Source organism: Clarias gariepinus, chromosome 14, assembly GCF_024256425.1.
Source record: "Clarias gariepinus isolate MV-2021 ecotype Netherlands chromosome 14, CGAR_prim_01v2, whole genome shotgun sequence".
NCBI lineage: Eukaryota > Metazoa > Chordata > Actinopteri > Siluriformes > Clariidae > Clarias > Clarias gariepinus.
The window spans coordinates 17,598,605-17,742,608 of NC_071113.1; the positions used below are offsets into that span (position 1 = coordinate 17,598,605).

Sequence of the window (144,004 nt, forward strand, 5' to 3'; positions counted from 1 at the left end):
CTCTTTTGTTAATGCTTCTCCCAGCATCTGTTTCACAGCTCTGCTGAAAGATTGAGAGGGGTTGAGAGAGCTCTATCTTTCTCTTCTTTTTTCTCTCCTTATGCCCTTAGACATTTACCGGAGGCAAGTCTGTTATGTTTAATGGTATGATAGAGTCTTATCAGCCCTTATATTTTATTTAAAAATGAAACACCTTTTGTGTGTGCATGATCTGTTGTGATTTTTCTTTTTCCACTTTAAACACATATTCTAAAGTTATATTTTTGTTTTTTTTTCCATTTCGTTCTTTAATATGGGCCATGGGAACTCAGAACAGGTGTGCTACCACCACTAATCCTCAGCAGGTAGCCCTATAACACTCACACAATAGCTGCCATGCTGAATGATGATACCTGCTCCAGAGGGTGGTGCACCTCTTAATCTATCAACCTACCCACCATGCACCAGCCCTTAGATCTTCTCTCCCCGTGTGTATCCTCACATTGTGACTCTCACATCTGGCTTGGGCATGCCTGTACCCTAGTCCTAAATGACATTGATAGCATGCACACCCCTGGTAGCACACAGACTGTTATTAGTTGCTACCACCCACAAACAGTACATTTAAAATTTTACAATGGAAATGTGAATGTTCACACAATCTGTTTTAATTGGCTGCCTTTCTGAGACTGGTAAGAACAAATGAGATGGACTGAGCACCCACCCCTCCTTTCACACTCATCCCTTTCTCCTGCTGTTTGCCGCTCCTTGATTAGCATTCTACATTTCACAAGCACCCAAGTACAACACACGGGCCATTTATAAAGCAAGCGGCAGCGCAAGAGACATCTCTTTATGATGTCTCTTGCACTGTCTGGGCAACCTGATCTCATGAGAAATGTGTACAAATTTGAGTGAATAGAGTGATGTGGTCTGATTTGACTAAATTTTACAGATGCTGTACAAAGACTAACATTGTCGCAACCTTTTTCTTAATCTGTGTAACTTTCCATATGAGTTGAGCAAATTGTGCAAATAAATTTGCAAATGGGAGTCTGGGTTGGTCTGGAACAATCAGAAAAGCCTGAGGAAGACTGTTAAAAAAATTACATACAGATACAACAGTTTATAATTCCAACATTACAACTGTGTGATTTATCATGGTTTGGCTTAACCATTGATCAGGCTGGCAGGAATATGAAGGCTTGAATGATACCCTTCTCTGGGTAGAAAATATCAACAAGGTCAGCCCCCACCGGTTCAGACAATCAGTCACCGGGTAGTCATGGCAATGTGTTGCCATGGAACCTGCTTTGACTGCATGTCTGATGGTACCTTTGTGTCCAGAGGGCAGAGGTCCAGCTCTGGCCTGAAGTTGCTTACATCTCATCAATGAGCCTGGGTGAGTATGTTTGCATGGGACACTTAAGGATGTATCAAATCATTAAAGGTGCAAAAACTTTGTGCCAAAGAAAGGTCATTATTGGGATTGTCAGGGAGTAGCTGGGGAGCTTGAGTGATGATGATACCCGACTTTGTCTTATAGCCTTATGCTCTCGACCGTGGCTCTTTTCCCCCAGCATTGATTGAACAGGGGTCACTGATAATGAAAGCTACACATTGTCATCATTTATCACCCTGGTTTGGTCTAAAAGTACCCCATAACGATTTGTCCTGATCACCTCCTCCTTACCTAAAATGTTCTATCTTCCTCTAACTTTCCTCTTTTATCTTTTACCCCAAAACTCATTTAATCTGCTACCTCTGGCTCTTAAAAGGCTCGCCTAAGAAAGCATAACATTATTTGTAATCTAGAGCAGAGTTGACTTTAAAATTACAACACAAATCGTACTGCTATAATTAGGGCACTTGTTTTCCAGCAGAGACAATAAAACTTGCTTACCCAGATGGCAGGAAGTCACGGCTTTTGCTCTGAATGAGGAAAACGGTCATCAGAACATGAAAAACAGGTATTTCCCAACAATGGAAACAATAACAAGAGCCTGGATCTTTCACCATCCCCTCTATGTGATTGATATCCCTTTACGACACATATTGCAAGAGCCGACTTGCTCAGAATTTGGCTCAGCTTCCATCGGCATGACTGTAAGCTGATATGTGGAGAATCATTCTCCTGTTGTTGATAATGTATCAAAGTCAAGGCTCCTCAGAAAGGCAAGCAGAGTGAGAGTGAGTTGAGGAATCTCATGTCTGTCCTTTTTTTTTTTTTTAACAATCAAAAATCCTCATAACAGAATTTTGAGCAGTTTAAGCACAGTTTCACATCAGGTTAAAGCAGTAGATTACATGCCGGTTGAAGAAGGCACAGTCAATTGTATGCTTACTCCTACATGTAGCATCGGCTTGTTCCACTACAGCAGCTTGAGATAATGACAACAAGACAAGCATACCTTCAACAACAACACACCTAAATCACATGCTTCCCCTGCTCTCAGCCCTCCATCTGTTTCCCTGCCTTCGGGATCCACGTACCTGTCCACGGTCATTATGCAGTGGATATACAGTATATTCATGCACAGAGGGGTCTAAGTGCCACCTGGCAGCAACCGTCTGCTAGATATGTCTGCTTTAGCCAGTGGCAGACCACAGAAAGAGTGGATTGCAGAAAATTAATCAGACAATGAAGAGGATGTGGTGGCAACTATATATATGTACCTGTGAACATGTGAACATTAGTCCGTGAGGTGTGCTTGCACTTGCCTAAGACCTCTCTTTGGTAAACATTTGAATCAATTCCAGAAGGCAGACCAGTTGCTCACATGCTGGTGCTTTACAGTAATTAATCTCATTTCAATTTATCTCATGTGATATCCACTTCATTCATACTTTTTTGCACAGGACATTAAGATACGTCTTGATCCTTGGGTAAACAAATCCTTGTCTTACTTTAATTTGCTTACATGTATTTATTTAGTGGCTTCATACATTCATCAGTGTTGTACTTTCCTTCTTTTACACACACACACACACACACACACACACACGCTTCATACTATAAAAGATTTATTACATGGTGTAATGGGGTACCTGGCAAACAGTGTGAGCTGGTGATTAAATACAGGTCTGTAAATGTCACTTGTTTTTTAATGCCATGGCAACAGAGCCACTATTTTTATTTTTGTTTGGTCTTAATTGTCACTGCCAGTTGCTTCGTTATGCCCCATGCTACTTTAATACAGCATTGTATCCTAGCTGGCTTTGCAGAAAATCATGCTTTACATTCCAAAATTTATAAACTGTATTACAATAGAAAATATATTGATGAATATATTGCAATAAAATTGCGAACATTGAGAGACCACGGCCTTACAAAAAGGGAATCACTAAGAGACGGAGAATGTTACTTCGTAAAGCTATGGCAAACAAACAAACAAACAAACAAATAAATAAATAAATAATTTCTATAGTTGTACCAACAGGGTTTGTCAAACAGTTGCTTGCTTGAAAGCCAGGATGGTACCAGTCCAGTCCACTGCAGGGCAAGGTACACACATTCCCACACAAGGGCAATTAATTATTGCTATTCTACAAGAACATTGGAGAAACATTTAAAATGCCATACAGACAGGAACCCAGCCCAAGATCAAACCAGGGACCCTAGAACTGTGAGTTGGCAATGCTGTAGGTCTGTGTCTGTAGCAAGAATATGTGTCATTATCATCATATGCCCCAGGGCAGAGATGGACACTAATCTCCATGGTTTGTATATAAGCAAGTAGTAAGGACTCATGGCACACACTGAAGTTTATTTATCTTTACTCTGTGAGTGTGAGAGTTCAGTGTGCTCTGGATCAAATAGAAATCTACTACACATGGCATTGTGCGCTCTGGGTCTCCCCTTTTTCTTCTCAGCCACTTGAGACAGAGTAGAAATATACAGCTCCAAGTGCCCTTTTCCCTAATGGAAGTGAACATCTTTTATGGTTAGGAGTGAAAAAGAAGCTGCCCCATAAATTTCTTACCAATAACAGGTATTAGTTGCTGAGGAGAGCTGGTACCATTCTGGGCTGATAGTGGTCTCTGAGAGGGCTGCCTTCTTTAATGTCTCCCTCCCCAAAAATGTATTTATATTTCCATATAAAACTGCATGGTGTATATAAATGATCAAGTGAATGGTTATGGCAACAAGATATCCAGGGTTTCCTGATTGCATTTCAACAATTACATAAAAAACATGAAGTGCTTTGCTGAAATACACCCACCATGATACTGTATGGCACTACTAGATTCTATTTTATGTCTAGTTTTACAACAGAACACACAGCAGTAAAGCTGTGGTAATGTGCCTTCACAAATGGGTGAAAAGATGATGCTTTTGTCTGTCTTGCTGTTCCTGATGTCGTTATGGATGCTGATTTGCAACTGGAATTTACCGCTTTTACTGACTTCCCTACAACCCCCCCCCTCCCAATTAGGTGCATGGTCACATAGGATGTTGTTTGGTATATTTGGCTGCGTGCAGATTGAATTTGCTCGAGGGTTGGGTTCGGATTTCTGCGGCACGACTGATTATCGGACCGTCTTGTGTAGAGCAGTAATGAAACAGTTATGCCACAGCCAGGCCTGTTAACAACAAGAATGGTGTGGTTTAAAAACACCCACACCTGAGAGTCCATTTCATGATGAATCAGACCAGCAACATAGAAACTGAGTAGAACAAGGAGGAAGGTGTTAAGAATGCAATGAGATGCTACGCAGAACAGATGGACCTTCGTTCAAGCTTTTGGGTGCCTGATTAAGTGATTCTAAAGTGACAATTTTCTCTCTCTCTCTCTCTCTCTCTCTCTCTCTCTCTCTCTCTCTCTCTCTCTCTTTCCCAAATGTTTTTCTTTCCCAGGCCTTGAACATTATTTCCCCTCCTCTCCCTCTGGAAGGGCAGGACTGCCTGACTCCAACTCAGCCTTGGCGATAACAGACCACCAGATAAACACCAAAAGCTTTTAACTTAATTCTGTTTGTGTGTGAGATCAATTAGCTTTTCAACAGAGTCATTCTTCTGATTATTTGGCCCTGTTTTTAATTATACAGTGATGCTGCAGGCTGTGAAAAAACCACAGAAAAGCTAACCCTGGATGAAGATAACTTAAGGCTTACAGTGCTTGATGTAGTTGTGGTAGGAGGTGTCACGCATTGGTGAGTCTCTGCTCATGATGTTTCAGTGCAGTTGCCACATCAGGTTGTATTTCATATTGCTAAACTAATTTTTTTTTTTTGGAATGCCACTACTTAATGTGCTCACAAGACTCAGTAATGCTAGCCTAAGATCTTGATCTTACAAGATTTTTTTTATAAGTATATCTTAATAGCCATGCAACCCAGCATATTCCCTCTCTTACTGTGCTACAGAGCACAACATGTTCCACTTTTAGGAATGTAATACATCATGCAAATCAATCACTATGTGCCCAACACACTCCACACAGTAAGAGCACACATAGACCTTTTATGGCCTCATGTGCATATCATCTTTCTGCTCTAGGCTAAACTGCCTCTGCTGAAGTAAGAGCAATGTGAAAGCCCTTTTCTTCTTCTTCTCTGTTTTTAATAGTCATGCCCCTGTGGTATTCAACTTAACAAAGAGATAAGCTGCTCATGGGCTTTTGCATATGTGCAGTATTAATCAACTTCGTTGCTTATTTTACTGGGAATAATAACTTTCGTGGAGATCAGTGAGAGGTGTATACAAATCATGACAGTGACTCAGTAACTGAAAGTTTAGCTTTGGCTCAACAAGAAAAGAGAGGAAATCTATGAAATAAAGGATGAATAAATAATGTCGTTTACTGGTACCTTACTACCAGTTCTTAAATACCACTATTCTTACAAATGACTCTGTAGTGCATTCAGTTCCTCTTTAAGCTTGTTATCCAAAGCGTGTGATAGTGTGATCCAAGGCAGGCCCTTAAGCAAGGTGTTTCTACATCAGGTGCTCACCTGTATGCCCTAAATCATTAATTTAGAGGGCAATTATACATATACTGCTTGGCCAAAAAAGTCAAATTATTGGGTCAAAATGGTCAAAATTTGTCAACTAGATAAATTATTGTGCTGCATCAAGCATAGAAAGCAAAGTACATGAAACGATGCATCCATCATATATAGTGCCCACTGTACAAGTCTCTGGAACCAGTGTGATGATCTGAGGTTGCTTCAGTTGGTCAGGTCTAGGCTCACCAACGTTATGTGGGAATAAAATGAAGTCAGCTGATGACCTTAATTCACTGGACCAGGGTATCACATCAATGGAGATTTTCTTTCCTGGTGGCACAGGCATATTCCAGGACTCCAGTTGTGAAGGATTGGTTCTGGGAGCATGAGGAATCATTTTCACACATGAATTGGGCACCACATTGTGTGCTGTAATCAAAGTTAAAAGTGATTGAATAAAATCTTAGAGTGTGTGGCTTTTTGGCCAGGCAGTGTATAATTATGTGAATGAAGCATTGCCCACCTAAAGCTTTTAGCTTCACAAGCATGGTATTCACTGTACTTGACAGTAGGTTTTGTGGCTTTATCTTGTGCCTTTAGATAACTTGCCTTTGAAGAGAGTTTGTGCTAGTGTGTGTTTACATGCTCATGTGTACAACACATACTGGTTGGTGTTTAGACCACCAGGCAGGTTGACGGAGATTTTGCATAAAAGTCACCTGGATGATGCTGGTCCTGTGTGTAATATGAAGGTCAGGTGGTTTCTTCTGTCCCCACTGTGAGCATGTTAATTGCTGAAGTGATGATTCACAAAAGGCTGATAAACTATCAGATCAGGCAGCCCACATCATACACTTCATCTCCATACAGGTGTAATGGTCCAGCAGTTCCCTTTAACATGAAAAGCACTGAACAGTTTGGATTTGTGTGGCAATGCACCTCAGTCCAGACAACAACAGTGAACCAAACAAAGCTTAAGCGTGTAATGTACAAGTGGCAGTGTGGACAGTTGGTGTTATAATTACATCTTAAATGGGTCGTTAGAGGAAGGTCAACTTATTTTGACACCGCACCTGGTGGCCTGCCTATTAAAGATGGCTAAGAAAGATTAGGGCTAGCACTAGATTGGACACATCTTGATCAAACTCATTCCAACTCACAGCACGCCATTATGATAAAAAAAAAGGAGCAAAGGGGATAAAAAGCCTACTTCATAAGGAGCGAAATAAAAATGCAGAAGCAAATAATAGCTTAGACAATCAGTTTGAAGCAGGCTTTAAAAGGAGCACCCAGTACGGTTGAAAACTTTCTTGCTTTGCATTGCAGGTGCTTTTTAATTAACAGAGGCCCACTTCATAAGACACCCTATGCCATTAATGCCACATTACAGTCCTGATGGAAGGTATTCATTAAAAACACTTAGTGACAAGGTGGGGGTGAAGGATCTTATCTGAAGATGTCCTTTGGGAAGTCAACATCTGTCTCCAGTATTGTTTCCAAATTTACTTCAAGCTTTGATTACATTTTTTAAATAATAACCAGTATTTTGGTTGTAATAAAGAAATGGTACAAATTCAGGGTGTGATTTTTCTCCCCTTGAAAGGTTAAATTCTTGTATATGTGTGATAACCTGTAACTGAGTTTGAATAAATTTATCAATGCATTTCCTCTATTTTTTCCTCTGTATCAAATAGGAAACAACACAAAATGTGTTATAGACACATCTAATATACATTTCCATTAAAGGGCCCCTTTTCAAATATAAGTCCAGGAAGGAAGCGACATGGCAGTAATTAGTGGAATTATATCCAAAATACTTATATACAGTAAGAGTGCGTGTACAGTATTTTACAATTGTCATGTGGATAATCATGAGCAAAGAGCTATTACCAACTTTAAACATATTGGTTGCTCGGGACATATTTATAGCAATCACAGAAAATAACGATCTGAAAATGGCAGTTAAATCATACTTCCTCATTACCCACCTGAAAAAACATAATAATGTCAAGCTTTCCCAAACTCCCCATTATAGCATAAGACTGATTACCTAAACAAATTAGACATAATTTGCTTAAACAATAATTTTCATATTTGGGGTTTATTCCATAGAGAAAAGTCCTTTAACCACAGGAATGCTTAGTTTTACAGTTTAATATCGGCTTTAGAATATTAGAAGCCTTCAACTTGCATACATATAAGTTTTTACATGTTGATACCAGCATGGCTCAGACAGTAGTTCCAACTGTAATTCAACTTACAGGTTTTTTTCAAATATATCTATACTACCAGTTAAATGTTTGGGCACGCCTTCTAATTCAATGGTCTTTTGCAATTGAAGATACTGTTCTTGCAAGAACTATTGAACTACCAGAACTACCACAATATCTGACCATAATGCCATAAAATAACAATTCACTGTTGCTGTTATTGTTTTTACCCAAATACACAATTTCATATGTGTTATTACATAGTTTTAAAATCTTCAGTATTGTTATAAAATGTGGGGGAAAAAATTATTAAACAAAACCATTGTGTGTCCAAACCTTTTACTGGGATTGCTCACACACACACACACACACACACACCCATATGGTACTTTTGTAAAAAATAAATAAATAAATAAAACGCAATCAACAAAAACACACATGTACTTGTATATATTACATGTATATAATATGTTTTCTATAGCAACAACTTTTTGACAGGGGCATGAATCCATTTATCCATTTTCAAAAATAAGTAGATAATCACATGAAAATGCTAATGCTAATAACAATTAATTTTGGACAGTAATTTAAATTATTTAATTACAGGCATTTGCATCCTGCCCATTCTGAATTTTGGTAAACTAAAAAAAACACCCATATGGTACTTCTTTTTGCAACTAATATAAATGTATATGTTTGCAATTTTTTTAATATAGCAACAACTGTTTGAGAGAGACATGAATGGAGGATACCCCACATAATTTACATTCAGGCTAATACATCTAAAATATATTTTACATATTATAATAATAATTTATTATTATTAGTATTTGTCACACCAGTCACCCATAACAGTAGCACCACTGCAGGTGAATTAAATAACCTTGATTGTCAATTATATACTAACAAACTGGTGAGAGGCTAAGCATCCAAGATAGACACCCATCTATATCTGTGGAGACCAAAGACCAGCCCATCTGGTCTGATCCTATAAGAAAGCCAGTGTCACAAAAATTGCTGAAAAAGTCAGTGCTTGTCATGGTAGAAAGGTATCAGAACACTTGCGTCACAGCCTGCCACATATGTGGCTTAGCAGTCAAATCGTTAAAGATTATTGATTCGGCCTCCAAATTCCCCAGATCTCAATCAGATCAGGCATCCATGGAATGCTTTGCATAAATAAATCCAATCCATGAATGTGTCACTGCACTACCCACAGCATTCTTAGGATCCACCTCTAACGTTCTAGTGTAAGACACCACAGCACATACCCCCAGGGGTCCCCCAGAGGTCCTATGGTCAGAGCCACTCTGGTGGAACAAGGGGAACCTACACAATATTGGGTTTAATGATTTGCATTTTAATATTATAGCTGATCAGGGAATATTTTACAGCAGAGTAAAATAAATTTTTAGCATTTAAGCTGGGGTGCTAAGAGTGCTAGGACAGCTATGATACAGCACCCCTGGAGCAGAAGGGTTAATTGTCTTGCTGAATTGTAAAACAGTAGCACAACAGTAGGGGTCAGTGCCAGGGCTTAAACCCCCAACCTTTTAATCAGTAACACTGAGGCTTCAAAAAAAAAAAAAAAACATGCTATTTAACAAGATAAAACATCTCAATAGCAACGTTTACATGAACGTAAACAGTTTGGTTGAAATAATCCTGATTAAAGATTCAAACTTAACTGTTTACACAATGCTGATCTGATAATGTGTGATTACTTGTTCAAAGTATTTAATCAGAATAAACTTTTTTGACATGGGCAAAGTGTTTCTGCTCACTGTGAGCAATTTAACTAATATATAAAAGAAGACAAAAAAAGCAGATTTTCTTCAAATTTAAGATTAGATTTAGACAAATCCCACCTTCCCCTTTATGATTGTTTACAAGAACTCAGTCTCGTCTATAATTTCTTAGATGCTTTACTCTTAGTCAGTGCTCTTTCCTTTGCTAAAAACCGAGTAGTCAGTATTAAAGACTGGTGGATGAGATTCACACAGTTTACCCATCAGGAAAGGAACCAAAACCTAATGCAAACCCCATATGGGACAATCATGTGGGAAAGGAACATATTTACTTCAATGGATTAACAAAGTTTAACAACACCCATCTCAAAATCTTAGGGTCCAAGACAATGAAGGAAATAAAGTCTGGTGAGGAAATGACCGTTTATAGTTTTGATAACATGAGTGATAATAGAAACTAACTTCATGTGAAATTTTTTTTTAACTATAAATGGTTAAAAAAAACAGTGTGTTACTAATCAATAAATAAAATGTGTAATCCTTATATACCAGCATGCCTCATCATGTTTTATTCCTTACAAACGGTTCCTCTATCCTCGTTGTTTGGTCTTTTCTGTTTATCTGATATTTCAACATTTTGCGCCATGGATGATGATCATTTGAATTATTAGCTAGAATCTTGTGAAACAACACCAATGTTCACTGCACATTCTGGACAGAAAGAAATGAAACATTCACTTTTAAACATAGTAACGTCACTTTGTTTAGTTCTTAAGTATCCACACTGCTACAGATAAATAAGTATTTATTATTACGGTGTCCGTGGCATATATTACTTCATGAGTGAAAGTTTGGTTGGGATTGATGAGGGTCATGCATGCTCCTGTGCAGTGCATTAAGCAGGGATGGTTGGAGTGTGTGATGACACTCCAGCAGCACCAAACAGGTTTAGTGTGACTGACTGAGTGCTGCCTCAGGCCCCCTGACACACCTGTGCTTAGGTTTAGTGTAAATCCTGTTTTCTTAGATTCTGTGTGTGTATAAAAATATATTTGTGTGTGTGTGTGTGTGTGTGTGTGTGTGTGTGTATTTGAGGGGTTTGCTTAGGGGGTTGGTAGGTTGAGAAAGGAGTTTTCAGTGACAAAACTGGTTCCAGCAGTCCACTCGTCTTACCCCCCTCTCTTGCAGTTTCAATATATCTCTCCCCAAATCTCCACCCTCCCTTTGCCATCTGTCTTTGAATATCTCTTTTTCTTTGCTCCCTTATCTCCTATCATTTATCTGTTCCCTTTTCCCTCTCTCTCTCTCTCTCATGTTTAATCTCAGGCTATATCTCTGTGACCACCTCTTCCACTCGTGTTTGTCTGTATTTTTCCCCTCTTAGTCCTCTTACTCACTCACTCTGTCTCTGCCTCACTCTCTTTCTCTGTCTGTGCTTATTGTAGTGCCCGAGGAGAACACAGACAAAGAGTGTTTATGCTTCCACCACACCAGCTTTCTGACTGTGCCTCCCCGAGGCATCTCCTCCACTATCATCACCCCCTCTCGCCTCCTCTCGCCATCCTCTCCATTTTTTTTACCACCCCACCCTACCACTCTCTCCGGGGTTCTGTCTCACTCCTTCCCCTCTCTTTCATTTTCGTCCCCCCCCCCCCTTTGCCGGATTTCGGTCCCCCTCCTTCATACAGATCTGTTGTTTTTGCTATCTCACCCACTCTATATCTATCCCTCTTTCTTCCCATTCTGTCCCCCATGTCACCAACACCTCGACTCCCTCAGCTCCACACTCTTTCACCCCGACACGCACACACGCACACATACTCACACATGCGTGCACACACACACACACACACACACACGCACGCACGCGCGCACACACACACACACACACACACGCACACACACACAAAATGCCCCACAGGCAGGGCAAGTCATATAAGTTCCATTAATGACATTGCAGCAATCTATCTTTATATACAGCACCACCATGCCTCTCAGTCATCCAAACACATCCACTGCTAGGTGACCAGCTGTCCAACCTCCACTGGATGGCACCTTGAATCAATCAATGCTACATGAAGGGAAAAAAAAAATGAAATGAAATCTCTAAAATGGCCTGCGGTTTGAATTTTCGCAATTAGATTTAGTCACTTGTTTCATGACATTGATTCCACATCACATTTACAAATAAAAAAATCATGTTTCATAGGATAATGTGCCTTGAAAGCAGTTACCTTTTATAGAGCAAATGACACTTGACCAAATATGCCTTGGTTTTTTTTTCCCAGTCTGCAATTCCTCACTCGACTGAGCTGATGTATGAAGCTAGCAAACAGAATGGCATGACTCATGTTAGACTATCATCAGAGTAGCTCCGGCTGAGCATGCGTCTGAGTTCAAACCTGCCCATTGCTACTCTCGTCTCCAAGAAAATGTAATATTTTAAAAGCAGGTCTGCATAAACACTGACTTAGTGAAGGAAATGTTTGATTTAGACATGTTTAAGAGCTTGGCAGAATGCCGTGCTGCAGCGGGCTTGGCTCGTCGGTAACAGTGTGAGAGATCAGCAGCTGGTGGGGGGTCTCATTTACACCCCCCTGGGAGTGCTTGATTGACAGTCTAACACACTCCCATTATACAAGCACAGTGACATGTTCCACATGCTTTCAAAAGGCGAGCAAAAGAGGAACTGTACCACAGGGATAGTGAATAGGGTGAAAAGGAGTGACAGGAGAGGAGAGAATATATGTTAGGTGTGACCACCAGTTGGAAAAACACACACATACACACACACACACACACACACACACACACACACACACACTCAGTGGAAAGGTTGGTAAAAAGAATACAAGATTTGCATAGGCGTTGCACACTGGATGACAAAATCAGATATAAAATGTTGTTAAGCCATCACTGGTATTTTTTTCCCAACTTTTGTAATATTTATCTGTTTGGCTTTATTATGAACACAGCATTAAGAGCATTTCGAAAACCGAGCATCAGAACACAGCAGTGCTCTGGTGTAGGCTCTGGTTTTGCAACTCCCCAGGGACGGATAGGCTATTAAGTGATTTTAGTGCAACTGAATTATCCCTGGTGTCCAAATCTCTCCCCTGTCAATTGCAGCAACATGTTTTAGTGTGGAGAATGGCGACTTAAAACCAGAACGTGAACAAATGGCTTTGTCTAAAATGTTCTGTTGAAATCACATTTTAACCATTTGGTTTATTAGCTATTATTGAGCAAAAAGTCATCTTCGTCTAAGATTACAGCAGCAGAACCTAACCTGCATAAAGGAAGTGACTCATGAACCATTCGAAAATATATGCGTGAGAGATATGATACACTAGTTATCCATCAAATGACTGCCACTCCCTGTCTTATAATAACTAAGGCATATTGAAACAGAAAAGGCTTATGCGGATAGCTGTGACTACCTAGAACGATGCCTTTTGGGGAGAAAAGAGTTTTGACTTCATTGACAGCAGATTTACTCTGTTCACACTGGATCAGTTTGGTCCACGCCTGGTCATGATCCATTCTTGTGTCAACAGATAAGTGACTATAACCAGAGGGGGAGAAAAATTACTTTCGCAAGTACAAGTGAAACTATTTAAAAAAATTACTTAGGTAAAAGTTCTTTACTTACATTCGCCTCGTATAAAGTGAATACACCTACTTGTGAAAGTACAAGTATAAGAACTAATTACATCCCTAGTTCTGCATTACAATTCTTAAAAAAGCATTCAGGAATTATTCTTAAAAGATGCTAAAATACAGTATATTAATGTCATGTGTTAGCAAACTATACATGAATCATACTTTAAATAAAACATTATTGTACACTTTTTTTACAAACACATTTGGTTAAAAATATACATATTTATAGATAATTATAGTAAAATATATTTGAAATAGATCAGGTTTTACTACAGTTAAGTACACTTAACATGATTAAAGGAAGGCTAATACTATTTTTGTACAATTCAGTTATATAAAACAGAAAAAACAGATTTGATCTGTAAAAACAGATTTGATCATTTCAGCACACCATTAATCGTCAATCTGTTAAAGCACACCATTAATCGTTAATCTTTTAATTACTAGTGAAGCTGTAAGTATTTTAAAGTATACTACAGAACAACAAAAATAGCATTTAGAACAAAAAATTCTCATCTATAGTGTCGGCTAAAAGAAGAAGAAAAGTCTCTGAAGCTAAGTAATGACAACTACAAAACCTTCCATGCAAGTGTTACTAAAGACAGATTGATCTATCATCAGGTATCTATCACATTTAATATCTATTTATATAGTGATAGACATTATTTAATTTACCTGCATTTGTTCTTAGAGTTGTGGAATAATTCCTGAATGCTAAAACCTAGTCTTCCTCTCTTTCTTTCTTCTTCCTTCATTTATTTCCTATTTGGTAAAAAGTATCTACAACATTTTAATCAACGCATTAAAGCAGTATGATGCAAAAGATCCCATTATGACTACAGTGAGGTAAAAGTAAATATTTATATTTTTTAAAATATTAAGTTGAAGTTAAAAGAGGTATAAAACATTGCCAGTAAGCTGTACTAATTAACTAATTATCTTTATTATTTATAAATAAATAATGTTAGCATGCAGTCAATATATCTCTTCTAATTAAAAAAAATCCCTAGTTTTTTTAAGTTTTAAGTTTTAAATATGTAATTGTAATGCAATATAGCTTCCTAAAACAGATATTCTGGCAACCAGGGGGTCATCCAGTGAGATACAGGTACAAAAAGTATTAAAAATAGGAAATGAAATGAATAACACAAGCTCCATCGCATATAGATAATAAAGTTCACAAACAGGAATGTAGATAGAAAATTATTCTGTCTGGAAAATCAGACTGAGCACATAGTAGAAATCCCTGACATAGCTTCTATGCAGTCAGAGTACCTCTGATTGTGCTTCTTGCAGGAGCGTCCGGGATGACGAGACCCCTGCAAGGGTTTCCTCCATCACCATTGTTTGCTAGGGGGTGGGGTGGGGGGTTACCATGGAAACTGCTCACTGTGATGGCCACTGCTGCGTGGGACTTTAATGAAAGACATGTTGAAGGTGGGGGAGGAGTGCAGGGGTTTCTCCTGTGCATTCGAATGCCACCATCATAACAACTGCATGTAGAGATGTGCTCACCTGGAAGCAGTGGTGTGTGTGTGTGTGTGTGTGTGTGTGTGTGTGTGTGTGTGTGTGTGTGCGTGTTGACAAATTTTACCATTAAAAGTGAAACCGTTTGTAGAGCACAGAGTGATTTACTGGAACTGGAAATGGGATGAAAACTTGGAGATCATACATACCAAGGTTGCATGCATACATATACACACAAAGATACACACAAACACACAGTCTTATACACACAGATACATTGAAATCTATGCACACGTACTCTTATATACCTTTTAAAAGAAGTGAGAATAGCATTCTATATATCTATAAGGAGTCTGTCTTTGAGTGACTGTATGGTGTTTTACAGTGTATGGAAATATTCAGCCTATAACATGTCATAAACATTTCATGAATAAAAAGCATATAGCATATCATTATAGTGCTAAGGGCCTCTATCTGACATGCTTGTTTTTTTGTTACTTCCAGCAGCAGCAGTTTGTTTATTTTGCCAAGATGTACTTTATTTAATTTTAAAAATGTGCATTAACTATGCCAGTATAAAGAAAGGAATTTTGCATGGTAAAATATACATTTTTGTGAAAACTCTGCTGAGCTTTGCCTATTTGACTTGCTAAGCTAGTACAGTGAAAGCTCTAAAATGCAGTATACTGGGGTAATAGAGTGGCCCTCATATTCATTACTTCACAAAATGGCCTGTTAGTCTCCGTTTCCCACTAGCCGTTTGGCTTTCTCTTATTTACATCTGCCTGTAAAAGTAGGTTTTGAGAGGTGTTGACATAATTTATTATTCAGCATTAGTGCTAACAGGAGCAAAAATGGAGGGCCTGCGAGGCATGTTTTTATTTATTTATTTATTTATTTTACATTGCATTTGGTTTTGTGTAAAGATACTAAAGTTTTGAAGAAAATGTAAGCAAACAATGCATTGTAATTAGTACTGATTATTGCTACCACTGATAATAGGCCGGTTAAAGGGTTTTCTAGACAGCGAGGTTATAACCAAAACTATTGTAAACTTTACCAGTTGTGGCCTAATGTTTTTTATGTACTATTGTGTCTCATAGTATGTGATTTCCTGCATAGTTCTAACATACTGTATGTTAAGTTGTTGGTTTATAATAAACAATAATGTGCCAATAGTATTTGTGTATAATTTACCATTTTATTTTATCTTTTCCTTCTTTTTAACCTTACCATCTTTTAAGGTCACAGACAGTCATATAGGCATTTCACTGCATATCATACTATGTATGGTTGTGTACATGACGAATAAAATTTGAATTTGAATTTGTATAAATCAGTTTTCTCGGCTATGTCCATGAGCTGTAGCCAAATTCATTATGGCGTTTAAGCTTTGATAGTCACTCAGCAATAGAAAATAAAAACAAAATGTGGAATCATGCATTTGTTATTGTACCATCCCATAAAAAACAAGCTATTACTTGCATTTTAGCATTTAAAATACAGATCTTAACATAAATATTGTTTCTATCTTCTTTTTTAACCCCTAAATTAATTTGTCATTTAATTATCAATAAAATAATATTTAGTGATGCATTTCTGTTTAACCATGCCCATCACTAATTGGGACAAGTGTGTACATATGCATTCTTTCTTTATCTCTCACAAGCCCCCACACACATTTTCCCTCTCCGTGCACATTTTTACTCTTTTTTTCTTTATCTCTCTTTCTTTCACCCATTCTTTCCTTTTTACTCGTTCTCTTTCACCCACATACAACCTCACACTGTCTTCTGTCATAGCAGTTTTGATGGATTACCTGCCCAGGGTGAGTGTCTGCCGGGAGCAGAGAAAGAGAATGGAGCAGAATGGCTGGGGGCTTTTCTGTCTCTCCCCTGACTCAGCAAGACAGACAGACACTAATACACACACACACACACACACACACACACAAGAACACGCGCAAACACACACACACACACGCAAGCACACGCACAAACACACACACATACACACACACACACACACACACACATAATAACACACACACACACACACACACACAAGCACACGCACAAACACACACACATACACACACACACACACACATAATAACACACACACACACACACACACACACACACATAATAACACACACACACACACACACACAAGCACACGCACAAACACACACACATACACACACACACACACATAATAACACACACACACACACACACACACACACACACACACACACACACACACACACACAGCCCATCCCCCACATGACAGAAGTGTAAAAGAGAGCTGAGGGTTGTTTTACCACAGCTGATGATCCTGCCACGTTCCGCACTGGAGGCTAAGACTAAAAGTTATGCTGTTCTTCTTACATCTGCAGACTGGGACTGCATGTGTGTGTCCCTGTGGGTGACTGTATATAGGAATTAGGATTTGCACACATTATACATTCTTTGAAACGTGCTCTTGGGCTCCCAACTTCAGTGCAAATGCTTAGAATGTGGTGTCACTCATGGCTTCTTCCTAGCCTAAGAACAAGACTTAAATCTACTCAAAGAAGTGACCACATGGTCATGACTATGTAGACAGCTAATTTATTACTGTAATAATAAGATGAATTTTGGAATGGTGTCGTTTTCAACCTGTTGTATTCGAGCAGTTGAGTGTTAAGCTAGCCAGCTGTGTGTGATGAGTGGCACATATTTTCCTGCCTGTAACAGCAGACTGTTGATGTTATAGCTTTAACAACATAATATACACTGCCTGGTCAAAAAATAAAGAAAAAGTCACACGAGAATATTTTCTTGGACTTCCTTTTTAATTTTAGAATTGAAAACGATTCCTCATGCCCTCAGAACCACTCTTTCACATTTAAGTCCTGGTTTACGCCTGTGAAAAAATCCCCCCCTGGGATACCCTGGCCAGTCAGTACATTCAGGTTGTCAGCTGACTTGATTTCCACAAAATGTCTAGACCTGGCCAACTGAAGTAACCTGATAGGTGCATCGCTTCATTCCCATCCCTTCTTACTGTGACACACCCATTGTTGTGGAAGAGGGTCAATCTTAGACTCATCAGACCACATGACTTCCTTCCATTGCTCTGAAATCTTATATTTATGCTTCCTATCAAATTGAAAGCGCTTTTTCATTTCTGATTAGCTTCACTAGCAAGCGGTTTAGAATAAATCCTATTCACAGCTGTGAATTCCACTGTCAGTGTATTGATGATGCAACTTTAAAAAGGTGTTTTCTCTGATCACAGTCATTTATTATAGTTTTCCACCTATCCTACGAGGTTATCATAATGTATTGGACCCAGTCTTATCCCAAGTCTTAAACCACTTTCAGTGATTTTAACATTTTATATGCTTTGTGCAGGCCAATAATCTGACCCTTTCAAAATTTTGACTTTTTTTGTCCATGCAGTGTTGTTCAACTTTATATCAACTTATGTACAGCAAATGCTTACATATTTAGCATTACTCATTTAAAGGTAAAATATGCTACTTTGTTTGGTTTGATGCCTGGTCCAGAATTGTCCCATGAGTAGCGCCATATTTATTTGAAATTGTCTGGACTATAATTTAAAGGATAAAAAAGACAGACAAGAGGAAAGTAAGGAAATCATTTATTCTTTGCTGTATGACTCACTACCATCAACCCCCCCTTCAACATATTTTTAATTTATTTCTTTTTTAAATACAACATCTCCAAGAACATTATCCTCACTCCTGCAGTCCAGTCCAGAAGATCTGCATATCTGTCATTTGTTTTCATAATCTTTCATTTTTTTCCTTCACTCTCCCTCTCTTTAGAACATCAGTGAAGTGTATCTCAAAGGAATGGTTTTCTGAAGGCTGCAGATCTAGAAAAGATTCAGCGGATAAACCAGGAGACACGGATTTATAGACGCTCATTGTGGATTAGTAGCCATGTAAACAGAGAGCATAGAAAAACACATCCAAATGTGGCAGACTTGTGAGTAGCACTGATGTGTTGAGGCAGTGAGTAAACTGGCGGGAATCTCCTTTACTGTGCTCTATTGCAAAATAACAATCACTCGTCAGCCTAAGATTAATGCTTACAGCCAGACGCAGCAAATGGTACACACAGATGCCCAAACCTTTGATCTGGAATTTCTTGTGATAGCATTTTTTAAAAATAATAATCTGATATATTACTGTTCTGACCACTCGCTCATTACTCTTTTATTATACATTGCTGTAGTCACTCAAGAAAAACAGACTTAACCATATAATAATAAGTATAGCATGAAAAACAAGACACTTCAAAGCCTTGTAGCTACAGGCATCCTACTCAATTTGTGTTGTATACTGTATGTCTGAGTCAGTTATGTGGAAGGTTTTTGCATTGGCAGTCTAGGGGAGGCAGGCGTGTGGACTTTTCTCTTTGATGAGGCAGATTCCTGGGAAAGCTGCTGTGGACCAATTTGTCTGTGGTCGCGAGACACACTGTGGAAAGTGGAGCCCTCGGCCTCCCTGAGCGTCAGCCTGGCACTGGTGGGTTGGGTGGCGGGCTGGGCAGGCGGGAACTGCTGTGCCATCCTGTGCCAACATGTGCAACTGGTTACAAAGATCAACCACCACCAGACGAGCTCAGCACGGGCAGCTTTAATGCCAGAGGCACACACACACACACACACTCACCTCACACACACATGCTGAGCGCAGGCACACTTCACAGTCTTCCTTCAATAAATCTCCCTCTTTCCATCTCTCTGTCCTTCGTACTCGCAATTTGTGTTTTTTCTCTACTCACTTGAAAGGATGTTAATGGCATAAATGAAGAGAATCAGAATGCACGTTAAAACACTAATATAAACATGCACATAGAATCTGTGCAAATTAATTTAAATGCAGTATTATAATTAGACTAAAGAGCTTTTTCCACTCCACATCCATTTACACAAATAAAGCTAGAACATAACAGTTAATACATTATGTAACTACAAATTTTTGTTGCATTTTCCCCCCCACTAAATACCAAAAAAATGCAAGAAGGGTGCCAGTTCTCTGATGTTGCATGTATTGTCTGTGGCTTCTTTGTGGGAGTCATTTTCCATTCTAAGTTTACAGTAAATATATTTTTAGTTGGTGGGCGAGACGAGGCAGGCTATGTGGCTGAGATGTGTTAACTGAGCTGCAAACCTGACCATCCCCTGGGCAATAGTGGGCAGTTAGTATTGCATGAGCACAGTGTGTGAGAGAGATCTAGTATTCATGTGTGATAAATCCACAGGGGTTGCAGCCTCCTATCACTGAAACCATCTTCCGTCTGGACTCTCTCGAATAAAGCTGAAGGGAGAGCGAGTCATCCTTTAGCCTGCACTTACTCACACATATTGTATGCACTGAAACAGGGACGTACTGAATGCATAAGGATGTCAATTAGCACCAGTCCAATGCAGAGTATTGGGAGGAATCACGACAATGGCCTGAAATGCTGAATTGATATTGTATCAAATTTGACATTTAAATACTGGAAATGTTTGATATTGACTTACAACCTGTCTTAAACCATGTTGCCATCATGTCTCCTATGTTTCATATATCCTGATAACAGGAATTCATAGAGAGACGACTTGATTACTGCAAAGATGTCAATATCAGACCAATATTAAATATTAAATATTGGACAACAGCCATAATGTGTATAGTATATCGTCTCAATATTTGAACATGTGTCTAAAATATGGAACATATTACATTATACAGATATCATGTAACATCATTCTATGTAATAGAATTATACATCATACAGATATGTAATTTCATTGTATGATATCATTCTATCTAATTCTATGTATAGGCAGCGTGTTATCTTCAGGTCTGTGTGTAGCGTTTGCTTGTAACCCTTGTGCTTGGTGGGTTTGCTCTGGTACTCCAGTTTGCCAACAAGATATGCAGATTAGAAGCCAATTGGCATTTCATTGGCCATAGTGTGTGGATGAGTGTGTGGGGGCATACATGTTCTAGTGTCCCGAGTCCCCTGACTAAGGCTCAAGGCCTCCTGCGAAAAAAAATATATATTGGGGAAAAAATAATTATATAGGGAAAAAAAGAAATGATGCAGCATGATGCAACAATTTAAAAAGATGCAGTTGACCAGCTTTATGATAGTATATAAATAAATATCTAATAAGTAATATAAGTCTCTGGTTGGTAGATGTCTTGTTGTAAGGGGGGCTGACTTGTGGAAGGGAAACAACATGTTTCTAAATTGGGGAGGAAATGTCTGGGAAGCATTTACCAAGATCAATATTATATCTTCATATTGCTCCAATATCTGTATTGTATCAGAAATTAAAAAATTGGTTTAGCACAATTTAAAGTAATTGATTAAAGCTTTTGCACATTTACTGTATGTGAATTGCAAGTAAGGCAGTCCTCCAAAATTTTATTTTGATAGCAGTGTAAATGATTGAATGGCCTAATGATGACAATACTAAAAATGGGTTAATGCAGTTTTGGAATGTTTCACAAGTTAATAAAAAATATGTTAATATTTATATTAATAAAAACAATATATTTTCTAATATAATATTAACATAATATTGAATTATAAAATATTGCTCACTCATGTGGATACAAAGCCATAAAGGCAGAAAGGCTTGATTTTTCCTCACAGTTCCATGATATAAACAGTGAGAACATATTTCATTCCGTGGTATTATTCTTACATTCTTTTATGACATTTATTAAAGAATTAGGCCTCCTCAACCTCCTAAATCCCAATTTAACCCTGTCGAAGAAGGAGAGTGAGAAAAGGGCGAAGGTGAGAAGAAGAATGACAGCCGAGGGAAAAGGAGGCGAGACTCAGAAGGCAGCAGAGAGAGTAGCCACACTCGTGATGTCAGGATTTGTTTCAGCTCCCCACTGAGTGTCTTGGGAGAGTATCAGTTTTTTTTTTCACCAACCCTTGACTGCGGCTGCCTCACATGGGAAGAAACAGAGTAACGTAACTAAATGTTTGTTTCTCTGCCTTTCTCTGTCTCTAACTATAGCTGTATGGTTAAAGTAGAAGGCTCTTAGCACTTTGGGTGCAGGAGAGCTGTGACAGGCCAAAGGTGGAAGTGTAGGTCTGTGCTGTGCCAAGAGAAACTGTGTTTTAGTTTCGTGATGAATCACCTGTGTGCAAACCGAGGAGGCCATTGCAGAGGCTGCAGCCTTCAGACAGGGACTATGATGGATGAGGTAAAAAGATGTCTTTTCCCTCACACACTCTCTACATTACAGACCTTCTATACTCACAGGACCTTATCTCGGTGCAGGCCACACACGTGTAACAAGGAAAGATCCAAGAACTCTATGCACATGAACAACATTGTTCCAAAGCATTGAATTCTGGTTCATTGTCACTTTCACCCCTATCCCCTGAAAACACACACAGACCCACACCAAGGCAGGAGAGTGATCCATTTTCTTTCATTTCTTAGTTTACATTTCTCCCAAATATAAATAGTGAGACGAATGAGTTCAGGTGGGTCTTGCGGTTAATCTAGCATTATCAGACAGACATAATACACATACACACCTTCCCCCTGTGTCTCATCTAATGCAGTTTCCCAGCAGCACACATAAAAGCAGAGCTGGAGAGATAGAAGGAGATAGAGTTGATTGACACAGGGCTGGATAAGCAACTCATCAGAGTTCAAAATGAAAACAGTGGTTGGAGAGGAGGAGTTAAAGAAGTGGTTTGTACTTTTTAGAGCCCTCTTCTGTCTGAAGAAAGAACTGCTTTTGCAGTGGAAACAATGACAAGCCTTCCTTTTTCCTTCATCTGATTGCACCCCTCTGTCAAACTCTAACTCAAGAACAGTTTTTTTCTTAGATAAGCCAGCCTGAGCAGTTTTCACAATGGTGATATATCGTGTTTGGGGCCAGAAAAATTAGAAATAAAAATGCCAGATACATTGCATGGTGGTATGTTTGGAATTATATGACTATTAAACGTTCTTTTAACCAGGGCACTGGCAGCTTTGTAACTCTGCCATGCGGAAGGCCCGGGTTCGATTCTCAGCCAGAGCCCAAACCCCAGCCACTGGATGCAGTGCCGGTCCCAAGCTCGGATAAAATGGGAGGGTTGCATCAGGAAGGGCATCCAGCGTAAAACCTGTGCCAAGTTGTTGTGCGGACTGGGTATTCCGCTGTGGCTTTAATTTAATAACTTTATTTTTTGAGGTTTATTTTTAGGAGTAAAGGACGTAAAAATTGTTTTTACAAAAAAAAAAAAAAAAAGTTTGTTATTTTTAAAAACATATTTTGTATCCAAGAAGATGGTTTTGGTATTAGAGGAAATTCTAGTAAAATTACTATAACATAAAACTACAGTTTTCAGTTTGGACATGATGATAGGCTTGTCATCGCAGCTGCTCATTATCTGCTGTGTTTTTCTGTGGAGCTTGATGGGACAGGTTAGTGTAAATAGAGAACATTACTCCATGCCTCATTCCTTTGGCAAATATCAGTCATCATCTGTGTCAACTGTACATAACTGTTTGGGGTTAACACACTAAACAGTTATGTATACACAATGAAGATGTAAGTATGGGCAAATAATTATAGAATTTGAGACAACGTTATTATTTACAAATAAAAAGGGTGGAATACGTATTGCGTAAGTGTAACTCATTCATTCATTTTTTATTAAGCACTTTATATAGTGGAGCCTGTCCTGATAAAACTGGGCACAAGGTAGGAATACACCTTGGATATGAGGAAGAATTATAATTGTTGGTATTAATGAACAAGATGTACCATGGAAGAAATGGTGAAGGAAATCAATCAGAAACAGAGCCAGTGAGAAAGACCAAGACTGCAGTTTGAAAATAATAATAATAAAATAAAATAAATGAAATACAGCCTGCATTATTGATCAATTTCTCAATATATGTATATATAGATGCTGCACAGCTCAAACATAATAACATGTTTCTTCATGGCCTCTTTGTGCCATTGCCAGAGGGACTCCCTAGTGCTCTTTCTCTCTACTCACAACCCTGCAAGCTCTGATCCCTGAGCAGGCTTCCTGGGCTCATGACCCCCTGCCTAGAAACATGAGTAAATTTGCATAGCTGGCTTGTCTGACAGGCCATGCAGTCTGATGTTTGGCTGGCTGTGTGGGAGTGAGAGCTCCGCGTCATGGCTGGGCTGTTGCTGGCCCACTGTGCCAGGTCTTACACTGCTGCATGGCTAATTTACAACCCACAATGAGGGTCCTGGCCGTCTGGTCCATCATCACCAAACACAGTGGTCCTTAAAGCGCAGAGCATTTTAGACATTATTTGTTTTGCTGTTTTTTAATAAACATATACCGTATAAGGCTCAGGATTGTGCAGTACAGAGTCACATGTCTTTTTTTCATCACTAAATAGGCAATCTGATGAACTAGATTTTAGAACTGACGACCTAAACATGACTCAGCAAAAAATTAGAAAATGGGTCACATAGGCAAAGAAATAGCGTATATATATTTGTGTGTATATATACACAATACCTACAATTTACTGTAGATAAGGCAGGGAAAGAATCAAAACCAGAAAATCTGAACAGGGATTGGAAACAGAATGACAGGTATGTAAACATGAGTTTATTTTTAAAACAGAACATGAACAATAAATACAAACAATGAGAACTTAGAAACCTAAAAATGCACTATGATCTCATGGCAAAAACAACACTTGAGGGTCCAACCAACAAAAGAAGATAAAAGCTATGCCCATAATTACTGTAGACAATGGTGTTTTAAACAATACTAGACACAGCTGAGATGGATTGAGATGGTGAAGTTCTTGATGGAACCAGAGGGGAAGTAAAATCTTCTGCAAGGTCTTTCTATATGTAGCAACTGGTGGGGAGGGCGGGGATTACATCTTAAAGCAGGAGGAGAAGCGACATCATCAGAACATGGAGACAAAGCAATGTTCTCAGTGAAGCAAGCAGACAGATTGACATCCTCAGCAGAATTGGAAGGTGAAGCAGTGTCTGAAGTGGAGCTGGATGAAGTAGTGACATTCAAGGTGGAGTGGGAAGATGAAGCATCATCCTCAGTGAAGCAAGAAGGCAGAAATATGTCCTCTGCAGAGCAAGGAAAAGGAGCAGCATCTCAAGCAGAGCAGAAAGGCAGAGTGATGTCCTTAGCAGGACAAAAAGGCTACTCAATGTCCTCAGCGGAATAGGAAGTCAGAGCATAGTCCAAAATGGAGCCAATTGGGATAATAAAATGCTCATAGAAGCAGGGAGATGGAGCAGTCCATAATAGCCGCCTACACAGACAGAGAGGCAGAAGGAGCAAGGAGTTGGAACAATATCCTCAGTAGGGCAAGAAGTCAGTGATACATAGTCACAATTAGTAGACAATAGTTTTAGCTACTTTGGACTTTTGGCCATCCTCATGTGATTCTGACCTAACCTCCCTTCCAGGTTCCTTTGCAGGATTGCTTCATAAATGCTGGGAAAATTGACTATATCTGTGTTTGGTTCACTTTTTTTTTCAGTTATTGTAGAGGAGGCAGATGCGAGTGAAGATTACGTTTATTTTTAAAATAATACAGGCAGCATACACCTTGGAAACCTAAACATGAAATAAGATCTCATGGCAAAAACATACACAGACTAGAGGGTACAACCAATAACAATAGACAAAAGATAGACCAGTGTAAGACATGACTCAAATAGTGGTGTTTAAAAAATGCATAACAAGAATATGGTGAGAGTAATTGAGACGTTATGTGCTGGGGGTGATGGATAGTGTAGTTCCATGCTAACTGGGACTCAGTGTGGGCAGAGAGCAAAAAATACATTCTAATAAACAATTATGTATGTATACAGTATGTCCTCCAAGGCATAATGGACTATAAATGTAAATAACTGGAAGGAATCAATTTTCATGAAAAAACTTTGAAATTACAATTCATAAAGTCATTTATGGTTAGTGATGAAAGACAGCCAGCAAGGAATGAAATATTCATGTTTGCTATTACGAATTTCTGTATTCCATAGCATATTTGCAAAATTTCTCATTATCACTGTGCATGTTCAGTGGCCCTGCTACTACAGTGGGAGTATCTGCCTTTTTGTAGTTTCACTCCCTGATGAGGAACCCCAATCATCTGGGTAATTTACAAGATTAAACAGGATTTACAAGATCAAATACTGTATATATGTACTGTATGTACCCATCTGTCTATGTTCACTTATGCTTCTCAACCGTGTCTATGTTCACTTATGCATCTCAACAGTACTGTTTCCAAAATGTCCTGCTGACTTTATTTAAGGGTTGTTGTTTTTCTTGCTGTTAAGTTAACCAGAAAAAAAACGTTGACAAACATTCCCAATCCCATAGTCAGAAATCCTACGAAATCCTAGGAAATAATATTAAATATAAGTTGAAACAGAAACTCTGGGAGTATATAGCATGGTACAAAAGAAGACATTATTGCTGGAGTGTGCAATATAATACTGCAGCAGCATGCAGGTCATTCTGTTCTGCATACTGGTGTGGATATGCTGAGGATAGATATGCAGCATACGCAGCAAGCCCAAGGAGACTGGTTTGAGGATGGATGTATGGGGTGAGCTGGAAAGCTTCCATGCCCTTGACCCCCCTCCCTTGCCTCAACCTCAGAATTGGTCTGGAGCACTGTGTCCAGCACGTATGTGCAGCTGACAGCCATTCATTTACACATGTGACTCATACAGGAGAGAACCATGCTTTTTCTTTCTCCCTTACAAAAGAAGAAGAAGCAAAGGAAAAACACGGCATGGAAATGTCGGTGGCATTGGAATATTGTTTTAATGCCACTGACATGTGTGTATGTGTGTATGTACACAGAATTAGATTAACAAATATTGTATTCCTATTTAGATTTTGTCACCATCATAAAACAGATTATAGTTAGTGATGTATAATGTTATCTGTCTTGTCAGGTGACAATATTGAATAAATAATTAAATAACAAAAGTGTCCAGAAAAGACCAATTCAATGCAATGACTATAAGACCGTAAGCTTTGGTTATCCACCAACACACCGTAGTGTTGCCGTAGTGTTTAGAGCACATGCCCATTTTTACTGCCATTGACACATTTAATAAATGTAGCATATGATTCAGCCACTCTACTTCTTATGGCCATTCGGCTATAAATTCATTCACCCTGAAAAAATGGCCCAGTTTGACATTCATTGGAAAAAATCCAAATACTGTTTTATGCAGTATACAACAGTTACAATTATACACACATGCCAGGTTTGTTAAAATCAAAATCATATTGATTAATAATCAGTGATAAATTTTACTATGCATTCTGACAAATGTCAATAAAATATCTAATAAGAGAAGAAAATTTAGTATCTGTGATATGAACATGGGGTCTGAAAGAGGAAAAAAACAAACAAAAAACAAAACAAATGATGTACTCCACCAACATACAGCCAACCGGTACACAAGGCAGGTTTCCGACAGGATGCATGCAGGGGGTTTCAGATGTAGCTATAAATTAAATGAGTTTTTATACATGTTGTATCTATTTAAATGAATAACATAAGCTTAAATCATATATTTTTTAAAAAAGACAAAAAAGCATATAGCTGGTGCAAATTCCTTTGTAATTTATGGCAAAAATCCTTGTTTTGCGTGGCTAATTTGTTAGCATTGTGAGCAGGTACTGTTGCACTGAGAGGAAACAATTCAGCCCTGTGTTTTTTCACAGGAAAGAAACTGTTGCTTCTGTTGCTTAGAGAGAGGGACCAGCTTATTTTACCATCAGACTATAGGCGAGATTAAACCCAAAGGTCTGAGATGAAAAGACTGAGAAGGAAGATATAACAACTTAGAAAGGTCACATGCAAAAAATAAAATAAAAAATGAAACAAAGCAATAACTGTGTATATCTAAAAATGTAATACCTTGTAATTATTTAAGGTAAATAACCTCTTTCATCTATCAGGAAGAAAAATGACAAGTGAAAAATCCTCTTTGAGGTTATATTAGAAAGTAAAATACTTTTTTAATATCTCATTTCAATCAAAGATTCATTGGAGCTATTCAAATGTTTATATGTCTCTGTGCATTACGTACGATTGTGTTCAATTTCATAATCCTTGAACATTTTCAATTTTCAAATGTTCTGATTATAGGGAGCTTGCAGCATAATTGCAGCCATAAATCTAATTTATTTTCTCAGCATGGAATCTTTTTCCTGTTTTATCATTATCTGTATTTCTTCAGATAATGAAGAATTTCTTCTGGTTATCATTAAGGCCAGAGCCATGTGGAGAGAGTGGGAGAGAGGAAGGAAGAGAGGGGAATAAAAAAAAAGGAAGGGGGACAGGGGCAGGGCTGTGGAACATTAATAACATATTTGTGCCATTGTTCGAATGGTTACACTTGAGCAGTGATGAAATTAAGCAATGCTGTTTGAAATGTGCAGACATGGAATAGGCCATTATGGCCCACCTGAGGGCCTTTTCCTCTGAAAGGGTTGCTGAGGACCCTGGGATGAGATGCAGGTCTATACTGATACAGAGAAAAGGGAAAGCGGTCTTTGTCCCCCTGTGTTTTACTTATGTCCCTTCATTTTTTCTTACTGTGCCTAACTTCTTACATGTTGCATCTAAAAGTGTCAAAATGAAGTGGCCTACAAAAATACAGGCACACATACATATAAAGTATTTGTTCTACTTAAGAACAAATACTTTATATGTATGTTCTCTGTTTCCCCTCCCATAGTTTGTTCCCCTGCATCCCCTGGCCTTACAGACACATTCACTCACACACTCACTCATACACAGCACATAGGCAAGCTGGGGATCTGTCAGCTGCTTATAAGCATATGATGGATGGGCTCTCAGTCCTTTAAACCAATACCATCAGAGCAGTATGCACGCCTTTCTTAACTCAACAGCAGCCCCTCATTCAGCACCCCCCCCCCTCCCCCCCGCCCTCCAACTTGTGCATCTCCCTCGGCCACTCCCTCAACCCTGAGACAGCCGCTCACCATGCAGGCCAGACAGGGTCACACAGAGGGCATGCCATTTATGAGCTTATGTTATTCATCTTCGCTCACAACAGTACACTGTTCAAGTGACATGCCGGGTTTAAAGTATAATACAGAGACAGTGAGTGAGCAATAGGGTTACATGCATTACTCATCAGTGAGAGGATAACAATCCTTGTATATCTAATTTATAGGTTTTTCTATAGATAGAATTTATATACAGCCATCTAGCATATCAAATCCTAAGAGCAAGAAGTAAATCTAAAAGTAATGTAAAAAATAAGTTAAAAAAAAATTGTAAGGAAACACTAATTTTTTTTAATTTTTTTTATTATAATCCAACTCAGCACATTAGGCAAATTTGTACCATCAGATTTATTTACTAGACTTTTTAAGAGCTTTTAATTCCTGAACTTTACATTCACAGAATCAAATTCAATCACACTATATTATAATTTATCCTCAATTCTGTATCATACTACTGTATATTAACAGCAATTTTCCCAATTAGGTTCAAGTTGACATTATTTATGCCTGTTTATAGGTTATTAAGGTATATGTTAAAATAAAAAGGAAGAAAAAGAAATCTACCAACAGTACTGAAGGGTACTCAATATCTTTAAAATTAAAATATATTTAGTAATAATGTTTAAGTATTTTTATATTGATTTTGCAAAGTAAACGTTAATAAACCTGAAAATTAGTTTAAAGTGTAGAAGTGTATCTACTTTGGACATTCAAAACACATTTGTATATCAAAATCAAATAAGAGCAATAATGGAGGTCTAATGAAACACTTACGTCAAAAATTATCATTATGGGTCAAGATTGGTGTTATATAAATCATCATTTATCTTCTAGACATCCATTAATCCAGTTTAGCTGAGAAATGAGATTTCATAATAAGTAACATAGAGATATAGAAGGGTATTAATTAGCACTTCCAATTCACTTGAATGACATACACCGCCTGGGCAAAAAACAGCACACACACTAATATTTTGTTGGACTGGCTTTTACTTCGGTTAAGGCAAGCATTTGGCATGACATAATTTTGATAAGGTTATGCAATGTCATGCAATGTTTATTTTTTCATGCTGAATCGCATTCATTCTTCCAAGATCTTATATTGATGATGAGAGAGTCGGAATGCTGTATAGAGCCCTCTCCAGTACATTCCAAAATTTCTCAGTAGGATTAAGATGTGGACTCTGTGGTGGTCCATGCATGAATCCATGCATGAAAATTATGTCTCATGCTCCCTGAACCACTTTTTCACAATTTGAGGCAGATAAATCTTGACATCTTGGAATACGCCCATGCCATCAGGGAAGAAAAAAATTAATTTATGGAAAAACCTGGTCATTCAGCATATCCATGTTGTCAGCTGACTTCATTTCTTGGGCACATAACGTTGCTGAACCTGGATCCGACCAACTGAAGCAACCCCAGATCATAACACTGCTGGTACGGTAGGCACTAGGCATGATGGGTGTATCACTTCATCTACCTTTCTCCTTACCCTGATGTGCCCATCACCTTGGAACAGGGTTAATCTGGACTCATCAGACCACATTACCTTTTACCAATGCTCCACATCTTGGAGTCCTTAGTTTTTAGAATGAATTCTTCTCTTCGCATTGTGTAAATGCTGTTACCTTATTATTAAACGTATCTGTAATGTCTACTGCTTTACTGTTTTCTTTTTACAGTTAGATGTCACCAAAGGTTTAACTGATCTCCCATGATGCTCATTCAGGATCTTTTTTCTGACCACGTGTCTTCTATGAAAATGATGGTTCAGCACTACACCTCCAAGTTTAAATCATGCATTGGTCAGTCCTTAACCCAATTTTAGTAGTTTTGGCAAATTGTTTTCTTTGCTTGATGCAGGCCAATAATTTGACCATTCTAATACAGAATAACATCCTTGCCTTGTACACAGGATATGTCATCTGACATGGGTGTTTAAGAAATGAGAATCTACTCATTTTTGCATCAGTTAGGATTGAATAATATGTTTCCAGCTAAAATATATTAATCTCTGCAGCGATTATCCAAGTAAGGCTCTTAGATATTTGCTTATTTTATTAACTATTTGCTTGTTTTGCAGGGCAGTGTGCTTATTAATTACGTCAAGGTGTTACTTATACATTTTATTAAAATTTCTGTTTGAAAACATCACCTAGATTAATTAGAAATGATATGAAGTTCTCATCCCAAAAGGTAAGATGGTAGATTGATAATGTATAAAATAGATTTCTCAAAGCCTAAAAGTACAATGCTATCCAATAAGATGCACATCCATGCTTTGAGATATCTTTTATGAAATACTAATCTACCATCTTACCCAATTAGAAGTCTAAATAATCAGCTCAGAGGAAAAACAATACACTTAGAACAATGTGGCCGACTCAAGCATTGTTGTAAACAGCTCACAAATCCTCCAGAAATTTCTGTATAAAATAATATGCTATAATTTACAGTATTAATGCTTCAGAAGATTAGATTGAAAAGGTTATGTGGTAAACAGAGAAATACAGACAAGTTAAAAGACAATTTTGTGTCTCTTTTATATTGTGGAGAATATTTTGCTTGTATGGTTTGGGCTCACTTGCTGCCTTAGCGGGAAGGGTCACTGCAAATCAATTTAAAGTTATTCTGCATGATCGTCTACAGTATATGCTATGATAAAACATTTCCATCCCGTTTGCAGTGGGCTCATCCAAGATGACCACACATCCAACTAAAGGACACAAGGGTCCACTGAATGTGAGTAGATATTCTTTATCCTGATTTAGTAATCCAGCCTTTAAAAATCAGTTTTCACACACAGTTACGAGTCTGTCTTCCTCTCACTTACATGTTCACACCTTCAGTCTTCACTCTTCCAGACCCTTATAGAATTGATGTAAGCTGATTATCTGTGGGTGTTTAGCATGGTTTTAAATTTCACTGCTTGTAGGATGGAGTGGAGATGCTGGATCTCTCCATGGTATATTAAAGTATACTAGGCTTTACATTCTTCATCTAGGTTATCTGACTAGAGATGAGAGATTATTTCTGTCACTTGGTAATCAAATTGTGATGTACAAATAAAGGGTCCAACTTTTTTTTAATCTGTATTGTTATCCATATCTTATCTCCTCTTTACCTTCACTAAGATTGTATAATACTCACATTATATATAAAATATAACATAATGGGATAAAGAGCTAAAATATGGCTATTGCGATTTTTAAAATCATATTTCCCAAAAGGGAAATAATAATGGTTGTAAATCTCACACGGGATGTATTTAACTAAATGTTTGAATTCTTTCACATTGTTCATGCACCACCATCTCAGCGGGGAGTATATCAACTTTCCTCCACACATACACTCCCCGTTCCCATGTGCTTCTGCAGTGGGTGGAAGAACATGATATGATTACATTACTTCCTTAATGGGTCTATTCCGTTCAAACATTCAAACATTTATGCCACCTGCAGTGCCTGCAGGCAAGCTCACATGTGCTGTTGTCTCTAGCTGCAGCACATTCTGTTTCTTATTTTTATTTTTGCATTGATGTCCCGTCTCTCCCTCAAACAGACATATGCCTGGATGCACCCATTTACACAAGAACACACAGGAGAATAGGAGCTGAAAATGATCTCACGGTCATTATGACCTTAACTAACAAGCCACCTACAGCCCTATAGAAACTGCTGATCTGTAGATTTACCAGCAGTTTTCTGCAAAACTTGTGCTGATAAATATGTTTAGTGTTTTCTGGATACATGATGTCACTTCTATTTTTGACAGAAGCTTAGGAACAGTAAAAGATGAACAACTCACTGCAACAAACTTAAAGAAAACATACCAAGGTATTCATTTTGACATCTTTTTTTTAATCAAAGGCAACACAAATGCTTTAAAATTAAGATAAATAACTTGCCTAAACAATACAAATATCCCAACAATGTTATATTCCCCACAATGTCAAAAAGTACATCAAATCCCTATCGCCCCCACCCCTCAAAAAATTAATAATAATAATAATAATAATAATCATTTTTAGTGGGTCTCATAGTCAGGTTGTACAATGATTCCACTTTTTTTCAGAGGCTTAAGCAACTTTCTGCCACACTGCTGATGCCAGTGTCATGAAATTTTGCAATGAATCCAGTGTTTAGTTATGAAAATAACTTGCTTTCTTTTTTTATAGACCCAAAAAGTGACATTATAATGGATTTTCACATATGATTTAAAGCTTTTGCTTCTGCAGTGTAACAGCAACAAAGTTGTTAAAAAGTTAGTCTAAAGGACTGGAAGGCATTTCTGTCCCTTCCTCAAATCCACATTGAACAGTCTTTACAGGCTTGCATATCAGGCAAAAATATATGAAATAGACAATGGAGAAAAGAAATTATAATGCATTTTTTGGCAAAGCAGGAATAAAAAGTGACGAGAGGCAACGTTGAGATTTGATCAATTTTAAACCACCCCCTCAAACAGGTTCTGATTGTCCTTCATGGTCATGTGACACAGGCCTTCAGAAGCCTTTGAGTGCCTGAAGTGCCCACTAGTGTCCTGCAACATCCAACCTTACTAACCTGTTACCAACACTTAAACCTTGTCAGCACCATTACTAAACATTGCAGTAAAAAAAAAAGTTCATGTTAAAGCAAACAAAACAGTATCTGCACCACAGAGTATGAACTTGTCAGTTTAGCTAAAGATCACCAGCCAATGAAATTGCAGGGCTCCCATACCTTATAATCTATTTACACAGACTTCATTAATTTATTGCAATCTGTAAAATAACCCTTAGAGGTGCTTTGGTTTCTGCTTGGGAGGCCAGATTTCTTACATTAGCTACCTATCTACCAGTACAATAACATTTTACTGACATACTGTTTGGATCTGGCAAAACATGGATGCATTGGCAACACATTATCTTGCATGTCTTAAGTGCAAAAGTGCCACAAAGGCTTTTGTTGCATTTGTTCTACTCATAACCCACACAGAGGGCAATGCAGTAGACAAATGAATTCTGTGATGAGGTTCTAAATGAAAAAAAGCAAAAACAAATGTGGAAAAGATAACATTTATGTGGACACAGATGGCCCTTTCTGCACTAGTCACTCAGTGGACTGTTTCGCCACATTTATGCAGTATACCATATATACTAATTTATCATGACCCATTTCAAAGAGAACAGGTCATATACAGTGCCGAGGTGGTGACTTGTGGATCACCCATCCCTCTAAAGCAGAAAGAAAATCCAAATCAAACCTTACAGTTGTCTCATTAAAAAAATAACACAATCAAGCGCAATAAAGAGGAATATAGTTCTCTCTTCCTTTATATTATATTTACAGTAATACCTTTCATATATTTATATATTTACACACATAAAATAAACCAATTGTACAACTATACACCTGAAGAAAAGGTACAGTAAGTAAGAGGTACTGAAGTGTATGGCTTGATTGAAAAAAAAATTTTTAAAGAAAAAAATAATTCAGTAATTTAACTTAAAATTGTTTTAAATTTCAGTTGACTGGATATTAAAAATGATTCCTGGAAAATCCCTGGATGCCCAGAAGGCATAAGAATGGGTGTTCACTTAAGACAGCGGCACTCTTAATGTCAGCGACAGCCTACAGCGTGACACCCAGTTCCTTCTGTTTGTGGCCATGCTCTGTATGTGCACATGCGCACACACACACACACACACACGCACACACACACACACACACACACACACACACACACACACACACACACACACACACACACACACACACCATGCAATAGTTTTGGTCCAACTGAGATAAAAAATAATAATAAAATAATAATAATAATAATAATAATTAAAAACAAACAAACAAAAAAAAACGTCCTGATGAAGTATGATCAGTCTAAAGTGAACCCAGCTCTGTCCAGGGCTTCCAGAAAAGTGAAACTGAAATATTCACCTTAACATAGTTAATATAAATTAATAAAATCTTGCTTAGAATATGTCCAGTGCCTCATCATTTTCACTGAGAACTAAAACTTCTTTCCTTGGCTGTTGAGTTTGTGATGGTGTCAGCCCCAGTTGTCACCCATTAAGATGGGTGAGGCGTAGCTACAAAGTAGACCAGTAAAGAGCTCATCTTCCTCTTCTTTATCCCATGGAGTGCTAGTTTAGTGTCCAATTATGGGACTTTGATCTGAAACAATTCTGTACACAATAAAAATCGATTGTCAGCCCTTTAGGTATCCTCCCTCAAGGAGAAAGAATTTCTTCAGTAGTACATCCATATGACAGAACGCTAGCAGATTATTGATACTCCTTCAGCTGTGACCAACTGGCCACTAGTGGGGTCATATGTTCCAGCCAAGTAGTAGAGGTCCTGGCTGTTGCTGTTGGGTTTCCTTAGGCGGCTGAGGTGCTCATATTCAGCTCGGCTAACCACCTGACACTTATGGGAGATAGTTTGGACATCATTTTCATCCTCATGGCAAGACTGATAAAGGGCATGCTGAGAAAGCAGAGAAAGTACAGTTAAACATTCACCTAGTGACAAATACAAATGTGAGTAAATTAAAGAAACTTGGTTGTTGACTTTCATGGAAGGGTTTTAACTGTTTTTAGAGAGTACCTTGCCATCCCGGTGCCTTTTGCCCAATTTAGTCTCTTCAGGATGATAAAACCATTTCACCTTCACGACCATATTGCTGGCCCAAGATTCCCACAGGCTCTCGATGCGGCCGATATAAGGAAGGTGAGGTCGGCCAGAAGATAGAAACACAGCACAATCGCCCACTCTGATTATGTCTTTACCCCGGACAATGGCCTTGTAGAAGAGTTTCCGTGCCTTTCCTTTTAGACCTCGTCTCTGAAGACAACATATAGCTTTATATTAGGGACTAGATGCATCAGGAAATAATTGAAGGTTGAAAATTGTCCTTATTCCATTATGTCAAACTGATAATTAAATGAGACTTACCTGAGTGGGGTTTCCAGACCAACGCCACAATTGACGTGCTGGCACAAAAGCAGAGGAGTTGGGTGGACTGTCTGTCTTTTGCTTTTTGTTACAGTCCTTGGACATTTTGGTTTGTGCTGTTGACAGGGTGTTACTAGGAATCACCTTTTTTCGTTGATGCTTGCCTGTACCATTGCTGACCATAGCCTTTGGGCTGGTCACAGACATGGCTTTAGCAATAAATGAGTGTTGTGGTGGGGCAGTTGTTGGCTCAGGATGTTGCTGTTGTTGTTGGAGCACTGCATGATGGGAGGACAAGCAACCCTGCAGGAGAAGTTGAGATGCTTCCTCTTCATCTGAGCTGTAGGATGAGTCATTGTCAGAGGAGCAGGCACTAGAACTGGACAGTGAGCCTGAACTTGATGAGCTTGAGGAACCTGAGGAAGAGGAGGAGATGGACAGATGAGAGAGAAAGCGCCTAGGGTTTTGCATCGCCGCCCTTCTAGCATCCCCTTCATCTTCTTCATCTTCATCCATGTCCGAGTAGGAGCTAAGACAATCGCTGTGGCAGTTCAATGCATAATCTGGATATTCACCAAGCCCTAGACCCTGAGAATGTTTCCGCATGTCAGAGGAACTCTTGAGGAGGTGGCTACTACTTCTCTTGGCATCCTTCATTAATAACATTGACTGGGAGCAGTCTATATGAGAGGTCTGATCAGCAATATTTTTGGTCCCAGAGCTCTTTTCCAGTCTCCCAACTCTTGATTCAAACTCCCCATTTCCAAGAAGCATAAGTGCTTTTCCATTTTTTGTCTTTGGAGAGGTTACTCCTTCATGGTCCAATTTAATGAGGTACTCTTTCCTGTCTCCTGTCTTTCTGCCCCGAACACTTGAGGAGCTCTTCTGACAAAGTTGTAACCCAGATGGTGGTTGTTGATTTCCAAAAGTTGTAAAACCATTAGCAATGCTGCTAAAAGAGTCTACCTCGAAGGAGGTGCTAAACATTCCCTTAGCTGGTGTACCCATAGTGGAACCAAGCAAGGGGAACATGTCTGTCTCCTTCTCTTTTAAAGTTTTCCTAGACAAACCATTGAACTGGAACAAATCCAGAGATGGTCTCTTTCTAGACATGGTGACAGAAGGCCAGGTAAGAAGAGAGGGGACACACCCAGCTACATTCTCGGGCGATCCACTTTTTGTTGATAAGCTGACCGATTTGGGTCTCCCTTTAAAGATAAAAAAAGACATTAAAATCTTAAATCAATTCAGCAGGCTTTGACCTATTTTTAGTTGGTAAATTCTTTTGACAAACAGTTTTTTTCACAGAAACAGGCACAACAGTGAAATTAATATGTCTGAGAAATTCAAAAGACAGTAAACCTGATCTATTCTATTGTTGTGCTTTTACTGATAAGATCTGCTGAGCAGAGACAGTTGAGCAGACAGATTTCAGACTTCAGTTAGTCCAAAGGCATTTTTGTAAACTTTCTGCTATAACCAAGCCCTCAGGCTCCTCTAGCCATTTCGCACTGAGATACTTGCTATGTTGGTGTAAGCACATTCCCAGGAGAAATTTTTGATTGTCAAAACATTGTGGTCGCATGAACACCGATACTGGCTTGCTTTTGAAAGTTAGAATTACTTTGATAAAATGACGTTGGACCTTCAATGCTTACATGACACTGGGATAACGATGAACAGATGACCCCAATATAACATTGCAAATACAACTTCAAAAGTATTGGATACTTTTGCATTTATTTTTTATCTTTTTCTATCCTATCCTAGAATAAGTCCTCAAAGTACTCAAACTGCTAATAGAACGTCTTTTGCATGACTAAGCCAATTGTATAGCTGGGACTTGAAGCACTGAAAACAAGCCACAGTAAATACACATGTATTGCTTTGGCAAACAAGGAGCACCACAAAAAAGCCTTCTTTTCTACTAAACATTAACAACCATAAACAAAGTCAAGTTTTCTTGTAGATACAAACTTTTTATGTAGATACTACATTTTCTTACACTTATTTTTTTTAAATAGATTTTAGCAATAAATATATAGAACTACATTGTTTACAGTGATATACGGTCCAATTGTGGTGAAATACCTGGCTTGAGCTTGATTGTTTTCCCTGGTTCTGTGTTGCCATGCCATTCGGAAGAAACATTAATCTGCTGAGAGCTCTTCTCTTGAGTGGAGCTTCTCCTCCTGCGGCGAGTCGGAGAAGCCAGGAGAGCTGGGGAAGGCTCTGCACCTGAAGTCCATGGATCATGTAACATTAGTTACAGTTACATATTTTCCTCCATGTGTCTTCTCATTTCCACATAGATCTTATTAATGAATTCAACTCAGGACATACTGTATTGCACACTTACAATATATTTGGTAGCCAGGTGGAAGAAGACGGATGTTGGGGAGGGAAATCCAGCCACGATCTCCATCATCAAACTCCACCATGACAGATCCTTCTTTTTGCTCGTCTCCAGGACCCCCTGTGTAGGGCAAAATCCATTTTTAGTTTTTAGTAAGAGAAGAGAATCAGTCCTAGCAAAAATAATTAAATATATTAATTAATAACAGAAGTATATGTTAAGAGGTATGGAGAGACTTCTCTGACCTCTGCGGACATATCCTGGATACAGGCACCTTGAGCGCTCACTCCAGTATGCACACACTCTTGTTCCATCAGTAAGCGCATCCACTGTCTCCAGTTGCACATCCAAAACCTACGAAACATACATAAAAGTGTGCATTCATTAAAGACTAATAATAAAATTCATACAAATATTTAGATAGGATGCATCTGCAACTTTCATTAAATCCCAGGTACGATTGCTATTAGAAAACACATTTCGGTTCCATTTTAGGTCATGGCACAAAAGACCAAAACCTATTTTCCTCCACAGAACACTTTTTTTTCCCTTTCAAATGTTATATGAAAAGACAGGAAATCAACATCATTGAATAAACGCCTGTTCAAGAACAATCAAATAAAACAGCCCAAATCGATGATTTTATTGTGAAACTGCCAACTTCCCTCCTACTACACAGCCTGTCCTGGCACTAAGCTTTCTGAAGCTTGGCACAAATATGGTTGCTGTGGTGAGGGGCAACGGATAGAGCAGGCAGGAAGAGGATTTAGTTCGGAGCCAGATTCGCAGGTAATGGTGTTAGAAGAGAAAACGGATGATAAACTTAAAAACAGCGTGGTAAAAAGAAAGAATATGTAATAAGCGAACTAATATGTGTTTCTATCCATCTATCCTTATATCTATCTAGCTTATGACTATATTAAAATATCTATAAAAAGTATTAGTTATATAGCATTGTGAGTGGTGTTAGTTATAGGAGGTCACCAAGAAGTCACCAGAAGGACAAAATTAAGTGTGTGTGTGTGTGTGTGTGTGTGTGTGTGTGTGTGTGTGTGTGTGTGAGAGAGAGAGAGAGAGAATGAGAGAGAGTGTGTGTTTATGTGTGTGTGTGTGTGTGAGAGAGTTTGTGTGTGTGTGTGAGAGAGAGAGTGAGAGAGAGAGAGAGAGTGTGTTTATGTGTGTGTGTGTGTGTGTGTGTGTGTGTGTGTGTGTGTGTGTGTGTGTGTGTGTGTGTGTGTATACGTGCGCATGTCTCTCTGTGAGTCTAGCAGCAGTCATTCTTCTACCGACAATAATGCTGACACACTAACACAGATACACAGGCATGTAAGTGCACACACACACACAGACACACACACATACGCACAAGCGTGCACACGCACACAAGCACCAGACTGATCAGGTTGCTGATGAGAACAATGGCAAGCTCGCAGGTAGGGCAAGCTGCAGGATAAGAGCACTGAGGGAAGCATCAAAGCATTCACCATGACAATACAGCATGTGAGCTCTGTAAATCCCCCCCAAAATATTTATATCTTATAGACACACAATAAGTAGAAACAAAATTGACAAATTTTACCTTGGAAATTATTCTTTGTTTTTGCTTTCATTTATTATTTTTTAAATACATTATAACCTAGTGTAGTATAGGGTAGGGGAGGGTAGAGGTTTATAGACTTCATCATGAAGTGGTATATTTTGTGCATTTGATATTTTGCATTCAAGAATTGCAATTCACAATCAGATTTTCTCTGTGTCAGAGAGAGGCTGGGGGCTGGGAGCTGAGTTGATGATAGGCTGTCCCTCATGTCAAAAGCTAGCTCAGGGAGTAAGACAGACTGTTTACCTCATTGCAAAAAAAAAAAAAAAGACAGAGCAGGATGAATGAGAGGAGCCATATAATGCATTCAAATGAATGATTGCCAAGAAAGCATTGTTGGGAGCTGATTATACACTATAAACCTTCTCCCCATTGGCACAGATCAACTATGCATGTAAGCATAACCCACCATTCAGCCCTATAAATGTTCATACATGGAAAAAGATAAATAAACAATAAAAACAGTAAAATAAGTCCATGTGTAAGGGACCCTGGGGGCGTAGAGCAGAACTAACCAGGAACAGTCATCTACACTATGCACCTGTAACACTATATGGGGGACATACTGAACTGCTGGTCTGAATTAGGTCTGTGACCTGGAGCAATACACTGAGTGCACTGCAAAGCCATGAACTGGGCTCTTCCTGAAAAATACTGGATCCTTTATGAAAGAACACACACCCCTCCCAATATAATCTATCTCCACTTCTATTCCAACCAGATGTTTGAATTTTTCTCCATTGAGGAATTTGTGTGCAGCGAGATAAAAGAAAGAAAAAAAAGCAATAATAAGAACATAAGTAAAATGCCTTAAGTCAGATTTGATCCAATCAAATATAGCAATCATAACAATTTACATGCCTGTGCATAAACACCCAAACAGATGTTCTGCTTTAAACTATTTAAAAAGGCACAAGGGACGGTGTGTTGTGGTCTGTAATAAGGGTGTGTATTAGGTCTGGAACATGTGTCAAGTTTTTGAGCTAAAAGTTCAGTTTAAAACTTACCGCTTCCTGAAGCAACTGTTCCAGCGAGTAAATCCTTGGCCTGTTTCCTCTCTCCCCTTCAATGACAATGCTGTAACTGTGATGTAAAGGATTAGGGGGGGGAAAGGCAGATTAATGCTAGATGTAGTATGTATTTCATAGCATGCTTAAATCTGAATTATAAGTTTTTCACATCTACATTTACATTTGTACATTTCACAAAACAGGTTTTCCTGAATCTAAAGAACTAAAAGCCTTACATGTCAGGTATGTCCAGTGTATGCACATAGGCAGCATATAGCAGCTCATCCTCCTTGGAGATCAGCACTTTCAGCCCATCTCGCAGAGCTTCTTTGGTAAGGACACAGTTAGGCAGAGCTGGACACAGAACAGAGACAGAAGTATATGAGAGTCATGGCCAGATGGACAAGTATAAAAAGTGTCTCTTAGGGTCTAAATAAATGCAATAATTAATCTGGCATGAAAAGTTTTGCAGTGAGCACTATTCATCCTTTTCTACCAACAAGGTTCTGGGGGTAGATCTGGAGCTAGTGCTTAATGATGAACAAGTTTCTAAATGATTTTGGTCTGGAACTAAGAATTAGCAAAGTTATTGGCCTTAGACACACTTTTAATAAGAACACTTGTTTTTATGAAAAGAATTTTATGTTGACTAGGAGAATTACAAAAAAACCTACATATTTACAACTGCATTTAGAGGATGTGGCAAGTATGAGAGATGGCAAAGATTGCTGTTGTAGAAAAGACGTAAAAACCAGAATACTCCAGTTGTGAATTAGTGGAAAAAGCAATAAGTCTTACAAGCTGTTAAAAAAATTGTGCATGATTTCTTGGCATCATATGGGTGTTAAAAAGCACAAATGCCAAAATATTACATCAAAGTTGTTTTGGTTATGTCAGTGTGAATTTTGTATGATTTTGCAAAACACTAAAACTCTACCTCCCACAGGTTTTTCACAATGAATAAATCAGCCTGCTGTTGTGTTTGTGGCTGTGTAACTATGCAACTTAGTACCAATATTATGTTGATTGAGTTTTAATAATAATAATAATAATAATAATAATAATAATGTACTGGCAAGAAAAAGTTTGGAAAGACCTAAAAGTATTTTTTTTATTCTTTTTTGTTGCATCTATTCAGTCAAATAGTTGTAGATAAATCACAGGACAATTCATTTAAAAACATATTTGTCAAATCAAACATGCACAATTTATTTAATCAAAAAACAAACAAACAAAAAAAAACACGGATAGGGTCATTTTCTTCCTTCTAAAAGTAGTAATCCCCAATCAGTCATTGCCCAGAGTGAATTTCATGCATCTACACTATGAAGTGGTATCGGTGCTTTTTGAGAATGCCTTGCACATGATGCAGATCACCCACACTCCCAATGCCAAAGCGTCCCCAGACCATTACATTTCCACCTTCATGCTTCACTGATGGTGTTAGGCAGGCATGTATCATCTATTCATAAGCTTCAACCCCAAGGTTCAACTTATCAGGTCACAAGACTTGGTTCCAGCCGTCTAGAGTCCAATGTTTGTGCATCTTGGCCCGCTGTAAACTTTTCTTCTGATATGCCAGTCTTAGTAGGGTTTTTTTATTTCTTAGCAACTCTGCCCATGAGGCCAGCTGACTCGAGTCTCTTATGCACAGTTCGGTACACACTGGTTTCTCTCGTGTTTGTTCAAGATTCAAGAGCAGTGAGGTGCCTGTTTCTTAAGAAGATCACTCGTAAGTACTTGTCTTCTTGGGCTGATGTACACTTCAACTGCGTCTTCTGTCCTGATTACATCCAGTTGCAACATGTCTCTGGAGACTACGGTATGGACCTTTTAAAGAAATCTTTAATTTCTTGACTATATCTTGTGGAGAGTAAACTTCCTTTCTCAAGAAATGTATAAACTGTTGGGTTTCTAAGAAAATATGTTTTTGTTTGACCATTTTAAGTCTTAATTTACCTGAAAAATGACACGTCACTCTCCCTATGGAGGAGACATGGAAGAACAACTCAAATTGTTAAATTACTGTACATGAACTTATTTTAAGATGTTTTAAGACCTGGGACCAATTTAAGAACATTCTGGAAAAACAAATAGTTGCCTTCAAGCCTTCAGGTTTCGAATGATGGTTGTTTTGTAAAAGGTAATCTGAAGTTTTAGATGGTTTACCTGCTGATTAAATTGTTACAGATGAATACTGAACATTGTTTTACAATAAATTTAAAAAGGTTTTCTTGCCAGCACACACACACACACACACACACACACACACATTACACAAACACACACAGAAACTTACAAAGAAGAGCTTTCCGCACACAAAACCTCTTTAACTGCAAAGGATTGTTGGCATCATTTAAGGCAATACAAATGCTTTTCTTTACACTACATCTTCACCCTCCTAAAAGAAAAATATATAATGGTTTCCAACAAAAATGTTTTGTTATACAAACCGTGTCTGCCTGAGGCAAATCATTTGCCAAGATGAGGGAAAGTCAGATAAAGGCATTTATTCCATTTTGCAGGAAAACTATTTAAATCTATGATTTCATATATACTATATCCTTTATTCATAGGGTTCGAATGCTGTTTCAGATATGGGCCACTGATGCATAAGGGCAGGTCTTTGGAAGGACCACACTTTTAAGAACGTTCAATTGGGTTTGTGAGCTTACTCACCTGCCACTGTATTCCTCCGTTGCTCCTCTTCTTCCAGTTCCTCCTCCCCTTCAGAAAAGCTGCTGTCATCCTCCATGCGGAATCCCTCTTCTGCAGCAAAGCTTTCCAGCAGCTGCCTCATGCTGCGCCTTTTTGCATCCTAAGAATCACAAACCAAAGTGTAAGGCCCAGAGGATATATCATCACTCACAGAAATGGCATTACCCTTCTTTGTTCACAGAGTAAACTTTTAATAGTCTTACTGATTAATGTACACACTGTAAAAGGTACAGTCACATTTCCTTGATTTAAATACATCTATTATTATTTTCATTGCATTATTACCCATATTGTAAGTACAGTAATTGCCCATGCTGGATTTGTCTAACCATCTCGCCAAAGTACGATGTATTCTATTAATAATCAACAGTCTCCAAGCCACAGACATCAGAGGACATTAATGGGTGCCATAATGTAATGAGAATCAATGGGCGAGTCTAGTTTTGGGTTCAGATCACTGTCATGTGGAAAAGCATCACATTATTCAGAACTCTTAATACAGATGTGTCCATGCATGAATATGGACTTATTCATCTAGATATTATTGCACAATTATGGGCAACCATAACCGGTTTATTCTTGTGTATGTTTTGTGTCTCATAACATTGTTTCAAAACCTGCCATATATTATAGTGACAGCAGTTTTACTATTGCAAAAGATTTTATTGCTGTGTCTTCAGGGCAAAGCATTGATAAGGAATTGCGTGTAGGCTCATCTTTATGTTTTTCGTTCATTTGCTTGAAGCAGGAATTCCCCTCCACACACACTCCGGTGGGGTAGTCAAATTTCTTTTGCAATACCTTGACAATGACCTCTTTAACATAGACATCAAGGGTGACAAGGATTTCAAAACTGTTTGACTTTTTATTTAAACAATGCATGATTCAGCTTGTGAAATAGCAGGCAGAACCCATCTTATTTTTTATTGTGAGGAGATTTATGAGAGCTTCCGGTGGGTCAAACGATGCATGGTTACATAATCCTTCTTAGCGCAATGAGTTTTTTATGGGTACCATGAGGCCATGTTAGTTAGATCTAGGGTGCCATGGTAACAGGATGACAACAAATGCTCTGTGGTGCTAGAACATCATCATACGACAATGTTTCTTCTAAACTCAGACATTGACGGTACTGAAAGCAAGTGATATCAGTGGGTCACCTGTTTTAGTTTCAACTTTCTGTTCCAGTTAATGTCTTCATTCTGAGATGGCACAGTTTCTATCAAGCAACTTCTCTTCTACAACAATCACAAAAAAGAGAAGAGCATCAGCAACCGGGGGGCTTTCAGTTGGCTCAGATCCACTGACTGGACGAATTGTGTTTTAAGGTGCTTATATTAGGTATAATCAAATGGAATATTTGACTACTTTAAACTACATTCCTGTATACATACCATATAAATTCTAGTTTGAAATGGCTACTACAGCAGAGTTAACGACATCATCATCAGGCAAACAATACATCTTACATGAATATACCTTTTGATTTATATGAAAGCTTGTCTGATAAAGATAAAAAGGAGGAAGGGAAGCCAGATTCACCAGTGGCACTTTTTACAGGAATGTACAAATCAATGTCAGGGAACTAGCCAGCTAGCCAATAGACTATAAAGACTATATTTATTGTTCGATTAATTTATTCTAGTAAAGGAAAAATAATCAACACATTTTAGCAACATTCTGTTATCTTGAGGTAGTGTAGTTGGATATTTATAGCACATGCACATATTTCAGTGCATTCATATACATATATATACACATTTTAAAGCATTTGTATGGTCATGTCCAAGGCAAGTCATGACAAAATGTGATGCAAGACCAACAGACGTACGTCAAAATATGTAAACAGTTGTATCACACTCTACCTACCTTTCCAAGGACTACAGAATCCTTCCTGTCCAACAGATCGGGGATGCATTTGAGAACCTTATTATGATGTAAGCTGCTCTCGTGTGAAACTCCTCTCCACCTGAGTGCATTTTGTCTCTTTTCCACCATTAGGCAATTCCTGTCTTCACTGAGCAGTGATGACCTACAGGGGGCCCTTTTCCTGTGCTTCATTTCCCCCTTAGCAAGCAAGGCAGTGACGGATCCTAAAGTGCAGTGGACAGAAAAAGAGAGAAAGTTATGAACAGGTCCTTGTATTTATTGCAGACTTCTTCTGGGAGAATGTAAAACGTACCAAATCCTTGTCTCTGCTTGTTGCTTTTGGCATTCTGACCACCAGCTAGCTTCACTGTGGATGAGGAGGGAGCACAAGCTCCAGACAGCTGTGATTTAGATGATAGATTTTTGATGTCCTCTGGCACTTCTTCGATGTCATAGATGCCATCGTCTTCCTCTTCTGTGGGATAAAGGATCGATTTAATAGACTGACATCCTGACTGGGCTTCAATACTCAGAGGATATCAGAGGCAATTAGTATAAAAGCACTGCAATGACAGATCCCTCTGGATGATGGTGGATACTTAGCAAAGTTCATCATGGCAGCCAAATATGGCTGTAGTCATCAACATTTGCAGGAACTGCAGGTCAAGTCATTGACAAGCATGCTGCTAGGCGTCTACTGACCACCAGCACCTAGCTGCCCCATCTCTGTTGTGTGAATGCATGTGTGTGTGTGTGTGTGCGCGCTTATGTGCGTACATGCTCATATACACATGCTCCAGAGTCACAGATATCTATTGGCAGTTGCCCACTGGGGACAACGAGTCTCACATGGAGCAGAGATGGCACAGTGGTAACAGTGTCAAGTGTCAACACAGTGGCGACACACTTGTCACTTACAGGGCACTCGTCAACACTCTCACATGCCTGTGAAATGTGAAAAGGATAACTTTCATGGTAATTAATGGAGCTCTACCAAGACGGCTCAACTGAAGGCTTAGCTCACATTAATATTTATTACTGCTTTGGCTTCACTGGCAGTTTGTTCATTTATAGACCACTATCTCTTATACATGCTGATTAAAACACAGATCGGGGCACAGTAAGGGCATTCTGACTCTCCCCCTTTTTCCTCTAGTTCTAAAAGTGGTGCAAGGCCAGCTAGCACTGTAGCTCGGGTTTTGGACTGGAAATCATTAATATTTTTAACAGTGTGACATATGAGCAGGAATGCCAAAGGTGTGCTGTTCGACATGGCAGGATACATCTCATTCCCTCTGCAGATAGATCATAACTCACCTGGCTCGGACAACTCGCTGTCCAAGGAAGAGCTGTCCTTCCCTGTCACCTCCCGCTTACTATTGGTGAAGGCTTTGTTAGACATCATCTGCTGTGTTCGCGTCTGCAGGAGTGAGGAAGCATGGCCATGGCTGATCTTTGCCCTGCGTCCTCTTCTCATCATTATCCTCTGGCAATGTAAGTTCTGATGTGTTGTGTCAGTACTCCCTGTCGAACAGATGCGAAAAACTCTTCAAAAACCAGGAGAAATGAATTAGAATTGAACCATTAATTTAATTACAAAGTAGAGTGATGGAAGAATTAGTTTACTTAAATTAAAAATGTCATGTTCGGCCAAAAGAAAAAAAACCTAACAATAAGTCATTATAATACTCCAGAATTGTAATGCAACACTTGAGAACTGTATGAGGATGACTGATACTGGATTTTTGGGAGGTCCCATGGCCAGACCGCTGTAAGCATACCTGTTTCTCTCTGACGTCCAGTCATGTTTCTTTGTGTCTTGTCTGCAGAGGAGCCAGAGCCAGGCTTCTCTCTGTGACAAAATACATTCTCTAGACTAGATCCACGCTTGGCAATGGCCTTTTGCTTAAGCTGGGCCATCTTGGAGCTTAGCAGTCTTGGTCTGCCTCTCTGCCTACAGGGAACCTTCATTTTCAAAAGGAATCAAGAGAAAATAAAGAAGAGAATAAGAAAAAATAAAATAATAAATCAGCTGCCTTTGCACTCATTACATAAGCTTTTTCCTTAGAAATAGTAATGTAAATATATACATTTATAGCCTTTTCCTCCTCAGCTCCCATTTACTCCCATCAATAGGAGGAATATGACACATCTGTTCACTGTAGTGGCTCACTCACCTGTGTGCCACCGACGTGGTCGTAGGTGCTATTGGCTGTCTTCTTCCTCTTTGTGTGCTTATCCCCGCCCCCAGCCAGCTCTTCCTCTGCAGCCAGCAGGCCTGACGCTGCTCCCACCAACCTGTCCATCACAACAGAGAGAATTCATAAGAGGAGTGGGGAGCAAGGGATGAAAAGGAGAGATCAGAGGAGAGCGCAGGGCTTGCCTTCCCTCTTCGTGGCTTTCTAATAACCCTCTTTTCAGCCTTTGATGAATGGAGAGGCAGGGGCCTCTTTCCCTGCTGCATGCTTGAAAAACTGGGATCTGACGGCAGACCGAGAAATATCTGAGCAAAGCACTAGTTAAGGGAACTCCCACTCATAATTTTGTTTGTTCTTTTTTTTTTCTTGTTTCTCTCACTGCCTATTTTTAACTATTTTTCCTTTAGCACCAGTGGTTTTAAGGCTATGGATGGCAGTGTTACATTAATACAACCCCCCTTCCGCTTATTACCATATCAATGCATCTCTTCCCATACAAAAGCACACAATTCAGTGGCCTTCAGGAGGGCTAGTGAGAGTGAGTGAGTGTGCGTATGGCTGGCAGCCATCTAACAGACCTATTAAACTGAAATTGGGTTGAGCTTACACACACGCCATGCAGCCCATGGCTGGGGTCTCATTCTGCTGTGTGTGTGACTGTTTTCCCCCCTTAGTAGCAGACAGCCACTTCAAAGCCACCGCAGGCCTGTCTTAGTCACTGCTCTGAGGGTTGGGGCTGCTGTCAGGAAGCCTGTCACTCACATTGGAATGATTGGCAGGTAAGTGTCAGAGGCTGCAGCGGCATGTGGTTGGTGGATGCTCTGCTCCCATGTCTTTTAGTTGCTGCTGGTACAGTGACAAACTAGACAAACTGTGGCAGTATGCTACACCCTACACTCGTCACGAGGAGTGTGCTATGATATTCACTCAGCAGCCTATTAGTGGAAGATTGTGGACTATGTGTAAGGGCATGAAGAGGCATTTTGTAGGGCTCCTGAGCAGCACAACTGTCTGAGCAATTGTGAGCTTCAATCCTGGCAATGCCATAGCCATCTGTCCAAGTGAGCATAATTGGCCTGGCTCTCTAGGTAGGAAGGATGTCATTCCTCTCTCTCAAGTCAATCCCAGTCAATCAAAAGTGTCTGGTAGCTTATATATACAAAAATGTTGTTAGCCCTCTAGAACGATTATGTTCCATAGTGCAGCAGTTTGATACATTTGCACTCTCATATTTGGTAGCCATTGTTTGACAAAAAGGCATTTGAAGTGCATCACAAACTGGCTCTAAAATCTCAGGGGAGCTTGGATTCAGAAATAAAGCACATGTATAGCCACATAAAAACACACCAGACACCATCATTTAAAACATGCCATTTAAAACGCGTCATGTTCACTAGCATACACAAGGCCTGAAAAAGCACCGTGTCAGTTGGACTCTGCTTCTCCCTTCCGCTCAGCTGTTAACACTGGCTGCCTGCCCTTTACTCTGGCCATTGCTGTCAGACGGCATCAGTGTCCTCTGTACCCACAGCCCCCAAGCTCAAGCCCTGCTACAAAGAACCTCTGCTGCCAGGAGGGTCCATAAAGGTGGAGGGGGGTAAGGAGGGCTGCCTGCAGAGAGCACCAGGAGATACAGGGCCAGGACAGATTGGGGGGGGGGGGGGTATATATATATATATACATATATACAGTATATATACATATATATATACACACGGAGAGATGCATACACACAGCCATTCTGCTAAATAATGCTGGGCCGAAAAGAACACAAAAGATGGAACTGGTGAGAGAAAAATATTCTAGCATACAAGCAGAATGGAAACAAGAGAAGTGTAAGTGAAATAAAGAGAGATGGTGGAAAGAGATAATGAGACAGAGAGGGAGGTAGAGAGATATGGAGCAGGGGTGGGGGTAGGAGTGCAGTCTTGAGGGAGTCTGTCGGCCAATCTGAATTGCAGCTGCAGATCGATAGACACTAACCTCTATCGACCTGCCACCTCACTCAGTATAGATGCAACCATCTAGTTCTGATACCCAACCCCAGTACCCCAGCACTCCATGAACAAGTAGACCCGGAATCCAACACAGAAATGTTATATTATCTTTCACCATTATGCACCTAAATAGCAGAGGAAACAAAAACAGAGCATGAAGATAGAACATCTCTCATCTTCCTGCCTGAAAATTTCTCTTTTGAAAGTCTGTAAGGTTTTTAAGACTATAACATCGGTAACTGCGCTACAGGTTCTATATTCACGTTCACAGTGAACATTAGAAGCTGCAGAAAGGCCTTTTCACAAAAAAACACATACAAGCATTCTGCCTGACACAAAGTGCATCTGTATTCCATGTCTGCTGCATTTGAATATAGCGCCAAGCATCAAATCCTCCCCCAGTGCCACAAGGGAGCGGGTCACTGTGGAAACTCAAGCGTAACCTGACACCAGCTCTGGAGCGAGCTTTGGAGACTGATTGTTTGGGCTCATTGAGTGCCATGGAGGGGCTGCCTATTAAAGCCCAGTGTGTGAGCAGAGCTGACAGAAACTACCCTCCCCCCTTTCTCAGCCTGTCGCTACCCAATGGCGACCTTCTAACCTCCTGACCCACAACGACCCTCCCAGCTCTTGTGTCAACCCTGTGTCACATTCCTCCTGTTAGCAGCCAAGCGGGTGGGAGCACAGAGCGTGTGTGTATTTGTGTGTGCGCGTATATAGAGAGAGGGGGTGGGTGTCTGAGACACACTGCCAGAGAATTCACAGCCCCCTAATTACAAAGGCCCTTCTCCTAAGAGAGGTCAGGATTACATAGTAATGAGATTCAGAGGAGGGGATTGATTAGAGAGCGAACAGGAGAGCGAGTAAGCAAGAAATGGAGAGAGACATCGTGGCCAGAGCGAACATCAGTAAGTGAGTGAGTTAGTGAAAGCGAGAGTATGAGAGGATAATCGGGCGGTTGATGCTGTAGTAGTGTGCCTTGTATCTTAGTTGTTGTTTTTTTGCTTGTTTTAGTTCCTGAGGTTTAAACTTGCGATGCTTCCGATTCCCAGCATAACATCCCAGCATAGAATATACATTGAACCTGAGGTTCTCACATGCACACGATTTTCCACATCCAGCAAAAGGTTTGTAAGCTAATGATCCGTTAAAATCATACAGGTATGCTGTATGTTCTCCAGCCTGTAGTTTGTACAATAAAAAAAATACTTTCCATTTGTTTAATGTGAAGACACAAATTACAATCCTACTTTTAAATAAACCCATAAAGTAGCAAATAGCCTGTATACAGGACACACTTTCGCAAAGTGTGGTTTCTTTTTTCATTATTTTTTATTAATTACTCTTTATTTGCACGTAATAATTTCCTGATGATCTTACACTACTCAATTATCAGCACTAACAAAAATAAAGTTATTATAAGTTATAAATTAATCATATTCATAACTTAATAAAAATTATATTTATAAATTCAAATGTATTTGAATTTATAAAAGTTATAAATAAATTCAATTATTATCATATAATTAAGTTAGAAATTAAAAAGCTGTTATCAATTTAACAAAATTGCCAATAAAATCAACCTCTTTTTAATTAGAGAGTATTTTAAGGAAACATATAATACAACTAGACATTGTGTTTAACTTCTCTTGGAGCATACATTAGGCAATACAAACAGTGTCTTCTTTTATTTGTGATTTAAATAACTCAGCAAACTAAACATCATGTTCCACAAAAACATCATGACTGTACTAGGTTGAATAATATTCATTATTATATATTACTATCTACTATAATTAGAATTAAACCACTTGAAAAATTGCAAAGAGCCACATGACCACATGTTTAATAACATTAGGTCTGACCTAAACAATTACTGACCTTACAGATATGAAACAATACCATTAGCCACCTACTGAGCTTGGTACCTGGGTGCATGTGTGGAGTAGTGCAGGGGATGATGTGCTCGCACTGAAGGCAAATAAACCACCTAATTCTCACACTAATAATTGTTTTGTGCTCAAGCCATAAAGACCTGTTTGCTACTAATGTCACATAATGCCCTTTGACCCCACATAATCCTCTTTCTGACACCTAGCAACACACCAATCCTGAGCAAGAGGCACAAAGATACAGGAAGAAAATGAACAATACCACAGTGTTCTAATATAGTATGTCCCGAAACGACAAATACAGTTAAATGGAAATCGACACTTAACTAAATGTTTAGGAAAACATACATAAAGTTGTTCTAAATGTTTCCTGTTTCCCACCGAGCCATGATTTTATTGCTAATTTTAATTAAAACAAGTTTCTAATCATTAGTTTGATTTTTTTTTGTGATCAGTTCATGTAGTTTTAACGTAATTCAATTATATTTTAAAATCTCATGAGGCTCTTGGCGAGAAATAGCTGTAGTATTAAATTATCCTGATTAACACACGTGTGACATGTGAAGTTGTCACAGCTTTACAATGCCACCGACACCTGGGTTTGACCCTGGACTTGGGAGAAAGAAGAGGACTTCATTTAATTCAGGGCTTTAAAAAGACTTGATCGAATAATGTTGAAAAAAAAAACAAATTGTGTTAATGTAACATCCAAGTGCATTAATAACATTAATAGTTAACATTAACATGGAACCAATATATACATCAGTTAATTAAGTTCAATATTAATTAAGTAATGCACCTTTACTTCAATTAACAGTTTATTAATGTAGTGCTAGCATTTACCACACGAACAATACGCTAACGCATGAATAATACATAAACACACAGACAATACGTAACCGTCATGAACGTTACTTAAACCATAAGCACTTCAAGGTTTTCCAAAAGCTGCATTAAAACTCTGATGAATTTCAGTGGCAGGAAGTTATCGTTTGTTTTATTTGGTGGACGACATTATTAATGCCACAGCTAAATGTGGAGTGTGTAAAGCATGTGTAATTAAGCTCCAGCTCTTGTTCTCATTAGTGCTTGACTAATCAGCCTGGTCCATAATAAAAGAGGAGTTTTCTTAATCAGGTAGGGTAAACAGGTTTGACCGAGTTTATCAAAATGTCTGCCTGCCGTAAACAGAAGTGCATCTCAGAGGGAAATGCACATTCATCACAGTGATAACTTCTTGCTCTGACTTTGTGCCAACATTTGGACGCCTCATTCTATCAAATTAATATTGTTGGTGCGTCAGGGGTTAGAAAGAGTCGCAACACTTGTAGATAATCAATGGGAGTTGTAAATATGATTAATGAAGGGCTCTTTGCACTGATTAAGTACTTAGTCTGCCTCGTTTAAACCGATACCAGTCCCATTTACTTACACACAATGAGGGATAGTGGGGATTGTGCCAGGAGTTTACTGCGTCAACTGTGTACAGTCATACACACATTAGATATAAACCACAGCTGGGTGTGATGCTATATGCCATATTATAACACGAGTGAGTCGATTAATAGATATTAAAAAGCCATTTACAGATCTTAAATGTTAGCTTCTACACTCATTCACACACTCAATTTCTAGGTGCCTTTAACACGCCCTGTTTAAGTCACAAAGGAAAGTAACTCACTTGAGCCTCTTGACTGTATCTGTGGGGGCAGTCGGTCCTGGGGTGGGCTTGCGTTTCCGTGGCCTGCCAGGGCCTCGACGAGCTGGGCTCCTTGAGGTATCCTCTTTTCTGTGAACACACTGCGTGTCAATCATTCTAATTCTCACTAATGGTGGATAGAACTAAGTCACTCTAATTGTTCCTGTGAGCAGGGGTAGGGGTTTAAGCAAGCATGGAGGACTTAACCCACTGGTCAATAGCTTAAGTAAGGAGAATGTGCACATGCTGGGTGGTCGTAGCTGTTTTATTTGAGCAGGTGGAAGACTGGTTGAAGAAGTGCTTACAAGAGTAGGTGTAACGCACAGATTAGGTATGTATGTTAATTTTGAATGTATGTAATATGTATGTGTGTGCGCGTGTGTCTGTGTGAAGGTGGCTCATCACTCACTGGTGGTCATGTTTTCGCTGTAGCTTTGTCAGCTCTTTCTGTTTCTCCTTGTAGCGCCTCTGCAGCTCAGCCAGCTGCACCCTCATCGCAAGCTCCTCTCTGTCCAATGTTTCCATTATACTCTTCACTGGACATGCCTGCAAAACCCCACCCACACACCCCATAAGAAATCAGTAAACGCTCAGGACTGCCGAAATCCGAACTGCACCTGTGTGCTCATGCAGAACTGGAGATAAGCACAAGTTTGAACCCAAAACCTTACTATTTGATCCGTGCATCACATTCAGAGGTACTAAACGAACATACTAGCTCAAAATCTGAGCAATAATGTCAAATTGCTTATGCTTCTTAAAAACTGTTATAGTAGTGAAACTTGCTTTGATACTCAAGTGTAGGCCATAAAACCTCATGTTTTATTAAATGCGATTTTTTTAATAAGGTTTTATATTTTTAGGCATTTATTACAAAGCAAACCAAATAGAGGTGTAGACAGCAGTCACAGTCCAACAAAATGATGAGGTGTGAAAAGAACAGACATTTGTAAAAACAAGTTTAGTATGGCTGAGGAACAGAGGGGATAGTGATACCGGTTCATGTTGCGGTGTCCATTTCCACTTCCTGCGCAGGTTAAGTGTACGGCGTAGGGGAGGGAAAGACTCAGTGGTTATGGGTGGAGTCACTTCCAGAGCCCGTGCAGCTGCAAGGGTTGCTAGACTCTCGAGGTCAATGAGCAGTCTCTCTTCTCCTGCAGGGATAACCAATTAACATATTTTAAACGAAGTGCTGCACATTTCTGCCTTCACAAGTTAGAACAAAGACCGGGAATCAGTGTGTGATAAGTTTATTTCCATTCAATTAAAAAGAATAGGCAGGAAAACACAGGCTATCCACCAGAGTTAAACCTGTCTCCAGTAATGCAAATCAAAGCTGCGTCTAGCTTTTTTGTCTGGCAATCTCACACACATATCCTTAGACAAGTGAGCTGATGAGGTAGTACTATGTCTCACGCAAACAAACAGAGTTAAACAGACAAAAGTGATTACATGAGTGCGAATAAGAGAGGGGCGAGACATAGCGTACATAAAGCAGAGGGCAAAATAAACAGCAAACAGCCTCTAAGTATGAGGTTGTATTCTGCCAGCACCTTGTGTCATTCAGTCTCTGAATGAGCGATGATGATAGCTATTAACCAGAGAGCTTATCTCTGTACACGAGGCCTAGATGCCAGGAGCCATGTTACACAAAGACAGAGGAGAGAGAGAGAGAGAGAGAGAGAGATGAAGGGGGGGTTTCTCTACATTTATCTCAGTCATTAAAGCAGGCCACACGCTCATAGCAAATGAGCCTTGAATATTCATGACAGCCCAGGCTGGCCTAGGGACACTGAGGAGAATGTGTGTGCATTTTGCATTTGGGTGTGTGTGAAAGAGAGAGGGGGGAAAGAGAGAGCAAGAGAGACTGATGACACGCCAACATTAAATAAAACAGAATCATGGTATATGTACTCAGTGAGAGAAAGGAGGAATAAGAGAAAGAAAAGGGGCAATAAAGGGAAAGAGTGAGAGAGACAGAGAGAGGAAAGTGAGGAAGAGAGAGGGAGAGAAGAGGAAGGCAAGCCCAGAGGGTGGTGAGAGGCAGGCAATAAGAGGTAAAGTGTTTATTGAGCCATCTATTTATTCTCAAACATGCCCTCATTACCGACATGGAAAGAATCCAATTTCCTCTACGGAGGGGAAAACCCAGGGAAATACACACACAGTGCAGAGGCAGGGTGTGGGTGCAAGAGACAAGCATGGGAGAAATACCGGACATAAGGAGAGAAGTTTGGGAGAAGGTGAGGAGCGATCAGGTAAAACTGGCAAAACTGGTAGATAACTGCTCAAGAGTGATGACGAGACCTTTCAGCGTTGACGTTATATGAAGTGAGACAGGAAGAAAGAAAACGAATAAAAGGAAAGGAAAGCAAAGACAAAAAGATTCAATTTATGGAGAGAAATACAAATAATTACATATAGGAAATAGAAGAAAAAGGAAAAGAGGGAAGTTAGCAATTAGAAAGTAGAAGAATATTTATGGGATAAAGAAAATAAAAAAAGAATAAGAAATGGAAACACATTATTAAATTATATTTGTTAAAATTATTAACAAATAAAAAAAGACAAAAAAAAAGGGAAGGGAGTGGAACTGCTTTATCCAGTGGAGGTCTTAGGTTTCCCAAGGGTCTTTAGTATCCCATCTGATTGACATCATTATGGCAGTCATAGTGCAGTGGTGTTCAAGCTGAAATCAATCTACAGTTGGCTCTAATGAGACAAGCTGAAGCGGGCATGCCAGCTACAGCACATGCAATCTCACTGAGCTGAAGGAGCGGAGTGGAGGGAAAGGATAAAGTACCAAGATTCCATTCTGCTAGATTGACGCCCTCATTGCAACATCTTAGTTTGATTGGAACTTTCACAACAGTCAACCGCTGTCCATTTGAACATGATGTGGGAATGCACTGGGGATGTGGACGACTATTCACATTTTCCTTTTTTTTATGCTACAATGTTATGAAATTGTTTTAGAAAAGTTGCAAAAATCCGGTTATTGTAACAATGCACAAAATAACTGGGTTATAGTAAAAAAAAAAAAAACTCATATGTTAAGATATATTAAGATATGTTAAGATATGTTTCCTTCTGTTTTTTTAATGCAGGATTTTTCTTAGCTAAATGTAGTTGTCACAGTCAGAGGCATGAATAACCCTGTTACAGTTAGTCACAGTTTAGAACACTTTTATAATAAAATGTACTTCATATACTGCACCATGATTGGATGTAATAGTTACACACACACACAGCAAAAAGACACCAAACATTACCCAGTTTTATAATAACTCAGTGACACCGTTTTATAGATATTATCATTATCATCATTTAGCTGGAACAATATAGTATACACACACACACAAACTAATTATGTCACTTTATGGTTGGCCCAAACCCAAACACACACACACACACACACACACACACACACACACACACACACACACACACACACACACACACACACACACACACAAAGCTGCGTAATAAATGCAATCGCAGAAAGTGTTTTTATGTTGTAGTGGAGCCATTTGGGATTTCTTAGCTTCTAGAGAATGTTAGTGTAAGTAAAAACATCCTTTGGCAGGGAAGCACAAAATGCTCCATGGAAAAGCAACAAGCCTTTAAAGCAGCTCTCACAACAATGGAGGCTAATTAGGCAACAAATGCAGTGCAATCCTAAGAGGCAAAAGATCAGCTGCTTTCACCATTTCATCAACTCCTCACGGGGAAGATGCAGGCAGCTGTGGAAAAGCTCGTCCTTCCTTCCATCTAAAATGGGTTTTATAAACATGATCAAACAGGTTAAAGGCCAGAGACAGGGGAGCACTCTCTCCCTTAGGATGACTCAATGGACATGGTCCAATCCATAGGACCTGGGGTTCTTATCATTATGGCTGCCTTTTAAGATGGGCACAATCCTTTTTAAGAACAGCATCCTCTAAGCCTTCACTCTGTCTCTCCCATAGGAAGTACAGAACCCCAGAAGGCTGTGTAGGACTTGACCTTTGGTCAGGAAAAAGAAAGAAAGGCTTTGTTAATGTGCATTTAATGTATGTGGATAAATTTAAATGTGTGTGTTTATGCGTGGGAGCATTGCATGTATATCAGGGAGAAAGCTGGATGGTCAGTTGGGAATGGTCATTGTATTGTATACGTGTTTGTGTGTCCGTCTTGAAGGTATTTGGGGGTTGGGGGGGGGGGGGGGGTTGTTTGCTTGTTATATTTCCTTTGCAGAAAGGACAGAAAGCTGGCTGGGCTGAAAAGCCCTTTTACACACCTCACCTTATGAGGAGACACAAAACAAAATGAAAGACACAGCCATAGCCCTCCCCTGCTGCCTATATCACAGCGCTACAAGACTGCGCATGCAAAGCACTGATGAGAAATTAAATTGTGTGTACACTGAGGTGAGCATGTGTGTGTGAGGCAGCTTTTGCTGTTCTGATAAAAGAAAAGAAAAAAAAAACAGCCACTCTGGCACTGAACTACCTGTTTCCCGAAATCAATTTTAGGTCTGGATTCACACTCATCTGATGCATGTCTGGCTGTGGACTATATGGGAAATATGCATGTTAGTTTAAGTACCTGCACTCTCCATGTTGCAGCCATTCTTCTCTTGCTGTCGTCTCTCCAGCTCAGCAAGCTCACTCAGAAGCGCCATGCCATTTTGAGGGGGTTCTGTGCAAGCAGGCACCGCCACTGGAGTAGCCATCTGGGCATCTCTTGTGGCGCAGAGAGCCGCTGCAATCAGAAGCTCCAAACTCCAGATACAGGATCCAGGATACTGGTTACCAAGAGCAGAAAGCTCAGAGCAGGGAGAGGAAGGTGGCGACGCTAGAGTGATCTCCAAGTCTACAGATGTCTTAGGCGATGCACAGTTTTTCTTTGTCCTCTCTTGAACATCCTCAGTGGGCTCCATGGAATGGAGCTCATGGGAAGCAGCAGCTAAACCCTCTATAGGACTTGGAGTATGTTCTTCCCGAGGTTTGACCTCCTCGGCTGAGCCACGGACCTCCAAAAAATTGGGTTGTTTAAGGGTGATGGTATTAGATGCCTCTATTTGTAAGTTTTCCCCTATAGGTGAGGTATCTGGAAGGGGGGATTTGGAGGGGTGTTGGCATATAGATGGAGAGGGAGAGGAAGGAGGGCAGGTAATACCCTTATGTTCTTCATTCAAGTCTACCTTTTCTACCATCACTCTATTGCCTTCCTGGACATTTTTAATTTGGGGTCCCACCAGGGCAGTTGAAGTAGGGGATTCTGCTTCCTTGCACACAGGCTCCTCCCCCATAGTGGACAATAGGAGGGCCTGTGGTGCTGGTTCAGCAGGTTCCGCTTGCTTTGCCTCCAGGTCAGCATGTTCAGCTAACTGGACTTCTTGTGGAGATGGACCAGCCTTGTAACCAATTGCAATGGCAGGATAAGTGTAGCCGGGTGGAAGATCTGCGGGAAAGAGTGTACAGGGAAAAACACGTTTGTTAAATTATCTTATGACTAGGGTCAGTTTGTGAGACATTATTCCATTATTACCTCCAAGAAACATGAACCACTTGTCCTGCCCCACAAATTACTCATTTGTGTGACCTTACCAGTTAAAATACATGGCTCACCTCCAGGTATGGTATATAGGTGATGGACATGATGGATATTCCATCTCAATTGACAGTGTGTACTATTCAGAGATTGTGTTGCATTTATCTATTACCTCTCACACATATAATGGAGCCTGTGCCATAAAGACTATGGGCAGGCATGATCAAAATTTCCATGAATACTGAATTATGTTCAAGGGTGTTATGGATGCAGTGTGTGCACTGTTTGTGTGTGAGAGATTGCACACAGGAGTGTTTGCATATAATTTAGTCTCTGAGTGAGCATGTGTATTCATCTCATTTGGGGTAAGAGTGAAAATGATTGTGTGAGTAGCAGTGCAGTGTATGTGTGTTTATGCAGTGCACACGTTTGTGTTTCTTGGTGTGAGTTTATGCATGTGTGTGTTTGTGAGTGGAGAGACAGAGAGAGTGAAAGAGAGAGAGAGAGAGATGCAGCATAGCAGTGTATATTGATGACAGCATGGTGTCTGGATGTGATTGCAGAGCGGGCCCTGTCACCCCAGTACTGGGTTATTGATGGTATCCATCCGCCCTTCCTGACAAAGCAGACAGATGAATTTGTATCCTTCCGCCAGGCAGGCCTCAAGGACCCTTGAAGGATAAGAGACTCCCTGTCTACAGTCATCCTGGCCTCCCTTCCTTTGCATTCTCTTTTACAAATACCTCAAATCTATGGTATACCTAAACTTGATAAACATGTGCATATATAAACAAATAGATGATATTCAAACAAAGATAATAAAGGGGGCGGAAAAACTCCTATTTTTGTAATACAAACTGATTTTCAGTCATCAGTAATCAAAGAGCTATGTAGTTCTTCAAAGGCTGCATCTTTTTTATCTTAAGCTTTGTATGTTTCTCCCCAGACTGACTGTCCTTGAGAGGCAGACCAAAGTCTCCCCTCCATATCTCTCTTATGCTTTATTTTTCGGCCTGGAGCCATGGAGCCAGGCATGATGGTAAGACCTTAACCTTGAGAATGGTAATGCAATGTTCCTTTTTCTCTCATCTGCATTCTGTTATTTTCCTTTAGAAGTATAACCGTTTGAAGAAAAAAGGTTTACCCTTTTAACCTGCATAAAACTGACTTCTCTTCTACCACAAGTATTTAGATACTGTATGCAAACGCAGGCAACAGTTTTGTCAGAACAAACATAAAGCCAGTAAAGATCAGAATAATACCAAAAATGCAAGTACACCAAGCCCTCCAATCATGGTCACTTCACTAACCAGGCTCCAGAGAGTGAGGATAGTCCTGTGGTGGCTGGCCTTCTCCTCTCTTGTCCTGGGACTCAGCTTCTTTGGGAAGGTGGGGGGTGGCATGTGGGCTGAGAGCAGGAGAGCGCGGTGCTGCTACAGCTGGGCTTGGCTCAGGGCAGGGGGTGCAGGGAGTGCTCTTAGGATGGGGCCGTGGGGCTGGTGAGTGACAGCAGGGTGAGAGACGAGAAGCACATCCCCCTGGAGAGGAGGTGGACTGACTTTTACTGGAGGAGGGGTAGGAGAAGGTTTTTGCTGATTTCAGGGTGCGAGGCTCAGGAGGACCTTCATCCAGATCAATAGGGGGATCCTCGGGTTTCCTCTGTGGATGTGAAAAACAGAAATTCATCACAGGGAGTCCAACAACAGACATGGCCACTTATACTATTTCTTTACTGCTAAAAATTTACGAAATATAAGCAACCTGAATATAAGCAATCTGAATCAATGTAATATGCTAGTATTTGCCAAATATTTTGCAAGTAATCCAGCTTGATATTGTGTCTGATGATCCTTGGCATCCTGTGGCATTTGGGAGCTGTGCAACCATTTATGTACGGAAATCTTTACCTCATCAGTTTTTTTTATTTTTTTTTATTTAGATAATAGTCCAGTTCTTATAACAATACTAAATGCACTTTCTCAGTTGTTGTTTCTAAAATACACTTTTGTGCATTGGTGTGTGAGTATATAGATTACCTGAGAAAGTGTCTGCCTGTGTGCCAGCTCCATTGCCTGTGCTGCTCTGTGGTGTTGCTGGTGCTGATGCTGCTGCAGCATATAGAGCTCTTGTTGCCGTAGAAACTGGCGGGAGTATACTGAGGAATGCTGTATGTGAGAAGCAGGCCCTCGAGCCCCATACACTGGGGGCCATAATCCCTGTTGCTCCATCACATCTAGAGAGAGGAGTAGCGACAAACCAATAGAGGTGATAAGCGAGTGTGAAAAAAAAAAAAAATTCTGCACTTCTCATTTAAATACTTAGTGTTAGAAATAGAAAGTCTGAATTTACTCAATTTCCTTAATACCTTATTGGCTCATTTTCTTTCACTCTCGCTATTGCCTGATGAGGCTCTCCATTTGAAACAAACTAAGATCAAGCACTTCATGTTTCCACTTATTTATTGTTGCTATTTATCATAGCTCACCTCTTCAGATTAACAAAATAAGATAATATTAGTGAGCTTTTCACACTTGCTGTTTCCTACTACCACAGTAATCCAGGTCAAAACAATTCAGTCCAACTTCCTTAAACTATCACATAAATGGAACACTTTTGACAGGCTGCTAGAGAGGAAGATGATAACCAAGCTCCAAATGGCACGCTCGTTCATGTGAACGTATATATGTTCTCAGCATTTCTTAAGAGTGAAATGAAAAACAGTGCATTTTAAATTGCCACACAAATTTCATTCAAATACGTGGCTGTGACTTTATGCTGTTGCAATTGAAGGCATCTGCATTTGGCTTGAAGGGAGGGGTTATCCAAGGACAGACTTTATCATATTATTGTGTGTATTATAGAACATGCCTTTAAGGGTGGGAGGAAGACAAAGAAAAAGGCATAGAGAGGGATGCACAACAGCTGTGTACTTTGTCTCAAGCTGGACACATTCAGCCCACAAATATTCCAACACAATATAAACTGCTCTTCTACCCTCTCCACCTATCCTTCCCCAAAGTATGTTGGGGTCCTTTGTTGGCCAATATTACTAAGATGGGGTAATTTTTCCCTGGGGAAGGGTACCGGTGGGTGCATTTCCACTCTCCTGCCGAGCGCTGAAGGAAAAGTGCTGCGCCGAAGAGCAGAGAGCTAATTAAATTTCACTGACTGAGAAGAGAGGTGGGACCGCACACAGCACTGAGCAGATCACTACACCACAGCACACAGGCACATAGCAAAAAAACGGCCATGGTCAAATCAAAGTTCCACAAACAGCTCTGTGAGCGGGTGTGGGCCGACGTCGAATGAAGCTGCCATGTACTGCTAGAGTTTAAGGGGAAAATCACATTATGGCAATGAACGACATAAGGAAAACAGAGCACTGGGTTTGAAAACTTCATAGCTCTTGAAAGTGCACAGCCAATATCTTAAGTCCAAACAAGCTTACTATAAAAATGCTCTCTTAACCTTCTCGACTGTCACATGTTCATTCAGTGGAATTTTTAAAAGAACGACAGGTTCATGCCTTATTTGTAATTACATTTTAGAATACTAGCATGAAAATATTTACTGCATTATTTTGTCAGTGAATTATGCATAAATAATCACTATATATTCATGACACACCCTTAAACATACACCCACACACCAGTTAGTATAGCTTGCATAAACACTTTTATAGTTTTTGTAGGCTTTAACACTTTACTTACTGTACATTAACCAATTGGTGGAACACACCAGATTCCTACTTAAAACAATTTTTAATGTGTGTGTTATATGCAAATAGTATGGCTCCTGCCATTGTACCTAGGTGATGGGCAGCAGGATGGGCAGCTGGCTCAGTGGGTAAAACTACCAGGGCAGGGTCCTGTGGAAGTGGCAGGACAGGTTGCAGGGGGCTGGTCATAGACGCAGAGAATCCTGGGGGCAGGTTCTGGTGCAGAGCGGCGTGACTCAGACCTAGTGTCAAACCAAAAACAGTCAAAATACCACAATATTTAAGTATATAATTTTTCCTTTATACATATTTATTTAAAATAATCTTACTGCAATCCCCTTAATACACTGCCCAAGTTCAGTTTTCAAATGATCCTTTAATGTAATTTAACAAAGCAAGATAAAATGAAATTAGAATAAACTGAGAATGTACCATATTGCTTACCATAGGAATGTCCAATCCAAAGGGAGGGACTTCCTGTTCTAGGCATCCAGTGATGAGCTGGGTGAGTATGTACAGATGGATCAGCTCCTAACTGGCTCCCGCCTGACATGATGAGGTGAGAGGTCAGGTCTCCATGGCAACTGCTGGAAGGGTGGATTCTGGCAAACTCAACAAGATCCTTGTTTTCCCTACATAAACCAAGTTTAACCACAAAAGGCATTACAGATAACTCGTATGGTACAAAAAGATGGTCAAGAATATGGCCATTATCAATTAAGAAATAAAGGCCCCAAACATACCTAAGCAGAAGATCTCTTTCTCTGTCCAGCGGAGGCAGAGACAGCTGCTCCTCGGATATACTTTTCCTTTCCTCTTCGATCTCCCTTTCTATTGGGTATATACAGCGCCCAATACCTGTCAAAATCGCAAGTATGATTCAGAGAAAAGGCCCAAGACTGTCAACACAAACTGAAAAGGTTTTCTGTTAAACCTAATTTAAAACAACTATCTTGCAAATTGCGACAGAGTATTTGAAATATTCTCTTGTCAAAAGCGCCATTTAAGTAGCTACAACTGCAAGACAACACTTACATACAGTGTGGTTGACCTGAGCACAGTAAACAATTTGTCAACCAAACTCAAACTGGCACTAAAATGACTAAAACACCCAATCTGGCATGTTAAACTTCTGAAATGTCAGGACCAATTTGCACATAGCTGATTACGTGATTTAGCAACCAAAAATGACTAATTGGAGACCGTTCCTGTAATCACACTTTCAGTTATTCACATGTGTGGTTTCCAAACGTTCGCAACTATCACTGCTAAACTGCAAAATGATGCCTGTCTTGTTATCTCAAATGGACACGCATACGCGTAGCACACAGACTCACATACGCACACACTCTGAACCTCCTGCTGGTGGCTTACCCTTCATGCTGGGCAGCACTCTGCCGTGGCGGCTGTGGGTGGCAGGCCTGTCTGGTGGGCGGCACAGAGGCTCTCTCTGCCTGGCAACTGCCACAGCAATACCCACAGGGGGCTGCCTCACCTCCCCCTCCCCCTCCCCGGAATCACGGCCTGCACGCTCTGAGCGCTCACTCTCCCCAGAGGAAGAGACCCTCCTTGAAGGCAGAGTTTGCTTGCTCTCCTGATGGGCACAGCTTGCAACCCCTCGATTCCTCTCACTTCTTTCATTCTTGTCTCCATTCACTGCTCCCTGCTTCAGGCTACCTAGACCCCCAAATGGGCTCTTCTGGGAGAGCAGGTGTGGTTGCTGGTTGCTGTACTTCATCAGGTTTTTCATGGCACTGTTTTCTGGCCCATGAGTCCCTGTCGAGGGCTGCTGGTGGTCAGGGAAAGGAGCGTGAGGGCCCTGGTCTCCTGTACCAAAAGAGTCACAAGCTTTGTGTCGCTCATTGTCAGGTTGAGACTGATGCCCTCGCACGTCCCAAGAAGAACCTGCCTGATGGCCAGCGTACACTTGTGCTGTCATATTCACATCTTGTTTTCTTTTGTCTCGAAAACTGCTTAGACCCAGATCTGAGTCGTGACCTTGAATTCCAGTCTTGTTGTTTTGCTGATGATGGTGTACCCTGGCAATCCTCTGGCTGTCCCGCTGGAGTGTACATCCACTTTCATTACTGGGCTTGATTTCAGAAGTAATTCTATGAGGGGAACCTAAGTGCGAACAGTCCCGGAAAGGTGGAGTGATAGCATAAGAGCTGCTTTTAGCTTGGCAGCCATCTTTTGCCCCCTGGGGTAGAGAGGGTTGATAAGCATCTGTCTCTGAGGAATTCTCAGCAGCCTCTGAGCTATAGGAGTGGTTTGGGAGATTGGAATGTGGCTGGTGATCATGACCATGCTGTGCCTGCTGTGGTAAATGTGAATGGGGACCTAGAGACCAATCTGAACCCTTGTCTGCTTTACTGTAAGCATCCGGCTGCTGTTGATGTGAAGACTTTTTATGACAATTACTAGGAGTTGAGAGGGGATGTGCAGGAGGAGGAGCCATTCTGCCTCCATTAGTACTCTTTTCTGAAGCTTTGGCTTTCCCTGTTCCCTCTCCTGGAACATCTTCAACCATCCCTTTAAGACCCTGACAGTGGGGGTTTCCCAGTTGAAATGACCCGCTGCTCTTATCACCCAGAGGTCCCACAGAGGGCACAAAAGTGGGCCCTATTACTTTGCGATCCCTGCTTGTTGTAGGAGCTAGACTTTTATCCTGAGCAGAAGAAATGGCTAGTGGACCAGGCGGACAGTATAGTTCTGGATGTGGATGATGGGGGTGGTGATGGTGGGAGTGAATAGGGTGTGGCCAGGATCCCCCAACTGCTGAGCCCAGGCCAAGTGGAGGAGGCATAGTGTATGATACTGGATGGGTATGACCTAGCATTGCACTATGGCGCAGGCAGTCTGATGGAGGCTCACTGATTCGCATCTCACCGCTCACCTCTTTGCAACAGATATTACCTCCACTCCCTTTTGGACCAGTTCCTAAACTCAAGGCCCCTGGCCCTACACAACTGGGGAGGGAGGAGCCCCTGACTGCTGTCCCTGTATGAGGGTCATTATGAGTCTTGGTAGAAAGGAGACAGGTGTTCAGATGCTTTGGATCATCTTTGTGTCTAGAGCTTTCCTCTGGCCCTAAAGAGTGGTGGAGGTGGAGGTGATGGTGATGGTGGGTGGCTGGTGAAGGTGGATCATGGTGCTGACGGTCTTTCACCTCCAGTTTGCTTTTCTCTTTGTCTTTTCCTAAAACTGCTATAACCCGCTCGCCCATATCTAACTCTTTAGAGCTTTTCTGGGTGGGCCCTCCTCCCCCAGGGTCACGCTCCCGGCTACAAGAGCCCAGAGGGTGGCTAGGGGCGGTCCGAGTCAGTGATGGTAAGCTGTGATTGGTGGAGAGAAGGTGGGGCTGTGATGAGAGACTTCTGATGTAGAAATCTGGGGAATAAAAAGACATTAAGAAAAAAAAAAGTATGAGAGACACCATAAAATTCTTAAGATTATGTTTTTAAGACTATCATTTATGAACTGACCATATGTTTATATTAGTGTTAATTGTGATAAGACAGATGGAGTAAGCTTCACACACCTTTTGAAGTGTTGTAGAATCTGTGCTGTCCATAGAGAACACTACTGTTTCCATGGTGATCTAAGGGGCTCATGGGTAGAAAGGTGGGGGCCAGACTTCCAGAAAAGCGGGAATACCCTGGGGCTACCAAGAGAGAAACCGAGAAATAAAGAGAAAGTGAGAGAGAGAGAATTGTCAGGGGAGACAAACTAAACCTAAGAGTGACCCACTTGGTCTTTTGCTGCGCTGTTGCTGCAGCAGAATGAAGGTCCATGAAGCCCTAGAGCAGGATAGAACCTTTCCAACAGCCCTGAGTTGAACATGCAGATTCTGGGCTTCACTTGGCATTCATAAGTAAGCGATAAAGTATACATGAGCTGCTGATCAGCTCTTATTGCAAATGAAACATTTCTTTTGAAATTTTGTATGCACAGTGTTTTGATTTCAGCTATTCCTTCTTCTTTGAGCTGCAGCTGCGGTGTGAAGTGATCAGGGACAACAGCTAAGCAGTTTGACAGGTCGTGTTATGAAAATAACAATTATTAATGATATAGTGAGAGTGTTGCTGTTATTTTATCTCAACAGATGATCATGCTCTGGGTGTGAGAATGTTCAAAATGCAAATCTGTATGCTGATCTACTATGTTTTGTATACAGAACTTTTGCAACCCTTTAACTGTTCAATTGTCAGCTGTGGTTCTCACATTTTTGCGCTTATTTTGGCTAAATACATGTTAAAAAAAATGCACAAACAGACTAAGGGGAAAAAATCAGTGCAAAATTTTGAGCACTTCCATGGTTTCAGAGAAAGGTAAACAGCATTTTACTTTACATTGCACCTCCAAGGTCAGGGATCTATATCCTGGGATAGTGGAGGCTACAGTAGAAGACAGAGGCAATGTTTATTTACATTTAGGCATTTAGCAGATGCCCTTATTCAGAGTGACTTACATTTTTATCTCATTATACATCTGAGCAGTTGGGGGCCCTTCGATAAGGGCCCAACAACTTAATGGTCGTGGGATTTGAACCTGGGACCTTCTGAACTGTAGTCCAAAGCCGTAACCACTGCACTACCCCATGTTAAAAACTAACCAGACAGCTGACTTGCAGACCCTGTGCATAGATCAACGCCAAGCAACTACACTACGTTCCAAATTATTACGCAAATTATTACGCAAATTATATCTTTCTCTGATTTTTATAATTAGTCAATGCAAATGACAGTCAGTATAATTTCCTAGTTATCAACCATAAGTGTATAATTTGAATTTTATTCAACAAACGTCCTATTGATAATATTTATTTCAAAAATAAACTGAAAATGCATTATAATAATTTGTTCCAAATTATTATGCACAACAGAGTTAAAACATTTTATAGGCTGTAAAGAACTGAAAATTGACTTTTGCTGAATTTGCAGCTTTAGGGGGTCATATTTACTGAAATTAAAAGCTATTTTAATCAAAAACATCCTAACAGGGCATGTTGCATCTTGACATAGGACCCCTTCTTTAATATCACAGTTGGACAGTTTCTGCTTGAATTTCTTTGCAGGATGTCAGAATAGCCTCCCAGAGCTGCTGTTTTGATGCAAACCGCCTTCCACCCTCATAGATCTTTTGCTTGAGAATGCTCCAAAGGTTTTGGGTTTGAGGTCAGGGGAGGATGGTGACCACACCATGATCTTTTATGCCCATAGCAGCCAATGACACAGAGGTATTCTGTGAAGCATTAGATGGTGCATTGTCGTGCATGAAGATGATTTTGTAACGGAAGGCACGGTTCTTCTTTTATTACCATGGAAGAAAGTGGTCAGTCAATATACTTTGCATATACACTATACATTTTCACACCTTCAGGGATTCTACAGGGACCTACCAGCTCTCTCCCCATGATTCCGGCCCAAAACATGAGTCTGGCACCTTCTTGCTGATGTCGCAGCCTTGTTGGGACATGGTGGCCAGCCACCAACCATCCATTACTCTATCCATCTGGACCATCCAGGGTTGCACGACACTCATCAGTAACAAAGACTGTTTAAAAATTAGTCTTCATGTATGCCTGGGCCCACTGCAACTGTTTCTGCTTGTGAGCATTGGTTAGGGGTGGCTAAATAGTAGGTTTATGCACAACTGCAAGCCTCTGAAGGATCCTACACCTTGAGTTTCGTAGGACTCCAGAGGCACCAGTAGCTTCAAATACCTGTTTGCTGCTTTGTAATGGCATTTTAGCAGCTGCTCTCTTAATCCGATGAATTTGTCTGGCGGAAACCTTCCTCATTCTGCCTTTATCTGCACGAACCTGTCTGTACACTGAATCAGCCACAAATGTCTTCACAGTGTGATGATCACGCTTAAGTTTTCTTGAAATATCTAATGTTTTCATACCTTGTCCAAGGCATTGCACTATTTGATGCTTTTCGGCAGCAGAGAGATCCTTTTTCTTTCCCATTTTGCTTGAAACCTGTGGCCTGCTTAATAATGTGGAACAACCTTCTTCAGTACTTTTCCTTTGATTGGGTTTATTTGGCAAACTAATTATCACACGTGTCTGAGATTCATTTCAGTGATCCAAAGAGCCCCGAGACACAACACCATCCATGAGTTTAATTTAAAAACTAAATGTTTATGACACTTGCATCCAATTTGCATAATAATTTGGAATGTAGTGTAAGAACCACACAAGGACTGGCCCAAACATATAGAGACTGTTTATGCTTCTTATTGATATGCACAGTTTTTGGTCTTCACATGTATAATAGAACTCATGCTTACTTACTCTCTATACTCTACAGGGTCGTGGAAAACCTGGAGTGTATCCTAGGGGACTCAGGGTACTACGTGGAGTAACTAGATGGGGTGCTAATCCCACTACAGGCATTTTGGAAACACATGGACTTTGGTAGTACCTAGAGGAAACCCAGCATAGGGAGAGCATGCAAACTCTACCTGAATGCAGGATTGGAACGCTTAACCCTGGAGGTCACAGTTCTAACCACTATGCCACTGTACCACCATGCATAATAGAACTCTCTGTTAATATGAGCGCATGGAAATGCATTCAAAACCTTCTATTAACATTAGTTTTTTTTTTTTTTGCTTTTATACAGACAATAGTTTTAATTTCTGCAGTTCTCAGCCAAGAATACAGCAGTCCATAAAATGACATTCCACACAGTCATTGTACCCTAACACCATCAGTCAATTCTCAGAGCGCACACACTTGCGCATCTTCATAGCGCATAATGCTGCGCCCGACTTTCATATGAACCAGAAATGAAGCTGAATATGAGAAAAAGATGAAACGCGCACAAGTTTAATGTGTGTTGAGAGGGTTTCGGAAGTCATACAAGAACTTAATCAGTTTTCTGGGAGATGAAAGTGTATGTGTGTTTGGGGGATGGAGGGTAAGCAGGAAGAGAAAACGAGAGGGTGTAAAACATGCTGTAGAACAAGAGGGCCAGTCATGTAGGAGGGGAACTGGAGTGAGATAGTGTCTGAGAGGTAAAAGTGTGTGTGTGTGTGTGTGTGTGTGTGTGTAAAATAGAGAGTGAGAGAGAGATTCCCCTCTGCCTTTCTGCCTCTCCTACTAATTGACAGCTGAGGAGCGTTTTGCTGACAGTGACATCACAGGGGAGTCCAGATGGTTAATACGAGGCCTTCTGGCTGCACCTGTTTCCTACTGCCACTGAATTTCAATTTCCACCATCCAGAGTAGAATGACAACAGCACAGTCAATTGTAAACAGGTGCGCGTCTGCATAGGTGTGTTTGTACGTTTTTAAAGAGGCAGGGTGTGTGTCTGTATGTATGTGTGTGTGTGTGTGTGTGTGTGTGTGTGTGTGTGTGCGTGTGTGTATCTGCAAACGACATGAGGCATCTAGTTCAAAGCGTACATACATTCCAGTATACTGTAGTATCTTCCATTTAAGACATTTTAAAAGGAGGAATAGAAACCCTCATCATTTCTCCTTTCCACCAATTAATTTAAATGCTAACAATTAGATGTGAGCTCCATGGCAGTCCAAAAGCAATCAGCCTCTAATGATGTGCAATAAAACCCAGTGAGCCTCCACCAGACCGCTACAGTCTATTACAGAGCAGAGAGAAGTAAGAGCCCACTCCATATGAAGCCCTTAGAGACCACACACACACGCACACACACACAAAGATGACAGAGGAAGAAAAAACGAGCCACAGAATAAGTTAGTAGTAGGAAAAGGTCCCTATAGGTCAGTATATACAATCTGTTCAGTTATTTACATGATAGTGAAATATCTAAAATAAGTTGGCACTGCATCATTTTACTGACTTTTACTTACAGTAGTGTGTGATAAGTAAAGAAGACAGAAGAGACTTTCCACATTACCACAGGAGACATAGTAACCTATCTACATGTTTTATCTTTACTGTGAAAAAAATGAACAAATAACTTTTTTTTTCTCTGTCCATTTGCCACATCATATCAACTGTTTTCTGCTCGTCCTGACAGTGCTTTCATAAGAGTGCCGAGCTATCACTATTACGTACATTCTGCCCTACTGGTCATACTACAGAACACACATGCAATCTCACACATATTCACACATCATCAGTCCCTAAAGCAATTGTGAATATTATGTCGAAAATAAATATTATATTGTATGAAGTCTGAGTTAGAACAGCTAGGACAGAACTTTAATTTATCAAGTAAAGTTTAATTATGTTGTTGATACTGTTATTTTTACACCAGAGCAGCATGCGTGTTTGAGTTGGAAGCAGGAAAAAAAATGGGCAAAAGGGATCTAAGCAACTTTGGCAAACATCACATTGCGATTGCTATAGCAGGTCTTGTGAGATGTTCTTAGTATGCAGTGGTTAATACCTAACAAATGTGGCCCAAGAAATGACAACTGGTAAACCTGCCACAAGGTCATGGGCATCCAAGGCACAATGATCCACACAGGGAGCAAAAATTTCACTCTTTTGGTCAGATCCTAGTTCTGTAGCACAAATTGCTGAAACAGAAAATATATTTTGAGGATTTTGCGGAAATGTGACATTGCATTGTCATTAAACAGATTCATCTCCTGCACTGCTACAGTCTTTTTAACCTTTTGCCTCACGGGGCCGTTGTTGCAGTACAGTTACTAAAGAACAGTCACTACTCATGGACACGAAATAAAAAAATGCTTTCCTTGCACACACCTTGAACAGGATCACAATGTTATAATAAACAGTAAACGCATTAACGGATGTCGACTATATGAGTGACGCACGCACACGAGACTGAGCATGGGAGACGATTACCCATAATCCCTCAGTGTGAGAGAGAGAAAGACCATTGGCTCAGTGACGCTAATTGATCACTTGACATGCGATAGACAAAAGGCATGTGCACCTACTTGTATGTCAAGATCTTGCTCGTTTATTAAGCTATTTCAAAAAATTTCTCATGTTACAAAATGCTCATAGACCAATTTATACGCAATCCAAGGTTTCATTGTATATTAATTTTTTAAATATTGCTCATCTTGTGTAGGGTTTGTGGAGGTCTACCATGAATGCCTGTGCTATATAGAAGGCACCCGGAATCCTCACAGGAAACCCACCACGCATGGGGAAAATATGTAAACTCCACACAAAGACCAGAGGAAGGATATATATTTCATTCTGTATTGTATATTGTTTATTGTATGTTTGCATTGTGTATACTGAGTAATTAACAGATGTTTCTCCATGGCCAGGAGCCCATGAGAGCCAAACTGGCCATACCCTCTGGAGATGAGGGGGCATTACACTCTCCTGTCAATCAAAGAAACGAGATCCAGTTGAGGCTGTCTCTGTGCTCATGTGTGTGCAAGAAGGCAGTTAGTACTTTTCTCATAACACAGCATGAGCCGCAGCTTAAAATGATTTGTTTGGTTGGCTTCATGTGTCTTGAAGAAATCATGCGTTAGCCTTCACCCTCAAGCAAATATCTAAACTCCAAACTGTGCTGGACACATAACCGTGTTACATATTATTTCAGCATAATATAACTTTATGCAAGAAGCACAATATGCTGCAATATACTGTATACTACAACAATGCAATGTCACGCAGTAGACTGTAACACATAGAGAAATGGTTAAGACAGAGGCAGGATGGGTGGGGAAGTGGCAGACCCACCACAACTTGTCTAACAGAGGAGAGGTAAAAGTCTCGGGCAGTCCGACATAAGGGCATAGCAGAAAAAAGATATAATGAGGATGAAGTAGATGGCCAACAAGGTGGGATTGGACCACAGCTGGGGAGCAGCGGCAAGACAAGAAACACGGAGCTGCTGATATGAACGGTGTAAGCAAAAGGTGAGAAAAGTGCGTTAGTGAGTGAAGTAGAGGTAAAAGTAAGAGAATGAGAAAAGAAGAGAGAGAGAGAAAGAGAGAGAGAGCAGGGTTGTAGACCGTTGTTGGCTGAATGCCAGATGCTGGATTTCGGCCAGCTGGCATCATGCTAATTGGGGCTTCCAGGCTTCAATCCCTAAAAACAATCATTTGGACAGTGCGTGTGTGTTTGTACAAATAGGTGAACATGCGTTTGAGAGAGCCTGCATGTGCTGGGGTGAGCGATTAGCTCACTATTATATTCACATCTATTATGGAATACACAAACTCTCACTCACTCTCTCTCCAAACACACACACACACACACACACACGCACTGTGCCAAGTGTTGCTTCCTCCACCAGCTGGGACATCAAAGTTGATCCCCCTCTGCAGCTCTGAGCCAGCACTCTCTCTCTCACTCTCTCTCTCTCTCTCTGACTCTCTGACTCTCCACATTCTTTCTCAGCTCACTTACACTCACTCTGTTAGCATCTTACTAACAAACATCATGTAATTCTGTCATTCCGACACACACAGCTACCTGCACTTTCATTTTCCTTACATTTAACATTTATAATGTTAATTGAATACTGACCTGACATGCATTTGAGTCATACAGTATGTGTGGACCAAATTCTTCTGACAAGGATTATAAAACAGTGTTAGAGCTTAGGGGAGACGTGGCCAATCCCCATGTGTGTATGTGTTACGAAAAAAAAAAAGAGAGAATGCCCTCTCGGAGAATTTACGGGGAAAAAAAAGTGTCCTGTTCAATCTTAACTTGGATACACACACACACACACTAGCTCTCAATACAAACAGGGTATAAACAGTATGCTTACACATTTCGTCTCTGATACACATCTCTGATACACATCCAATCATTAATACTCATAAATCTTATACACACAAAACTGTGCAATATACAGATATTATAATACAAAAAATATATTACAATAAGCTAGGGTGGTTCGAGTATCATCAGTACACTAACCAAGTCCTTTACTGCTCACAGTAAAAACAGCTAGCGACTTGGTACCACCCTCACCAGCTCAAGAGTATGTCAGTCACATGGTCACCCGAATCAGTGGTACTGTATCACTACCGTGAAGCTAATATTCAGACGCTCACAGTTGGTCTGTTTTTATGAGATGATGCAGACACACAGCATGCGCTCACACACACACACCTGACCACGAGAGATAAAGTGATCAGTAAGACCACCTGCCCACCACAAACGGTTCCTAGCCAAAAGTTGAGATGAGGGGCCAGAAGAGAGAGGAAACCGCCCAAGAGCATGCACACGCACACATGTACCCACAAACATACATACATACATGCATGCATATACACTCAAACACACACGCAGACACACACACACACACACACACACAGCTCCGGAAGCCAGCTGCTCACCCGACGTTTTTCATTTAAAACCGCAAGCACACACAGACACACAGAAACAAATACCCAAGTGTGTCACTGTTGGTTGTCTAGGTAGGAAGTATGCCGTTGGAGGTGGGTTTAACCGTAAGGGTCATGACACCCTGGGTTCAGACTGGGGAAATCCCTTAAAACACACCAAGAACTGTTAGAGCATTCAGATTCTACTGAACTTGTAAGGTGATGCTGGGGTCATTTATATATATGCCTATACATGCAGATCAATTATTATAATAGATGAAATGGCAATAACAGAATAATCTGATATTTCCAATAGTCGGCATGATGGCCTAGTGGTTATCACTGGGGCTTTGCACCTCAATGGTTGTGGGTTTGATTTCTGCTTTGGGTCTGTGTTTGGAGTTTGCATGTTCTCCTTATTCTTGGTGGGTTTCTCCGGTGTTCTCCAGTTTCCTCCCACATTCCAAAGACATGCAGATTAGTGTAATTGGTGTTGTCCATTTTGTGCATGTGTTTATGTCTGCCCTGCAATAGACTGGCACCCTGTCCAGGGTTACCCCACCTCATGCCCCAAGTTTCCTGGGATAGGCTCCAGACCCCCTGTGACCCTGTATACAGGATAAGTGGTATAGAAAATGAATGAAAGAAAGAATGAATGTTTTCTAATATTTAAACTTACTAATAGAGTGTCGGCAAACAGCAGTTTTAATTATCTACAAAAATATAAAACACATTTTTTCACATAGTCGGTCTGTATAACACTTATAAGTTCTCGGGAGGCTTGGAGCCTATCCCAGGGGACTCGCGGCACAGGGCAAGATACACACAGGACAGGGTGCCAATTCATCGCAGGGCACAAGCACACACTACAGGAAATAGAAACGCCAATTAAACTTATCTGCATGTCTTTGGACTGTAGGGGGACACCGGAGTACCCGGAAGAAACCCACCATCAGGGAGAACATATAGACTCACACAGACCCAAGATGAACAAAGACAAAAAAAAAAAAACATTAAAAAATTCTAAATAGTTATTTATTGTCATGGACATCTTAAAAAGTCATCTTATGGAGCAGTTTGTCTCGGAGTATCAATATTACATGTGCTATAAGAGTAATCACGTGTGACTAATGCAATACAGAAGGTACATGACCATGCTGAAGCTGTAAACAATATAAAACCACCAGAGCTTTTACACAGACACACTCACACACACAGACAGACACATATTTAAACAATAACACTCGAAAGCAGCTCCATCTGTCCTGGTCTCCACAGGGGTTCCTGCGCATCAAATAAAATTCAAATCAGAATTAAAATCAGTCCCTCTCTATTTGACTTCCCTCTCTTAACCTGTCTTTCTTTCATCTGCCCCGTCTCCTCCCACGTTCACACACACACACACACACACACATGCACACAGCGTCCTTGCAGGTCAGGTAGGTCTTTGCTTTGTCAGTAGAAATGCAGTTGTCTCTTGGTGGGAGCAGAGCTGGGTAATTGTGTGGCTCATTTTGATGACATGCTCTTTATGCAAATTGGGGTGGAAAGGGGGGGGGGTAAATATGCAGCAGACCAGGAGAGACGAGACGTGGAGTGTTACCGGGGGAAATGGAGCCATCCAATCAACTGCTCCAAGGGTCTAAATGGAATTAAAGCCTGATTCCAATAATGACCTCCATCAACATAATAGGGGCATCTACATCATTACAGACACATTCTATTATCGTTATTATTACAATTATCATTATTGTTGTTATTATTGTTATTGTGGGGTTATTATTGATTAGGTTGTAGCTCCAGGAGAGCACTGTGCTGAAGCTGCACGCGAAGAGACAGCACTACTCTTACTGCCTCATTTCTTTTCTCTTGCTTACATTCAGCTTTAACGTTGTACACCTTTACCTGTGCATACTGATTCACATTCTCTCTCTCTCCCGCTTTCTCAAACACAAACACACACACACACACACACACACAAAGATTTGTTCAGTCAATGAGTTACAGTAGCTCTGTAGCTCTGGGTGCCAGCAGAAAAGCCCCACTGTGCAGCCTGCCAACAACAATTACTGTTCCACCCTGCCAGCTGCCAAGAGCTCCAGAGATACAGAGCACTTAACCTGCACCATACCACACACACACACACACACACACTTATGTGCACATCCTTGTTGCTGTGTTCTATGTATAGAAACAGTTCTTGGGTGCTAGATTGTGATCAGACATTTTAAAAAAAACAGCTCACACACACACACACACACACGTGCATATCCTTTTTGCAGTGTTCTATCTATAGAAACAGTTCATGTGCGCTAGATTGTGATCAGACATCATACATCAAAACTGTACACACACACACATACATCCAAACAGTTGCATTAAATATTCACACAAACATATGACAATACACAGCGTTAGCAGGCAATAAGCGCCTAAAGACTGTTCATAATCAAACAAAAAGCGGGGTCCATGATGTGTAGCCAGGGGTCAGTAATTTTATTTATTTATTCATGTTTTAATGACGCAACAATGATTAAAAAGCCATAACCAGGTTTAAATGTTGGTTTAACCACAATAACTGAATAAAACTATAAGCATTACTGATCTGGTTTGACGGTGACACAGTGGCTTAGTGGTTAGATTCTCACCTCTAACACTGAGGTTGGGGGTTTAGATCTCACTTCTGGAGTGTGTGCATGGAGTTTGCATGTCCGCTCCATGCTTAATAAGCTCAAATTGCCCTTGTTATATGATTGTGTGTGGCTGGTGGCTGTGCCCTGTAATGAGTTGGCACTCCACCTGGGGTGTCCTCTGTCTTGTGCCCTGACCTCCCTACAATATTCTTCAGGCCCCATGCAATGCTACACAGGGTATGCTGTATGGAAAATGATCTTGCTTGATCAACTAATTTTTATATATAAATAGATGTATAAATAAACCCTGTTAAACCTGTTTTGAATCGTCAGCGCAACACAATCTTAGAAGCTTGGTTCACGGCTTGAAAAGTTAAGGAATAAAAAGCTTTTATCAATAATTTGCTAAATATTTTCCACATTTTTGTCTGAAGTTCATACAACTTATAGGAAAATATATATTTCTGAAATACATTAGTGCTGCCAGCCTAAAATGTTTGCTGATTTATTTAAAACGGAAGTTGGTTCCTGGATCCCCTGCTTCAGGGGGAAAATGGGCATGGACTGGAGAGAGCAGCACCAACCGTCATGAAAACAGGACATACTCTCAACACACTCCTTATGTGTATATGACCAGATAGGAGTAGTAAAGATTAACAGGAAGATAATTGTTATTTTGACTTAACCAGTGATCATGTCATCAACTGTTACAATGGTTTTGGGTGTTATTCACCGTTTACACAAGACTATGATGAGAGTTACAAGGAAGTGCATGTGTGAGGATGTGTGAGGATGTGTGCATAAACATTACATATTCACAGTTTTTTTTTTTTTTTTAACACTACTGCACCATAACACACAAAACAAACAGCAGAGCGAGCCTCAGGCTCTACTTATGAAGAAGGAAAGGATGAGTCAGAGAGAACGACAGGAAACTTACCTTCATGTGGGTGTGGGAACCAGATCTGGGAGTGACCGCTGGAGTGGGGTCCACTGCGATAAGGCGGCGAAGAGGGAGAGGAAGGGGGGCCAGAGGGGTGGGATGGAGGTGAGCCCAGACTGCTGGCCAGAAAAGTGCCCATGAATGAAGCAGGGGAGTTCGCCATCAGCCCAGTGCCTGCAGGACAGAGACAAGCAGCAACAGGCAGGATGAGACAGTGAGATAAACTTTTGTGTTATGAGACAGGATGCTGAAACTGGCCAGGACAGATTTTATATCTTCTGATTCATGCAACATACCAGAACTCATTGCTAATCATGGGTGTGACAAATGGAAACTTTGAGTAATAAAAGATGGAAAGAGGCTTTTGATCTAATATTTATAAGTAATAATTATACTTATATGTAATACATACAGAAAATACAATTTACTAGATATAGAACAATATAGATAGATGACAATATTTTTAAAACATGAAAATTCCTAGCAAACAGACTAACAAACATCTGTACACCACAACCCCTTTCAAATATTTAACATCCCAGTAGCATCTGTCACAGAAAAATGTGAGATTTGTGAGGTCGTTGTGTTTTTGTAATTTTTTTAATATAATTTTTTTATTTAATCTAAAATAAAAACAAATCGTAAAATATTGAAACAATTTTATGCATCACTAACTTTAGCAAAGCTTAGCTTGCAGGATTTAATCCAAAGTTTGCAACATGATTTAATAGTTTGGTAACAAAACCAAAGATTACAAACTCCTAATGCTCTTAGACTAGAGAAATACTGACCATTTGTTTTAAATGGAAAAACGAGAATTTAGCACCATGTCAGCAAATGTGGCCGGACATCAAGTTCATATAATAATCAGAATCAGCCATTTAAGAATATTTAATCAGGTTGGAGAAAAATCATCAAATATAACTGGAATAAATCCTAGAACAATACAGCACTGTATGTAAATGCATTGTAGTTTATTTATACTAAGTTTTCTAAATCCAAAATGATGTAAGAAAATAGACATTTCTTTCATATTCATGTCCTGAATTTGAGATAAACTGAACTCTATCTTCACCCCCAGGTACCTGATTATCAGACTCACAATGTCAAAGGGAAAAAAAAAAAAGCCTGAGAAACAGATTGAGGAAGGGGGAGTGGGAGACGAGAGATCAAGGAATAAAGGAGAAGAGCACATGCCAGGAAGATAAAAAAAGAGCAAGAAACAAGCAAAAGGAAGTCAGAAACAGAAGCAGGCAAGAGAGTGGGTGAGGTAAGGGGAAAGAGAAGAAAGACAGAAGCAGGGAGAGTGAATGGAATAGAGAATTAGAGCACTAGTATACAAGAGTCTTAACACACAGTCTGCTCTAAGTCGAGGTTCCCATGATTAAGCTGCTGTGATCATTCTGCTGTAACAGCTCAGCAATGAGTGAGGACAGCCCCCTTTCTCTCAAATATACACACTTTCATGTTTCCAGTACTGACATAATCAAATAAATGTAATGAAATAGCCATATACAGAACAGTGTTGAATTATGTGGCATCAAATAATATGCTATCTTTAGCACATGATAATGATAAGCAGTTTGTTATAAACGAATATAAAAAGATCAGATGAGCTGAAAAAGAGGAGCGAATGGGGAAAAGATACAAAAAAAGAGAGAAGAAAACACTGTTAGAAGAGCAAACCGTAAGGATGAAGGAGGCAGAAAGAGAATGATAATGAAGGAATGAAAACGAAGGGTTGAAGTGCTCTCCTCCTTTAAGCACTACGGTCCCAGGGGGTGTCAGCTCCTTGGAGAGGGGGCAGATTAGCAGTCCAGCAGCCAAATGCAATGGTGTTATCACCCAGTCCAATTCACATCAATTATTAACACTGCTTAGAGCTCACTCCCCCATATGTACGGGACATACTGCTTAAGCATGCACGCACACACACAGACATACACACAAAATAACATACTGTACACTCATGTAGAATACACTCGCATCCCGAGTGCAGCGCATAATACGCCCGTCCCATCAGACCGCTTTTAGCATATAAAAAGTCCGATTCTGTGGCAAATCACATGAATATACACGCACAATTATAGTCATTTATCAGCAGGGAAACAGCCCACAATCAGGATCGGACACATTTATATGGTTCACGCAAAGTTCACACACATGGACATACGTATACACACACTCACATATGCATTTATATTCCACACACACACACGAATTCATATTCTGAACACATTCATGTGCTGCGCAAACAAAAAAAGACAGGCTGATCAAATGGATACTCTCTAGGGGAATGGAAGAGTGGAGGGAAAATGAAAGACAAGCATAATAAGCTGGGAAAGAAATGGGTTGTGAACAAACATCCAAAAACGACTTAAAATTTATACGTTTTTTTTTTCTTTTTGTGTAACATGGAAATAAAACTTAGATGTTAATAAGTCAAATTAACATTTATGGAAATGCTCCAGATGCTATGCCAATATTTGTGCTTTATTAAGCTCTAAATCTAATCAAATTTAGCAATAAGGTGTTATAAATTATTTACTCTTGGTGTAGTGGAGAATAATTTAATCAGCCTTTGAATGTATAAATTACATTTACAGGATTTTGAGTATTTTGTATATTCTTCAGGGAAATAAATTCAAGGCTGGAAGTTTTAGCACTCTGTCTAAAGTGTTGTGTTCGTTCTGCCATCGAGAAGTGACTATGTTATTGAGCTGAAGTGAGACCGAGGGAGTTTTCATTTCCTAAACTGATAAAAGTTCATTAAAGCAGGGTGAGAAGGAGGAGGTTAAAGGAGATGTTTAGAGGTGTGAAATTACCAAATGAGTGCTCTCACAAAATAAACAGCGTGCAAGGCCACCGCCAAAGCCTCCAGCTGGAAACACGGCAGCTGGAGGAGCGAAAAAAACACAGTGGAAGAGAAAAGAAAAACAGAATAATTGCAGGCTTGAGGAAAGGCTGGCTGTTCAAGCCAGGGCTAAAGCAGACTCTCTCTCGTCTCCTTACACCCACTCCCTTCTCACCATGCCAGTGGCAAGCCACCACAGTGCGGCCGGTAGATGTCTCAAAGCGCTGATCTGGAATCAGCCTGTGATCTGAAGGGAATACAAGAAAAACCACACAAGTGGGACCATGAAAAAAAAAAATGGAAACATGTCCCTAAAGGGGCCAGTACTCTTAACTCCACGCCACACAAGCCCAGCAGCTCCACCACAGGCTCCACTACAGCCCACAGCTGGCCAAAATGAGAGACCAGCATCCTTTAAGACTACTGCATGCTTCAGCAATACAAATGTCTCAACACTACAACATGGGTGGAGTGTTGCTGTCAGACCCAGTCCTCCCTTCAAAGCAGACCAGACGGCATCGCCATCCTCTAAGACGAGAGGTGTCTGTTACCAATTTGGGTTAAAAGAGTTACAAGGAGCCAGTACGGTAAGAAATTTGAAAGAAACCCATTTCAAATGCTTTATATGGGGAGACTGAGATATGAGAGAATAAATCATAATTTTTAATTAGAGTAATAAAAACCCAAAGAAAGCAAGACAGCAGCCAAGATTTTAGTCTCTTCTGTCATCTGACAGCCAGTGAACAACTCCACTGCTGCCGAACTCCTGTGCTCCCAGCACAGCTCTCCAGTAGCACATACCCCCCTCTCTCTATGCCTTCCGCCAAGTCCTCTTTAATGAAACGTTTCCTCTTGTTTGCCTTGCTTTATTGACTTTTTCTCTCTTATTTTTTCGTCTCTGGTGTGCCGGCGGTGAGCGTCATCTGCAATTCCTTGAAATTATTACCTAGGCCCTTCCCCCTGTCTTCCTCCACACCCTCCTCCTCCACCACCTCTAGTTAACCAACCTGCAGAAATTAAACACTGTTGATACTGGAACAGCAGGATAGGGCTGGAAAAAGGAGGGTGGGACAGAGAGATGGCAGGAGGTCTAGAGGCTCTCTCCAGAAATGGAGATGAAGCTGCCAACACAAGCAAGCAGCAAGGCCAAACGAGCACAACCACATGGGGGCTATAGTGGAGATAGAGTGGATAGACTCGGATGAGGGTAGAGCTCCTTCAGCTTCACAGCAGAACAGGAGAGGAGCTACCGTGCTGTAGGTTTCGCATGCAGAGTTTAGGGCATGCTGCAGCCTGGGCATACTGGATAGGACTGTGTTGGATCTCTGGTTTATTTGTGCACCAAATGCAACAGAAAAGAGACACTTCCACATGGCCACCGCTCAAGGAAATCGGGTCATGTGCATACTAATCGCTGCTGTCCCCTCTCTCAAATCGACATTAATCCAATTAAGGAATTAAAAGAAGAATCCTGGGAGTGGAGAACCCCCAAGCGCTTATACCACACACGCGCGCGCACACACAAACAATGGTTGATGTAGGCTCAGCCATGATAAGGACAATCCAACGTTCCAGTGAAAGAAGATCTGTGTATGGTGAGGAGTAAAAAAGAGAGAGGGAGAGGGAGAGCGCGCGCGGCTGTCATACGGCTTTGCAGTGTGCTCTGTTTTGTGTCCGCTGCATTGGGTTTAAGGCCAGCCTAACCGAGGCCGAAATTAAGTGCCATCCATCAGCATGTGGAGCAGCTTTGGGCTGAAATGACTCCATGTGTGTACATTAAAACAGCTCTCGCTCTCCATCTTTCTCCCGTTCTCTCACAGAGGATGTTTATTTCTGCTAACCCGAGCACTAAAAGACAATGCCATTGCTACTAGACTAAGCCACAGCTTTGGGAAAGGACACTGTGTAGGGCGCATAAGCAGTTTAAAAATAATATAGAAGGTTCCTTGAGTATGTCAGGCTAGACTTAAACACGAATACACACATGAACCCGACTGCTGCGGTTCATCACGCAAAAAGCAGATGTAGAAAAAGGGTACAATATTCATAATTCAAGGGATACTCTTGGCTGCGTGTGAGGTGTACACAGATTATGTATGGAAAACATGTACAAATCCAAAAGCAGATATAGAAAACGCTATTTTCTTCTTCACCACAGCCATAAAAAGTAGCATTTGTGGGGGGAAAAAATGAGATTGGTTTAAGGAAAAATAACATTGACTTCTCTGACTTGCTGTTTGTTTAGTGTCTCCACGCCATGTCCTGGTGAAAAAGACAGCATAAAGGATATTTTTGCAGCTGCACTTTTTTCCTTCTTGTTTTTTTCCTGCTATATTACCTTCGCATATGACACTAAACCAATATGGAAGGCTATTTAGGGTAATCCAAAGCAAAAGTGGCAATAGTCATTAATCATTTTACTCTGTCAACACAGAAAATTGTAGGGAGAAGAAATTTACTTTGAAATAGCAACGTGTTGCATTGTACATTCTAGAAATATTGTAGGACATAATTAGAAAAGAAACATTTTGTATCTAATTTTAAACGACTTCCAGGATGTAGTAGTGATTTGTGAGAAAATTGGACATTACCAAGCAAACAGAGTTCAGATAATAAACAACAGGCTGCCGCCGAAGGTCAAGAATTAGCATGAATGTAAGCATCTTTCTCTATTGGGAAAGAAAAAATTACATTGGGAAATAATCCCAAAACAATGGAGTTGAGAGTGAGCAGGGTGTAGAGACCGAAACAGAATGTGAGAGAAAACTTAAAAAAGAGAAGGTCATAATTTGTTTTCCATTATTGATTAGATTTTTTTCCCACGTTTCAAAAACATTTAAAGAGCTACCAAAGTGAAAAGTGAGACAGACTAATGGCAATGATAAACACACACACACACACACACACACAGAGCTTCCCCACTGACATTGCCTACTTTAAGTTTTCTTTCCTAAATCTGTAAATCAACCCCCCACCTGGGTGAAAAAAGTCTATTCAGTCTCAAATCATGTCATCCTGAGTGCAAACATAGTCAGTGCATGTGGGGGAGCAAAGACCGAGCCAGACTGACCACCTACACAATACACACTGCTTCACAGGATCACAAAAACCTGTTGTTTGCGCCATTATCAAGTGGGGTCATGGACAGGACACTGATCACATACACTCAAATGACCTGCATGCTCAGGAAGCAAGTTTGTCTTGTAACAATGGCACAAGCAAGGAAATGATCACTGTTCTGAAACAGCAAAGTGACCTTCTTGACATTGCATTATAAAGTGCATGAAGTAAGTCTTCCTCACATACCTGTGCCGTGCTGTCATCATTTACTCACGATTTATCCTCGGTCACGAAGCCATCTGGTGGTTAGCGCGCCTTACGATTTAGCATGTAGCATCCTTAACAGAACATCCTGGAAAACGGTCCAAGAAACATTCCAGTGTGGAGGAAACTGGTGAGACTCGCTGTCCAACCTTGCATCTTTCTTTTCTTTCGATGCCCCCAATTTTAAGTCCCTTATCCTCCTTTTTACCTCCTGAACCTTCTCTCCTGTTGAAAATGTTGCGGTAGTGGCTAGAACACTCCAGTGATCTTGTTAAACTCACAACCACTCTTGCACATACTCACAGACATATGGATGCTGTCAGCCCAGTGCGGCTAGGCTAATTACATGCAACAAGCAAAGCTGTCATTTGTTCCAAACAGGGAACAATTCAATTGTCTGCCACAAGCATTTGTTTTCATGTTAATTGGCTCATTGTCACGAGTCTAAATCTTTACATGTTTTCGTACCTGTTTTTTCGTTCTTTCTTCGCCATGTTTTACTGCACGTCAGCAATGTAAAGAGTGGAGAAACCTTTATTGGGGATGAGTAGCTGAATGACGAGATTCTGCTGTGCTCATAGTAATAACCTTAATTGGGACTCCATACAAAACCAGGCACCAGGAAGGAACATGGAGTCATATCTTCCTGTCTGTTTCCTCACTCTTGCTGTCTCTCTTCCCTTAGGGCTAAAACCAGACAAAAAAGGCCAGGGCATAACAAGTCTCAATGGACCCTGTTTGCACCAAATATACATCGGACAGTGTGACCAAATTGGGTTTGTGTGACTTGACCAGAAATGATCTGCAAACAGTGTTAAGATCGTCCTGATGCAGGAATGCTGATGGAAAACCCCAAACAAGCTTCTTGCTGTCTTTCTCTCGGTTTCTTGCTCCAACATCCTGCAACTCCGCTCCAAGCTTCTTGTTTTGATTCCCATTCCATTTTCCGTTGGCTCTGGACAGAGAAAATCAAATTCCCGCTCCCACTGGACTCATGCAGTTGCACTGATATGGAAAATTATTTCAGAGGCAGCCTGAACCATAAATGTTATTTTTGTTTTCTTTTTTTTCTTCCTCTTCCTCGCTTCTCCCTCCATCACTCCATTTTTCCCCCTTCCTCTCTCCACGTCTTTCGCTCTCTGTGGGGAGGATTTACCCGAGGCCTTGAGAGAGAGGGCTCCGTGTGGGAGATTTGGCCTGTCTGTCCGTTCCACGCGTAGCAAACGCTGAGAAACCCATTTAGCATGTACAATAGCACTAACACACACCTGAATGACACATGCTGTATGCTTTCAATAAGGCCCAGTCTACCACCGTTCCACATTCAGTGTGCTCATAATGCACCGTTAGACTCACGTTGCTTCTCTTTGACAGATTATGTTTTATATCATCCTGAGTGAATAAGCAGCACTGGAGAATTTTACCCATTGTAAAGGGGCGCACATACCGTGGTTTTGAGCCGCCCCACTGAGAAAGGCCAGGCCCTGGTAAAGAAAACAGCACTATTTCATGGGCGGAAATTCACAGAGTGTCCAGTGTGAGTGGAAAACACGGGCAGTGAGAAACCTATTCCTGTAATAGATGAGTAGCCCCTTGGTCCTGCTAATAAAAGTTCATATGTGGGTGTTGGCTGTGTGGCGTTGACTTTCTCGAATTTTCTGTGTTTGTCCATCTTGTCTTCCTGTACAAACATACAGTGTGTGCCCTAGAGAAACCAGGCATGTGCATATTGTAGTTATAGACTTTTTCTCTCCTATTACAAGTTGCGAGTGAGAATTTAGTGCGTGTTTTGCACTTTTATATTTTTGCTACTGTATTCTCTCAGAAGGATGTGTGTTCATGTGTCTGTTAATGTATAGCTGTGTGTATCCCTGGAGTAATACAGACAGTTGTACCACAAACAGACACACACAGGGGCAGCAGCTGCACAGATTCACACAGAAAGAGGACAGCCTGGTCTTGCTGTCTTTTACACTCCCTCTCCCTGTCTTACACACACATCTGGCACACAAGACCAAATTCTCCCAAAAGAACAGCATGTTTCAAGACCAAGGACATGGGCTGTCTACACAAAGAGGAAGATTGACAAAGAGACAGAAATAAAAGATGAGCACAAATGGCAAAGGGCACATAGATAAACATATTGGATATACTGGCATGCTGGCAAAATAGAGTTAAGGATATGTGTTCATTCTCGGCTTCGCTGATTGCTCTTTCTGTTCCTCATTTTCCAGTTTTACTTATACAAGTTCCTTAACGTCACTTTAGCCACTGAAAAGCCAGCAATTGCTGCAACATGTCTTAATCAAATCTATCCCATTTGCTTCAAATCTTTTGTCACCATTTTAAAATGAATTCTAAAGTGCGGGTTTTTTTTTGGGCTTGAAAAAAAAAAACCCCACACAAAACAGGTGGCCTAAACAAAATCACAGGAAACTAAAAACTAAAATATGACAATTTATAGAATGAGTTAGAGAATGGATACACAACATTTCAAAGCTGTGATCCATGAGACATATCCCATAAGGGTCTTTAAGCAGATGTGTTTCCCAGGCCTCCCCAGCTTGACCCTGAGCCATGTCATCACCCCAGTGGCCAGTCTGCAGCCCAAAGGTACCAAAAAACCCACGCTGCAATCTTAGCTGACTAAGAACATCCTCCTACTCCTGACTCAGATGTGCTCTGAGTAGATGTGGTTTGATCCATAGCAAGGTCAGCATAAGGTAAAAAGGTTTAAAGATACCTAATGCCAGAATCAGGCTCTATTATTCTAGTATAATATGGTGCCCCTTGTTTAGGTGACATGGTGGGTTAGCTCTTAAATCTATGTCCATAAATCATCAAGTGTCACTTCAAATTTCTATTTGTGACAAATTTTTGGTACAGCAGTGGCAGAAAAGTCTTAAAACACAAATCTTTAAAGCACATTTAAAACAGTTTTATTTAAACAAACATGCATCTGTCTTGTGGTTTATCAAGGCAACACAACACTCCCAAGCATTTAGGCAATCATTCTCCTGTGTGTGTGTGTGTGTGTGTGAGAGAGAGAGAGACTAAACAGATCAGAGCTCAGAGCTAGCCTTGGTCCAGCTCAGGCCTGTTTCAGCTCAGTGCTTAAACCTTGGGTGGAATCTCCCCAAGAGAGAAAACACCCAGATTGAATGCAGAGCTCTGGAGATAAGACGTGTCCTAGCCAGGTCTTTCTGCCCTGTACTACTTCTGGAATTTACTCAGGGGGAGGTAAGGAAGAAGGCCTTGGTTGGGGGTATGAAAAGAGGTGAAGGAATGGTAATAAGGTTAATCTAGAGGCAGGATGATTTGGTATGAATGTGGAATAATGATGCAGGTTAATCCTTGATTCTACCAATAAAAATCAGTCTGTAACTCAATCTTCTTCTCATCATCTTTTGTCTTTTGGGGATTTATTTATTTTTTTGCTCCCCCATCACGTCAAAGTGGACCTTTGTCGATATGACTGACTGGATTCACTACACCAGGTGGACAGGGGAAGGGGGTGACTGCTGGTAAAGCATTAACTGAGGCATATCTGACAAAGTCTGCTCTAACCTTGAGTTATGTCTCCTATCTCACAACTGCACTCATCCATGGCATGCAGTTCCGATATCTGCTGCACATCTGGTGAAATAGTACCGACTAGCCTTCACAGCTGCGGCAGGGAGGGGAAAGAAAATTAAGGTGCACTTCCTGCAATCTGTACTGGCCAGGCAAAGGTCATCTTCACAGGGGAGCGAACACAGACACTCACGTCACCTGATCTCATGACGTCAACGACTGGGGGACGTAAACCAAGCTGCACTCAACAGCCTGGCTCTAAAGTTAGTGCTTGATGAGGTCAGATTTCAAGCGAGAGAGTAGTGATGAGATGGGACAGAACCATTAATGAGGGGGAGGGGGAGGGGGGGGAGCAAATGTAAAGCAAATAGTGTAAAATTCCCATGACTGTACAGGTTCTTTCTCGAATATAGAGGGGGAACACACGCACACACACATACAGACCTCCAATTCAATCCGTAAGAGTGTAGATATGAAGGGCTGTGGTACTGTGCACTCTCATTCCTGTGCTGATCTGGAATCAATATCTGCCTGTGTTCTATCGTCACATACACCAATTTATAGTGACACTACAAATGCTCTTCTTTTCTTACACTACTTCTCTCTTTCAAACACACACACACATACACATTCTACCCACCCCACACACCGTGTACTGAATTATCACAGCTATTCGCTTTTGCAAGATAAATAAATCCGCTCCAATAAAACCAACTAACTGGAATAAAGAGGAGCTGGTGCTATATTTCAGCAAAAACAAAAGGGAGAAAATCAATTTTACATCTTATAAAATGCCTTTGTAGGCAGCGATAAAATTTGGTTTGTTGTACATTTAGCAGATTTTCCTTATGTCCTTGAGTCACGTGTGTGCATCTGTGTGTGAGGATGTGAGGCTGACAGCGCAGCTCATGGCCTTCATCACCTTTCTCTAGCTCTGCCTTTCAACAGCCTCCTCCAAATACACAAGCTGCAAACACCCGGAGACCTGGCATCATGCTGCACCACAAACCACAGAGCACAGGGAAAGTGTGTGTGTGTCTATGTGTGTGTGTGAGTGAGTGAGTGAGTGCGCGCGGATGTGTGCTTGCTTGCGTTTGTGCGACTGTGTGTGTGTGTGTGTGTGTGTCGTGTCAGAGAATCAGAGAGCAGTCATTCTTCGAGATGTTTTGACATTAAGTAACAACACAAGTGACAAGGGCACTTAAACAAGGAGGGAATCCTCGTTTTCTTTGTTCTGTATTCTCTCAGTTTTCATTCATCGTCTGTATATGCGTCATTTCTGGCTGACCAATTCCATAAATAATATGCAGTGTTAACATTTTATTAGACTAGCCCCTGAAAAAGACACTAGACTAGAGACTAGATTTAAAACATGTCGACTTAAATTCTTTAACTTCTGTTAGAGGAACATCATAGTGCAAGGCTTTGACACAGACAGCATGCTCCAGTACAGAGACTAATCCATTGTCTTAATTTCCTTTTGCAAATGTCTAAGCAAACTGTGCTTTAAATAAGTATGAGGTGTCAAACTGGGATTTTTGATTATGCAGAATAACAGAAGACAGCTATAAGATTTAAAAACTACCTTCATTTCTCTATATAATCCCCTGCTACCCTAATGCACTTAACCCAGCATTTGGATATCATAGAAAGTTTAGTCAGTACGCTAGAGCTATGATCAGACTTCCGGCTTCACGTATGGAACGCTAGCCTCCCAGAAAAACCTCTACTCTCCCTTTCCTTTAATGGAAAAACAAAAGGTGTTCTGTGTTTGCTGGACAATTTACAAGCAGCCCATTGCACCACTTGCACATTACAGGAACTCAACTATATTTAAATAAATCAATGCAAGTTAAAAATTAGCAAAGATACTCTTTAATGTCATAGAGGATCCCACTATCTTGCCTGTATGCGGCGATTAGACGCTGCTTCATGGGGTGTCTAGGAGGCCAGCGTTTCAGACATGAAGTAGGCAGTCTGATCATGGCTCCTGTGTGCTGAGAAAAAACTTTCTACTCAGCTTTTTTTTTTTTTTTTATTAGATCCAGATATTAGTGAAATGCTTGGATAAGTGGATTAGGATCGCTAACAGTCAAAAGTCCCAGTTTTACATGAACATGCCTTCTACAAGTGCTGATCTTATTTTCTTTTTAATATTCTTGCCACATATGGGTGGCACAAGAAACAGTACAAACCACTGGTTAGTCAAACACAGTCACCACAGCATTGTCATATGTCACCACTCAAACCAGAGAACTGTTATTTATAGAGGAAAACACAAGCAAGCTAAAAATGCTTCTCTAACTTACAATACAGCACAAGTTTCAGCTGCCTGCCAAAAAAAACACTCATTACAATATTACAATTCTATTATTGAAATGTCATTTTTTTCGATTTTCTTTTTATAAATTGACCGATATTAGATTACATTGAACTGTTATTTTGCTCAATTTTAATTTTCCTGTTAGCAGTAAGCCATCTTTAGGATGGGCTAAAAGCCAACTGGCTTTGGAAATATCATCTAATTCCATTGTCTTTCCTGAAACAAAGCTGAAGGCCCCCACAATATGCAGTAATCTCTCTTGAACAGTTGAGATGTGTCTGCTACTTACTGTATGCTCTGTAAAGTCTTCATAACAGCTCTAACCTGAGATGCTGTTAATTAGTGATTTTTGAGGCTGGTAACTATAAATGAACGTATTCATTTAGCAGAGGGAGGTTTTGGTCTTGCTTTTCTGGGGTGGTCTTCTTGATTCATCACGGTTCTGATGGGTTTCGTAAATGCACTTGACAATACTGGTCTCGCAAGAACAGAAAAGACTTTTGTGTCTTAAAATGAAAAAAAAAAAATATCTGACTGTTGTTATTGTTACTTAATTACCTAATGCCATATGTGTTATTTCATAGTAAAACTTAAAAAATTGTCTAATCTTTTGACTGGTACTGTACATATTGCACTACACACCTAATAGAATGCAATTTGAGACACATTTGTCATCTGACAAAATTTGTCCTGAAACAGTTCTGTTTTCTGTCAGATTTAAGCAAGCACTATCATCTTCGATTGAGTAATGACAGGCCAACATTTTTGATTAATCTGTTACTTTCGACACATAAACTTGGCGTCTCAGGGGAATTCGTTTTATTTGATTGGATGTGTGGATGAAAAAAAAATGCATGAGTAAGCTCTGGCTTACTGGATGTGTTTGAAGTAAGGTGTATATCTATGTGTGAGAGAGAGAGATGGAAGACTGTGGTGCTGAAGAGGATGAGGATGAGGAAGAGGAGGACTATCATACCTGCACAGATCTCGTGTGTTTTGCACTGAGATGATTCTGGCCCAAGGCCCTGCACACTGGTGCTCCTGTGATCACTGATAGTACATCTGCCTGTTTGAGCTTTGTGGTTGACTAAGCATGGCCACCCTTAATGCCAACATACACACACACACACACACACACACACACACACACATGCATACACATACACAACACAGTTAATGATGGAACAAGCTATAAAAGCAGCCACGCTATTTGAGAGAAAGGTCTGATTTTCCTCATTAGTGTGCTTCACAGTAACTGTCTCTGTCTCCTTCTCTCACACACATTTGCACACATGCTCACACACATATACACACAGACAGAGGCTTCCTGTGTGTTCAGTGTTTACTCAGTGCTGACCGTGAGCTGCACTCTATTAGTTTTCTCTGATAAGAGTGCAGTTATGTCAACAGCAGACACTGTGCGGCTGCCAGTGAGCATGTTTGCCAGTATTTGCTCTACAATCTGTTTACAATAAACACTTTGACCACATGTCTGAACCCTTTCACATACTCCTGCCATCTGACCGCCTACTGAAGGGACACACAGCGTGTCGCCCCCTACTGATGTCAATGCATTCTGACACAGAAAATGAGAAGAAAATGAGAGGAAAACATTTTCCCAGGTACTAATTTGACAGCTTTTGGAAGATTTGATTAAAGACAAATAGAAATTAGTATTCACTTGTAATTTCGTCAGGGAATTAAAAGGGAATTAAAGAGTGTCTATTTTAAGCCGCACATAATCCAAGAAGAACAGTCACTAGCAGACGGAAGAACAAAGTCTTTGATATTTACAGTATGTTAGTTTAGTTAGCAAGAAAGACTTGTACAGTTGATTTTTTTTTTTTTAATATTCCATCTTATGTTATGGTATGAAAATGGTTTGACCAAGTATGTTTTTCATACACAGCAGGACAAACATATTTCTGAGTTTACTAATATAAGATTCAATCATGTTTTTTTTTTTTTTACTCTTAACTCTTTTCGCACAAGCCAAACATAAAAACTGACCGTTCAATACAGCAAGCAAAATAAGAGAGAAATATGAGAGAAAAGTCCAGTCTAACAAGAAGTACAGTAACTAACGTGGACATGAGAATACAGAAATACAAGCTTCTAAAGCGAGTTTTTTTTTTTCTCTGCCAATATTTTGACGGCTTCTTGTAGTTCTCATTGCCTTTTCCCAATCCTGTTTTATATTTTTCACTCACAGACTGTGTCCTAGAGAGAATGAACAGGGGGGTGGGCAGGGGGGGTCGGTGGGAAGCTAGCATGGAAGAACTACGGAGAGGGTTAAAATGAGGAGAAGAGAAAAAGAGAAATGAAAAACAGAGTGAAAGAAAAAGAGAGGTAGAATAAGAGACCAAGAGCCAGAGAACAGGCAGGAGGGAGTACATTCCCCAGGAGAGTCGCACACACTGAATTACATTAAAGAAAAACAGCAGTGAGGAAGAACACAAAGAAGGGGAAAATAGACTAAATCTAAAAGGAGCGAGACAGATAAAAAGTCTCAAATTAGAAATTTCCTCCTCGGTAGCATAAATCAGCAGACATGGGCAATTTACTATGAAAAATGGGGGTTCCTTAAAAGCTAGACTTTGTTTCAGGTTCAGAAACACACACACATACGCGTGTGCATATGCACGCACACACACACACACACACACACACACGAGGTGGGACATCCCGGTGGGCTGCCGCTGGCCGGGCACAGGGATGGAGGCTCATAAAATCAATCACGTCTGCAAGCTGTGTGGAGCTTCAAAGCAGACAGCTGTCATACTGGGGGCCTCCATAAACAAGTCTCATGCTCCTGTGCTCAAATAAAACACATGCACACACACATACACGCTCATGCAAAGACAAACATGTCATAGTCACACAGCACAGCTGGCCTGAGAGAGAAAAATGCCATAGTCATTGCAGAAAGAGCAACGACATCACTGACTCCTCAGGAGATTCATGATTCAGAGATCTGATTCTCCGCAGAGACTCATTCACTAACAATCAATTCATCTCTCTTCATGGTCTTAGCTCATGCAGACAGCTCTACCTAGCCATGACTGCTGAGCCTTCACAGAGGAGACAATATACAGGGTAAATCTGGTTTACAGCTCTTCAATTGGATAACCTCATTCCGCAGACACACACACACACACACATACACACGCAAAGAAAATATAATAAATAAATATTTATTGAGCAATAAGTGAGAGGCTGGGGCGTCTACCTCCATGATTCCATCACGGACAAGAAGGAGGGGTGCACAGGCCATCAATCAGGGGGCTCTCGCACCAGATTGGAGGTTCAAATAGACTTTGCACTAAGTGCACACCCGTTCTCTCTTAGTCAAACAGAACTCATGCAGTTCTTCATTCATTAATCTTCCTGTCTGTCAGAGACAGGTTAGAGAGACAGCTGAGCCAGGACAGCTTTTGGAGCTCAGTGCCCCCCAGGGGAGCAGACAGAAAAGGAGAGAAAGAGAGAGAGAGAGAGAGAGAGAGAGAGAGAGAGACATAAGTGACGCAGGATGCAAACAGCAATGTGGGCTAAAATGTACAGAGACCTTATACAGGATAAAAAGGATCATACACCTATAACAATTAACATGCACTGAACCCAATAGTCAAGTTCCTATGTTCATTTTCCATAATGCTCTCTGTCTAAATAGGAACAGATGGAACATCCCTTCTCACAAAACACTTGTTTTAACTGTAAACACTCACAAAGTCTCAAAGTGTGATTAGTCTTTTATTTGGCATTTGGTTTATCGTGAAGATACAAAGCTTAAGAAGCTTGAGAAGATACAAATTTGTTATGTCTGGTGCTCTTGCTCACTAAATTCAGCACAGGTATTTACAGATCACCTAGTAATGGAAATGAAAACAAAATGTGGAATATAGAAAAGAATTGGCTCAGTCATCGACATATAATTATGTTCAGTCTGAAGCAGTTAATGTGTCAGTAACTTGTGTGTTTGCATAAAGTCAAGTTGCCATAGGCTAAATGTCATGATGGGTTTAGTTAAGGAATCTCAAAGGACTTGTGGTACCGGATCATGAAAAGGAGATAAAGTTAATCATGTATCTGGTGACTCGGCATTAACCATACTCTGTGTATGTGTGTCTGGAGATGTAGAATATGTGCACTCAGAATGAAGTCTGGCAGTTGTTCTTTAGATCAACATGGATTTGTTAAAATCCTTTTAAATGTGGTTTATATTTTGGAAAATTCAAGATATTGATCACAGATGTCGGAATTGATATTTCTGTCCACTGCCAGACAAGTTATTACTAGTAGTAACAAAGACAGGACACTGCTCACCGGCTCACAAGTCAAAGGTTTTTATACTTCCAGTGATGGCAAAGCAGCAGAGAGGAGCCAATCAGAGGCAGCTGCAGGGGGCCATGCACAGGTTTGATTAGATTCTGCAAAATGGAAGTTAACGCACCAAGGTAATCACAAACACCACATCTACCATCAGCACAAAACACATGCACACATAGGCAAACACACATACAATCAACATGTCAATCATTTGTCATCAGAAGCCACAGAGTTATTTGAACAATTTATGAAATTACTTTTAGGCCAATTTTCTCATAGTGGTGCTCTCAGTTTGGGAAATAAAATCTTTTTAAATCTTAAAAAGTGTTTGTTTTTTATACTACACATAAAAAACGGGGGGAAAATGGCATTTGAGGTATTGGTTGATCAGTTAAGGGTAAAAGGCATTTGAGGTATTGGTTCAACCTCACAAAATTTCAAACATATATGGTCCACAAGGAGCCCTCCAGAGGGGTTGATTTAGAGGAAATCAAGTCGGCACAACCAGCTCCAGGCTCAAATGGGCCAACTTACAGGGGGGCTTTCCCAAAAAGCTTTGAGAGAGCGGTTAGAGGGGAGATGCAATCATTGTGTTGGCTACCCATTGTGGATGAGCATCAACAGTGACATTACAGTGGCACTCAAACCAGAGGGCGACAGGGCATCCTCCTGAACACAGCTCAAGCCAGTGGCCGGTGAGCTAGCCTCTCCAGTACAACACAAACAAAAAGTCTAAACCAGACAACAAAGAGGAGGCCTCCTATATGCAACCTGCCTCAATCTCCTTCTCTGTCAATGACATCTTTTGCTCTCCCAATGAGGACTCCATTTCAGTTTCTAGCATTGCACTTAATGTTATGTCATCCATCTGACCCACACAGCTAGTAGTCAATAGTTTTTAAACTAAACTTACTTACTTTAATTAATCAAAATCACTTCTAGGAACATGACCATCGTCATCCAAAACAGTAATCATTTACAGAAAAAAAACATGAACATTCACCCACCAGTGTGGTCTAGGCTTACAGAAGAAAAAAAACCCCCTCCCAACAGCGTTTGACTAGTACTCAGTTAGTAACCCAGTGTAAGGATCTATTTAATGATGAACAATTGAAAACACTTTTTGGATAAGAGCATCCACCAAATGCCTACATGTAAATGTTTCTATTCAAGGCCATATGGAAGTAAAAATATATGAATATTAAGCAACAAAGGATGCACCCAGACCAAGACTGCTACACTTAAGGAAATTCCACTACAGCCCTATGCAGGTGTACAACTGGTAGACATGACAGGACTTTATTTACCAGTCTTAATAATTTCTTAGTTTTTAAGGAGAAAAATAGACATTAACTAGAAAATTGATTTTACAAAATAGATTTGTAAAAATAATTTGAAATTATTCAATTGGAAAAACAGGTTGAGGCCTCAAGGTCACATGACCAAGTTTTGAGGGAAAACAGAGCTGAAGTGATGGCAAAAAAAAGAAAAGAAAAAGAAATCACACGGCACCAGACAGCAATGAAATAAAAATGTATGATAAAAGAATACAAGATAGAGCGTTCTTCTCTGACAAACCTTATTAATCATTTACAGAAACATATCGAAACGTGAAAGAAGAATAGCGCACTGTCATGTATATGTCATGTAGCGACATAAAAAAGCAACACGCACGTCATTCTCAGAGCTGTTAACAGCGTCACTTGAAACAAGCCACAAAACTAATTACCGATTGGTGAGAGAGATTTTGAGCAAGCGAACAGGGACATTCTGAGCACAAGAAAAAAAATTGTTGTAAGCATACAAATTGGTTTTCCGCTTGTTTAAACTCTCAACTTGGCACAGGGTGAAAATGTGCCACAAAACCAGCCAGCCAATCAGAGACTGAAGGCAGGTAAATTCTGATTGGCTGTTAACTTTCCAATCTAAAACAGGTAATAAGAGAAAACATTCATCATGTTTCTGTAGTACTGTACATTTGTCACATTGTGCCAAAGATGAATGAGCATGAGAAAGGCTAGAAAAGAGTATGGAGACATAGTGAAAAGAAACGTTCATTAACAGTGAACCTGCTTATTTTAACAATTATTTAAATCAAAGTACAAGATTCTGTTTTTTTCACCTGTGCAAGTCGCCCCCATTTTTCTTTTTTTTTGGGGGCAAAAGAGGAGCAGGTCTACACCTGCCATCATCTCCTGCACATCACATGCCCTGATCACATTCACCTGCCTAACATTATGACTTGTTAAGCCCTATTATTTAAGTCATATTTTGCAGCTGCTTAGGTTTGTGTCTGTTGTTGTACTCATGTGTTAGTGCTTAGGTTGTCTTTATAGTTCATGTTCCTGGTTAATGATCCTGGTTTAAATGTCTTTATTCTGGTTGATACACTTTTGTATACAAGTTTTGTTCCGCTTCACGATGAATGAAGAAAATTTGCACTTGCAACCACTTTGTCTTCTGAACCTGCCCTGCAGCAGCGATAACAGCGTTGTATACTAGCCTTTTTCTATTGATGCTAGTGTTTTTTTTTTTTATTATTGTTTTCCACCGTTTTAGCTCCTCAATTAGTTAACAGACATTGAGTACATATAGGTAAGTCGCACTGTGTACACACACACACACAGCCAGCCTGGCACATTCCTGCTGCTTGTTCACGGCAGCCAGTCTGAGCATGTAGTGTGTGAGTCAGCTTTAAACAGTTTTAATAAGGCTGTAGAAGAGCATTAATGATCAGCATGTCACATCGCGCTGCGCTGCTTTACCACAAAACTCAGAACAGATTGGTGTAAGAGGGGACACACACGCAGTGCAGGGAAGGTTGGAAGATAGCAAGCACTCCCTGAGGGCATGGGAAATCCAGGTAGCCCTACTGTCTAAAAGAGCGGTGTTTAGTTTGTGTGTGTGAGTGAGTGTGATAAAGCGGCGACTGAGCTGGGGGAGGGAGGGTGCAGGGGTCAGGCACCTCATTAAGCCAAGAGAAGGGGGAGGAGGAGAGGGCAATTAACCACAATGAACAAGGGGGAAGCAAATACACTCCTACACACACACTCACACACACTCACACACACACAAAACCTAAAGAAAACAGGGAGAAAAGGGATGGGACCTAATCATTAATGAGTAATCACAGAGACTAATGACTTTGTCGCTGCCCAAATTTTAACCCCTGCGCCCCCTACACATACAATGTTTGTTTTACTATCTCTGTAAAAACCAACCATTTGCATACTAGTTCATGTAGATAATTAATATTATGCCTATACCAAAGCCAAACATCAGTGGAAAAAAGGACAACTTTGTATCTTTCATTTTGAAGAATAATAATTTAAAAATTATTTTACAAATACACCCATTTTCCTGAATTTCTGGACCGATGTTTGAAAACTAGGTCAAGATTGTCACATATTCCTTTTTTTTTAGAGGAGACAGAGAGATCAAGAGAGAGAGAGGGAGATTTACAAAAAAAAAGCATGTAAAGGCCTGCAAATGATTCAGTTACACTTCTTCTACTTCGTTCCCTTATCAGTGTTTCTTTATGTGTATGTGTGTTTGTGTATCTGATGTAAAAATAAAGGATAGCAAGCCATCAGAAAGCCTTTTATTATTCTTTCTTTCTTCTATTTTTGCCATGGATCATTCTTATTGATTTACGCAGTTTACTACCTCATGTCTCTTATGAACATGATCGAATTAAACCTCTCTCTATCTTTCCAAGAAAGTCTTGAAAGATAATTTAACTACAACCTGTTGATATAGATAGAGTGATGTTGCAGTGCATAAAAGAAGGAAGTTGAAGGAAAAGAGCAGGAAGTGGTGGATAAGGGAAAGAAGGGAAAACAGAAATTTTTAGAAACAGGGGAGTGTAGGAGTAGCCGAGAGCTTAGAGTAACTTCCTGTCCTCTGATTGCCCTCACTTAGCTACCAGCCTGCACTTTACCAGACATGGGTGGGACACGGAGCGTGGTGAGGGCTTGAGAATGCACTCACTCACAAACTCACACACACATACACACACGCACACGCATGCACGCTCATACACACCCGTTCACACACACCCACTCCTAGCTATAGCCACACAGCCGGCTTCCTGTGGCGGGAAAATAAGCATGGTACAGATGCAATGGGGTCTGGATTGACTTAATGTCTTGCCCAAGCTTCTAAATTTGGCTTGTGTAAGAGAGCGTAAAGCCTGAAGAAAACCCCAAACCAGAGTCTGACAAAATAGAAGCATAGAAAAGACTTCTCAAATTCATAGAGTAGACCGAGAGGAGAGACAGAACGAGAGACTTGTCAGGGGTTTGGAGTAGATGCGTGATCCAAAAACCACATCTGCTCGCCTCCATCTGTCCCTCCCTCTTCCATTCTCTTCTCTCTCTCTCTACACACTCACACGCATAAAGTATAAAATAAGAAACATATAAAGTATAACAATTTTAGACTGGGGGGGACAATTATTATTGCTCTTTTGGGGAATGGACGGATGTCTCTGAGTTTTGGTGGGAAAACTTTATAAATGACACAGAAATATATAGCATGGGTTAGGGTTTATGGATGTGAGTGTATAGTTGTAAAATGTGACACATTTATATATAGCGCTTATTAAGCATTCTGCCTAACTGACTGTTCAAGAAATTCTTCACTATCCCAGGTTAGTTTACTGCTTACTGCTAGCATGTATTCTTAAACAATGGATATCACCCAGAAGTACAGAAGCCAGAACTAGCCAGCAGGAAAGGCATTTTTGAAGTGTGCATTGATCCCGCAAATTGCCACTTGTGGCTATTTTTCCTATTATGTGAAAATAAACCGCAATGTATCATCCTCTCGTGGACACCAGTGTAAACAAGCATTTGTTCTGGGCCAAATGAAATGCAGTGTTAGCATGTGCATGCTCTCACACCCTCACCATTTTAAAAGCAGACAGCGAAATATTATGTCTATGACTTTCAATTATACAGCTTTGTTTCACAAGTCAACCACATTCACCACATTCAGCCATATTAATGGACTAAAAACAGGCTGTGCTACATACTGTATGGAGTCAGCTAATGCTAATAAAAAAAACACCTGCAGCCCACTATAATACCTCAATAATGGACAGCCAATAAGGCAACAAATTTAAGGAGGTGAGGTTCACGTTCAGTTGCCATAGCTGTTTAATAACAAAAAAAAAATGTAGCTTTCTGTGAGCAAGGTAATAAATAGTAACACACTTTACCTTCTAAGATTAATACAAAAGTCTACTCCTCTCACATGCTACGTCAGCAGTGTTGCTATAATGACCACAAAAAAAAAGAACAATCAGCAAAACTACACAAAGGGCACTATGAACTGTAATATGAGTGACCTTACATGATTTAGGCAAAGCACAAAACCCATAATGAAGATAATAAAAAATAATATATCAAAATCACAGCAAGAAGAAAGATGACATTTGCTCATGCTGTACTTTTTTTCTTTGCAGTTCCCATTCGTGCCATATCAGCTATGACCGAATACCTGCAAAGCGTCTCTTATGCCCAGAACTTACTTGATAGTCATAAGAGAGCCCTTAATCAGAATTAAATAAGTTGATGCCAAAGTTCCAAAGTGCACATGTCCTGAATAAAAATCATTAAGACTTGATTTTCATTCATTTTCCCCCTTCACTTTCCTCCCTCATTCCCCGGTTCAAGTCCTCTATCCATATGCCTTCCAAATCAATGTCCCTAATAAAGTCATCAGCCTTGTTGAAATATTGGACAAACACACGTTCAGTCAATGCATGCAAATGCCAGACATCCATTTTAAGGCCTTCTGAATATTGACGTTCCGTACCACCACACTGGTTAGAGATTTGTTCATGTGTGCATTCCGCAAATAAGACAGGAGAGGACACCACATGAGGAGATGAAAAGAGAACCCCAAGATAGATGTGCTTCATTTTCCTGCCTCATGCTGTCAAAAATAATGAAATAAACAAGAAGAAAACTTTAAGCATGATCAAAGCCAGAGGCTCAGAGGCAAGAGGTTCACGATGCCTAGTCTCGAATCAGATTTCTACGCAGTGATCCAGTTCATAATAATTGCAGGTGAAAAGGCTAAGCTGTTCTCAGATTTCTGATAAGGTGAAATTTCAGACAAAAGAGGATTATGAATGACTTGTGTTGAATGGAAACGTTTGGGTTTGTAGTTTGCCATTCCGACCCTGAGCAAACACTTCACACACCTATACTAAATGAGGCAAGTTGTGTTCCTGTCTAAGTTGGGGAGTGGTTAAATAATGAGGCCATTTCTCCTTCCCTTCAAACAAACACCTTCCCATGTGTATTGTTGAAGGCTAAGAAAGATTCATTAAAAGCAAGCAGAAGCTAGAACTGAACCCTTATAAGATAGTGTGTGTGAAAGAGGAGAAGTAGAAACTGAATCAACCACCTGCAGCCACCCCCTCCTAGCCCTCTTAAGAGCTAATGACCTCTGGCCTCACTGCACACACACACACACACACACACACACACACACACACACACGTTAAAACCAAATGTAACCATTATTTTTGATGATCTGAATGGGTCGTTTCCTACTTGTTGAAAACTTGAAATTTATGTTGCGTATGGCTAGATTTCTTTTGAAGTGCATAGAAAAGAAGGATATTAAGCAAAATGTAAAATTACACCGTAAGAGGAACTGAATCAGTGGCATGATCATGAACAGTAACTCACCATTCAAAGTTAAAATATCTACCACTGTCACAACAGTGAGAGAAAACGAGAATGAAAGAGACAGGGCAAAGTGATTCTGGACCAAATCTCAGAAAGGAGAGGAGAGAAGAGAAGAGAAGAGAAGAGAAGAGAAGAGAAGAGAAGAGAAGAGAAGAGAAGAGAAGAGAAGAGAAGAGAAGAGAAGAATGATTCCCTCTCTCCGTCACACATCGCCTGCATCTTTCATTAAAGTTTCATTAGAGTAGAGCAGAGCTCCTGGCACTGGGGCAGAGAGATGACTAAAGCTTCCATTCAAGCCTCACACTTGGGCTTTTTTCATCAGACTGGACAGGCTCCATGTCCCTGCCACTCTGTGTGTCCGTGTATGCAAGTGTTTATGGGAAGGGAAGATGATGGCGTGGTCTGTGAGGCTCTGACTGGCCCTGTGTTGTGTCCAGCACAGCTGTGTGTCAGGCTACTGACCCCTAAACAAAGCTCAGCACAGAGGAAGCCCTATCTGGCAGGCGTGATAGAGGGCAGGCCGAGCCAACGCAGCGACACTGAAGTCCTGGCAATAAAGCTAGCAGGACAAAACAACACCAGCGAGGCCTTTGATAACAACCGGTGACTGGAGCCAGTGTTGCACGACACGCACCAGCGGAGACCAACACAGCAGTCACCCTGACACACACACAGGCAGCTGAAATATGCAGCCTATAAAAACACACGACCACGTACATCACATATTGTTCATAATTAGCATAACGATTAGCTTTGACGCTGTATGTTGAGATGATATAAAGACTGCATGTGGCCTGCATGTGTGAGAGAGAGAAAAGCAATCGAGTGGAAGAGAGTGTGTTTAGTAATGAACATGCAGGGAGTGAGTGCTGATGTCATTGGCTTTATTTGGCCCTATTAAGAAGCTGGGGGCTTGGTGTCACTATTCAGCATTGCTTCTCATTAATCAGAGGGCTTCCATTCTTTCTTCCATCTCTCTTATTCTTCGTCTCCCCCCGACACACACACACACACACACACTTTTGCTCTCAACCTATCTTCTCTCTCTCTTTCTCTTTGCTGTATTTAATGTGCAGTCACTGTTTACACCCCAGACGGCGCATACAGCACTTTAATCTCGGCAGTGTGTACATGACATCAGCACTCTCGTTGGTGCATAAACCATGGCCCATGGAATAAACACACACACACACACACACACACACACACACACACACACACACACACACACACACACACACATATTTCCTCACATGCCTTATAAATATCAAATCCACTGCACACCCAGCTCAAACACACACCCAACTATAATATTTTGCTCTTAAATACTTTAGGGTTCATTTGGCATAATAAACCAAACATACAGTATAATGCAATGCTTTATATGTTAGTATGCAAAACTATCAGTTTGCCTCATTTTCCCATTCAGAAATTTTGAGTAGAGTTCCCGCCATTAGAAGCACAAGCTCAACCCCCAAGCACACACACATATACACACACACAGTAGAGCCTGGTTATGCTTAAACAAGAACAAACCGCACTTGATTGTAGTAAAATGATAAATGTATAACTTTTAAAGAGAAGCTCTAATGGATCAGTGAGCTTCTTTGCCTCTGGCTTTCTTTTAATCATTTATTTGGCCCTTTACCTGGCTATCCACTGTCTCATTGTCTCATCTTCCTCTACTTTATTCCTCTCTTTCACAGTGCTTTCTCAATGTTCTGGGTATGTTGAGCACTGAGGCCTTGTTTAATCCTGCACCAACCACTATGACTCTCGGTTCCATGGCCCAGAGATGTATTACAGCAGGGAACAAGACTTCACTCCAGTAACCTGCACACACACTGACGCACTAAACTTTAATATAGTTAGATTAAATCAGGGAACGATACCCCTAATACTTTTAAAACTTTAGATACAAGAAGTCATATGATAGTATTTTCATAACAATTAATGCACTTTCACATTTTTTCCATTTAAACAGCATTATACATAATGAATTAAATTACAATACAGTAAATTATGTGTTCATGTTAAAGATACAGCTGCATGTGCGGTAGCTAAAAGGATTGAAAGCATGAAGACCACTCCGCCGGTATTACCTCCTCCCATGTCTTCCACAATTCTAAAGTTAAAAAAATCACACCAAATGGAGTAGAAGACAGGCTACAACAGTTAATGAACCTGTCGTTCTGTAGAAAGAACTAAATGAGATGATTAACCAGCAAGAGATATTTCTCTTCTGAAAAGATAAATAGGCTTTGTACAATGTGTGTGAAGTTCCTCTGTTGTGCTACGATTACTGAAGTGCTATGAACAACTTCTTTTCAGTATTCAGTGTACAATTTCTTGTGTATCTCATAATAAGGTGGGGAAATTAAGAAAAAAGGGTCTTACAATGGTCTAGTTGTACTATTACTCGTATTTCAAAGAAAAAAAAACATAATGCCAAAATATTGCAGTCATTTTCTTAGGGTTTACTGTGATTTTAAACAATTATAATCATAACAATTGTACATGTTTGGGGTCCTGTGAGAGGGAAAATGGCCTGATCCAAAACATGAAATACTCTCAATACATTTGAAACATTGACTGTCTTTCTGAAATACAGTATGTGATACTTTCTAATATATATTCTGACAGACACTCCACATACCCCCCCCCCCCCCCCCCCCCCCCCCCACACACACACACACAAATGGTGTATGTCTGGAGTTCTGCATTCCTGTTCACTCTACCTCACAGTCATTATGTTGCCATGCTGATGCTCACTGAACTAGTTTGTAGCTTAATCGTGTTGACTGCAATCATTACTGAGAACCACGTAAGTGCACCTGGGCCACATCAATGGTGCCTGCTTCAAAGCACTGATTTAAAAGCCACTGTATGGGTCATGGGTGAGTGGGCAAAATAGTCGCCCTACCCGAAAAAACACCAAAACAATACAAAACCGGAGAAACAAAATAACTTTCATTAATATTAATCTAATATCTGTGAGATATACAAGGAATAAAAACGATGGCAAATTTCCCTGCGCTGTGGGAAGAAAAAGATTTCTCATTTGTAATAGAAGCTTAATGGCAATTAATTGTTAATTAATTAATTGAAAGGAAGGAATAAAAATATATTGCATGCTTTTAATAGATGAACTTAAGGTTGGTCCTGTATTAATCATGGTCATCGATGTGACAGGATCATTTCTTCTACCAAGCCTGACTGAGACACAATCAGATATGAGGCATGTTAACAGTGTGACAAAACAAATACATTCTTGACTAAGAAATTAGGTAAAGGTAAAATAAAAGTCTGAAGAAGAAAATAGGAGGAATGAAAGCAAGTGGGGGAAACACAAGGAGCAATCAAAGTGTAGGTGAGAGACGAAAGGAGAAAAACATTGACAACAGTTTTGTTTTAATCAGAGAACATGAGAATATTCGGATGTGCAGCGCTGGAGTAACAGTTGTCCCTCTCAAATTAAAGCGAGTGGCTGTAAGAGAGAGTGAGGCAGAAAGGCTGTCCCATGAGACTGATTAATACTGAATTCCTGATGCTAATCTTTGTTTTGCACTTTTTTTTTTCTTTACGGGTGTCGAAACTGACACACACTCAAGACGCATGCCTTATGTATATTTAATGAAGGTTCTGCATTCGTTTAGCGCTTTCGTCTCACTGTGTGGCATGCCACATGCTTGCCTCCTTGTGAAGCTGTGCTGCTCCTTATATGGCAACTATCTTTATACATGTACAACTATCTTTATATGTTTTACACTCATTAGTTTGTAAGTTGAACATGCTGTAAATTATGTCTCATAGGATTGGGTGTTGTTTAGTTCCTCGATTCACAGAATGGTGATATGATAAACAAGTGTGTATGTGTGTGTGTGTATTTGAGAAGGAGAGAGAGAAAAAAAGAGAGAAAGAGATACTAGGTGTAGATGTTGCATCTTGTAGGACAGGTTAGGTTTTAGATAACAGGGCAGAAAGCCGCAGTGTCTGACATCATGTCTGCACCTGAGTGTGATGTCATCACAATGCCAAACCACAAACAACACTAAGTATTACCTTTATAATCTTAAATAGTCAAACAAGCTAATCAGCAAGCGCACACACATGCTTCTGAGATCCACTCTTCTAATAATACTATTCTTGTCCTCATTTACAAACACACACATTGCTGACAAGGCTTCAAGAGGCATGCAGAATGACTGCACTGGCATGCACGCACACACACACACACACACACACACACACTCAGACGTGCACACATACACACACATAAAAAGAAACTCAGTATCACTCACTGCAATCGTCTCTCAGTCTCTCGCGCAGAGAAAGGTGCACACAACCCATTACTACAGCTCTCTCATCCCAAGCTTCCTAATCAAGCATGCTCTCTTTCTTCCCACTAGTACAAAAACTCTTTTAGTGTTTTGTTTCGCAGACTGTTTAAAATGTCATTTCTCTCTTGTAATCAGACATCAAAGCCAGCTCCGAAGGCTTTTATTTTCTTAGCCAAATCCCAAAATTGTTTCTGATTTAGAGAGCTGGCCACAGGCCTAGCAGCGTTTGGAATTAATAAGAGAGAGAGAGAGAGAGAGAGGGTCATGTTTAAACTGGGCTGTGGTAGCTAAGTTCATCAATGAGGTGTCAAAATGAAGAGTAGCATTCACACACGCGAACACAGGCGCACGCACAGACACAAAGAGGATGTCCTGTCTCAATAAAATAATAAAGGTTTGGAAATCACACAATAACCAGACTATTACTCAGTCCTGTAGAACATAAGAAAAACTGTACTGATCTGGTGATTTATTGAAAAGCTCTCTCTCTCTCTCTCTCTCTCTCTTAGCCAAATTCAATAAACTGTGTTACATTCATGTGAGCCTGTCAGAAGAAATATGGACCATAAAACATTCACAGAAATGACCAAAAAGATAAAATGTAAAAAAAAAAAAAAAGATGAAGAAGAAGAAAAGGAAGAAGAAGAAAAGACAAATGGTGAGGTGGTGAAGTGATGGAATCAGTGATGAATCACAAAGACTGTTTTCATGTGAAAATGTGAGCTGATAGGCAAACAGAGGAAAGAGTGGAGTGTGTGTGTGTGTGTGTGTGTGTGTGTGTGTGTGTGTGTGTTCATGCGCACTGAATAAATGATCTCTGAACACCTCAGTGCTCTACTCATTGTTGTTATACTAAAACCTGGATTTAAGAGGTGCGCTGCATTCATGCTACCTTGTAAGTGGTATTTTACAACTTGTAATAACATCGTTTCCCCTTCCAGGACATTCAACTCACTTAGTTAGGAAAAAACATGCATATATCCATGATGGTGTATACTTTTTAAAAGTTAAGCTCATAGAACACTATTAAGCCTGCAGTTTCATAGTTACAGACCTGAATGGCTGCTTGTACTGTTCCGCTATATTGAACATTTGTGCAACATTTTCTGATAAAATTACCAAAAGTACAATAACAACTGCAGATAATGACCAAGAGTTTCACAAAATGCTAGCCAAAGTCAATAGTGCGCAGTGTCCGATAAATGTTAGTGGAACCTTAATACTGCGTATCACTTTTTCAAAAAGTAATTAGTGCGGTCAGTGTTGTAGATGTAAACGATAGATGTCTGTATATTAACTGATCTAATAACATCTAAAGTCAATCCTGGTCTATAAACTAATTTAAAAGTAGAGAAGGGTGACACTGCCCACAGGACAGACAGGTGTGCTGATTTCACGTCACTCTGTAGACAGTGAAGAAACTGGTAACAGCCTAGCCCAGGTTTAAGGAGATAAATTTCTATTTGAAATTGAAGTTCCAGTGGCCTTCGCCAGTTGTAGGCAGGGAGTTACAAGTTGTAACTTCACCTTAAATGCAGCATTAAGAAGTGTTTGTCACACATTTTTTCACAGTAAATGGCTTGTATCACATATGTAATGCAAAGTGAGAGGGTGACAATTTTCACATTTGCAAAATGTGTGTGTGTGTTACTCCATTATATGTTGAGATTTAAAAACTGTAATCGGTAATGTTCAATATTGTTTATGGGGTTGAAGTAATTCTATTATAAATCAAAATATGTTTTTAACATTTGATGCTTTAGAGCTAAAGAATAAGGCAGTTAGGAATAAAAGTGTGTGTGGTATGTGTGTGGTATGTAATGCAGTGTGTGTGTTATTGTGTGTAATTATACACAAACACACACACACACACACACACACACACACACTATATATATATATATATATATATATATATATATATATATATCCTTTTATATCCCTATATATATATATAGTGTGTGTGTGTGTGTGTGTGTGTATAATTATATTACAGAAATGAGTGGGACCCTCACAGACATTCACACACACACACACACACACACAGTGCTCAGCTGGCAGCAACTGTGAGTGGTGAAGTAACACACTGGGCTCTGTGCTACCAGGCAGAGGTAATTGGGCCAGATTACCAACCAGGTGGAAACATTCGGCCTTCCTGCTTCTTTTTTCCTATCCATTCCCACTCTCTTGTTTCTCTCTCTTTTCCTTCGTCTATTATTTTTCTTACTGCTGCCCTTTTTTTCTTAAAGGCCATGCAACACATTGTTGGTCACTCAAAAGCATTACCTCAAACTTTAGATATTACATACACACAAGCTGTATTGAGCAATACTGAACCGTTCAGTATAAAAATACTTGTATTGATTTGAATCACTTGCTCACAAGATGACTTTTCACTAACAATATTTAGTTTCACTTTGCACAGTAGCTACTTTTCTTTACAGCTCTCCCCTTAGCTGAATAAAAGAGAGACACAACAGACTGCACAACAGATAAAGAACAAATCAAAGATCAAGAGAGAGTGTGCGTGCGTGCGTGTGTGTGAGAGAGAGAGAGAGAGAAAAAGAGGGAGAGAGAGAAGAAAGACTGCTCTAAGCCGACTCATGCCTGAGCAGAGCACTAATTTAAACTAACCCTAACCCTGTGAAAGCCTGAGGGCTGCAGGCCACTCTCCATCACACACAGCACGGCTGAGTAGCTCTGCTGGACAGCGGAGGAGGAGGACGAGTGCATAAGGACGAGTGCAGCAGACGACCTGCAGGATCATTCAGATAGGATCCAGGCCCAGTGGGAAGAGCGTAGAGAAATGGAAAGTAAGCCAAGCAGGGCTCAACAGTGTAGAACTCTTCTTCTATGCAAACATAAATGTCAGTCACAGGGTATCCCCCTTTCAATAAAATAAACATTTGGGGCTGTGGGTGCATGTAAGTATGTGTGAGGTAGGAAGAGAGAGAGACAGAGACGAAGAGAGAGAAAGGGGGAGAAAAAGAGAGACAGACAGGCAGATAGACAGATAGAGAGAAAGAGAGATGGTGCTTCTTAATTTAGACTGAACCTTGAAGTTCACTGGTGTGTTTGTTGCATCTGTGTGCAGCCCAAAGTACTCCCAAACTATGGTTCACACACACACACACACACACACACACACACACACACAGGTCCTCAAAGAGCATCCCAGAAAGCTCTTCTCATTGATTTCCAGAAATATGCGAGGTCTTTTAAGCATTCCTCCCACCAGCAATGTCTTTGCTCTCTAGGGAGGTGTGTGTGTGTGTGTGTGTGTGTGTGTGTGTATGTCTCTCTGTGTGTGTGTGTGTGCGCGCAAAAAAGAAAAGAATGCAAAGAAAGAGTGCAAATGACAGAGTGAAAGGCGAGGCAAGACCGTGACTTTTTGCACATTATGCTTATTTTTAATTATTAGAAAGCATAAATTGTTTCTTCTTGTGTGTAGGTTATTGCATCTTTATGGCCAGCAAAGAGGGAGCTCATGGACTTTTGGTTTTCTTGAATCAGCAAGAGAATAAAACTAGATAAAAGCTAAATAGAATGCTTTTTTTCCCTTCTTTTTTAAAATAACAATATAATTAAATATTATTATATTTTTATATTTTGTGTTATGTGTTGTGTAATAGTAAATGAACATTGAATTTATTTTTGGTATATTAAGTATAGCGAATCTTTATGTCCTACTGATTTTAACATGAAATAACAACACAGAGCTGGATCTGATAATCTGGTGAATTAAATAATATTAGTATAATACTACTAATAATAATCATAAAAAATAATAATAATAATTATTATTATTATTAGTGTTGTTGTTGTTATAGCGTTGTAAACAATAACATACAAAAAAGTGAAGATATCGTGGATAAAACAGAACAGCTGAAGCATTTATAGTAATAGACACAAACATACTTATAATATAAAGTCAACTATTTAAAAAAATTACTTTAAAGTAAGATCTGCTATTTGGGACGGATCTGAGTTGAAGTAGTGTGGACAAAAAGCGCGCACACACACACACACACACACACACACACTCTTAAGCAGACAGACGAAGACAAAAGCTAGATGCAGTGAGACAAAATGTGCACCTGTACTACATGAGCGAGCGTCAGGCTTTGAACAGACTTTTTGCACATCTGCTGAGGAAATGAAGCAAAGGAAAGATGCGTAAGGAAAGAAAAGAAGGATAAAATATTAGCAAAGGATCCCCCTGTACATATTACCCTGCAACATTTGAACAGCACGTAATTCAGGCTGCTGCAGCAATGCAATAAAGTCTGTGAGCTGCGCTGGTGTTGGAAATGGGATTCAGAAATTCAGGACTTAAAAAAGAAAAAAGGAAAAAAAAAAGAAAGAAAGAAAGAATCAACACAGAGCCGAAAAACTCTATTTAAAACGCACAAGTAAAACAAACATTTGCTCGAGAGTGCTTATAAATGAGATGGCCTACTTTCGTGGAGTTTGTTCTGTTCGTTTTATTTTACGACTCTGGACGAGTTAATTATACGGAGTTATTTGCGCGGGGCAAACAGAAATGGTGTGTGGAGAGCCTGAGAGAAGAGGTTAGGAAAGCCTGGCGCACAACAGCCTCTCCTCTTACTGTATTAAACATTAAACACAGCCAGTGCCAAAAATCATAATTAACACGTTTTAACTATATATATATATATATATATATATATATATATATATATATATATATATATATATAAACGCGCGCGCACATATTTCCAGAAAACCTTTAAGAATGTTCGGGGGCACGTTAAGGCGATACCAGAAAAGGATCAGTTTAAAAGAACGCACTCGAAGTGCAATTACATGCATAACACCAGATGTGTTAACAGGAGTTCATCACGTGTGGGAGAGACGACTCCGTATGTTTACAAAGAAATTGTATGTTTTGCAAATAACGTTGCATTTTGCTTAAACATTATTCTTCCCTATGCATGGAAACTTTGGGGACACAAAATGCATACTGCGATATAGTGTCTCGTGTGGTGTGTGTAGTTTCTGTTTAATGTAGCCCTGTTAAAGACCATTAGCTTAAGACTGGTCTAGACTGAGCGATTCGGGTTTGTCCGCGCTGCAAGTAAGAATGCATTTTGTTAGTCCTGACTTCTAAATTCAAATGACTTGGGTTGAAATCCACTCTGAAATCCAGTAATATTAAACGTCAAGTGTTCATTCTCTAAAGCATGTCATTTCCGAAGAAATTGAATTAAACCGGCCTCCAGGACCGCATTTCAAAACAAGATCTTTAAGTAATGTGTGTGTAAAAAAAAAAAAAAAAAAAATGAATTATACTCAAGAGAGATCAATTTACATTGATATTAATATTATTTGTATTATAAATAACAGGTTTATTTAAATACTTCCTGACTTCGAGACAAGCCACTGACTGACATATGAAAAACAGGACTGTGGAACAAAAGCAGTCTGGTCGATTTAATTCTGGTTTCATGCCTCTGGGTGGTCAACTTCCAAAGTTATAGCCTAGACATTAAATAATAAAGAGGTGCATTAAGCTAATGTTGACGGATAACGGTGTGGAAAATACCTCATGAAGTTACAAACCGCACATTTTGTCCTATTTACTACGCTGGGGTGTATATAGTTCATATGGATATTTAGACCCAAAGTACTGTTTTTGTAGGGATATTTTTTAGATCAGACCCGAAAAGCAGCAGCAACGGCCAATTCCGCAACATCTTAAACCAATTATAGCCGTGCTTGCATAATCACTAGAGTCAAGTATTTACATTCATATTAGATTGACCAAGACGCTATTAGTTCGTCACAGTGTATACAGGCGAAAAGCAAGCTCACTGAATGCAATATAAAAACCAAAGAAGGCCATCAGTCGATCAACACGAAGTCCGAGAAGGAGAACTCATTAGGAAAAGAAGAAAAGACTTCCACGGGTTAGGCGACTTTCCCCTATGACATGAACGCTTTTGTAATCTACTTTAGATTCCTTGGAGACAGGGACGTTTCATGCTCTCATTCACACACCTATTAACATTTTGTCTGAATTAATTTCCCGAATTGAAGCAAATAATAATAATAATAATAATAATAATAATAAATTAAGGACTGTAGTTGGTCACCTGTATTTTAAGAAAACACTGCTGGTCAAATATTAAGTGGGATTTATGGAGGGGGGGGGGGTAATATGCATAAATTTAACAAAATTATACTGTTACTTAAGTGTTAACCATGCGGTTACTACGCAAACTAGTGACTGCAAAGTATTTCACTCAAATTTATATATTAAAAAACACACACAGAACAAAGCTGTTCACTACAGATTCAGAGAACAAATGATTCCTAAATAACACGCAAAGATGAAAACGTAAATGAGTTTAGCATTGCCTCCAACCACAAGGACACTCATTATCCCTAAAAACAAATGCAAGGGAAGACTAATCGAATAAATTAAGAAAACCATAAACGTGATACTAAGATAAACTACACGTTTAGTCTACTGCATTTTTGCTAAAGAGAGGAGCAGCAAAAACATCACGCCAACCTTAAAAAAATGCTTTACTGCATACAATTTTGAGTACTGCTGTTACATGATTTTACAATGTAATGTGTGTTCTGCCACTACAAAAAAAGTCTTTATTTATTAAAAAATGCATGTTTCTGCAGCATAGGTCTATACATTAAACATGATTGTTAATGAATATGATTTAACTTGTAGCTATAATTTAGATGAATGCATGCGACACATTTGTCCCATCAGTATGCAAAACGAGATGCAGTGGAGCCTTGTGCTCAAAGCAGTCGGAGTCATACTCCACAGCCACTTGTTAAATCTAATGCATGCACTGTCAAGCCATTCGCACCCCGTCACATCAGCGCTCAATATAGACACCGGATTTTCTAACATTACAGAACCCTCTATTACCAAATCACACACAGACGCATACAAGCGCAGACTGACCATAATCCTGGACACTGTAAAATAACACATATGCACACACACACCGTCATAAGGTGACGTGGATGTAACACAACCTATTAAAAAGTAACATTTTTGTAATAAATCATGGCGAAACAAAGAAAGTACAGTTTCCCTCAAAACTATTGTTATATTATTTCATACTCTAGATATATCAGAGGGGAATGTCTTATTTTATTGGCGTCCAGACATACAACGCATTTTTTAAATAAGACAGTACGATATTACGATGACGTCTAACGTTCGAAAGGTTTAAGCTCTGGCACTTGGACTGCCAGAAGCACACACACGCGCACACACATACACATTTCATACAACTAATGTCAGTCACTAATTACTTCAATAAAATGTTACAATATCGACTAGAACTGGTACATAAAGTTCTGAGCAGTCCACAGTAAACTAATTTCCAAAAGGACTGCAGACTAAGGTTATACCGTCTAAGTAATTTCCCTTTCCAATAAATAACACGTATGCGCAGCCTATAGCCTACTGCTCACAGGTGCGTAGACTGTGCTGACTGCACACCGAAACACTCAGCATACAATAAAACCCAGAGTGTACAAAAGCTCAACAGGTCAGCAAGAAAGGTAGCGATAACACTTACCTGACTGTGGAGGTATGGGGATGTGTGAGGGGTAGTATTTCCCGGGCTGAAAGGCAGCGGGGTGCTGCACGGCTGCGTGGCTGACTGCAGTGATCCGGGAGGCGGCGCGGTGAGCCAGCGGGCCTCGCTCTGTAAGCAGCGGAGGAGGAGGGCCGAACTCCCGGCCTTCCATTCCAAAACAGCCGATAAATCCGAAATCCAAAGGGGGCAAACCGAACCGACGCTATAATCCCGTTAGGAGTTTCGCTTAGGTCTTGCATTCAGCACCGTGTTGGATTTGACGCCCAAAAAAGTAGATTACGTCCCAGTCATAGTTTCTGCAAACAAAAAAAACACAGTTCTTAAGACCGAATTGCCATAGACACGGATTCAGAAAAAAAATTCACACGTCGTGTTTTTGTTTCTGATCTTTATAAGACATCCGCAGCCTTCCGTTAAAATTATATTACTGTATTATACAGTTTAGTAATAAATGCAAGTACTTGTATATACAGGCTTAAAAATACTCTCATTAAAAAAAATAAAATCAAAAGGCAAAGGTACATACCCCCAATTTTACCCAGTAAGATTGTACAACACAAGATAGCACAGATAAGAACAAATTCTACATTATAATATATAGACAACTTCTATAGATAGACAAGGCCGTCTTATCATTATTATTATTATTAGTATTAGTATACTATACTAATATATTTACTATATTTTGACAGTAGAATTTTTTTTAAATGATCAACAGACCTCAAACAATAAAGATTTAAGCCAATCTACCCAAAGATGTTTTACTATGCACTCCAACAAAGCTAAATGACGAGCAATTAGTGAAATCATTTTTATTATAAGACCTGTATTTGTCGTGTAAGTTAACTAGTGCCCGTATTTGTGTGAATTCTGAATTTTACTCTTCTCATTCTGTCCACTAAATGTGGAAGTGTGGGCCAAAAGATTAGGCCTCACCATCGTCACCTTTGCCCCTACACCCCAACTTCGCTCAAATATCATGTATTTACATGTAAATGACGAACTGCGATATAGTACGCTGACATGGGCTTCCTATTATCCTAAATCCAATCAAGCAAAATAAAGAGATTTATTTTTTTAGCAGAAAATATTTGTGTGCGCGCTCGTGCACACACACACACACACACACACACACACACATATATATATATATATATATATATATATATATAGAGAGAGAGAGAGAGAGAGAAGTTCTAATGGCGCATGGTATAAGCTGTTCGTAGGAGTGTGAAGAAATTACACATAAATATAAAAATATAGAAAATAAATACAAAGCACTGGTGTAATGAATGAAATGGTGAGCTTCTTTTTATAACACCCAAATAAAAGCAACAGAGAATATATGATTGATGCGTATCGACTCGTCATCATTCTGAATTGCTATGAAAAAAGGCATATTCAAGTATTCAAAACGTGGGCGAAAAGATGCACAAGTCGCCTAGTTTATTACGGGGTGATGGCATAGGCAGTTTTGCAGTAGTCTTCTATAAATTGAACATCGATAGCTCGTGACTGGAAATACATCATAGACACGTACACACCAATGATAAATTCAGCAGTTTGTAATTTTATACAGACAAAGACGAAACATACACGAGCAACACCCCAAATGGAAGAATGTAAAAGCGATTATTATAAAGAAAGCTAAAAAGAAAGCAGCATTTTAGGCATGCATTGCCCATGAAATTCTGTGAATTTTCAACCTTTCGCTTTGACAATGCACACTAATGCACAAAATTCAGCCTTTCGCTATGACAATTAACACTAATTCACTTTGGTCGCGTCAGTGCAATGACTGATGAAAGCTTAACATTTGCTTTAAGATGAGGTGTACAGTAATGTTTTTGTACATCTGCTAAAATCTGTTTAAAATAACACTAACTGAAAAGACACGACGAGTACTTGTGATCTACACGTTGTGTGCGTGTGTATATATATATATATATATATATATATATATATATATATATATAAGGATTGCGTCCTGTGATTCTGCAAAACCCATAAGGTACAAAACAAATTTCGGTTAATTGTGTAGCTGACAGTGTAGCTACAGTGGGTTTATGCATTTAAAAGGCTATTGATATATACATTAAATAAATAAATTGTAATCCTGCAAAACGATCGAAAACTATTATCTTTCAGTTAAGGTTAAAATTCAGTTGGTCTGCATTAATTGATTATTTGAGAGCATAGTTTGCTTTAATATTGTAAATCAAACTCAATCGCTATAGTGTGCAAATACAATTGGCTGGAATCAGGCGTTAACAAGAATCCATACATGCCAGCTTAGATTATTATTATTATTATTATTATTATTATTATTGATGTTAGTAAAAAGCACCTATCTAAAGCAGTAAAGTAATAGCTTATACACATTTCTCAGCCATCAGCGCGTCAGTATTACAGCTTGAGTAATACTACATAACACCAGATGTTCTGCGAGAAAGAAAAAATATGGTAAGAGTAGCTCTGGAAAACAAATGTTTATTATTACACACAGACTGTATACAACGTAAATAAATTACTTACTGGTAAGTTATTCCTTGCATAACAATACATGGTTAAAAACATTGTTAAAAATAGGTAAAAGACAGCAGATGCAGAATAAAAAACGACATGTGGAAATGGTTACATCCTAGCCTGGTGACTGCAGTGTGTGCAGTTAGAGTTCGGAGATACACCGCACTATAGAGCTTCTACTGAAGCGAGCTCGCGTACATGCAGGCTCAGGCTCTTTCCTGAATCCGCGCATGCCACTCAAGGAGACAGGAGGGAGGAGCCAGGGGGGACAGCCTCACCCATTGGTGTAATACCGACATGTCAATAAGCTCGTGCAGAGCGCCGCGGGATAAACACAAGTCCTGATTGGTTGGTACGCTGAACCAATGGCGTATTAGCTATCAGGCAACGAAACAAAACGGTGCGCGCTACATTCAATCTTTCCAGTAGTGCTTCTTAGTTGAGCACAGTCGTAACCACATGTGTCTAATAGCAGATATAAAAAAACAGACCGTAATTCTTGATAGTAATGTAAAAGGAAGGAATTTTGCAACTGTTTTAACTGTCATAATAAGAAAGAAAAAAAAAAACTCTTTATGGGCATAAATTGAGTACCCACAAATATCCATCCTTTTAACACCGCGGTTTCCTTTTTTAGGTAAGAAAAATGTTGTCAGTTTGTTTTCAAACACGTCTGATTAAAAATAACGAGATAGAGTAACCTGCATGAAAAATAAAACTTTGAATGACGTCGCAGAAAATATGACAGCTGACTATAGGTTCTTTGTACATGTTAAAATGCGTTGTTTTAAGCATAAAAGGGGTTAAAAAATGGGTTTCAACCTGAAACGTGTTTGATTGGCTGGCATGTTGCCAGAACAGTGTCAATCATAGAGTGTAAACAAGGCTCTGATTGGCTGCTGGCCAGTCCGCACTGGGCTGCCTAAAAAAAGCAATTACTGGCCTTGCGGTTTCAAGGCGGCCCAAAGCTGCATGATGAAAGGAGATAAGAAGGGGCGGTTTCAAGGCCTCCCCTAGGCGAACCTAGCTGGCCCCAAAGCTAAAAGAGAGTCAAGGAGTGACTTAATCAAAGGAAATACGTTAAAAAGGAGAAAATTACACGTTATATTAAATATAGCGTCTAGATGCGCGGATTAATATAGCATAATACAGCAGCAACATAATAAAGCGAGTAGACTACATGGAAATTATTGAACCAAAAGGACAGTATCGGGGGAAAGAGCGATCGCGAAACCAGTGGAGGTAGAAGAGCTACCCTCAAAATAAATAAGCTGGAACTGTTTTTCTTCTGACTTTTCTTTGCTTGCTCTGTTTAATATCCTACTTTAGTGTAATTTCTATTTAAAAAACAGACAATTTCTTACTGTAAGTTGTGTACTTGATGTTTTCAAAGAGTAGGTTGGAGAGAGAAGTAAAATTTGTCTCGCCTGTCAGTTAACAAGACGGGGTTTGGGTTCAAACAAGAATTTTAGCTTAACTAGAGGACTGAAAGACAAATTAGGTAGATTATTATTATTATTATTATTATTATTATTTGGAGGTTAATTTGGTAGGCCAACTAAGGCATGAAATATATAAATCCGACGTGCGTGCAAATCTTGGACTTTGTTCAATTAATTTGGTAGCATGGGCATTTTCTTCGCTTTTTCAGTTCTCCGATTAAGTAATCAACAGACAGAAAAAAAACACTATTATTATCATTATTATTATTAATCATAATAATATTAATAATATTATTAATAATAATAATAATAATGGTAATAATAAAAATAACATGGATAGGCATTAAGGCATGTTCCATTAAAATGATCACCGATCGCAATAAACATAATAATAATAATAATTATTATTATTATTATTATTATTATACTCCAGAATACTTAATATCCAATAAAAGCAAAGTAAGTCAACGTGAGCATAAAATTTCGTATTAGTGATTAAGTCAAATAGGGACTTTTTGCGGCAGGTTGTGCAAATTGTGCGGGTTGCAACCTGGATATAGCATGTGAGCTTTCGCTGTTTCCACCGTTCGCAGCAGTATGTTTTGTCCTGTGGATCTGAACAGAGTATAGGCCTTGGCGCTCACTGTAACGCAGCAAATTTGTGGAACTATACCAATTGAGCTGCACGTAGCTAACTAAAAAAAGTAAACCATGGCCAGTTTTAAACCTAAACATCAGACATATATGACTACAAATGAGTAGAAAAAAATCCGTAGGTAACTTAACACTGTGGAAATGTAACTAAATTCGGACAAACTTCAGTTGGTTGTGTAGGCGTACGTGAACTAGTTCATATCTGTAACAAGGTCACTTCAATTTATGATCGTGATTTAAATGTTTGTGGAAAATCCCTGATTATAAAAGATTGTTTTGGCAATGAAACAATATAAATCTCTTCTGCAACTTGTAGTGACACGGAAGACCCTTTTACTACTCTTTATCGGTTTCTTTTCGCAACCTGAAAGGTGGGTGTGGGGTTCATGTATAATGGTGTACTATAGCATAGCGATGGCCTGCGATACCATGCAAAACACTGAGAGAGAGAGAGAGAGAGAGAGAGAGAGAGAGCTCAACGTGCCAGCGCGAGCTACCCTGCTGTGGGACGCGGGGATAATTAATGCGGAGTGACTGATTTCTCTTGAAACAGACCAGTCCCACGAAGAGCATTGTCCACGATCGGTGGAGCGTCTCTGATTGACACTTTCCCTCCATCTCCCGGCCACATTCAAACTACCGGAACGGGCCGTTTGTCACCAGCGCGGGCCAAGACTGCTGCAGCAAGACCCCGTTATTGTTCTAGGGCGCAGTTTTAAACCGGTTTAAAGCAGGCCGTGTTCTCCCTGCCTTTGGCAAGAATATTTTAAGCAGGACGCTCCAATTCCGTGTTTGATCTGATGCTGCTTGCATGCGAATACATGTCCGTTGAATGGTTTGATATGAGCCCTGTTTGACGAATTGTTGAGCAATGTATGTAAAGAGCATAATAATAGTTCTAACGAGCATTTGTATTTCGTTAGGCCACATTTTCATTTAATCTACCACCAGTGACTTTAGTTGGCACGAGAAAAGTCAGCCTCATACTGATGATCGTTATTATTATATTTATTATTTAATGTAGGTGACAATCTCGATTTGTCTGTGGCGTTGCATCTTTAATTTTGTACAACAGCTGCAATTTTTTTTTTACCTTTTAACCCCCACAATTCACGTTTAACCCCTTAACATACGCACAATGACGAGGGAACCTACTTAAATAAGACGGACTTGGGCAATTTTATGACCCTGTAACCTCTTCCTAACGTATCACAGGCAACCTACTCACCGGGTTATTTTTATTGCTCTTACCACTTATTTTAGCTCTGCGATTTTCATGCACAGCACTCCAGTCCAGTGCTATATGTAAGTCCATGTGGATCATGTGGTCAGGGTAGAAGAAACTTGGCATGTTAGGGGATTGTCACAACATTTCCCAGCGCTGAGAAAGTGTGGCGTGAACGCGGTCATGAGTGTTGCTGGGAATTCTGGCACACTTGTTTTAATAAAATGTAGAAAATAAAGCTGTGCCGTGACCCCTTAAAATCACCAAATCACCGTCTCCTTTCCCTCCCAACAAAAACAGAACGGTAAAGGTGGGCACGTTCATTTCAGCCGCCACCTACCTTCACAAACGTGGCCTAGGCCAAGAAAGATGCATCCAAGATATAGAGCTGTACTCTTTTTTTTACATTGTTAATCGAGGATACTACCAACAACAGACAACTTTGCAACATTTTTCTTGTAGTTGTCTTGTCTGAAGATCAGCGTGTGTAGCCTGTGCATACGCAGTGCAGTCATTGTATAACAGAAAAAAAAAGACATCATTCTATAGAACACGGGTTACATTAATGTGTTGGTTAAAAAGTCAACTACAAAGTGGAAACCTGGGCATCGAGGCTGTGTGGCGCTGCCATATTACACCACTTGAGTTAATTGAATAAACATACGTGCCCACGAGGGAGGGCACTAAGTCCAATCAGTCCAATCGCTGTCTATAATTTCGAGGGAATGGCGTTTCCGCCGTGTTTAGTTCGGTACCACTGCGAGGTTATCAATAGGAAAACCCATCTGTGTCCAATTAAGGCAAGTATGGGCTCACTCCCATAAATGACACAAGCCTCCCTCATTACGACCTGTTTTATTGAAAAAGCTAAAAGTCAAACTAAACGGGGGTAAAGAAGTGTAACAGAATACACTGGACATGTGCATCTCTGATGGTTTGATTAAAGAAGACCTTTATTATTTTCCTTTTAATTACCTTGGCGTGATAAAAAAAAAACTCACCCAGAAACCCTGCATGAAAGACAAACAGTCAATAGGTCGGTTTCAGGGATGCAGACGAGACACCTTTTACAGGCTTTATAAATGTATTATTATAAATACAAAATATTTCTTAGAAAGTTAGAAATCTTCCAAAAATATGGAAAACAGTTTTTAACAGAAACCTCTTCAAAGCAGAGACTCGACTACAGTATGTCCTAAGGTCCTTGTATTTTGTTTCGTTTTTTTCCTTTCTTTTCCTCCACACAACGATTTATTAGGCTCCAGGCCAGATTATTTAAAATAGGCCTTCATTACTATCACCTATTCAGTTTGGAGAAAAAGTTGTTTTAAACGTTCATTGAAAATTTCACTATAACAGTGAACAACGTATGGTGCATTTAAGATCTAACTTTGTTGTTCCTAGCGGACAAATTATATTTAGCTTGACAAACAGCTGTTTCTTTCTCTTTTTTAAAAATGCTGTTTTTGATTATGTTTCTTTTGTGATGCAATAAATTCGAATTATATACAAAATTGTTCTATACCACCTTTTGTAGACAAACGCAGAATCTACAATAAAATTCTTTCCACGCTAAAATGCATATTCACCTATGATGAACATTTTACCGTGCGTCTTACATTATTGCCGTGCGTCAGTGTTATAAAGTCTCGAAATAAATCTATTATAATACTTAAAATGCAAATTCCTACAAGCTAAATAGCCTGCTATTCAAAAGTGTGCATTCAACGTCTTGCATGCCGTTGTCAGTCAGATACTTAGAACATTGCAGGCCTAACATATAGTATATATAGCCATTGTTTTGTGAAAAATTAACAGCTGGATTCTAGAAATGTAATTCGTAGCGTTGTATGCAACTAAAAATGTCACTCATTATTATCCTAAATTAGAGCAAGTGTTTCGTGCCGCAGCCAATGCTCTCAAAATTTGGACAAAAACAACTCATGACTGACCTCGCTGCGAAATGTCCGAAAACGTCCGAAATGTTGAAGGGAGCCTACAGTGCAAAATAAGCAGTAGCCAACTAAAGTTTATTTAAACGCTTCTTTTTGAATTCAGGATCATAAAGTGTTAACAGACTTAGTAATCACCATTGCAAAACCAACAATATTTCACACCCAATGTAAGCCTAAGTTAAGCGAACTTTACCATAAATGCAGAATAAGGTCGGCATGTCTCTCCGGTTCAAAATAGTAAATTGAATGCATTGATCGTTTTTTTTACGCATGGACACAGCCTTTGAAAATTATATATTTGTTCGGCATAAAATGTGTTCATATATGTGAAAAATCAAGTCTTTAAAAATGACACCACTGCAACATACTCCAAAACAAAAGAAATGTATGTTTTCCAGACTTTGATAACCATATACGGATAAGTGCAGATAAAACATATAGTTCTAATTTGCTAATATGCTCTCTCAAATCTGGTTATCTAAATAAAATTTTGTCAGTCAGTTAATTGTCTAAAATAGATGCATGGATTTCCAAGAAATATGCTGAGAAATAGTGTTTACCACAATCGTACAAATTATATAAAAGTGTAAACAGATAGCACCTTTCTTTGAAATACCATTTTCACTGGCTAATCCTAGGCGAGGGTAATAAATCAAAATCTGAGGAGTAGAAAACACCTACCTATAAAAACGCCAATCCGAACAACAAATCTATTCTGAACGCGGACTGGCTATTGATTTACGCAGAGTGGGCAAAAAAAGCCGAAAACAACGAGCCAGTTCCGTACATTCAGGCCTTTGATAATGAAAAGACTTCTGAAGTTTCCTCGCTTTCGTGTATCGTGTTTCGTGTACCACCTTCTGAGTAAAAAAAAATCCTAACAGTTTAGAAAAGAACTTATTGAGTTTACGTTCTTGGCTTTAGCGTTACCGTCGCCAAAAAAAAAAACTTTGCATGGTCACTCTCTTGTAATTGGCAGTTAAAAGATGGCCTGGGTTCTGTCTGCAGCTCCTGTTATAATGGAGACCAGTTTAGTGCAGGGAGCAAATCCGCCCGAATAGAGCCTGCTGCCTCTGCAAGCCTCTATAATCACAAATTTATGGCTGCATGACGCGTCCTTCTCTCCCACAATGCAGCTCAGTCACTGACACTGAAAATTGATGAACAGATTAGCACAATTTAACACATTTCCTAACATTCACATATGTATAAAGCATTTTCATTTCTTTTAATGCATGCCGCACAACCACTCCCTGACACACCTTGTACTGTTATTCTTTTTTTCCTTGTAAGATCGCTATGTTAGAACAGGACCTCGGGGAATGCGACCCCCTCACGATCTCCCCTGGAAAATCCTGAACGTAGTTATTCACTTCTGTTCCTCCATGTTGATGGACTTTTGTCCCATTTTAAAAGCCCCCACCTTACTCAAACAGATCTCGTTCGCAAGGATTTTGCCTTAAAATCACGTGTACAAAATCATATCGAACACGCAAGTCATGCGAGTGTCTCTCACATAACCTGGCGCACTTTTTAAGTCATAAATAAAGCGATGCTCGTGTTTGTTTAAGTCCTCAAAGACTGAATAAAACAAACAGGAATGTTAAGACCATTTAAGAAACAAGACAAACACACGTTCACTTCGACTTAATTTTACTTTAGTTACAGATTTACCTTGAAGCAAAAATGCATCTATTACAAGTGACATCCTTAAATAAAATAATTGTCCACCTCTAGATGTAGAATATAAAACAAACCGTATATTTTAACATCCAAAATAAGCTTTTTGCTCAGAAAGCGAGGCGCATTTCCCCATAAACCCCGGGAGCGAGTTTTAGCTCCGCCCTTTCCTTCGATGTCGACGTCTCCTGGGTAATTACGTCACAACTTAACCCTTTCCTGTTTACTCAAATCCACAACTCGAGGCAAGCTCCATTTGTTGCTCCCACCGGTTTATTTAGACCTTTCAGTTCTGCAGTTGTCTGTCCAGCGACCACAGATAAATGAGTGTATATATATATATATATATATATATATATATATATATATATATATATATACAGTATATTGGTTAAAAAAAAACTATTATTTTATAATTAATTTAAGTTACAAGTGACCAGTAAAAAATATATTTATGTAGATATAAATATATATGTTTAGAACCTAACAAAACTGGTACCTTAAATGGTGTACATTCAGTAAGTAAGTATAATAATAATATTTTCAATCCAAGTCAATTTTGGCTAAAAATAATAAATAAAATTCAGTGGTGAGTAGGAACAGTGTGGTACCTGGTTGCTTGTATGTGCATTAGCATTTAGGAAGCCTCATTACTGCCAATGACCTAAAACAACATCCCAAAATCTCTTTATAAATGGCAGCACTGTTGAGCTTGCAGTGTCATAAGATTAGGCAATCATTAAGGAAACAAATACTCTTAATGATTGTGTGTTTTGGGTGATTCCATGTCTGTTTCCCAAACAGCACGTGAATGTGACGGGTTACAATACACGTAGCCTAGTATAATTAACACCATTTACTTCACTGAGTAAAGTCATTAGAAGTAAGGGATGTTTATGCCTCATTAGAAAAATCACTTGTACATACTACCAATCTATGTCATATTTTACATTACAACAGTATTTACCTTTCTGTCTGAATGTTGGACTATATGTATATTCCACTGCCATCCTGAAGTTCTTGTTGAAATTATTCACAAACATAAGTCAATAAAATGAAGAGTTTGACATTTGACAATAATGCAAAATATCATACAATGTACTACATGTTGCTGTTGTGTTTTTTTTTTACAGTAAATTAAAAACATTTAACATACAAGTAGTGTTCTAGCTACTATAACAAATGATCCATGTATGATTCAGATCATAGGAGTAACATCATAGCAAGGTTTACACTTTGATATGATTGATTAATAAGATTTGAAACATTACTGCTTTTAATTTAGCCTCATCTGCACCGAAATAAATTGAAAACTCATAAAAGGTGACCTGGTGCCCAGAAAAGCAATAGTTATACATTAGAAGGTACAAACCTACACAATAGCCCTGGTCATAAGAATGAGCTCTGGATTGAGACAGGCCTATGCATACAGAATACCTCTGGGAAAGCTACGCTCCTCTCTGTGTTTCAAAGTGCTGAGAAATGCAAAAACCTGTCATGTCAGGTGCACCTAGAGAATAAAATATGGTAGCCTGCAATTTCTTGTGTAATAGCTAAATTTTTCATTAAAAAACAAACAAACAAAGAGCCTTGTGCTGTAACGGCTATACAAAATTAGTATAGTAGTGTGAGTAGTGTGATTGCAATAGAGTGGTAACATGTGATGTTCATGTTGCAATTCACAAGAGTATATATTCATTATAAACACTTCTTCTTGTATTTTAGGTGTTTTGGATCAAGGAGGGAAATGTCCCCAGTCACCATAAATCAAAAGCTGTGACATATCAAAGGGAGTTAAGGGTCAGCGGAAATGAACATGTCTGAATTACATCTGTTCTTCATTCTAAGGAACAGAGCTTACATACATATGCATGAAGCATTAGATGCTAAATACAGAGAAGCAAGCAAACAGAGACATCTCTTAAAAGCTCAGTGGTATTCGCTACAATTTTTTCCAGACTTTTCAAATAAAGCTTTTTTTATTGCAGCTGTTAAATACAGCAGCTGGGAGCAAGAAACAAGGTCTGTATTGTGACCACCCGCCCAATTCCAGATTCTGACGCACTTGCTTTTTGCCCCAGTTGCGAAAAAACTACCCTACTTACATCTGCAGCGCCATCACATGGCAGGGCAAGCAACTCATGTGATGCTGAAGAAGTGGCTGCTGTTGTTTGGGGGGAAAAAAGTTTATCAGACCATCAGAACTCAGCTGAGGGAGAATCAGTCAAGTGGTGGATCTGGCTAGGCAACAATAAACTCTTTCTTGGCCTTTCCTTACATCACACTTTTCAATTTATTGTTTTTTTTTTTCAAAATGTCTTAAATACAATATTTAAACAATTGTGTATTATTTCTACACATAAAAAAAATCTATTTATCAACAATGAAATATTTAAACATTTTAGTAATTCTTATGAGGACTGATTTATGTGACAGCATTGGTTACATTACATAATAAGTCATTAAATGCATCCTGGTGTGGGCTGAAATTATGGGTTTCATTGTGCCTTCATGCTTTGTGCAACAGGTGGCCTCTTCTATAGATTAATTCCAAATTCTGATGGCTGTTTTAGCACTGAACAGGAAGCCCATGAGTGATATTTCATAGGCAAGGCTTATAAGGTTCCCAGACATTGAGTTTTACTGGTTACAAGAGCAAACACTGGCTAGGCAAAGGTAATAGAGCTATCACACACACATACACATCAAGCTACTCTATAACCTGACAATGTGAACTGGAGATAAAATTTTAGTACCCATGGTCATAATGTAAGAGTATTGCTAGAGGCCTGAGGACATCAGTACACATGCTTGAGCATGAGCACACGCGTGCGCATACACATACACAAACACACACACACACACAAACAAAAATATGCAAACATTTTTCTTTTCTTGTATTAAAGAAACTCACATAACTGTGGCAAGCCAAAATTACTTAATTTTTCATTCTATTCCTCAGTTCCAATTTAAAATATTTATTCTCTAAATATACAGGTAAAAGGGTCACATAATATCAATATCAGTGCCTAGTGCTAAAAGTAGGACATTAGAAAGGAGAAAATGTTTTAAAATAAGAGCGACTTATTTGTCCATAACCTCCTCGGGTCCAAACGCTTATCCTCTTTTTACCATTTACTAAAGCAAATTCTTATAAGATGATGCGTAGGTTCCGGCGTTTTCTTAGGGTAAAAATCACCAAGAAACTGTACAATTATACACAAATGTATAATTAACACAACTGACAATTACAATTTAACACTGTTTAGTCGTTTTAGAAATGCGTGAACAATTCAAGGTTTGTGCTTGTGATAAATGTCTTAATCCCTTAAGTTTGCAATAAAGCAAACAAAAAAGGCAAATTAGAAAGAAAGTTTAATCATATAATTATATCATTTTATTTGAAGTTATAAAAGGTTATAAAAAGTTGTAAACTGGAAAGTAGTTTACAGTGGACCCACTGGTGATTAGTCTCCACGTCTCTGGAGTGTGAAAGTAATTTACACATAGTGTGGGTGCGCCAAATGCGGTGGTCGTGTAGTTGGTGACAGACGGGTTTGAAGAAAAGCAGCTAAACTCGGGCGTCGAGTAATCACCCCTCTGCGGAGTTAGCCATCAATTCCGAGTTAAAGCCTATTTGCATCGAGACAAAGGGAGATCGCCCATCCATCATTGAGTTGAGGGTGAGCAGGAGGGGTAAACTAGTTCTCTCGCAAATAAAGCTGTTGTCCTCCTGGGTGCGTTTACATAGGTGTGAGCTGAACCTGCCAAAGACCCCCAGAGTATTTTTATTCTGAAATTCTCCTCTCCTTGGAATAGGCTTTAAAGACCCAGAAATATGAGTATAAAAATACAAAAATCATAAAATATAAAAGCGTAGCGATCTTGTTTATTTATGTTTAGTCACATTTAATATAATACTGACACATAAAAAAATCTTGTACAACACAAAATGGGATTTTTACTACATATCTTGTTCCCACACTTTTATTTATTTACATTTGCAGTTTAAAGCCAACAATGGCTTTGCTGGTCTTGATGCACTACTCTTTTGTTTACTTCGCGTATAGCCCTATTGCCCTTTGTACCGTATTACTGCGTGGTATGTTGCACAAATTTCGCCCCATTGTAACATGTAAGTTAGGATATATTTGGAACTTTTGGAATTAAAACCTACTTGATTTGAAAGTACAGGCATAACATTTTAACATCCTCATTATCAACAGCAACAAAGCAACACCGTCGGTGTTGATGATGCATCTGCTAAAGAAAGCCACTGCGTTTTGTAAATGTGCAGGTTCCCCCTTAAATCTGCGCAATTACCGGTTGTAATTCCTCGTGCCGATTTTTGTTCGGTCGGCCCGGGGCTCCCTCCTGCCGGTCCGACGGGTTTCCCCCTCCCCCGCCTGCAACACGGCGGGGTGTGGAGAGGGGGTGGGGTGGAGGAGGAGGGGGAAATAGAGAATGAGGGGGAGGAGGGGGTTCCCTGCACGGTTCCGCTCAGAGCGCAGAGCTCGCGCTAAAAGCTAACCGGAGGAGAATGGCGACTCAGCGGAGCGCTACGGTCCTCACTCACTAAACTCCTCAGCAAATGGACGAGCGTCGATTGGCATCGAGAGGAGGAAGAGGCAAAGTGGAATCTGAGACTTCCAGTGTGTCGTGGTGGAAATATATCAGGAGGAAGCTTCTGCTGCAGGGGAAACTAATTCCCCACAAGAAGGGGGAGGGATGATACACTCGTGTGTTTTTTTTTTCAACTCGGAAAGGCAAGTAAATGGCTTATTAGGCTATCACCGAGAAGACGACAATGAATGTCGGTCTATCATTTGCTGGTGCATGCAGTTTGGGTTTGTTCTGTAAGAAGCCTGAATGCATATTTCGGCTACTGGTAAATCAGCGCGTTGTCTCTCTCTCTCTCTCTTTCATTTTCTCCCCTGAATGCCATGCTACTCTGGAGGAGCCTACAGCCGCTGGAAATTTGGCGCGACATTCAAAAAATCGTTTTCTCAAAGGAGGACGGCAAAACACACGAGACCCGGTCATTTCTCTTACCAATCACTGTTTTCGTCTGGGACTTTTACTGCTCTGGGAATAGGGTGGAGATTGCTATACTAAGAGGTGGGATACTATTAAACTAAACTATGTATGAAGTATTTTCGGCTTTCTGCGTATATAACAACAAACAGCGGTAACAACAGTAACAATAATAATGTTCATAATTATCCTGCCGAATCACCTAACACTGTGAATAGATTATAATTGTAATGTAACCTAAAATATGCACTTGCAGGATTTTTTGCAGGGTTAATTGGTCAACCGTTCGGGCTAGTCTGAAAACATCGCGGTTTGGGTTTTACGCGACTAAACACCGTGTTTATTTTTAGTATGTCGCATTACTTACATAGCCTATTTCGGAACCAATATACATCCCAGTCGATTTTTAGACCGCTTATTTGTGTAACCGCGAGGTCACAGGCAGTGTAATGTTCTAGTTTAATTCGGTGTGCTATTTAGAAAGCGTGAATTAAGGCCCCGGGAGGTGTGTGTGTGTGTAAAGAGAACTCTTAGTTGACGGACGAATGAGCCACATATTTAACCACTTGGATTAAATGAACAAAGTTTTTTTTCATAAATTATTATATTGTATGTTATATGTTGCTAGAATTTGTTTTATCGAAGTGTAACAATTTTTTTTACTAAAGGTCTTTACATAAGATAAAAGGAATTATAATGTTCACACAAACACATGGCCTTATTATAGTAGATTCGTGTAATATTGCAATGCAAACTTACAATTAATTTTCTATAATTGTGAAATATAATTGTTTTGTCCAAATCAGTTTTTAAAAATGTTGTATTTTTACTGAACATGGATTTGAAGTAGGTTTATTGCATTCATTTGACCGTATTCAATGGGGTAGCGTACAGAACATGTTTGTTACTAACAGTCGTTAGTTTCTTCATAGTTTCAGTATGGATAACAATAAAATCTTAATGAAGTAATTTTTGTCTGGTGATCCTTTTTGTTGTTTTAATTATGGTTCACATGTCATGTTGGTGTTTACAGTCGTTATGGGGAAAACAGGAATGAATGCAGCTCTACAAATGCGCGTGGAAGGTTAACTTGATAAACAAGTCTTATTTATTTGTTTCTTGCCTATTCTTTTTTTTTTTCTTAAGAAAATTTTCTAACGCAAATGTAAGAATCAAATATTAATATTGGGAAAAAACAAGCAAATAAACAAAAACCCTGGCAGCATAGATAAGCAGCTTGAACAAACGCAGTAGGCTTTGTACGCATCCAATTATATTCTAATATATATTTTTTTAAATCCGTCTATAAATGTTATAAATTACATTACTAATAATACTAACTTTGTCTTACAAAATAATTTTTTATTTTATATATTTTTTTTATCTTACCAATTTTGTTAATAGTTATTGTTAGTAGTAATTGTTTCACTTCAAGCTCATGATGACTCATCCAACATAGGCCTAATTGTAAATAATGCGATACTTCAAAAGATTTTATACCCTAGGTTGCATATAATGCTCTATAATTAAATACATATAATGATTGTATTGGCGAGTACATTCTTTGAAAAAAAAAAAAATCCTTATGGGTTCACTAAATAATTAAGGATGTTCCTAAATGAATTTCATTGTTTACACTATGCTTCTACATACAACTTGTTAGGCGTCCTCTAGTAAGACAAATTTCTAGGATTGTAGATCTGCCTCTGATAATATGTTAAATATCTTTATGTCCTATGATGCTGTGATAGAAATGATGCATTTTATTAATTTTAATATATAATTAATGGTCTGGGCCTTGGTTTATTAAAATTTTTTTTTTTAAGATATTGCACAAGTTATTTAAAAAGAAGAAAAATGAGCTCACACACAATATTGAGTTTTGTAAGTGCAGTTAAGCAGAACAGTGGGCCGCAGTGTAGCATCGTGTGTGAACTTAATTCAAGATGACCAGAGCAGGAGGGGGAGCTTTGCATTGTGACCATGAGCACGACAATCCTGCAGAAGAAAAGACTTAACGCAAAGTAAATCAACAGTAGTTGCATTAATAATATTATTAGGCCTTGTCATCTTTAATATGAAAAATCTAATGCTGTTTGATCTTTTACAATCTTTCATGCTTGTCCAATTGAACGTTTCCTTAACAAAACTCTAGAAGTGCATCATTAGAATAGGGTGAGTTTACACACGTGGCTGGTAAAAGAGGAGTTGGGCTATAGATTAGTGGTGAGCAAGAGCGCATGTGGATTACACATTACCTAACGTGGACTCAGTGCTGTCTTGTTTGAAATAAACCATGTACTTTCAAGCCAGATATGCATTCATCTGCAACACTTGGGTAAGCCAATTCAAGATGAAATATTACAATAAAACGTGTGGTTATAAAAAAATCTTATAAAAACTTTTGTGGCTTTTTCTTGTATCATACCCTTCCTTTACTTTATTGACATATTTCATGTCCTTCACACATCGTTTGGAGACAACCTGTTGTTCCTGTTTCAGATACAAAATGGTCTACACATAATGATACTGGAGGCTTTCCATTTTTAAACATTGGAGTCTAAGCTAGATTTTAATTTAAAATGAAATTTTGGAACCCATGGGTTGATTTAGGCTATAATATGGATTATTAAATAAAATTTTGAAATTTGCTAAATATTACAATCTACTATTATATTTTTACATAAATGTTATATACACATATTTGTTCCTGCAATATTAATTATTATATTGATGAAAATATAGGGGAGGAAAAAATATTTTGAAAATACTTAGAAATGATTACACCTTGGACAAAGTATTTAAACAGAATTACTATTTTATTTTTATTTTCTGTGTTTACTTCTAATGACAAGGTCTAAGGTTGTAAGTCTTAGGTGAAACGGACCAGGGGATGGTGGAATCCAGTCAAAAATCACTTGATTGTCACGGCTGGGAAAAAAGATGGCGTAACGGAAGACAAAATTATAAGAATCTAAGGTTATTTCCTATTGCATTAAATGTGGTCCAAACCGTTCACCACACTCATAACTGAGAAAAGCTCTTATAACTGTAGATTAAACCACAATGTTTTTCGCTGTTTCTGATGGTAAGAGAGTCTATCCCGACCCCCCCTCGCTGCAGCCGTACAACACATGGCTCATGGCCCTGTTCTGCTGTAGGGTCCACCATGTCCAAACATGAAAGACTGTGGAGACAATGTAATGATGCGGGCAGTCATTAGGCCTAATTTAGTCTCTGTGACGGTTATATGCACAAAGCCTTTATTTAGTTACCCAATAGGTAGGCTACAACGTGCTAGTTCTTGTGGCTAAATACAACTACATGTTTGTATAAACAGAAAATGTTGTATTTTTTGATTCCTGCGCAAACCATTTAAGCTTCCCAAACAGCCTGGTGTAATGAGAAGTTCCAAAGACCAAAAATAAACTGAAAACATGGTCATTGTCAGAACTCTGAAGGGTGGCTTGTGTGGACGTGTGAGGAAATTGCACGTTGGTACATGAAGTAAATGACGCTGTATGTAAAAAAGAAAATAATATTTAAAAACGTTTTGCGTTTAACCTGGTTCTTGACCTTGCGCTAGTGGAGAGATATGGTTTCATCATTTAAACAAGGTAAATTTGGAAATAATTAGAAACACTTTCAACATTTTAAAGACTATTCCTAGGTTCTTTAATTCCTAAGTCCCAAGCTGCATTTCGCGCAAGATTTATAAAATTCCTTCCAGGCTAAAGACAAACACTGTGGTTGTTGGACGCCGTCTTCTCGAAGTGTTGCTCATTTAGATGAACCGAAAAACAAAACACTGTTCCAGTTCGACAGAGTTAAGTTTAGCAGTCAGTCTACCTTTTTTAAGAGGGGAGCATGGATACGTTTTGTGGTCAGCTTCGTTTAGCTGTTCAAAGCTTAGCCTTCGGCCGTAGTGCTCAAGTAACATTCTGCACCTAGAAAGTGCTAATCTTTTATAATTGACAGTCGGCACAAAAGTTAAGCGGCAACCTTCAAAACCACATACTGCAGTACTGATATAATATTTCAAATGTGATGATATAGCTTCTTCTATGGACATACTTATTTAGTATGTGTGCTCTTTTTCGGGTTAATCTATTCGGCTCTTGCGCACTGTGTGCGCTCAGGAACAGTTTAAAGACTCATTGCTAGGACGCAAACAGAAGCGTTCTTGCGCAACGTGAGATCATATAGGCAAATTAAATTTCATGCACTGAACATGATTTATATTCACATATAATAGCGACTACTTTAAGTAATAGGAAGGAGGTTAATCGAAAAAAAAAGGACAAAATAGGGCCTTCGTGTATTTTTATAATATTATAATTTATTTATTTATTTATTAAATAATTCAGTCGTTCTTTAATTTCTTCATTCTGTGCAAAAGCTTTATTCTGGACCTGAAGTGGGAACACACCCCGGAAAAACTTTAGACTGTATATGTTTTTATGCTTTTTTGTGTACCGTATTGTATAATGCAGGGTCGATATTTTTCGTCTTTCTGACGACGCTTATGGGTTAGAATATGTGCGGTGGTATCTGTATCACACACACACACACACACACACACATATATATATATATATACCACACACCAATTTCACATGCAACCTGTGCTGCTTTTTAGGATTTGTTTGAAGACAATATTGATTAATGACCAGTGATGAATCATAGCAATGATATTTCATCTAGTGACTGTCTTTGCCGCTACCCCGTGTCTATTTTTCTCTTCTGTGACATTCCTCCACCATTCAGATTGCAGAGACCCCGTATAAAGGATCTATCTGTATATCTAATTTATGCCACGCTGGTTTCCCCCTTCAGACCCCTGCATTTAATCCCACTACAAACGTTTTGACAGTAATAAAACTATTTTTGCCAAATTTAAACATATATGAATCTGACATTCTCTTTGCATTTTAACACACATTATAAAAAATGACAAGTATCTACACTTTTTGTTTTTCGGTCTAAAATTTTAAATCCTAAAATTGTATTTTTTAGGTGATTATTTACATGCCTTAAGATATCAATGGATATGATGTATTAAGATCGTTTAAAACGTTAGTAATTCCTGATTAACTTTAGTTGATTATGCACAAATAATTTTGCAAGATGGAAACAATTATTGTTAATTATTGTTATTGTACCAATGCAACATTGTAAAAGTGACATTTATAAAAAATATATATAGTTTAAAATGTTTAGCTATTCACTGCAGTTATCCTATCATGCTGACATCGTTTTTTTTTTTAATCCATCATCAGCTCCTCCTTAACAGCTGGTAAGGTAGATGGTCAGGCCTGTGATTTGAGGAGCTCTGGGCTAAACTGGGCTCTGTGGACTCTCAGCAGACAATACCCCACTGACATGTGGGCTACTGGGCATATCTAAAGTCTCAACCCCCTTCCTCTGCTCTTTGGTCTGGTTGCTCTACCTCCAGTGGCCCATGGCTATGACTAGCAGACAGACACAGGAGATTTCAGTGCAAAAGCTCTCCCTCCCTCTCTCCTGCTCTTTCACACTCTCAGTGAGGAATGAGTATTGAATAGGGGTGGGACGAAGAGTATCTGTGGGGGTAGGGAGGAGCTGGATTGGTGCTTATTTAATTGGCTGTCGGACCTCCTGGAGTTTCAGCGTTTCTACAAAATAGGATGAGCCCCCTCCCATACACACACTTACCTCCAACATCTTTTCCAACTAATGTAATTATGATTCCTGGGGTTTTATCATAGTGTATTGACTCTATATGTATGCAACCAATAAAAAACAAGCAAATTAAAAATAGAGCCATCCTGAGTTCAGCCCACTGTGATTTAAGCAATATGGCATTTAGGAGAATGCTCTGATAATATTAAAGTGGCTTTATAGACACTATTTCAATCCTAAGGCCATTGAAAATCTTTTTAAATCAGAGGACAGTGTCTCAAACTGTGGAGTATGTGTTGTCATAGTGGGGGAGCCAATTTAGAGATAACAGGTCATGTTACCATTTAACATTACTAAGATGGGTACTTTAAATGTGTAAGTCCCCAGCTCACAGCCTATAAAAATCTTGAGAATATTTAACTTTTTAACTATGAAGTCAGTCTTTCCAAGAATTTACAAGAGATTATCTGTCCTGTCTCTTGATTCTTCCAAAAGTTTGTGGCACTGGAAGCCACAGATCTTTGTCTCTTCTACACTTTGATCTGAATCCTCTTTTAGCTGTTCGAGGGATTAGGTCAGGCAATTTCCTTACAAACGACACTGTCTTTTTTCTCTCCACAGTTCTCCTCACACAGCATTGAGATGTACTTGGAATAATGAAGGCACTGATAATGGTTATGGATTATATACTTCCATTGTTCATTAATGTTTACAGTACATATGGACATTTTTACATTACAGATTTCTGGTCAGTTTTAAAACACAATTATACTTTTTTCATATACAGTCTTAGCATACAAGAAAAACCAGAAAAATCATCATCACTGTACTGTCAATAACTAAAGTTCAGACTGCGTCAGTAAAGCAATACTTTTTTCCTTGGCAGATACAATAGCACAATATAAATGTTTTGTAATGAGCCTTAAACACTATTTTTCCTTAGTGTTATTAGTTGCAGGCTTACAGGATGGGGGCTCACTAGGAGACAGAATGTATTTTAATGAAAGGTTCTTCTAAACTCTGAAACACACTTCCCAAATAAAGGGTCGGAAAAACTCCTGCCTCTAAAATGTTGTAAAAGATCAAGGGGGCAGGTGTGTCAGTCCAGTGGAAGGCAGGACCTTGTTGAAGAGAGTCCTTCTTATAGAGAGACAGAGATAGCGAGGTAGGGGTGAGTGCAGGTAAGGTTAGCAGTTGTTTCTGCTGCTTAATACTCATGCATAATTTCTTATATTATTGATTTATCTTACTCATAAGAGAAAAGGAGTACATAATGAGATGACAAAATGTTTAAAGGGTAATAGGTGGAAAGTTAGGCTATGTATGCATGGTTGCGCGTGCTCAGTATCCTGTGTTAAGTAAGTGTATGTAGAAGGTTGTGTGTGCTAGAGGGAGCACATCCAGGGCTAACGATGGACAAACCAGATGTTGGAGCAGAAGGGGAGGGGCTGAGCAAGGTCATGCATGCTGCCTCTCTTGTCCTTTGAATCCCTCAGCGTTTAGCCTCGTCTCATTCTCATTCCGTAGCCTCTCCACCTCCTGTACACACTGGGTGGTGTGTATGAGTGTGCGCTGCACTTAAACGTACAAGGCAGCCAGAGTTACATGTGCATGTGAGGACATGTCTTCATGAGTGGTGTCTGTTCAGCTGTTTGAGTTGATCGTGGTCTATTTACCGAGGGGCTGCTCACAATCAGTTTAGAAGAAACAGGCATGTATTTGTGTATTTACAGACAAACACCAAGAATTTAAAAATGAAAGGGTGATTTCTTGACTAGGAAAACTGGGGGAAAAAACACAAGTCGTAAATCACTGGAAAAACAGGGAGAAAAAGTCCATACCAAGTTGATGTATAGAAGTCAGACATATGATGGTTTTGGTGATAGATTAGACATACCAGAGCTTGAAAGACTCCACCTGCTGGTCTGATTGCACATTACAGTCTTATCAAGCATTAACTCATGAATTCATGTGTTTGCTTTTCTTAAACCCTCAACCTAGGAGACATGTGCTTGTGGTCATTCCAGCATGCTGAAACGGCATTCCAAACTCAGAAGACAGAATAGGTGATTTAAAGTGCTTGATATAGTGAGATTGAACAGGGTCTGTATGAATTATAACCAGATTACATGCAGTGTGCAGGTCAGAAGAAAAGGAAAGCAAATGATTCTTATAAGGCATGAACACACATTGGTATGTTGCTGAATTTACACATTGAGTTTATTTGAGTAAAACTGTTGTTCTGTGTTGGGGATGTTTGTTTTTTTTTTGGGTTAGAAGTGACTGGGTTCAACATTTCTTCAATGATCTATTGGCAATATTAAATAGGCAATAGGGCTTTTGCTTGGAGATTCTGCAGAATCCTGTCAATAATACTCAATTAAACTATTTACCCTCATGTCCAGTTTTAGTCTCTTACATTCTTCTCATACTGACAAACTTGGTTCACCATTTTTAAACTCAACAATTTTTAGGTTCTTCTTTACATAATAGATGTACAGTACATGTCTAAAGGTTGGGTGTCTCTATCTGAGTTAAAGACAGAGTTAAGCAGTAAACAGTAACACCTGCTGTATGTATAATTCATACAAGACACACACCAGGTGCACATGCCCAGACACACACACACACACACACACATATATATATATATATATATATATATATATATATATATATATATATATAGGGAAGATGCAATGCAAACATCTGCAAAGGATTTGTACTGTGAATTGATACCTAATCATAAATAATGTTAACATTCAAAACTCATTATTTGGTTGGCAGTGACCTCGAAAAGGTTGAGGTTTCTTAAATGGAACAGAAGGGTATAAATAAGAGAAGGGAAGGTGGGGGGATGCTCAGGGCAGAGCTGAGTGACTCCAAATGTAATGGAAGATGATCTTTATACGGCAGCTGGTTTGTGTAGTATGAAGGGAAGCACCACTTCATAAAGGCAATCATGACTACTTGGAGCTGATTTCGAACAGCTGCTACAGTTTCTATCCAATTAAAGATTGAGCTGGTCCTGCCTCGGAAAATTAGAAAGTTATCTGTAAGCTAGTATTCTGAAGTACATTAGGAGGCATCAATTTCTATTTATTAATGACAAAGGAATGTTATCCCGGAACACATTTGTCAATAAGTATGTTTTAAGAAATTCATCTCAGTAGAAAGTGAGTTAATAAATGTGAAAATTAATTTCTTGGCAGGTGAATATATGTCTGTGCTTGTGTATTCAAGTTTCCAAAAAGTTTTTAAGTTTTGTATGTAGCATTGTTTTTTCATTTAGGCAACAGCAACATGGTACTAAATAGCAGTTTCCTACATATGTCACAGAGAATACTACATTAACAAAAAAACTACTTTTAAAATTTCTTCATTCGTCAAACAAAAAAGTGACCTGCAAATGACCAACATTTATGAGTAAAATTTTTGTTCACTCAATTAATATTTGTCAGTGGACACACATTCATTTTGTTTTACAACCGTAAGCCTTTATACAGTTGTTCTTTTTGTAATTGCAACTTTATTTATCTGTTAGTTAGTTCGTTTACTTCAATTTATTTTTTCACATGCAGACTATCTAGCCTCCAGAGAGTCTTTTATAGCTGAGGACTGAAAGCCCTATAATTAGGGCCAATGAATTTTCCAGATCTTCTCTCCACAGCAATGATATTAAACATATTTAAACAATCTTCTGATAATGACAAGATTCAGACTTCCCTGAGGTTCTGACTGATAGGAACCTTTTTGCAATCTTACTCATTTCTTCTACACATAATTGTCGGAAACAGATTTATCATCAAAGTGCCTTCCTTGTTGAGCATTTAGGCAGGTATCTCATGGGGCAGCAGTCGTCATTTTCCTTTGGATATTTCAGTTCAGCCTGGCTTGTGTGGGTTTAAATATTTTGACAAAGTGTTCTTTAATCTGAATCAGCTTGTTTATGTTCTCGCCTCAGCAAAGGGAAACATACAAGAGGAGTCGCTTTGACGAGATTGCATGTGTTTCTTATCAAGCCATACAGACACACACATGTCCGAACCGTTCGTGATGAGGGGCCCATGCAACCACAGGAGGCCCAGAAATCACTGCTCCCTCTGCCTGCGAGACACAGAGCTGCATTACACTCAGCTTCCAACATCTGACACGAAACAGCATAAGTTTTGGAATTACACTTAATCTCTTACAGATTATATTTTGCATTCTTGAAATAAACAACTTTTGTTTCTAACGTCCAGAGGCACTCCCTCCATCTACACGAACTATTCAAAATCTCTCCTGTTCTACCTTCCCTCCTTTGGTCAGTATGGCTTTCTGTCAGTAGCTGACTGAAGGCAGGTGGAGGAGTGCCCATGTGCTTTCCATTTGCACAGGGGCTGAAATGGCCACAATTAAAACCAAATGCGCAACCTGTGGCTTGTGCACGCAGCAGGCGGCACGCGGTGAACCAACAAACACTCACACTCGTGTACACATACAAACAAACGCACACATACACACCAGCCAGGAGCAGGGAGAACGAAAGCACTTCAGATTTATTGCTTGGAAATGAAATGATTGCCTTAACTCTGCAAGAGGCACAGGCAAAAAGCTTGGCTCTGCTCTTGGCTGTTTAGGGAGGCGAGACACCCGTAGAATGTTAAGTTGTTCTGGTCCAGCGCTGGAAGCTCAGAGGTCTGGGTGAGCGTGAGGCCAGACGGAGGTCACCAGCGAGGTTCAGTAAAACAAAAGAAGTTTATGTGGCCGAGAGCGGTTTCTCGGCTGCAGCCAGAATGTCTGCGGACCACACCATGTAGCCTGAGGACATGAAGACCATGATTAGAGTGGAGCTGCTAGGGTGATGCTGGTCAGGTCGCACAAAACTACTCCCACATGTTCAAGGGCTGCATGTCCATCTGCCCAGTGGGTATTTACACCCTACCTCTGACATCCCGAGACCCTTCTGTCACCCAATCTTATCCTGAACAAGATAAATAACTTCACTGAAAATTTCAGATTCCTCAACTCAGATGGATATATCGTATGCTCCTAAACTTATAACAAAGTTGACGAAATCTTCTGTATTCCAAGTATGCAATGACATTATTTTGAAATGACTGATTGTGAACATCAGGGGCACTACGAGTATACAAGTCCACAATGCAGGGACATGCAGATCCTTTCATGTAACGAGTTGTGGGGTTGGGGATCTCCTGCGCTCCACAGTTTTATAAAATTGAAATAAATCTACAGTGTGTATATTTATATTAGTATATTAATATTTTAAACTGTAGAGCTGGAACAAAATACAACAACTCATATAACATCCGCTCACTGGGTGGAATTTTAATATTTTTGCAATTATTTTAAAAAGTATTTTTATTTTTAATTGTATGTTTAATTTAAGACTATGGGTCTACAGAATCAATTATAAATTTTTTATATGCACCAGCTATCCAGATGAATATAATTCAAAATAAATTTAAAAGATACATTTAATCTATCAATCAATAAATGTAATCTATTGAGATACATTTAATATATTAAGATACATTTAATCTATCTGTACATTTTATATTAATGCAAGGTCTGTTCATTTTAATGCCTCCATGAGCGCTGGTACGCACACAAATTTCTACATGATCAGATCTTGCCTGCATATAAGCATATTAGTTACTGTAAGGTAATAGAATACAAGAGGCACAAGTGTCTGTGTGTGTGTGCATAATTTTATTATATATATTATGTAAGTTTATTCTTCTTGGCATTACATGTATGCCTTAGCTCCAGAAAATTTACTTTTACATGAATAACAGCTAATGTTTCTTTTTTGTAATCAAACTCACTAATTATATATACTATATTATTTCTTTTTTTTATTATGATCATTTTTAGATGGTCATTCCCTAAGAGCTAATAAAGGTACTGTAGGAAAATGTACAGTGGTTTAAAGGACACTGGATGCAACCCTGTACCCCTGGCAACATTCACACCTCATCATCGACACAGAGGGCCACCCACCATTAACCCATCACCCAAATATTTATACACATTGTGGGTGTTTTTCTCCTTTGTGAGGTTCTTAGCTTAAAAACCATGTTGAAAAAGAAAATGTGGCTTTGGCACAAGTTGAACATAGAGCAGCCGCTTTGTTTCAAGACACTTCAAAAACAGAGCAGGAAGGAAAAGATAATGACAAAGGGACGACGGTTTAATTCTGTAACCACACCGGCCACCTCTGCCTTGTTCCTTCCCGGAGCTCTTTTCCCTGACCCAGCTCACTCTACGAGGCCATCTCTTACAACAACCCCACGCATCACACAGAGCAGCTCCCTCTCTTCACTTATCCTGCACAGAGAAGAAAAGCATTACAGGAGTAAATTTCAGAGAGATGAGAAGAAAGTGAAGGAGAAGACGTAATGGGGGATCATCACCTTGAAAGTGTGCTCAGGGCAGGCTGAAGAAGTCCACAATGCCTACCCTTGATCAGGCTAGTGTAAGGAAGTGGAGATAGGAAGGGACATAGCAGTCTTTCATGTGTATGCTTGATGTCTATGTGCAGGGTACTCACTCATGCACAATAAAAGACACCAACACAAAGTGAAAATCACATACATGCTCGGATTACCTGATTGTACAAACCTTAGAGTTTATATGGACAGCTATGTAAAATTTGCACTGCTGAAAAATTCAGAAGACGGGAAATGTGCGCAATCTTTGGATGTGCATATGTACAAACATAGTTTTCAAACAGAAAGAATAAAAATTAGTGTGGTAGTAAGAATTAATTATCCTGTATGAATTTACCTTATTGCTATTTAAGAAGCCTTTTCCTGTTTACAACAGCATAGTGTGTTTTTCTTTGGCTAACCCCAAAACCTTAACTGCCAGCTGTCCTATAGCACTCTGCTCATATTTCGGACCAACAGAATGACAGAGGAGGAGGAAACAGTGCAATAAAAAGTGAGAGTGAGAGAATGAGAGAGCATGAGGAGGGGGCTGAGATTCCACGCTCAAGTGTGTATGTGTGTATGTGTGCGCGCACTGGGAAGGAAAATGGATGGATGTTGATTCTAACCTGTCACCACAGTGTGGCCATTTGGGCCAATATAAAATCCCTGATGTGTCTTTGATTCCTTCTCACTTCTGCTGCTGGTCTGACGTGAATGGGAATGGAGTGCAGGCAAAGATTATAGTGAGAGATATGTAAACTATGCAGAAAAGGGAAGAGAGTTTCGACCATGGTTTATATTACGAAACAGAGAAAATGGATCTAGAAAGCAGAGAAGGCGAGTGTTCAGTTTATGAATGAAAAAAAAACAGTACAAAGTGTGCTGAATACAGCATATGTACTTCTAATAAAGGGTTTGGGAGATGGCTATATCGGTATATCTTGCTTGTGAGTAATTCAGTTAGCTGATACATGTTCAAATTCAAATTTAAATTTTATTTGTCACATACACAGGCATACACAGTACGATATGCAGTGAAATGCTTAGACGACCGCCAGTGACCTTAGAAAAAAATTTAAATAAAAACTTATACTTATGAAATAAATATGAATAAAAGAAATACTAAAGAAAATAAATGTAACTAGTAAAAAGTTACATTTATTCAATAATATAATATTATATTTATATACATTTTTATGTAATGTTCACAGAATATTTCTTTGTTTGTTTTTCTGTAATTATCAGTTCACAGTAATTTTTCAGTCCAATAAATCATCTAGCAAGACAATTTGTTAGATAACATTATAGTATGTTACATTAATAGTACATATAGCCTAATATAATGTTATCTAGTTAATTGTCTTGATAGATTATATACTAAAAATAAGTTTGAAGTAATAATTAAAAGAAAACCAACTAACAAATAATTTGTAAAAAATTATATAATAATGAATAAATTAAAATCTTTAAAAAATGAGACGTGTTTGACTGGTCTATGAATTGTTCTAAATCACGAATGTTCCCAAGTAACCTAAAAACAAAAACAAACAAAAATAAAATAAAAGTCAGATTAATAGATATATCATATTTTTTTTGTTCTAATTGCTTAAATTAGAACATGTTTTAAAAACTGACTATGTGCCAATTTACACAATGCACAGAAAAAAAGAATATATATATATATATATATATATATATATATATATATATATATATAAGAATATTTATATAAGAATAAATAAAACATTTGTAATATATATATTACAAATGTTTTATTTATTCTTAAATCTAATTAATTGTTTTAATCAATTAATATATGCTAGTTTTTGTTTAAAAGATGCTGTTAAATGGCGTTTTCTTTTTATACTAATCACAATTTAAAATTAACCTGCTGAAAATTTTTACCATTATTTTTCTGCAGTAAACGTGTCTTTAAGATGTGCATAATACACGCAAACATAAAAAAATTGAGCTCAGATTATCTAATGGTAATATTTGATAGAATTATTTAAAAAAACAGTATTCACATGTGTATTTGCATAGTTTTAATAATAAATTGTTACTGAAAGATAAAAATGAAAAAATTACAATTGGAAGCATTTTACGTATTTATTTACGTGCTATGTAAATAATAATAATTAATACATTAATTATTAGTGACACTGTTAGACTCTGTCACTTGGAGAAATATCATTTGTTAAAAAGGTATATTGACAGATTATTAATCTATAAAGGCTTGGAATGGAAATTGGATTGAATATTAGAAAATAAGAAGATTAAAAGTTACAGTATTTACTGACTCCATCTATTCCAATTAGAAAGGAAGATGGGAAGATAGAGGCTAAAATCAGGGCAGTATCAGAGCAGAGACGTAATCCAGCAGTATAAACCAGCCCGAAGAAATTACTGTAAATTAAAAAAAACATGCAGCATAAACTAAAGATGTGTGACTACTTTCGCCTCTCTCCTGGAAAAAAAAAAAGACAGACAGGCAATCCCTGAGTGAGTCAGGCCACAAAGGAGCAAACTAACATGTAACTAACAAACTTCATAACAGATCTAGTCATGTTCAGTGGTGAGTTCTTTCACAACACACTAATAAAGTTTGTTAAAATTTAAAGCATTTTTTTTATAACATTTAGCTTTTACAAAAAAAACAAAAACACTCTGACCTAAATCCTTAAAGACCATGTATTAATAAGTAATCTAATACATCATAGACATAGCAATCTTCTCTCACCACCACGCAGTCAAGAGATGGCTACTAAGCCCCCCTACCAAGGCTGTATATCAAAATTACTCTGGTGTTGGCATTCACACCACCAGGTTTCATGGAGCTATGGAGGTATTTTAATAGGAATGACTCAGTAGAACTAAACACAGGGGCTCTTTCTGTGCTGTCTGCAGGTAACAGTTCGAGCCTTTGACGAGTCTTTGCATCCCTGGTGGCTGATATATAGTGGGCTTGAGGGTCTAGCTGTAGCAAGTTGAGGAGCAGAGGCTATATAGATCAACCCATCAGCACAGCTCTTGTCACCCCTCCATTTTTATGAGTTTTCTTTTTCCTCTAGAGATTTATGGCAGTTTTTCTACTTCATGTGGGTTTGAGTGGAGTTACTTAAGCCTAAATCAGTATGAAGACCTAATTGAGATGCCCTCACAGTCCCAATAGTTGGAGCATGTGGGGGAGGGTTGGATGTATGGAAAAGCACTGAAGGAAAGAAGGAAGGAAGGAGAGAGGAGGGAGGCCTGTAAAATAACCAACTGTCAGACGAGGACGCCTGCCATGTCTGCATTGAAACCCTTTAATGAAATGAGACAGTTCTGCTTTCTTCGCAACTGTCAAGCAGCGCTTCTCATACACATGCATTTAAAGATGAAAGACTGATAAATGTCCACCCTATATAATCTATAAAGAATCCTGAGCTTATTTTTACCGACTCTCCACCATTAATTACCAGACCGAGCAATATTCAAAACTCGAGGACTTAAAATAAATGCACTTCTCTTCCTAAAATAAAAAAGAAACCCTAGTGTGTCTGTGGGTTTTCTTACAATATGAATGATGGACCTGATTGACTTGTAGCAAATGGTGTAAATGTCACACTGACAGTTTTACTGTCTAGTCGCACATGCCAAAAATATGAGCTGTGCCTGAGTGTGACTTGGAGAAGACAAAATTTCGCATCAACTGTCTGACCCTTACAGAGTGATAGCTCTATCACTTAGTACTGTTCGTGAATAACCCAATCATTTTCTGGTACAATAAATAAATAACATTCAAAATAAAACCTATAGCATTTCAAGAGAATAGCCATATTTTGAAAATTTATACAGTATATCTTATCAGGTAAAACCATTAGACCAAAGAGCAAACAGGGTAGTTTATAATAATAAACTAATATTATTGTATATTTGCTGAGTCATTTGTTCTACTGTGATTAGAAATCTCTGAATAGTGTTTTTGATTTGACCCTAGCATCCTCTCAGGACTCAGTAATTAATTGTCGTGACCTTTGATTGAATGGCATACCACTCTTGTCTTCCCTTTATTCATGAATATCAACATAATAGCCGTTATCTGAAGTCCTTTTAGCACCACTGATGGTTACGAGAGAATGCTTTAATAGATTTCAGGAGAACAAAGGCAGGCAATGTTTAGTTGGGCATGTCACTCTTTTTGTGTCCTGCATTAAAAACCCTATTCACAGGCCTGGTTGATGTGTAATTAAATGTGATTACTGAGGCAGTTGGTGTGTGTCCTTTCTGAGGTCGCAGATGCAAACTCACATACTCGCACACACTTGAGGGTAGCAGCAGGTTTCATCCCCCTTTCCTCAGTTCCTGAGGGAGTCTGTGAGGTTTGGTGGCTCATGGGAAATTTTGTGCATGCCTGAGTCCACAAAGACTCCCATTCAGTTGCATGCATGCTTGACCTCTCACAGTTCAGCACTCGGCTTTGTGCTTGCGTGACCCCACACTGACCAGGGGCTTCCCCTGAGGTCAGTAGTTCAATCAGATGCCTGTGTCTAATTTCACCCTGGATAGAGTACCCCTCAAATCGACACAGAAATCTGCCCCACTGGTCCGCAGTCTTGCCCCCTTTTCTCCTGTTCTGCTGGGACCTAATTCCAATTTTCAGGGATTATGTGTGGATTGACAAGACCCTCCTGCCAATAAACTGAATAGTCAGGTTGGTTCAGAGGCCAGTGATATACAATAGCCAGACTTTTCCTGTCTTCCAGCTAAACCTGCTCTGTAAAACTGCGGTCTCAAATCCTGTCCTCAGAGACTACGTAAATGCCCGGTTGTTGTACACCGGACACAACCTCGCTGCTCCAGATGGGTCTCTAACACTGCAGGAGGTGCC

At 39.5% G+C, this 144,004-nt stretch overlaps 1 protein-coding gene across 4 annotated transcripts; it reads right to left on the reverse strand.

Annotated features, from left to right (window-relative positions):
- Nucleotides 1–34,825: 34,825 nt before the first annotated feature.
- On the reverse strand, nt 34,826–121,642 carry bahcc1b (BAH domain and coiled-coil containing 1b). Of its 4 annotated transcripts, none has more exons than XM_053511843.1 (29): nt 121,585–121,642; nt 112,500–112,816; nt 77,473–77,649; nt 66,169–66,291; nt 64,002–66,017; nt 63,371–63,485; nt 63,072–63,259; nt 62,717–62,869; nt 60,946–61,142; nt 60,220–60,568; nt 57,962–58,819; nt 54,371–54,528; nt 53,784–53,920; nt 53,357–53,464; nt 47,766–47,886; nt 47,370–47,553; nt 46,906–47,112; nt 45,902–46,063; nt 45,589–45,812; nt 44,880–44,957; nt 43,681–43,819; nt 41,238–41,355; nt 40,999–41,074; nt 38,637–38,745; nt 38,395–38,511; nt 38,127–38,273; nt 36,036–37,243; nt 35,688–35,924; nt 34,826–35,567 (listed from the first exon to the last, which is right to left on the reverse strand). In XM_053511843.1, the coding sequence occupies exons 2-29, from the start codon at nt 112,669–112,671 to the stop codon at nt 35,358–35,360; spliced, it is 8,088 nt and encodes a 2,695-aa protein (XP_053367818.1). In that variant the 5' UTR covers nt 112,672–112,816; nt 121,585–121,642; the 3' UTR covers nt 34,826–35,357. The 4 variants fall into 4 exon arrangements, with proteins under 4 accessions (XP_053367818.1, XP_053367817.1, XP_053367816.1 ...); XM_053511842.1 differs by lacking the exon at nt 121,585–121,642 and adding an exon at nt 121,004–121,159; XM_053511841.1 differs by lacking the exon at nt 121,585–121,642 and adding an exon at nt 115,056–115,193.
- Between the last annotated feature and the right edge of the window lie 22,362 nt (nt 121,643–144,004).

What these genes read in the sequence shown, in the direction of transcription:
- bahcc1b (XM_053511843.1), bottom strand. Translation starts at nt 112,671, where the DNA reads ATGGAAGGCCGGGAGTTCGGCCCTCCTCCTCCGCTGCTTACAGAGCGA. An exon ending in ACGGAGGAATACAGTGGCAG is followed by an intron (nt 41,356 to 43,680) that starts GTGAGTAAGCTC and finishes TTCTGTGTCCAG; the next exon opens with CTCTGCCTAACTGTGTCCTT. An exon ending in ACCTGGCTACCAAATATATT is followed by an intron (nt 38,274 to 38,394) that starts GTAAGTGTGCAA and finishes CATGGACTTCAG; the next exon opens with GTGCAGAGCCTTCCCCAGCT.